The 125,409-nt window shown below is 39.5% G+C and overlaps 2 protein-coding genes across 12 annotated transcripts in view; one reads left to right on the top strand and one right to left on the bottom strand.

The window, feature by feature from the left end:
• Window positions 1-3,869: 3,869 nt before the first annotated feature.
• CDS1 (CDP-diacylglycerol synthase 1) lies at window positions 3,870-71,139 on the top strand. Of its 2 annotated transcripts, XM_032239709.1 has the most exons (13): window positions 4,085-4,435; window positions 18,730-18,857; window positions 23,369-23,465; window positions 35,860-35,957; window positions 37,987-38,126; window positions 50,937-50,995; window positions 52,878-52,960; window positions 54,326-54,413; window positions 57,909-57,977; window positions 60,141-60,293; window positions 62,290-62,409; window positions 64,750-64,853; window positions 68,372-71,139. In XM_032239709.1, the coding sequence occupies exons 1-13, from the start codon at window positions 4,319-4,321 to the stop codon at window positions 68,499-68,501; spliced, it is 1,386 nt and encodes a 461-aa protein (XP_032095600.1). In that variant the 5' UTR covers window positions 4,085-4,318; the 3' UTR covers window positions 68,502-71,139. The 2 variants fall into 2 exon arrangements, with proteins under 2 accessions (XP_032095602.1, XP_032095600.1); XM_032239711.1 differs by lacking the exon at window positions 57,909-57,977 and having other exon boundaries at window positions 3,870-4,435.
• Window positions 71,140-88,878: 17,739 nt separating this feature from the next.
• WDFY3 (WD repeat and FYVE domain containing 3) overlaps window positions 88,879-125,409 on the bottom strand; it is a 296,888-nt gene continuing 260,357 nt past the window's right edge. For all 10 annotated transcript variants that reach the window (XM_032239698.1, XM_032239700.1, XM_032239705.1 and 7 more), the window contains 15 exons: window positions 124,040-124,157; window positions 122,980-123,086; window positions 121,330-121,483; window positions 115,334-115,425; window positions 114,579-114,791; window positions 111,549-111,696; window positions 110,310-110,464; window positions 109,198-109,356; window positions 106,751-106,930; window positions 102,652-102,834; window positions 101,156-101,252; window positions 98,037-98,360; window positions 97,333-97,444; window positions 96,380-96,577; window positions 88,879-92,208 (listed from right to left, as the gene is read on the bottom strand). In XM_032239698.1, the coding sequence (XP_032095589.1) occupies window positions 92,085-92,208; window positions 96,380-96,577; window positions 97,333-97,444; window positions 98,037-98,360; window positions 101,156-101,252; window positions 102,652-102,834; window positions 106,751-106,930; window positions 109,198-109,356; window positions 110,310-110,464; window positions 111,549-111,696; window positions 114,579-114,791; window positions 115,334-115,425; window positions 121,330-121,483; window positions 122,980-123,086; window positions 124,040-124,157 (2,364 nt within the window). In that variant the 3' untranslated portion in view covers window positions 88,879-92,084. The remainder of the gene's footprint in view (window positions 92,209-96,379; window positions 96,578-97,332; window positions 97,445-98,036; window positions 98,361-101,155; window positions 101,253-102,651; window positions 102,835-106,750; window positions 106,931-109,197; window positions 109,357-110,309; window positions 110,465-111,548; window positions 111,697-114,578; window positions 114,792-115,333; window positions 115,426-121,329; window positions 121,484-122,979; window positions 123,087-124,039; window positions 124,158-125,409) is intronic.

Genomic DNA, 125,409 nt, shown 5'->3' with positions numbered 1-125,409 from the left:
AAAAAAAAAAAAAAAAAAAAAAAAAAAAAAAAAAAAGATTTTCCCACAAAGTGTTTCTCTGGTAGGCCTAAATCAGAAATTCCTACTTTCAACTTATAAACAAAGCTGTCAGAGGGCAATAGACAAAGATAGGTCAAGCGACAAAAGCTGTAACTTGGGTATCTAAGCAACTGGAAACGCTTGGCTGAGGAAGATTTTTTCCTCCCGGGGCAAGCTGGGACATTCCAGCCGTGTACCTTTGAGCCTCTGATGTGAAAAGCAGCTCAGATTCAGATTCCCACCCGAAAGGGGCATGTTTATCAGTATGGGAACATTCTGAGGGTACTCAGGGAAGAGTGGTATCAAATCTCTTCATCTCCTACTCTCACTACTTCAGGCAATGTCTCTGCATCTTATACTCATTACTTCCAGCAAAAGAGAAGGTAAACAATAATTCAAAATAAAAACCATATAAATAATAATGTTAGCACCCTCTCTTATCTCTCTAGTAACTTCCTCATTAGGAGTCAGAAGGTGGAATTTTCTTTTTTGAGATAGGGTCTCACACTGTCACCCAGGCTAGAGTGCAGTGGAGCAAACAGGGGTAATAGCAGCCTCAACCTCCCAGGCCCAAGCAATCCTCCCCGCTGAGCCTCCCAAGTAGCTAGGACTACAGGCACACACCACCATGCCCAGTTCATTTTTACATTTTTGTGTAGAGATGGAGTCTCCCTATGTTGCCCAGGCTGGTCTTGAACTTCTGGGCTCAAGAGATGCATGCCTTGGCCTCTCAAAATACTGGGATTACAGATGTGAGCCACCACACCCATCTGGAAAATCTTAAAATCAGCCCAAGAAGTACTGGCTGGGTTGTACTATGGGATTAGGCCCATGCATGTGCTCAGGGTTTCCATGAAGCCCTTCAGCAGGTTAAATTCAAGTAAAATTAACAGGTAAAGCCTTAGAAGCCATGACACACCAGATTTTGTGTCACCAAATACAAATGCAATAAATTTAGAGAACTTATGTTCTATAAGTTCCCTGAATGAAAATGAAAGATAAAAATAAAAAGGAAAGAAAAAGAAAAAGAAAAAATAAGAAAAAAGACATTGGAAAAGTGTGACAACAGAGTTCAGTAAGCCAGTTGCGGTTAAGTGTATTGTACTATACGGCTAGGCTGATACACCCAGGCTATATGAATTTCAAGATCAGGCTATTAGAAGTTCAAGACTAGGCCGGGCATGGTTGCTCATGCCTGTAATCCAAGCACTTTGGAGGCCAAGGCGGGCGGATCACCTGAGGTCAGGAGTTCAAGACCAGCCTGACCAACACGGTGAAACCCCATCTATAAAAAAAATAAAAATAAAAATAAATTAAAAAAAAAAAAAGAAGTTCAAGACCAGCTTGGGCAATATAGGGAGACCCCCATCTCCACACAAAAATTTAAAAATTAGCTGGGCATGGTGGTATGTGCGTGTATTCCTAGCTACCTGGGAGGCTGAGGCAGGAGGGTTGCTTGGGCCTGGGAGGTCCAGGCTGCTGCTACCGCTGTTTGCTCCACTGCACTCTATGCCATCTAGATTTACGAATACCCTGTGATGTTGCACAATGGCACATTTCTAAGAATATATCCCCACTGTTAAACAGCACATGACTGTATATATTTCCCTTGTTATGCCGTATCTTTGCAATCCCATCATTTCTTCATTTACTTCTTCAGCAAACATTGTTATCTATAGAAGGGTGGAGGTTTGGCACCTTGGAAAGAGCTAGAACTGAAAGATGAATAAGCTGGTTCCTGCTGTCTGGGCTCAGTCTATTCACTCAACTAGTGATAATAACTATAATGAAGAAGATTGAAAGAAATTGCTGTCTTAGCTAAAATACAAGAAGGAGCAGAGGTTAAGGAAAGTGAGGTAAGTAGTACCTCACATTCTATTTTGGCCATCTTTGGATTGGTCCCACTTTTCCTGGGTTGGGGAATAGTTTCTTCTGTCATGCACTGTTGACCTCTGTTGTTTCCCCCTGCCACTCCTCTCCCTCTCTTCTCCTACTGCAGCAAAGGGAAAAAGTCAAATGGATCATGAGGGGACTGGGGAGAGGGGAAAGGGGAAGTTGTTCAGGCACCTTGTGTGCTGGGTCTCATTTTCTTGGGCTATGGGGAAAACCAAAGGCTGGATTCTGATCATCTAAGAGCTAAAAGGGACCACAGAGGCCATCCTTCTTACTATCCATTTACAGCTGAAGACACTGAGGTTTAATGACTTACCAAGGCCATGCAATTAGTGGCATTGGCAGCACTAGAACTCAGGTTTCTTGACTTCCAGGAGAGTTAGAATGGAACACTTTGAATCCTTTTTGCAGGGTAGGGTGGCAGCTGGAGATGGAAATCCTACTACTGGCTTCACTAGCTTCTTCAGCTATTATTTTGATTATCTTCTTCCTTATCAAGCAGTCCTTCATTTCTAATCCTCCAAACAATTGGACAATTTATTAATGTAGTCACCCCATAGTCTGGTCCTCTGTTCATTAGGGACTTATTTTCATATCTTCTGTCATTTCTGCTATCCTCCCCATAAGGAACAAATTATTGTTTCTCGACATCCTTTTGAAAATATGGCAACCCAAACTAACCGCACAGCTTCAGAGATCTGTTTGGTGAGGTAAATTGATGTCTTTGTGTTCTGCTTTTCAATGCCTACTACTTGGACTTTTGGTTTTGCTCATTTGTTAGTAAATTTTCAACACCTTACTTACTTTCACCGTGTCAGTAAGGACCTTGGGGAATTTATATAGTTGATCCATTTCTATGAGGGTGCTCTCCTGAACCTTGTCCTATGTGTGTGAAGGCCCGCCTTTTTTCTTTTTTTTCTCTCCTCCCCTCCCCTCCCCTCCTCTCCTTTCCTTTCCTTCCTTTCTTTCATTTGTTGCCTTGTCAGTAATGATCTATTTCTATAAGGGTGCGCTCCTGAACTCTGTCCTGTCTGTGTGAAGGCCTGCCTTTTTTCTTTTCTCCTTCCCTCCCTCCCTTCGTCCCTCTCTCCGTCCTTCTCTCTTTCTCTCTTTCTCTCTTAGCTTGTCAGTAATGACCAGGTGAGTATACATGTCAAGAAAACTAATCACCTTCTAACAGGATTAGGACTAGAATTAATGCGGATCTTGTGCCCTTCCTGTTCAGGCTTTGGCAGCCCAAGGTCCACCACTGCTCAGAGACTAGCTGGATAGCAACTGCACCCCACACCATCCCACATTGTCCTGGGATCCTAGGGGGTGACCTTGTGAGATTCAGTACCGAGTTTCTGGGAGACGGCGCTGCGGTTGTGATTGGAACTGTTGGCCGACCCATCCCTGGACGCCCAGTGAGGCAAACGCATCTCCTGTTTTCAAGTTGATGACACCGGGCTGGAATGTCCCGGGGCCAACCAGTCCGTCCTGCCAGACAAGTTTCTGGTCCTGTGAGCTGCCACCCGCCGCGTGCGTCAAGCTGATCTGGTCGGGGAGGCGTCTGAAGGAGCAGTGCTGAGCGCTGTCAACATTTAGCGGGCGTCTTCGAGCAGCTCCTCCAGCCCTCGCAGCTGCCCTGGGACGTGCGGGCAAGAGTTCCCCGCTCACTTCCAGCCGGCGCCGGCCCCGCCTCCGCCTCCCAGCTCCTCCCGCCTCCTCCCGCCCCGCCGCTCCCACCTTTTCTCAGGCCCCCACTTGCCCGCACGCAGAGGCGGGGGCGGGGCCGCGGGCCGGGACCGTGACGTCACCCGAGGGGGCGGGGCTGTGGGAGCCGCAGTGCAGCGCAGAGGGGCGGGGCCTGCGGCGGGAGAACCGGATCGCGGGGTCCGGGCCGGGAGCCGCCGACTCTGAGTCCGGCTCTGGGAGGCGAGGCGAGGCGAGGCGGGGCGGGGCGGGAGGGGCCGGCCCGGGAGCTGGAGCCCCGCGCGGCGCTAAAGCGGGTCGAGCGTCCTCCTTTTCTCCCCGCCTCTTCTCCTCCTCCCACCTGGGCCTCTGCGTGGAGACGCGCACCTGGCAACCGGAGGCCGCGTCCCCGCCTTCTCCGCTGGCGCCGGGCGCCGGGAGCCTGCCCGGGACCTCGAGACGGCCCCCGGGGCCCGCCCCTCCGCTGGAGCCGCGCTCGCTGCAGGCGGCCTCGAGCGCTCTCTCGTTGATGCCGTTTTGAAGGTGACCGGCGCGGCGGCCGCTCTATGCTGGGGCAGCGTTAGTGGCAGCGGCTCCGTGGGACTCCAGGGCGCGGCTGCGAGGTGGCGGGGCGCCCCGCCTGCAGTACCCCGCGCACAGCTCAGGTTTCGGGGCGCTTGAGGAGGCCGCCACGGCGGCGCGGGAGCGGAAGATGTTGGAGCTGAGGCACCGGGGAGGCTGCCCCGGCCCAGGGGAAGCGGTGGCTCCGCCACCCCGCGAGGGAGAGGCAGCTGGCGGCGACCACGAAACCGAGAGCACCAGCGACAAAGTAAGTGGAGCCGCGAGAGGGGGACGCGGCGCCCTGACTAGGTCCTTGGAAGGTGGACACCTGAGAGCAAGGGTGGGGCCGGTGGAGCGTCAGGTGAGGCTGCAGGCTGCCCGCGCACCTTCCTCGCTGCCTGGCACGACTTCCTGCTTCCCCAGAGGGGGTCTGGATCCCCGATCCCAGTGGCGGTTCGGTTCCCAGGGTGACCGCGGCCGCGGCATGGGATACTTGGGTCGCTCAGCCAGGCTACAGTTTAGCTTCATCCCTTTCCGGTCCCCTCTTGAGGATCTGGGGCCGACGCTGGAATCAGGATGCAGACCTGCCCTCCTAGGGGCTGCAAATTTGTAGCTGCCACCTCACTCCTCTTCTCGGTAGAGGGAACAAAGTAAGGACTGGAGACGTGCACCTTGGGCTCTAGCATTTCATTGGATCCTGACGCAAGAGGCTTGGCTTCTCGCGCTACCCCACCTGCACTTTTATTTCCTCCGTCCTTTTTCAGTATGATAGATTTTGGAGGTTTGAAAATATCATGCACGTGACATAGTAGTAACCTTCCAGCTTCTTTTGAGTACACCTCAGACAGTGCAATTCTTGTGTCTACCAGTAGATTTCATTTAACTCGACACGTTAATTCATGAAGACTTTTCACTCCCTTTTCTATAGATTACTCTTCTTTCACATTTAAGAGTAAGTAGATGTAATATTACTATTTAAAACTAGAAAAGAAATTCGGCTGTGTTTGGTAATACAGTGGTACAAGGAAGAACTTGGGAAGAAATGCAGTTTTATGACCTTATAGACTGGGTGGTTTGGGAAATTGGGCCAGCGAATAGATTGATTTACAAAACCGTTTGTTTAGAAAATTCCATTTTATTTGGGAAACCTGAAACACGTAAACTTCTTCTAGAAGCATACCTTGGAAGCAGACATTGCAGTTTGAATTACAGAAGTGAGGTGGATTGCCCAAGGTCAAGTTCGTGCCTCTTGAAACTAGAACTTAAGTTTCCTGATTCCTTTTCTTCTGGTTTATGTGATTACTGAGAATTTCTGGCAGTTCTGATTTGGGGAGGATTCCACGTGAAAGTTGATGTTAATGAATTTCATGTAACCCAAATTACAAAGCCCTAATTGGAACATATCACATGATATCACGAAATAAACATGATTCTCAGGACTAAAACTTTAGAATCAATGGGGTAACGCTTTTTTCCTCTTACCCTTGATGGTAATTAGTAGAATAAAATGCATCTGTAATAGAACATATGTGTCAAGGAATTACCTAAAATATAACAATTTCCAGCTACTGAAGGTTGAAGTTACAAAACTAGAAACAGTGGGCTGAGAATAGTCTTTGTGAAAACTGCCTTGGAAACTAGACCCAAAATAGAATTAATTAGGTTGAGATTTGTTTTGTTTTGTTTTTAGCACTGGTATAGTTTAGCAACAAGGAAATGCCAGCTTCTCCATGTTGACTTCCTTAACTCCATAAAGCTGACAAGCTTTTAGTAAGAGAAAAAATGTTCAGGAAGCCATGCATAAGGTATCTTTGGAATTAAGTTTTTTTGTTGTTGTTGTTAACACCATAATGTATTTAAAATGGAAACTACTCTGTGGTGTGATTTGACTCATTAAAACTGTTGTCTCTAGCTATCTGTGACTGAGTTACCTCGCTGCATATTTATTTATCAGTGCAGTACTGTTGGCTTTCCTTAATACATGTCCAGCTGGATTTTGTTTTCTGAAAGTAGACATTGTTATCTGTAACCTGTTTTGTCACGATTTCTTAGACAAGGATGAACATATTCAAACCGTATCTAAAATACTACTCTACTTTTAGAGTTTATCACAAGGAACTTTTGACTTAGCAAGCTTATTGATGTTGAACTCTATCCCTGTCCGTCCTTTCTTATCAGGGTGTGTCTTTGAATACACCTACATTTCCAGGTCAAGGGCTATTTTAAAATCAGTTTGCACATTGGAGGCTGGTTAATATTTGGTCAGTTCAAACTCTAAGGGGCTTCTTGTTCTGTTGCAGTAAAAGCAAAACCCTTGGGGAATTAGTGAAAGAAGTGAAGGAGGTATATTGTATTCTGCTATTATAATACACTCCCATGCATTGCCATTTTGTAGTGTTTTGATAATAGTGTTATTATCATATCCGGACTAGTGACTTATGCTGAGAGAAGGCTCAGTTATCCAGAGAATTAACATGTGAAAAAAGTACTTATTAACTGCAGGAGAATGTTCCCAAGTGTTAAATGTTGGAGTGGTACTTGAAAAATGACAAGGGACCCCCTCAAGGAGTCCTGGAGGAGGCATATATGAGTTAGAGTTATTAGAAGTCTGTACAAGGCTCATTGTTACCATAGAGGCATGCTTGGCCTCTACCTGGAGACTACAGGAAAAGCTCTAACCAGTGGGCGGGGGTTGAGCTGGGAAAGAAAAATTCTTGGAACTCGCCAGTTTTGCAAAGGTTTGGGTAGGGTGTTCTAGGCAAAGGACGTGTGGGGTTTTTTCTTGAGTCAGCATTCTAGGCACAGGGTTGGAGATACAGAGGAAGAGATAATGAAGGTCCTGAGAGCAAAAGGAGGAGGCATTGCTTAGAGCAGTGGTCCCCAACCTTTTTGGCACCAGAGATCAGTTTTGTGGAAGACGGTTTTTCCACGGATAGAGTCAGGAGAATGGTTTCAGGACGATTTAAGTACATTATATTTATTGCACTTTATTTCTATTATTATTACATTGTAATGTATAATGAAATAATTATACAACTCCCCATAATGTAGAATCAGTGGGAGCCCTGAGCTTATTATCCTGCAGCTAGAGAGTCCCATGCGGGGGTGATGGGAGACAGTGACAGATCATCAGGCATTAGTTTCTCATAAGGATCCTGCAGCCTAGATCCCTTGAGTGAACACCAGGGTTCATGCTCCTATGATGATCTAATGCTGCTGTTGATCTGACTGGAGGTGAAGTTCAGGCGGTAATGCAAGTAATGAGGAGCCCCTGTAAATGCAGAGGAAGCTTCAGTCGCTGGCCACTCACTTCCTGCTCTGTGGCCGGGTTCCCAACAAGCCCAGTTCTTAACAGGTCGGTACTGGTCTATGGCCTGGGAGTTGGGAACCCCTGGCTTAGAGGATATCATCAGTGGTGCTTAGGAATAAGGGCTGAAAAAGAAAATGGAATTTAGCAAAATATCTAAGTAGAAGCAGGTTTAGGTTGAGGAAGCTGAGAGGTAAAATGTTGGTAGTTATTGTTATAAAGTGGCAGGGAAAGGAATACAGGATGGCAGCTAGAGAGGACAGGAGGATTAACAAAGATTTTTCTTTTTAGGGGAGGGGAAATATATGTTTCTGTAAAAGCCAAGCGAGTAAAGATGTTGAAGACAATAGGTCGGCCCTAGGAAAAAGAAAGCAAACATGGGGTAGAGGATTATTGGGATATCCAAGGAAAAAAAAAAGAGGGATATATGTCCCTTCCTTAAGAAAGAAGGAATGAAAGGAGGATACAGGAACATTTTGAAAAGCAGAAAGGAGAAGACCAAGTGTTCAGTGCCTTCAGTTTTCTTAGTAAAGTAGGAACTCAGAAACAATAAGCTTCAACGGATCTTAGAAACAACTTTGTTTAACCCAATTCATATATATTTATATTCGTATATATTTGTATATAATTTGGTACACAATAAATTTGTGTTCAGTTGAATCTTCCTGTATAGTTCTATAATAGTTACCTTTTGGTCATTTCGTATTACACTCCCCAAAAATGACAGTTCAAATGTGTTCCAGTCATATTTGGTGTTATGTGACTCTGTGTTAGGAATATCCCCATTTAATATTGGATAGGAATATCCCCATTTAATAGGCAAGATAGAGAAGAAGAAAAGCAGTGGGAATGATTTAGGCCTGGGGAATGCCAGAGGTCTAGGACGTAGAGAATTAGAGAATCAGCAAAGCCAGGATTGAAGTGGATGGCCACAGATTCGGGTCAGCAGGGAAGTGGGCTGGTGAGGATCTGATGGGTTGACTGGGAATGAGCATTGTAAGGGAAAGAGCTAAGACCTGACTTATGTAGAGACCAAGGGAAAACTTTCCCTCTGTGCTCTGAAGACTTGCCAGAAAAAAACTTAGAAGAGATTAACAGGAGATTAATGGCAGATTGATAGGAGAAATGGAATACAAATTTATTAACTTGTGGGATGGGAGGTGGGAGACAGAGTGATTACCTGAACCCCAGAAGGGTGTACAGAAGCTTATATACCATCTTGAGGCAAAGATGGTCCTGTCATGTAATTGAAACCTCATGGGGAGCAGCCCTCAGAGAGAATAGATGGTGAATGTTTCTTTCAGAGCTTTAAAGGTGTCAGACTCTCAGTTACTCTTTCTTAGATCCAGATAAGAGAGGATTTCAGAGAAAGCCTGGTTGTATCAATGCATATTTTCTCTACAGATGCAAATCTCTCTCACAAAAGACAGCTTTGCAGGGCTGTTTGTTTGCAGGCCCTCTGAATAGCCATCTTAAAATAAGTCAAAGAAAAAAAAAAGGAAAAAAACCAGAAAAACAAAAAACAAAACAAAGTCAAAGAAGTATAATTTGGGGTGAAATATTCTGATTTCTTTTACTTGCTACACCCTGAAGTGGGAGAAAAGAGGGTAAAGAGGGTGCATATTGAAGCTGCGACCCTTCAACGGGAACACACGTGGAATAGTGTGCTTTCAGGTAAGGTCTGTGTGTGCTTGGGCATGGGGCTGCTACTTAGAGATTTTGGTTTGTGAATTTGAGGGGAAAACAATTCAGAGATCAGTTAACTTCCGTCCTCCATTTGAGATGTATGCAGCTTCTTTTATAAATACATTATTATTTTTAAATAAACTTTTAATTTTGGAATAACTTTGATTTATGTAACCACCCCACAGGTTTTTCTTGCTGCCCAGATAGAATTGAGAATTGCAATAAAGAAAGAGTTTAATGCACACAGATCCAGCTAAACAGGAGGCCGTAATTTTATTAGCACTCAAATCAGCCTCCCCCAAAATTTGGAGATTAGACTTTTTAAAATATAGTTTGATGGGCAGGGGATTAGGGAATGGGTGCTGCTGATTGGTTGGGGAGGCAATCATAGGGGTATGGAAAGTGGTCCTTGTATGCTGAGTCTACTTCTGGGTGGGGGCCGCAGGAGTTGTTGGTCTGGGGGGAGTTATCCAGTCATCAGAAATGTAAGAATCTGAAAGGGGTCTATCTTTTAAAAGGCCAATCTTCGCTTCTTTATTAGGGATACTATGTATAGGAGTAATTGGAGAAGTTATAATTTGTGATCTCCAGAGCAGTGGCTGGTAGTTGTTTACATGTAATCTCAGCAAAATTCAGTTCCCTCTCATAATCCTAAACTTGTGACCTTTTGTTAGTTTTATAAAGGCAGTTTAGTTTAGGGAAGGGCTATTATCATTTAACCTATAAACTAGATTTCTACCAAAGTTAGCTTGGTTCTTACTTGGGAATGACCATGGGCAGCTTAAAGGTTAAAGGCAAGATAGAGCTGGTTAGGTCAGATTTTTTTCACTGCCATGATTTTCTCACCTTTATAATTTTTGTAAAGGTGGTTGGTTTCATTTATAGAAGGGTTACAAAGATTTCTGTGTACTTTTCACTGACTGTCCCCTAAGGTTTATATCTTACGTAACCATCATACATTTGTCAAAACTTAAGAAATTAACATAGCTATAATTTCATCTAGACGGCAGATTTTATTTGGAAATTCACTGGTTATCCCACTGTCCATTTATTGCCCTGGGATACAGTCTGGGCTTCAACACTGCATTTTGTCTACTTTATTTATTTATTCTTTTGAGATGGAGTCTCACTCTATCGCCAGGCTGGAGTGCAGTGGTGGGATCTCAGCTCACTGCAACCTCCACCTCCCAGGTTCAAGCAGTTCTCCTGCCTCAGCCTCCCAAGTAGCTGGGATTACAGGCATACGCCACCATGTGCAGCTAATTTTTGTATTTTTAATAGAGATGGGGTTTCACCATTTTGGTCAGGCAGGTCTGGAACTACTGACCTTGTGATCCACCTGCCTCGGCCTCCCAAAGTGCTGGGGTTACAGACGTGAGCTACCATGCCAGGCCTTTATTTTGTTTTTATAAACAAAAAGCCCTATTTTGTTCTTGTAAATTACTTCTTCATTTTGACAGACTTCACTATAGGTTATGCTGATGTCACCTATAAGTATAATGAACATTTTTTTTAGTTTTTCATCTATATCTAGGCCATTAATAAAAATATTAATGTTCAGATCAAGATTTCTGGGCTACCATTTGGGCTGATACTCCCTAATTGTTGATCAATTATCAGTCAATATTACCACCTAAATAATTTTCCATGATTCAGCTTTTATCATGCACAGCATATTCATTTCATTTAATAACGTTTTTCAAAAATGCTAGCTGGTCTCTAATAGCAACCAAACCAAGTGATAAGACAGAGCTGGGTTTTTAGCTTACTGCAGTGAAGGAGAACACTTACACAGAGCCTTGGTAGTATTTCATGGGGGGAAGGCAAGGTGTAACTTATTTGAGAGTTGGAAGTTTGGTTTAAGGCAGGTCTTTAATGTGGGGAATTGATTAGGATTGGGTAAGGGTCACAATATGACAGTTTGGGTTTGATGGATAAGTCAGATAAGGATTTTGAGGCAAAAGTTTTCAGTCTGAGGACTAAACTGTTCATTGATACTTCCTTTCAAAGAGTTGATGCGTCTTTTAGAAATTTCTGTAAATAACCTGAACTCCCAGCAAGAGTTTCTAGGAATACTAAAGTTATACTAATGAAAGAGTGAATCATAAAGGCATGGTAATGTAATAGTAAGCTATGTATGGGTGAGGAATGGTAGTTAACTTGAGATTTCTAAAGAATATGTGAGGGTTACCACGTGAATTTTTACTTACTGTTTATGATCTTTAAACAATTCATTTTCTTATTATTTTGAGAGGTATTACCATAGAATGTTATCAACTACATCAAGCTTTGGATGTGTGTGTACCACAGTGGGTTTTTTGAGTCTGTCATCCTAAGGAAGAACCTGAGGCACAACATAGAATTTAAAGACACTACTTGAACCAAATTTAAATACTGCTTGAGCCAAAGTGAGAACAGCTGCCTGGGACATACTTCCCAGTTGTCTGGGGGAGTTCCTTGGTTGGCCTTTGTTATAAGCAAGTTTTTAAAGGCAAAAAGTAACAAGGAATGGGCTGATACAAAGTTGTTTGACAGGAATTCTCATTGCCTTACAGAGATAATATTGATGAGTGATTGGCTATTCATTTTTAAAATGTAAGGTATGAGTTACAGTGTCTAGTGTATGGCATTTTATGGCTACTTGGTATCAGCCCAGAGCCAACATAGCAAGTGGCTTGAAGAAGTAATTGTTTAGCTCAACCAATTGAGAGATATGACTGCTGTCACATTTTAAATGCCTCTCTGGGCCTAATAATTTAATGAGACTCATATTCTTCAAAATAAATGTTTCTTTTCTTTTTTAATGCAAACAATATTTTGTTTGTCAAAATACACTGGGGGAAAAGTGAGACAACTTAATATCTTCTGGAAAATTATGAAGAAAAATTAAGATATATACACATGTTATATGAGTATTCTTTATGTGTTTCTGAATTTCATTTTTGTAGAATAGACTCTCATATTTCTTCCCAGATAACACAGATAAATACTAGGGTTTGGTGTGTTTGTTTTCCTTTAACTATTCTATGTTTGGGGATGTCTTTTCCAAAAATACAGATTTTAATTCAGTGTAAAGAACATAGGTAATTTAGGAAATTATAAACATATTTCTTGAGGCTTAGCTTGGCTCTGTGCATTCAGTAAATGCTTGTTGAGTGCCCATTATAAGCAAAACACTGCTTGAATGTTATCTTTTGTGGCTTTTTTATACTCTGAGAAAATGGTGTCGGGATTTGTTGCTCAGCAACTAACTGTAGAATATACTAATCTCTTGATTTATAAAGTTTCACTGCATGGAATAATGATATAAACTAATTTACTAGTGCAAGATAATTTATAATTTGTAAAATACTTGCCTATACTTAATATCAATTTGAGCATGTTAACAATTACATAGACAAGGAAGATAGCTTTAGTTTACATGTGAGAAATTGGAATTTGACAGCCTAAACGCCCTGCTCAGGATCACGGTATTTAGAGCTAGGATTTACCTGAAATTTTCTAATTAAAAAATGTAAAGGAGAAATCAGGTGTATGGTCCTAAATGTATAAAATCAATTAAAACATTTTTAAAAATTTAATACCTTGTGTGATTTTGGACTAATTTTATCTTTTTGAATCTATGAAATGTTCACATTGGATTAGAAATTTTTGGCTGAAAGCCTGTAATTGGGTGATTTCTGGCACCTAGGTTTAAAACAGCACTTCAAGTATTTCCTTACTTACTTATGATCAATTACAAGAAATCATTAGCTTTTATTTCATTTTATAGCTGTTTACACTTTATTTGGTTGAGAAATGTTTCAGAACTTATTTAATGAGAATGACATCACATTTTGCATCGACTCTAGAAATGGAGAGAAACTAATTTCATTAATGACCAATTGCTGTATGTATGTACATGTTTTTATGTATTTAGGTAGAGTTTCTGTCACCCAGGCTGGAGTACAGTGGCATGATCACGTCTCATTACAAAATCCAACCCCCGGGTTCATCAATTCTCCCACCTCAGTCTCCTGAGTAGCTGGGATTACAGGCACTTGCCACAATGCCTGGCTAATTTTTGTATTTTTAGTAGAGACAGGGTTTTACCATGTTGGCCTGGCTGGTCTTGAACCCTTGACCTCCCAAAGTGCTGGGATTATGGGCATGAGCCAGCATGCCCGGCCAACCAATCATTTGATCATCCCTGAGATACTCCAAGTTTATTATTTCTCTAAGTATTTACTTATTTTCTTATCATCCGAAAGAGGTGAAAGATATTTTTCAGGTTATGTCATTAAATGTTTGCTTAAGATTTTCTCAGAACTATCAAAATTTTAAGCTTTTGAAATATGAAATTGAAAGGCACAAGATGGGAGAAAAGAGTCTAGTTCAGAGTGAGGAGCTCATACCTATAGAAATTTATAGCTGCTTTTTGCAAACTTCATGGCTAAGAAAGCAGTGTTGCTTTTCTACTTTCTGGCTGTAGTTGCGTTCCCTTTATTTGCCAGAACCCATGTGCAGCTATTTAAAAGCTTTCTGCAAGGCTGATGTAGCCAATCTGACTTCATCACCTGGCTGGCCCAGGTGGGATCTGACACCTTGACAGTTAAGGTTTGGCTCTCTGCTACCTTCCAGTCTCAAGCAGGTCATTTCACAAACAATGTGGGGCTGTATGTGGGTCAGTGAATATTTATTAGGCCCATCTGGAACGTTACATTTATCTCAGTATCTAAAAATTCCGATTTGGGAAACCAAGTTAGACTCGTCTTTCAAAATTATGCTTTTTATTTGTTCACCCACTTACTATGCTTGTACTTGAACTGTCTCAGACTTGCGGGTTTGAACAATTCTGTGGCACACTATTCATGTAGAGTTCAATGTAGATAGTGCCCTGGAATTCTGCATGTAGTAGTCCTATCTATAATAATGCATACTGCTTTTAATAAATATGAGGTTGATACAAAAAGGTAAACGTAATATAAGGATAAAAGAAGATAAGGATACCAGCTAGGGACCTAGGTGACTTATCCTCTCAGAGGTATTCCTTCCTTGTCTTGGTAGGTTTACAGCATATGTTTGCATCCTCTGTCAACCTTAAATAATGAGTTTCGAATATGTGATTATTTGAGCCCAAAGCTTGAGGATGGCCACTTTGGAGCTTAGGGTCAAGTTGCCCTGAATGTACACTGATGAGCAGCAGTTACAAGGTTGTTTTTTTTTTTTTCCTTAGATGGAGCTTGCTGTGTGCCCCAGGCTAGATGGAGTGCAGTGGCGCAGTTTGGCTAACTGCAACCTCTGTCTCCCGGATTCAAGCGATTTTCCTGCCTCAGCCTCCTAAGTAGCTGGTACTACAGGTGCACTCTGCTACGCCTGGCTGATTTTTTGTATTTTTAGTAGAGATGGGGTATTCACCATGTTGGCTGGGCTGGTCTTGAACTTCTGACCTCAAGTGATCCACCCGCCTCCGCCTCCCAAAGTGTTGAGATTACAGTCTTGAGCTACCAAGCCAGCCTACAAGTGAGTTTTTCAGGAAAAAAGAAAAGGCAGTTCCTAAGTTATTTAACAAGAATTTACATAAAAATAAACTATCGGTTGACTATACGTAATTCTTTGTATCACAGATTCTAGGAAGATAAGGAGTGAGACAGTGAGTCTGGAACAAAATGCCTTTAAGTAATTGCTCCCAGGCTTGCATGGTGTGACCAAAGTCCCATACTCAGGGGCCTGATAAACTTTACATACCTCACATAGCTCAGTCAGCTCTGAGCTATTTTTATTTTCTTGCCTCAATCAATGTATTTTGATGAAGTTATAATTATCATTTTTTGTGTGTGTGTGGACAATGCTTTTGTTATACTAAGAATCTTTGACCAACCAAGGTCCCAGAGAGTTTATGGAAGATTTATAGGTGTATGTAAATGTCTATTATCTGTTTTGATTTAATTTTTATATGTGGTGTGAGGTGTGGATCAAGGTGCTTTTTTAAAATTGTTCCAGTACTGTCTATTGAATTACCTTTGCAACTTTGTTGTTAATTTGTTGACCATATGTGTGTGGGTTTATTTCTGGACTATTCTTTTCCATTGATCATTTTGTCTTTTATGCCAATACCACATTGTCTTGATTACAGTAGCTTCATAAGAACCCTTGAAAACAGGTAATATAAGTCCTTCAACTTTATTCTTTTTTCAAACTTGTTTTTGCTCGTCCTTTGTGTTTTCATAGAAATTTTGGAAAAAATTCTCCAAAAAAGCCTCTGGCATGTTGACAGAAGAAAGTGATGCTCAGCAAGGCTTGTACAGTAAATGAAAATGGAAATGGAGGGAGGCCAGACATGGTGGCTCATGTCTGTAATCCCAGCACTTTGGGAGGCCTAGGCGGGCAGATCGCTTGAGCCCAGGAGTTCAAGACCAACCTGGTAAACATGGTGATACACCATTTCTATGAAAAATGCCAAAACAATTAGCCAGGTGGTGGTGCATACTTGTAGTCCCAGCTATTCAGAAGGCTGGAATGGGAGGATGGCTTGAGCCCAGGAGTCTGAAGTTTGCCGTGAGCCAAGATCACTGCACTGCACTTCAGCCTGGGTGACAGAGTAAGACCCTCTCTCAAAAGAAGAAAAAGAAAAAAGAAAAAGAAATGGAAGGAAAGACAAATGACAGATTTGGTGCCAACTGAATGTGTTGGTTAAAGGAAGCAGATGTGAAGTGTTAAATTGATGCCCAAGTTTCTAATCTGAGTAATTGGTTAACTGGATTGATGGTTCTCCAAAGCAGGAATTATAGGAGGAGGCAGCATTTTGATGTGGAATAGAGAGAAGTCCATTTGCTTATGTTGAATTACAGATGATGCCAGTGGAAAACCACCTAGAGATGGCATGTTGGAAGCTAGAGACAAATTTACTAGGAGTCATCTGTGGTCCACGAGATCACGTGGTGGTGGGAGAACACAGGCCCAAGATAGAAAGTTGAGGATCATTATCTTTAAGTTATGAGCTTGAGAAAAAGAAGCTATGAATTTTTAGGTTCTTGTAAACATCTTAAATACCTTCAGCCAGTGGCTTACCCCTGTTATCCCAGCACTTTGGGAGGTCTAGGCAGGCGGATCACCTGAGGTCAGGAGTTCCAGACTAGCCTGGCCAACATGATGAAACTCCGTCTACTAAAAACACGAAAATTAGCCGGGTGTGGTGGGGCACACCTGTATTCCCAGCTACACGGGAGGCTGAGGCAGGAGAATCTCTGGAACCTGGGAGGCAGAGGCTGCAGTGAGCTCAGATCACACCACTGCCCTCAAGCCTGGGTGATAGAGTGAGACTCCATCTCAAATAAATAAAATAAATGAATGAATACCTTCATTCAGCGTGCACAATGCTGCATGGCTCTATTTGATCATTAAAAGTATTACAGTACTTCTTCCCTTCCCCTGATCTCCATTCACACTCTTGTTTTCCTTTTCAAGTCTAGCATCTTTGTAACAGAGTGTGTACCTTAAATACAGTAAAATAAGGGCCCCTGCTATTCTCGTAGATGAGTAAGATTGCTCCAAAATGCCACTATTTAGAAATTATCTTGCATTCTTTAATTACTAGATAAGTTTTTATTTTGTTTTTCTCTAAAGGGTATAAAATAGAAATCAGGAGCTTAAATGATGTAAATAAAAGCAGGACCGCCTGGTTGAGGGTGAGGAGAGGAGAGTTGCAGCACATCACCATTATTGCCAAGTGGACTTGGAAGTGGCTTGCAGAGAACTTCAGTATTTTTCAGAGCACAATTTGAATGCCAGTCTGATGCTTTTAGTATTTTATAAGTAAGGAAACCAATGCCTGAGCTCCCTTGAGGAAGTGATTTGCCCTTTGTCTCACTGCTAGTTAGGGTTGAGGTGGAATTAGGGCTGGTGATTCCTGATTCCTAGTCGCATGCTCTTTTTGGTGGATGGTGATATTGCCCTAGAGACCCGCTTCATTAGTCACCATACCCACTACCCCTCACACCACCCCCTTAATACTCTGGGTTATTAAAGGTGAAAAGAAAATGGGAGAGAAAAGAAAAAAAAAACCTGATGTGTTCCCTTGTTCCAGATGTCAAAGCTCTGTAGCTTATCAGACTGACAGCAGGTGCCCTGCCATTTTCTGAGGGGATTTTCTGTCTGGTTGTTTGTTAGTTACCATCTCTTGCTATTTAAGCAGCTTCAGGGGCAATGGATTCTCTGTCACAGTGGGAATTTGACATTTCTATTTCATTTGTCATTTCTGGTACATTGACATTTAATTTTGTAATTGTATACTTAAAAAGTTAGTAAACTAAACTACTAAAAACTAAAGTTTATTAGTGCTTTATCAAAACTGAAAATACTCCCAAAGGCTAAAATTATATTTGGTGAGCCTCCTAATGAGGAATTAGAAGACTTGGTTGAATCATAATATTAGCTTACTGCTTATTTGAATTTACTAAGTCCTTGACACTATACTAAATGCCTCATTTTAGGGATGAGGAAACAGTTCAAAGTGGTGGCGATGTTTGCTGACGTTTTGGAGCTAATAAGGGCTGAGTTTGGATTAAGAAACCTCAACATTCTGAATTGTTGGGCGCTCTTATTTTTCGGATTATCTCAGGCTCCATATCCTGCTCAATATCTATTTGTATTTGCTTTGAGGGAATATTCTCTTTTCTCTAGCCCAGTTCAGCATCCGCACTCCAGTTTCCTCCTCTGTAAGCCACTCTCCCAAGGTGTCTGTGTGTTTATCACTCATACCTGAAAGTTGCCAGGGTAGGATGGAGAGGATGGGGCTTGAGAGGGGAGAGGTTGTAGGAGAGGGAAGAACATGGCAGTGGAGATTTATAGCTTAAAACTGAGCATTACATGATATTTCTGTTTTGAAAACCCTATCCCTGGAAATTCTGCAGTGACCACCTTTGTCTAAAGGCCTAGAGCCCCCTGCCATCTCCAGCATACACACTCAGCTCTTGTACATGCACTCAGAAGTCAGTTTTTGTTTTAAATAACTTTTTAAAAAATCTCATCACCAAATGCTATTGATCGTAGTTTGCCTATCAGTAAAATAGAAATGAGGTCTATATGACCTTCAATTGAGATTCTCTCTTGAGGATTTAATAAAAATGATGGAAGCTGAAATGTTTAAAAATATATGTGAAGTGCTACACTCAGGTGAGATACTACTCTTATTGTTGATGCTTTAATTGTAAACAGATTTATAAAGGGACTCTTAACAGCTGATCAGAATCTACATGGAACTAACACCATGAACTCCTGGTTAAGTGGCAAAACAATACTTATCTGATTTTAGGGGTAAATTTCTGATTTAGAAAACATGGAAGCTTCTTTTGTGTCTTTCGTTTAAAATTATCCTTTGTATTATTAACAGTAGATTTTAGCAAAGGCAATCAAACTTTCCTAACAAAGAAGTATAGTAGTGCTAAGATGTTCAAGATAAGTTAATAGTTGTTTCTTTGTTTCAGATTTTGTAACTGAGATTTGACACACTGAGCAATAAATGAATGTATTGGCAAGCATGTGTTTTTTTAAATATGATTTTGCAAAGTAATTTGTTTTTCTAATTTTAGGAAACAGATATTGATGACCGATATGGAGATTTGGATTCCAGAATAGATTCTGACATTCCAGAAATTCCACCATCCTCAGATAGAACCCCTGAGATTCTCAAGAAAGCTCTATCTGGTTTATCTTCAAGGTATGATTGGATGAAGAGTATATCTTAGTGTACAAGATAGGCTTTGAGGTTATCCCTCTCCATGTAATCAGTCTGACTTTTTGTAAGTTTTCCAGCTCAAAAAGACCACCTAATACCTGAGGTATAGTTCTATCTACTTAATGTATGTCCACACTTAAAACCTTGTGAAGTACAAGAAAACCAAGACTGAGAGGTAATTATTGAAGGTTACTGAGCTAGTAGATACAGACCTGAGATTCTTGCCTTGGGCTGTCAGATTCTGAAGTCTGTGATCTACTTACCATGTCAGGTTGCTTTTTCTGGTATCAGAACACCTAATAAAGAAAACTCCATCGTTTCTGTTCCCTATTTTTCAAATGCCAGACAGAAATAGGTATTTTTTTTTCTTTTTTCTTTTCTTTCTTCCTTTTTAAAATAAGATGGGTTTTCACCGTGTTGCTGAGGCTGGCCTTGAACTCCTGGGCTCAAGCAATCTACCCACCTTGGCTCCTTAAAGTTCTGGGATTACAGGTGTGAGCCATGGCACCATGCCAGTATTTTTTTTTCTTTTAACCAAGTTTAAGATTATTGTCTAAAACTCCACAACCCATTACCATTTTATTTTTATTTTTATTTTTATTTTTTTTGAGACGGAGTTTCGCTCTTGTTACCCAGGCTGGAGTGCAATGGCACGATCTCGGCTCACCGCAACCTCCGCCTCCTGGGTTCAGGCAATTCTCCTGCCTCAGCCTCCTGACCATTTTATATTTGTGCAACACATAACAATGTTTAATGACTACAAAATTTCAGCTCATTATGTATTACCCTTCATTGTATGCTTTAGTAATGTGAATTATAAAATTTATAAAAGCAAAATAAACCTAAGCTTTTGTCCAGATTAATGTGTGAAGTGTTACAAATTGGAATGAAACAATAGTTTCCCCAACTTTTTGACACTATGACACAGTAAGAAACACATTGTATACCACATTCCAAGACACACATAAATATATATTTTAACTGCTGCAAAAATGTTATGAATTCTTCCCATTGCTATATGTAATACCTTCTGATTTCTTTTCTATTTGATGCTATCCTATGTTATTGAACAAAAAATTCTGCATGTAGCTTACTCAATTGATTTTTTATCCTTGGTTCATAGCCTGCAGTCTGAAAACCAATAGTTTAGTCCTATCTAGTAAATGTAATATGTTTTTCTTTTTTTTACTTTGTAGGGATAACCATTTTAGGATACGTTGGTTAAAAGCAACATTTTCGTATTTTTAAACTGATAGAACACATCTTTGATCTACTATTAAAAGCATGATTATTTTAATAGTTCTTGTTCCCAGTTGTTTTCATGACCTAGTTTGCAGATGTAACTTTGCGTTAAAATCTCATCAAGTCTACCTCAGACCTGAAATTTTGTGTAGTTGATATTCTGTGAGAATAATGCTGGATTCATGTGTGTCATTCATAGTAAGATCTTCCTTAATCACGAATTTTTTTTTTCTGATGTAAAGTAACAATAGCAAATACCAGCAGCTAATATTTATTTAACATTTACTATGTGCTAGCATTGCCTCAGGCACTTTATATGTATTGACTAATATTCTCATGGCATCCTCATAACACAAGTATTTAAATGTGGAAACATAGGCAGATATTATATATCAAGAATCATGTAGCTAGTAAGTTATGGAACCACATTCTAAACTAGTTGCTGTGGCTTCAATGCATGTATTTTTATCTATGATATTTATAAGTGAATTGGTTTTAGAAAACGAACAATGGATGGTATAATGGTTTCAATCTTCTCAAGAAACTTCTCTACAAAGATTACATGAATGTTACAAAATCTGTTTTATACATTTTTATTCTGTTTTTAATCTAATATTGAAAATAGACTGTCTTGCAAAGACTTAGAATTTGTAGATACATAGAACTGAAAATAGTAATTACATAAGAAATGTACATTACCTGCAGGAAAAAAAAATCCTATAGTCCTCCTACCAAGACATTAATATTTAGAATACTTTGGTGTTTACTCTTTGAAGCTTTTTTCTTGTGTTGTGTGTGTGTGTGTGTGTGTGTGTGTGTGTGTGTGTGTATGTGTGTAAAGCAAAAATAGATTGTGCTGTTTTCTACCTTACTGTTTTCATTTTTATTCGATGGTATTATTAGGAACAACATTTCGTGCTCCTAAATACATTTCAGGAACGTTTTTAATGTCTATATGATATACTTTGTTATGTGGCTATAGTCTAGTTTATCCAACTCATCACCTATTGCTGGGCATTTAGTTTATTACTAAATTTTCACAATTAAAAATACCTCTACATTAGACATTTTCTTTGTAGCAAACTTTGCTTTAATATCCATAAGATAAAGTCCTAAAAGGGAAATTGCTTGGTCAAGTTTATGCCCTCCCCTTACTTTTTTATTAAACAGGGTTTTGCTCTGTTGCCTAGACTGGAGTCCAGTGGCTCAGTCTTGGCTCGCCGCAACCTCTGCCTCTCAGGCTCAAGCAGTCTTCCCACCTTAACCACCCAAGTAACGGGTACTACAGGCATGAGCCACCATGCCTGGCTAATTTTTGTGTATTTTGTAGAGGCACAATTTTGCCTTGGCTTATGGTCCTTTATTTACCTCTGACTAGATTAGGGACCTAGCCCAGTTTCCTAATCCATCCGTTAATCCACAGTTAGTTATATCTGTGCAACTACATGGAGCCTTTCAGCCACAGCATTTTTGACTCTACGCTCACTTTTAGTTCTGCCCCATGCTCATGCTTGCATGAGAAGTTTATGTCTACGTAGTTTGTTAAACGTGGAGGGAAATAAAGTTGAATGAGTGCAATTTGACTACCTTATAAAGAAACTTGGAAGCTAGGAAAAAAAAATGTATGTTGTTGGTATTCTAGATCCTGTGTGCAGAAATGACATGATAAAAGGAGTATTTGAAAATGGTGTTTAGTTGGTAGTATTTAAGCTATATCTGAGAGTTGTTGAAAGCAAGGAATGTTATCTTTTTTCTTTAGAGACAGTATCTCACGGTTTCACCCACACTGGAGTGTAGTGGCACAATCATGGCTCGCTGCAGCCTTGACCTCCTAGGGTCAAGTGTTCCTTCCACCTCAGCTCCCTGACACCCCCTCCTTCCCCAACTAGCTGGGATCACAGGCGAACACCACCACGCCCAGCTAATTTTTGCGTTTTTTGTAGAGTTGGGTTTTTCCCATGTTGCCCAGGCTGGCCTCAAACTCCTGGGCTCAAACAATTCCATATCTTACGAAGGCGGCTAATATTTCTTGGAATGAGGGAATGAGGGCTGGGGTGGTTCACACCTGAAATCCCAGCACTTTGGGAGGCCAAGGCAGGAGGATCACTTAAGCCCAGGAGACGAGTCCGGGCAAGATAGTAAGACTCTGTATTTTTTTAAAAAAAGAGGAGTGAGGACCCGTGCTTAGAATACAGTGCATATATGTTACTAGACTTTAAGTTGAATCAAAATCTCTTGTAACATAATTTAAATGCTACCAGTTCAGTTAATAAAAATCAGAAAAATCCTAAAGAAAAACAACAATTTCAGATGTAGAAGTTGTCATTTGTATATAGGAGAATTCAGAAATCAACATCCATGTATTTAAGTTATTCTGAATTTTTCATACAGGAGTGCCAACATTTTTTATGACACCATATGTGTGGTGTTCACACAAGGAGTGATATTTGTATGGGACACTAGGGATGCAGTGTGAGGCTCATGGCGGTGGTGGGGTATGGTCAGGCATCTCTGGTCCTTACAGTGAGGGTTGGGAGATATCAAATCTCAGCATGGCAGGGACCAGCCACTGTACCAGCAGGAAGGTTCTGCTCTGAGGCACAAAGAAAGACCCAAGAATAAGAAAATACTTTTACTAAAGGCTTTGCCCCTAATCAAATAAAGCAGGCAGTACACTAAGTAGTAGAAGGGTCCATCCATCTGTCTTTATCCTCAGTGGCTGACTTCTTAGGTAACTGGCACCTCATTCCTTCATTTCACTGAAATCACTGTTGTTTTAGTTCGGTATTATCTTTCATTACTTTTTCTCATTGGCAGTCCATGCTGTCTCTACCATCTTCTTAAAATCATTACTGTATTCATCTACCATCCTAACTGAGCATCATCTCTTTTGAGGGCTTTTGTACCTGGCCCGTTCTTCCCCTCCATGTGATACCTGGTGGGATGTGTGACTTTCACATCCACCATGACCACCTAACTCCTAACCTCACGATTTATTCCCCACTCACATTTAACAAAAATTATTTTCTTTCTTGGCTAATATAACTTTAAAAGTTAATTTATCTCCCAGTGTGTGAATGAATGCTGTTTTGTTTTGTTTTGTTTTGTTGTTTGTTGTTATTAAATAAAGTGAAGTAGTGGAATCTTAAAAGTATAGTTAAGGAAAATTTCTAAATCTGGCAAATCAATACTGAAACCACACAGAAAACCTTAAGAACACATTAAATCCTAACTTTACATTTTCTTTGTAGGTGGAAAAACTGGTGGATACGTGGAATCCTCACTCTAACTATGATTTCATTGTTTTTCCTGATCATCTATATGGGATCCTTCATGTTGATGCTTCTTGTAAGTGTTTGGCATTTTCCTAAGCGTCTCTTGCTTTGTTTTTCAACATTTATATATGATTGAAGTAATTTTTGCATATCATAAAAAAGTTAATTCAACACTCAGTCATAGCGTATATAGTTCCTTTAAGTGTCTTTTGGTTCATGATGTGATCTGACCTAATCTTTTCTGTTTGTAAAATGGCTACTCAATGTGTTCATCCAGCAGAGACCAAGATTGTATAACAGGTACATGTCTATGTGTCTGACATTGTGCCAAGCATATTTTATAAAAGGTATGACACGAGCCTGGGGAACATAGGGTGACCTCATCTCTACAAAAAAAATTTTAAAAAAATAAGCTGGGGGTGGTGGTTTACACCTGTAAACTCCAGCTACTTGGGAGGCTGAGGTTGGAAGATCACTTGAGCCTGGGAGGTCAAGGCTGCTGTGAGCTGTGATTGTGCCACTGCACTCCAGCCTGGGCAACGGAGTGAGACCATCTCAAAAAAAAAAAAAAAGCAGAAATATACACATATAACATCAACATATGACTATTAGCTGGATCCCTGATTAACTCAGTGTAATGGCAGAAACATACAAGTAACCATATGAATAAATAGTATGATAAATACACAAGGTAAGTTCTATGACAGAACACGTTAGGAGTGTACAGTAGAAAAGCACCTAATCCAGTCTGAGGGAGAGACGAGGAGGGGCTTCCAGAAGAGACGGCCGAAGCTGAGTCCTGAAGACTAGGCAGGGAAAGGAATTTCAAAGTGAGGACATCACAGGAGGGGCATGGAGGTAATGAGAGGATGTGGTACATTGCAAGATCTGCAGGTTGCACATGTAGAGGGTGTCTATGTAGGGGACTGGAGAGGCAAGGAAAAGCCATTCTGGGAGTTTTGGATTTTGGTGTACATGGGAAGCTCAACTAGTCATGAAGCCAACTAATATTTAAACCCTTCATTCATTCATGTAACCAACGCTTCAGAGATGCCTGCTATGTGCCAGGCATTTTGTTAGTTCTAGGGATGATACAGTGGTACTGAGAAAAATGTACCCATCTCTGCCCTCATGGAGCATACCGTTTGCACTTTGAAGAACTGATTATGTATTTACAGTCAGATGCCACCTGGTGACATTTTGGTCAGTGATGGACAACTATATGATAGAAGTCCCGTAAGATTATAATGGTGCCAAAAAATTCCTATTTCCTAGTGATTTTATTCTAGTTGCCAACAGTATTCAGTAAAGTAACATGCTATACAAATTCATAGCCTAGGACCAATAGGCTGTACCATATAGACTAGGTGTATAGGAGGCCACACCATCTGGGTTTTTCTAAGTATACGCTATGATGTTTGCACAACAACAAAATTGCCTAAGGATGCATCTCAGAACGTATCCCTGTTGTTAAGCAACACATGACTATATATAATCACAAACTACAATCAGCATTTGAAAAAAAAGAATGATACTCAGAGAGCAAAAAGGGAGCTGGGAGACTTTCCAGAGGAACAATGCCAAGCATGTGAGCTGCAATCTGAAGGTTGAGTGGGAGTCAGCAAGGTGAAGGACAGAGCCTGGGGGAGGACGGTCACAGGCAGAGGATATCTGTGTACAAAAGCCGAGGTGCCTAATGCATGAAACATTTGAAGCCCGCAAATGTTGGAACCAAGGAGAAATGCATTTGTTCAATGCATTCGTCAAGCATTTAGGCAGTGCTGAGCTTGGTTTGATGATGCACAACGAGAGCCTGCTCTCAGGGGTGCCCTGTGGCCTTCTTTGTTAATTTTATCATCATTGTCACTTCTTTTGATTCCTTCTCAGTTAATCCAGGCTCTTATGTACTCACTTCCTTCATCTCTGGTTGCTCTTGCCTTCTTAGAAATGTGTTTATCTGGCCAGGTACAGTGACTCACACCTGTAATCCCAGCACTTTGTGAGGCCAAGGCGGGCAGATCATGAGGTCAAGAGATCAAGACCATCCTGGCCAACATAGTGAAAACCTGTCTCTAAAAAAAAAAAAAAAAAAAAAGAAATGTGTTTATGCATTTTGCCAGTCTCCCTCCATGTTCAATTCTATTCATAGCTCATAAGGTTATGAGCTATATGACATGGTTTTCCTTTTATAAATAAGTTTTGATGTGAAATTAGACATGATGAAAAACAAATTCCATCAGCTCTTGAAGCCACTTAAAGTGGCTAAGCACCTCAAAGCCTCTTTCACTTCTCTTTGTGTCCTCTCATTAATTTTGCACTTCCTTGGGGAAATCAAGTAATGAAAATGAATAAGAAGTTAATTTCTTTTTCTGTTAATTTGCTAAGATCTTAAAGTGCTTTTTCTCACAAAGGAAAAAATGGTTAATAAATAGGATAGACCTAATGTGAGGGTGGAGGAAGCCAAGGTTGAAAGCCAGGTGGGCAGGTGTCTGGTTTGAGTCCAGGTAGAGGCCACCAGCTCCCATTCTTCTGTCGCTGAATATGCCAAGGGCTAAAATGATCACCATTGGTCCCGGGACTTGGGCATTTAAGAAGCAAGTGTGTGTAGAGTACTTTTCAGTGCCAGGTGGTGAGTGGGCAGGCTTGAGGAAGAAAGAACCAAGTGAGAGCAAGGAGCTCAGCAACGCTTTGTGGGTGAAGGGACCTTTAGTATGATCTTGAGCAATCTGTCAGGGTGGAGGGAGCACTGTGAGCAAAAATCCTAGTGGCTGGAAGTGTGCCATTTGGACCTTTGCTCATGGTGCTCCCTGGGTGGCAGAAAAAGGTGTTTTTTTTTGTTTGTTTGTTTGTTTTTTAGCACAGGGCTGAAAAATAATTAGAGATCAGATTCTGGAGGGCCTTGCAATACTGTGTGAAGAAGTTTGGGTTTTATTTGGGAAGCAGTAAGGAGCCATTGAAACTAAGGGAGATCATTTGAGGTATTATTCTCTTTTAGAAGAAAATGTTGATCTAAGGTATCAGAAACCACCGGTATCCTAGGTACACGGACTTAGGCAGGTTTGGTGGGTTCCCCTGTGATCACCTTACCTTTTTCTCCAAACTCAACTGTTGAGTATAATAACTAGGACAAAAATTTGTGGATAAAAACTGTTTTCTAACAGCTCTTTGTGACAAAATTCAAGACAGTTTTAAAAACATGAGTGTATACATTTGGATTCGGATTTTTAAGAGAACTGTTAAGTGTGCCTACAGTACTTTAGGTTTTTTGTATATTCTACTACAAAAGGAAAATATGATTTTATTGCAAGTTATTTGCTTCAATTGGTGAGTTTAATTAAAGAAGAAAATAAGAATATTAAAGATCTGGCCAGGCGCAGTGGCTCATGCCTGTAATCCCAACATTTTGGGAGGCTGAGGCAGGTGGATTATTTGAGGTCAGAAGTTCACGACCAGCCTGTCCAACATGGTGAAATCCCATCTATACTAAAAATACAAAAATTAGCTGGGCATGGTGGTGTGCACCTGTAATCCTAGCTACTCGGGAGGCTGAGGCAGGAGAATTGCTTGATCCTGGGAGGCGGAAGTTGTAGTGAGCCAGGATCAGGCCACTGCACTCCAGCCTTGGTGAGAGAGTGAGACTCTGTCTCAAAAAAAAAAAAAAAATTAAAGATCTAAGTAAAGTAGGTTTGAACTGCTATTGGTTATTTAAGTTTATTATATACACATACATGCATATATATATATTATGTTTAATATTTATGTTAAGAGAATATGGATGGTACACACACATATAGTTGGTACTCAGTTGATATTTATGTGTTTTAAAACCATTTCTATTCATATTCTTAACTAGATCATTTATATTTTGAGAAGTACAAATTGTATCTAGCTTGGAGTTGCCATATAATGTCAGCACTCAAAAATGACTAATTCAAGAAAGTTTTATTAAAAATTTCTAGGAGGCCAGGTGCAGTGGCTCACGCCTGTAATCCCAGCACCTTGGGAGGCCGAAGTGGGTGGATTGCTTGAAGTCAGGAGTTCAAGACCAGCCTGGCCAACATGGTGAAACCTGTCTCTACTACAAATACAAAAAATTAGCCAGATGTGCTGGTGCATACCTGTAGTCCTAGCTACTCTGGAGGCTGAGGCAGGAGATTCACTTGAACTCAGGAGGTGGATGTTGCAGGAGCCGAGATCACGCCACTGCACTCCAGCCTGGGCAGCAGAGTGAGACTCAGTGTCAAAAACAAACAAACAAAAACTTCTATGAAATTATAGCTATTTTAATATGGAATGCATATCCATGTTTCTTAAAAGACACTTTTTTTTTCCTTCAGCCTATTTGTAGTTTTTAAATTATTGTATTCACAGCTTGGAATCACCCTTTCTAAGTGATGGATTTACTAAGGCATGTTTTGATTTAAAGGCAGATATGAACATACAGAAATAATGAGAGGTTTTTTTTTCCCCCTTGCCTTCTAGGAAACTTCTGTTATTAAGTTTTAATCCATGCTATGTAATTTACTTTTAAATAGTGTGTTTACTTTTGGCCAGGTGCAGTGGCTCAAGCCTGTAATCCCAGCACTTTGGGAGGCTGAGGCAGGCGGATTGTAAGGTCAGGAGTTCAGGACCATCCTGGCCAACCATCCTGTCTGTACTAAAAATACAAAAATTAGCTGGGTGTGGTGGCATATGCCCATAATCCCAGCTACGAAGGAGGCTGGGGCAGGAGAATCGCTTGAACTCTGGAAGCGGAGGTTGCAGTGAGCCAAGATTGTGCCATTGCACTCCAACCTGGGTGGCAGAGTGAGACTCCATCTCAAAAAAAAGTTTGTTTACTTTTTCCCATTGTGAGAGTTGTGATAAGTGTATTCAAATTATTTTGGAAAATAGATAATTAAAAGTAATCATCCCCAGCACTATTGCCCTATTGTTAACAACGAAAATGCAATTAGTAGTGCTACTTGATATATTTTATTTCATAATTTTTACTTAATTTATATTTGTAAAACCCATGGTTATAATAATAATGTGACTAACACTGTGTATCCTGCTTTTTAAGCTAAATATCATATCAAAAGTTTTGTGGCCAGATGCAGTGGCACACACTCATATTCTCAGCTATTTGAGAGGTTGAGGCAGGAGGATTGCTTGAATCCTGAAGTTCCAGTCTGAGTCCAGCCTGGATAACATGGCACAATGTTGTCTCTAAAAAAACCAAAATTAAAAAAAAAAAGATTTGTGGTGTTTTATGGTCTTTATAATCATTAGCTTTACCAGATTGTCTGCTTGATGGAATGTAATCCATCATGCAGTTATTTACTTAAAGTGAATGAATAACAGAATTCATTCAGTGCATTATTTAAAGTTATTTAAATCATTGTGTTATTTTTAGACATTCAGGTTATGTTCTGGTTTTTTTCTATTGTTGTTGTTTTTTTATTGTGAATAACACTATCCTGAATATATTAGAGCATAAACATGCTCTAACTTTATATGCAGGAGTACTTTCTTAGAAAAGATTTGCAAAGTGAAAACAGACACTTATTTGGGCAATTCATAGGTACCATAGTTCATACTCACAATGTCCAGATCTGAACTTCTAGTCCATACCTCAGCCATCCTGACTAAATCTGTTGTCAAAGTTAAATAGGAATACAGAGACAAATCTCTATGCAAAGCATTTTATTTGGGAATGTATGTATATTTTTAAAAAAACAGAATTGTACTTCAGAGCATACACCCAGACCAGGGTGGTCTTTGGTATATCTAAAGAACAAAGAGAAGGTTGGGAGTTTTGTTAAACAGAGAAATGCTGCATACTGTTTTGAAATAAAGTCCATTGGCACTATGAAGTTATTGGGAGTTGTCAAGCTCTGATTGGTGAGTGATAGTGGCAGGTAAAACTAGCCTTAGAGTTCTGGCAGATTGTTGTTTCAGCAGCCACTAAGTAAAACTGGTTTGAGAGTATGACCAGCTGTTTCAGCAGCTGCACTTTGGATAATTTGTGGAGCAGGTGCTATGCACCCCGAAGGCATTTTCTGCTTGGCCTCTCAACTCTTATTTTAGTTGGATATGACTAGGATGACCCAATTCACATAATTCATATTGTCTACTTTCCCAAGCCTTCCTTAGTGTTGCCTGCCTGACTGCCTTTACTCTTGTCACCTCTCCAGTCCATTCTTTCCACCTTATTCTAAACACTCATGTCCAGTCATGTCCTTTCAACTCCTCGGTGCAGTCCTTCCTGCTGTTTCCTAGGATTACAGGACCAGGCTTATCTCTCTTTCCTCCTTTGTCTTCCAGCAACTCCACCGTCCTAGTAGTTCCCTTAACACACCTCATTCCCTCTACAGATGTGACTCTGCAGATCCTTCTCCTCTGGCTCTGCTGCTGCCCACCCCCTACCCCTGCCACAAATGTGTCTGCCTCTACACATATCCATTTGCCTATTTCACATGGGGTTGTAGCCGTGTTTCCTCCCTGAGAGACTGTGAATAGGAGGAAACTCTCTGTGAACAGATGCCCTATATTATTTCTATAAGCCCTTAGTAACTAATAAAGAGTAGACAATTAAATACTGGCTGTTGTTAAGGTTCTGGAAACATTAATTGGGCCAACAGAGTCCTACAAGTGTACATTGCTACCAGTGATGATGGTGTGGAGTATCAATTTCTGTATAATCATCCAGTCCTAGAAGACACACATATACTTTAAGGATTTTGAACTAGTATTTTGAACCTTTTGTTTTCTGTTTTCATAGCAGTTCCATATTGTCTTTGCAAGCTATAGTTTTACATCATATAAATATAATGTGTGCTATTAAAAATACTTTTGTTATTCCCTCTCAGTAAAATACAAAAACTAGCAGAAGACAAGAAATAACTAAGATCAGAGCAGAATTGAAGGAGATAGAGACACGAAAAATCCTTCGAAAAAATATCCATGAATCCAGGAGCTGGTTTTTTGGAAAGTTCAACAAAATAGATAGACTGCTAGCCAGACTAATAAAGAAGAAAAGAGAGAAGAAATCAAACAGACACAACAAAACATTGTAAAGGGGTTATCACCTCTGATCCCACAGAAATACAAACTACCATCAGAGAATACTATAAACACCTCTACACAAGTAAACTAGAAAATTTAGAAAAAAATGATAAATTTCTAAACACATACACCCTCTCTGTGTCCATGCGCAGAGGTGTTTATAGTATTCTCTGATGGTAGTTTGTATTTCTGTGGGATCAGAGGTGATAACTCCTTTACAATGTTTTGTTGTGTCTGTTTGATTTCTTCTCTCTTTTCTTCTTTATTAGTCTGGCTAGCAGTCTATCTATTTTGTTGAACTTTCCAAAAAACCAGCTCCTGGATTCATGGATATTTTTTCGAAGGATTTTTCGTGTCTCTATCTCCTTCAATTCTGCTCTGATCTTAGTTATTTCTTGTCTTCTGCTAGCTTTTGAATTTGATCTTGCTTCTCTATTTCTTTTAATTGTGATGTTAGGGTGTCAATTTTAGAACTTTCCTACTTTCTCTAGAAAACTAGATTTTCTAGTTTATTTGTGTAGAGGTGTTTATAGTATTCTCTGATGGTCATTTGTATTTCTGTAGGATCAGTGGTGATCTCCTCTTTATCATTTTTTATTGTGTCTATTTGATTCTTCTCTCTTTTCTTCTTTATTTGTCTGGCTAGCGGTCTATCTATTTTGTTGAACTTTTCAAAAAAACAGCTCCTAGATTTATTGATTTTTTTTCAAGGGTTTTTCGTGTCTCAGTCTCCTTCAGTTCTTCTCTGATCTTAGTTATTTCTTGTGTTCTGCTAGCTTTCAAATTTGTTTGCTCTTGCTTCTCTAGTTCGTTTAATTGTGATGTTAGGGTGTTGATTTTAGATCTTTCCCTCCTTCTGATGTGGACATTTAGTGCTATAAATTCCCCTCTAAACACTGCTTTACTATACCAGAGATTCTAGTACATTATGTCTTTGTTCTCATTGGTTTCAAAGAACTTGTTTCTTAATTTTGTTATTTACCCAGTAGTCATTCAGGAGCAGGTTGTTCAGTTTTCATGTTGTTGTGTGGTTTTGAGTGAGTTTCTTAATCCCGAGTTCTAATTTGATTGCACTGCGGTCTGAGAGGCTGTTATGATTTCTGTTCTCTTTCATTTGCTGTGGAGTATTTTACTGCCAATATGTGGTCAATTTTATAAGTACGAAGTGGTGCTGAGAATAATGTATATTCTGTTGATTTGGGGTGGAGACTTCTGTAGATGTCTATTAGGTCTGCTTGGTCCAGAGCTGAGTTCAAGTCCTGACTATCCTTGTTAATTTGCTGTCTTGTTGATCTGTCTAATACTGACAGTCGGGTGTTAAAGTCTCCCACTAGTATTGTGTGAGAGTCTAAGTCTCTTTGTAGGTCTCTAAGGACTTGCTTTATGAATCTGGGTGCTCCTGTTTTGGGTGCATATGTATTTATGATAGTTAGCTCTTGTTGCATTGATGCCTTTTATGTAATGCCCTTCTTTGTCTTTTTTGATCTTTGATGGTTTAAAGTCTGTTTTATCAGAGACTAGCATTGCAACCCCTGCTTTTTTTTGCTTTCCATTTGCTTGGTAAATGTTCCTCCATCCCTTTATTTTGAGTCTGTGTATGTCTTTGCATGTGAATTGGGGCTCCTGAATACAGCACACTGATGGGTCTTGACTTTATCCAATTTGTCAGTCTGTGTCTTTTAATTGGGGCATTTGGTCCATTTACATTTAAGGTTAATATTATTATGTATGAATTTGATTCTGTCATTATGATGGTAGCTGGTTATTTTGCCTGTTAGTCGATGCAGTTTCTTCATAGTGTCAATGGTTTTTATGATTTGGTATGTTTTGCAGTGGCTGGTCCTGATACTTCCTTTCCATATTTAATCCTTTCTTCAGGATCTCTTGTAAGGGAAGCCTGGTAGTGACAGATCTCTCAGGATTTGCTTGTCCATAAAGGATTTTATTTTTCCTTCACTTATAAAGCTTAGTTTGGCTGGATATGAAATTCTGGGTTGAAAATTATTTAAGAACTTTAAGAGAGTTGAACATTGTCCCCCCACTCTTTTCTGACTTGTGGGGCTTCTGCAGAGAGATCCACTGTTAGTCTGATGGGCTTCCCTTTGTGGGTAACCTGACATTTCTCTCTGACTGCCCTTAACATTTTTTCCTTCATTTCAGCCTTGATGAATCTGAGGATTATATATCTTGGCATTGCTCTTCTCAAGGAGTGTCTTTGTGTTGTTCTTTGTATTTCCTGAAGTTGAATGTTGGCCTGTCTTGCTAGGTTGGGTAAGTTCATATGCTTATGAAGTAAGTACTCATGCTGTGTTTTTCAGCTCCATCAGGTCATTTATGTCCTTCTCTAAACTGGTTATTCTAGTTAGCTATTCCTCTAACCTTTTTTCAAGGTTCCTTGCATTGGGACCTTCTTAGCTTCCTTGCATTGGGTTAGAACATGCCCATTTAGCTCAGAGGAGTTTGTTATTACCCACATTCTGAAGCCTACTTCTGCCAATTCATCAAAGTCATTGTCTATTCAGTTTAGTTCCCTTGCTGGTGAGAAGTTGTGATCCTTTGGAGAAGAAGAGGTGTTCTTGTTTTTTGCATTTTCAGCTTTTTTTGTGCTGGTTTTTCCTCATCTTTGTGGATTTACGTACCTTTCGGCTTTGATGTTGGTGACCTTTGGATGGGGTTTCTGTGTGGACTTTTTTTTTGTTGTTGATTTTGATGCTATTTCTTCCTATTTGTTAGTTTTCTTTTTTACAGTCAGGACCCTCTGCTGCAGGTCTGATGGAGTTTGCTGGAGGTCCACTCCAGGCCCTGTTTGCCTGGGTATCAGCAGTGGAGGCTGCCAAACAGCAAAGATTGCTGCCCGTTCCTTTCTCTCAAAGCTTTGTTCCAGAGGGGCACCCGCCAGATGCCCATGGAGCTCTCCTGCTGGAAGCTTTCTCCCAGTCAGGAGGCACAGGGATCAGGGACCCACTTAAGGAGGCAGTCTGTCCCTTAGCAGAGGTCAAGCGCTATGCTGGGAGATCTGCTGCTCTCTTCAGAGCCGGCAGGCGGGAATGTTTAAGTGTGCTGAAGTTGACCCCACGGCCACTCCTTCCCCCAGGTGCTCTGTCCAAGGGAGATGGGAGTTTTATCTATAAGCCCCTGACTAGGGCTGCTACCTTTCTTTCAGAGATGCCCTGCCCAGAGAGGAGGAATCTAGAGAGGCAGTCTGGCTACAATGGCTTTGTGGAGCTGTGGTGGGCTCTGCCCCGTAGGAAATTTCCAGCAGCTTTGTTTACACTGTGATGGGAAAACTGTCTACTCAAGCCTCAGTAATGGCAGATGCCCCTCCTTCCACCAAGCTTGGGTGTCCCAGGTTGACTTCAGACTGCTGTGATGCCAGCAAGAATTTCAAGCCAGTGGATCTTAGCTTGCTGGGCTAAGCTAAGATCCAAATGGGGGTGGCATTTGCTGAGCTAGACAACTTGGCTCCCTCGCTTCAGCCCCTTTCCAGGGGAGTGAACGGTTCTGTCTTACTGGTGTTCCAGACGCCACTGGGGTATGAAAAAAGACTCCTGCAACTAGCTTGATGTCTGCCCTAACTGCTGCCTAGTTTTGTCCTTGAAACCCAGGGCCCTGTTGACGTAGGCACCCAAGGGAATCTCCTAGTCTGAGGGTTTCAAAGACTGTGGGAAAAGTGTAGTAACTGGGCTGGAATGCACTGTTCCTCATGGCACAGTCCCTCACGGCTTCCTTTGGCTAGAGGAAGGAGTTCCTGGACTACTTGCACTTCTCAGGTAAGGCAACACCCCACCCTGCTTCAGCTTGCCCTCCATGGGCTGCACCCACTGTCTAACCAGTCCTAGTGAGATGAGCCAGGTACCTCAGTTGGAAATGCAGAAATTTCCCACCTTCTGCGTTGATCTCGCTGGGAACTGCAGAGCAGAGCTGTCCTATTCAGTCATCTTGCCAGCCTTCTCAGTATGATATTTTAAAAGCCCTTTGGATCTGATGAACTTGAACACTTTATCTTAATATTAAACATTGTCTCTGTTCTCTATTTTTGTTAGAAATGACCTGACATTATATACAAAGGGTATTTGAAAAACGACACTTAGAGTTCCTCCTGTCTTTATAACCCATTTATGACCTTTCCCTAAAAGTGCTATTTATGGTAAATTGACATGTATTTCTTTATTATGTGGCTGGGAAGACACATTAACTTTTTATAGTACGTGATTGGACTTGTAATTGATACAATGGGAAAAAGTAGCTTAAGAATACCCTGGATGGTAGGTTTGGGAAAGATAATTTGTGGAAATCTTAAAAAGAAATCCCAAAGTATATTCTCTGACAGAGTTTGGAAAGCTTTTTCTGTTAAAACACCAGTTGGTAATATTGTAGACTTTAAGAAACTGCTTATGTTTCAGTCACATAATCTTTGATTTTTAAAAAACTCTTTAAAATATATAAAAAATCCATTCTTAGCTCAAGGACAGTATAAAAAGCCACTGAGCTATGCTCTCTAGAGGCTGAAAAAGCTAGTCTGCCATATTCACAAAGATTTATCCTCTTATTTCATGTAATAAGTGTTCGACATGTCATTTGCTCTTTGAGTCTTCCAATTGGCAGGTCTAGCACTAGGTATGATGCTCCATCTTGAGAAATTACCTTCACCCAGGTTACTGAATGCAGCAGTTTGAAGGACTACAAAATAGAACATTAAAAAGGGATTTATAAATCTAAACCCATTTAATAGGTGTGCAATCAGGACACCGTGTAAACAGAAATGCATAAACTCAGTTGACTGGCCAAAGTGTCTGCAAGCATAGAAGCTTGCTTATACTTTGCTAAGGTAGTCCAGCTTAGATTCACCAGTATGTAGCTGGCTATGGGAGAGTTGACACAGCTGAGAGAGAGGATGAAAAGGCCATTCCAGGGTGACTAGGTAGAAAGTGTTTTAACTATTTACCCTGACAGTATCTTTATCATTTGTAGGTATAACAATATATGGTTACAAATGAATATATACAAGCAAACTTTTATATATGATCATTTTCTTAGGGTATCTCAAGAAACATAATGGGCAAGTTGGACAAAGAGATTCTCCAATTTGAGAAGGAAAATCTCAAGAATGAAATAGTAATAAGGGATAAATCCTAGTCAACTGTGATCAACTGGACTATATCCCTCAAACTTTAAACTCCAGTGCCATTACCCACCCCGGGAAGGATCTTCCAAATCTTTTTGAATAAAACATTATTTTGCCTATCTCTTTGAGGCATCACTTGATTTTAGAGACATAGAATATTGCACTTTTTACTGACATTTAGAATAATTAAAAATTGATAGATTTTTAAAATACATATGACAAACTGCTTTATTGAATGCTTAAGCAAAAATGTAAACATTGAGAAATGTATGTTAATGTTTTCTCTTGGTTTCAGGTTCTGGGCATCCAAGTGAAATGCTTCCATGAAATTATCACTATAGGTTATAGAGTCTATCATTCTTATGATCTGCCATGGTTTAGAACACTAAGTTGGTAAGTAAGCTTGAAACTATTTCAGATATGAAAAGTTGATTTCTAAAGTTTGTAAAGGAAGCATCTTGATCTGTCAGTATCCATTCAATTTACTCAACAGATTGATTCTGGAGAAAGATAAATAAAAATAATGTAATTGAAATTTGAAAAGAAGATCACCTTTTTCTTTCCCATTCCAATAGGACTTTTTTCAGATCTTGTATTTTAGTCTTTTTAGAGATATCTAATATATGTTTAATATATACACCATTCTTGTCCTGTTTTTAAAATAAAAAACTAAACATTGTATTGGACACATTTTTATATTCTTTACAATAATAACTAGCAAAATATTTACATATCTTTTCCTTCATTTCCCCTCAGTTGACGTGAGAACATACAAAATATTGTATATATACAAATTCATGTGAAGTTAATAACAAAATCACCAAATGATTTTAACATTTAAAATTTTACATCTTTTAAAACTTTTCATTATAAATTACTGCTATCAAAACCTTGACTAGGAAACGTGATAATGTTATAGTTCATATTTAACCCAAGTGGCCATGCTTTTTAATATAGTTGATTAATATCAACCAGGGAGTCAGTGTCTTATTAAATAGATGGGGTTTAGAATAGTCAAAGGAAGTGTCTTGATTTTGGTGTTAGCTGACTTTTCCTTCTAGCAGGTTTCTTCATCAGTGGCAAAGTATACAGGAAATGTCAGATAGGTAAAGTAGTTGGAGAATAATTAAATGCAAAACCATGCTGTATTAATTCTAATTATTTAAAAAAGGAGAAGATAAATCAGGATGGGCTCCAGTGATTATAGAAGGTGTCAGAAGAGGTAAAAGATAAACTGGTATTTGAAATGAAGACAAATTTTAGATGAAGAGATTTCTGGTTGGGGAGATAGTACCCATCAGTTTCTACATGTGAGACAGACGCACTGTATACTCCAGTTGATGAGACATTCCTGGCCCTCCTGAGCCGAGGGTATTGATCAGAGGACAGTGGGTACATAGTTGGATTGGTGGACCAGGTTAGGCCTCGATTGCTTTACAGAGGAAGAATCCCTGCTCATCTGGAGTCCATGGGGAGCATTAGAAAAGGCAAAAAGATGCCATTGTGTGTAGGGCAGTAGGGAGAGAGGTTGAATTACCTCTTCTTTCTTTCCCTCTTAATCTTCCTGAGGGCAGGTGGATATTTGTCTTAGGACTTCTACTATTAAAAAAGCATTAGAACTGTGAGTAGTTAGGAGTTAATTTTCCTTTTTTTTTTTTTTGAGACAGAGTTTTGCTCTTGTTGCCCAGGCTGGAGTGCAATGGCACAATCTCGGCTCACTGCAACCTCCGCTTCCCAGGTTCAGGAGATTCTCCTGCCTCAGCCTCCCAAGTAGCTGGGATTACAGGCTCGCGCCACCACGCCTAGCTAATTTTGTATATTTAGTGGAAATGGGGTTTCTCCATGTTGATCAGGCTGGTCTTGAGCTCCCGACCTCAGGTGATCTGCCTGCCTTGGCCTCCCAAAGTGCTGGGGTTACAGGCATGAGCTACCGCGACTGGTGGAGTTAATTTTCATTATGAGCTTAATACCTCAGTATATACACACACAGATTATACATACATACAAAGTATTAAAATCATACATCACACACATACACACATTATACATACACACAAAGTATTAAATTTATACACACATACACACACACACACACACACACACACACACACACACACCCCACCCCCACCTCCCAAGGGTGAGGGATTGTGTGTGTGTAGTATTTTCTACATCGTCTCCTAATTATCTCTGGCATTAGATTTTCAGCTAAAGGTATGAACTATATTTGGTAAATTTTTGCTAATCAATACATTTGAAATTAAGTTTGAAACAGGAGAATAGCATTTTGGTAAAATATATCTTGAATTGGTCTTCTGAACTTGGTTTTGATCATTATGTCATCAGAATGTAGAAAATAATTCTGTTGAGTTTGAGGGGAAGGAAAGCTTCAAATATAGCAAAGCTAATTGTTTTTAAATTATAGGTACTTTCTATTGTGTGTAAACTACTTTTTCTATGGAGAGACTGTAGCTGATTATTTTGCTACATTTGTTCAAAGAGAAGAACAACTTCAGTTCCTCATTCGCTACCATAGATTTATATCATTTGCCCTCTATCTGGCAGGTAAGTTAAGGAATATTCTGTATTGATATGTAGCTAACACATTTTCCATGTTTATTTTTATTTATATTATTTAAATTCATAACTTTTTTGCTAAATTTTATTCTAGCCTCTCTTTTTCATTGTTTCTCATGTATAAACGTATTTCTTTCCTCATGTTCTTAAATAGCAATTATCCCTTGTGGTGGGTTTAAAAAGTGTTTATTAAGAATCACTCCATGTGTTTGAACATTTTCTTTGCAAATTGCAGTAAAAAAAACTTTTAAGCAAATAAAAACTATTACCCAAATACAATTTACGAAGAAGCTTTCACATATATATTGTGTTATTTGTCCCGAGGAAATAGAGCTTTTTCATGTAGAATTAATCAGACTAATTAGTTTTTTAGACATAGTTTATTATATATGCAACTTTGTTTATAGTAGGCTATGCCACGTGTTTTTATAATTTTTAAATTAAAATTTACATTCTTAAGTTATAATTTACAGATATCTTTTCCATAAAATTTTACAGATCATAAAAAAAAATTCCCTAAGAAATTGATTTTTTTAATGTGCTTTTTAAAAACCACATTGCTCATGTGAATTCTGGACCTACCAATTACTGAATGAGTAAACAATGAGATATTTAATTAATTTGTCTGTGCTTCAGTTTCTTTGTAAAGCACTTAGAATAGTACCTGGCACTATTTAAATTTTGTTTTTTTATTATTTCCACTTTGAAAGAAGAAAATGAAATTTATTTGTGAGTTTTCACATTAGCTGTTAATAGTTATTGTTTTAACTTCTAGGAGTCTCCCAGTAAATAAATTTTTCTCAAGGTACAATTTTGGAAACTGAGTAATTCTTTTCCATTTCTCTTTAAAAATACTCGGGGTATGTGGGAAAGCATGTCCAGTCTGTTAGAAGTATGCTATTTCATTAAATAGTTATGATGCCTTCATGGTGCTCCTAAGCACCTTCAGTTCCTGGGCCTTCTAAGTCTAAAAAGCCAGAAAGTGAAATACAATCTGAAATGATAATGGGAATTTCAGATAATTTTTTTTATATCATTAGGAGGAATACATTTTTGAAGAATTTTCCACCTTTTACATTCAGGATTTTTGTTAATTTTTTTAATTTTTAATTTAATTTTATTTTTGTAGATATTCGGTCTCCCCATGTGGTCCAGGCTGGTCTTGAATTCCTGGGCTCAAGGAATCCTTCTGCCTTGGCTTCTCAAAGTGCTGGGGTTACAGGCACAAGCCACTGCACCCAGCCTTACGTTCAGGTTTATTTTTCAGTTCAGCTTTCCAAATCTGTTCCTTCATTTAAAAAAACTTTTTACTGCTGTGTCTATAAAAAGTACATTCATAGAAATAGGTATTGAAAAATTTCTACTCTTTTAAGGGTATTCATTTGATGGTAGTTGGTCTATTTTAAATTCTGACCAATTTGAGGGATTATGATCTTGGAAAGATTATGATTGTTATCAGTTAAGAAGATCATACTAAAATTTTGGAGGGTAAAACATTCGCCTCTGATTCTGTGTTTATCAAAGGACATTTGTGCAATTTTTTTCTTGGTAGAAAATGTGAGAATTTTCTCTCGTTTACCAAATCAATAAGCTTGATTTATTTTGTTAAAGGTAAGGCAGATTCTGGAATGGATGCTTTTGTATTACAGGAGAGAAGAATGTAGTATCTTCTTTCTCAGTTTATGTTTAAAATAATAAGACTTCTGGCATTTTGAGTTTTGATAATAATAGTCAAAGTGTCTATGGTATCTTCTGTTATTGAACCCAACATTTTATTTCATGTGATTATTCTTATAATTATTTAAAAACAATTGTGGGCTGATCATGGGGCTCACACCTATAATCCCAGCACTTTGGGAGGCTGAGGCAGGTGGATTGCTTGAGGTCAAGAGTTCAAGACCAGCCTGGCTAACATGGCGAAACCCCATCTCTACTGAAAATGCAAAAAAAAAAAAAAAAAAAAATTAACCTGGCATGGTGGCAGGTGCTGGTAATCCCAGCTAGTTGGGAGGCTGAGGCAGGAGAATCACTTTAACCCGGGAGGCAGAGGTTTCAGTGAGCTGAGATCATGCCATTGCACTCCAGCCTGGGCGACAGAGTCAGACTCTATCTCAAAATAATAATAATAATAATAATAATAAGTGGTTAATTAAAACATAAATTATTTCTATCATTAATATATGCACGTTAGTTTTCAAACTTAATTTCAAAAGAATTATTATGTAAACAGCAACCCTGTATCCCACTGCTTTCAGATTTTTTCCTTTCCTCTAAGTAATATATCTATTTCTTAATTTACTTCAGGCATTATCTGTTGACTTCCTGTTACAACCCACCTCACTTCTTCATACTCAGTTTTTATAGTCATAGTTTGCATTATTAAGTAGGTACCTAAAATATCACTTCCTGTAGAACCAAATAGTATCTATGATTACATTTCCTCCTTTTACAACTTTTTGTTTTTCCCAAACTGAGTAACTGCTTCACCTTCTCTTTCTCATATTTGCTAATTTCAGTGTAGAGATCCTTAATTTTTCCTTCAGGTTGTCCCATGTCTACTGATAGTATTTTCAAATATTTACGTAAGTCAGATAGTGTATCAGTTGCCCTTTTTCCTGGAAACTTCTGTGCCAGAGACCTCTGCATTCCTGTTCCTGTGCGAGCTGGCTGCATATGGCTCCACTGCTGAGCTGTCCTGATTTGAGCCCCTGTTTCTTCCATCCCAGGTCTTCCATCTCTTGGTTAACACCCTCACTTTGCTGAAGCATGGCCTGCTGTAGTTTCTTATGAAATGATGTATAGAAGGTAGATGTCTTATGATTGTGCATTTATAAAGATATCTTTAGTCTGTTCTCAGAACTGATTGCTTTGGCTAGGGCTCGCACTTATTGTCAGAGTTTCACCAACTACTCCAGGTCAGAAGCCTAGGCCTGAGTCTTACCTCCCACTGGGCCTTTTCTCCTTCGTTTCTCTGGAAAATACATTTAGACACCTGTAATTTCTCAGGTCTACTAACAGTTACCTATCTGCTTTCTAGCTTCCGAATTTTATAGACATGTTTCTTCTTTTCTCCTTGACATTTCTTCAGTTTTCTCTGTTCTTGTGGGGCTTCCCCTTAATTTCTTTTAATATTATTTTGCAGGGATACCAGCATGGAATACAAACTGTCATTTTAAAACAAAAAGCCTTAACTAGTTTTATTTTCCCCTTGGCATAGAACAATTTGTTATTTTCGCTCACAGTCCTGCGGATTGGCAGCCTTAACTGAGCAGTTCTAACCCCAGGCCTCTCCTGGTTGCCGTGAGACAGAGGCCAGTGCTGATGTCTTGAGTGGGCTGGACATCAAAGATGGCTCCTTTTCATGACTGCAGTTTGTGCCGCTTGCTGACTTGGGCACTGACATTTGGCCCCTCCATGTAGCTTGGATGGGACAGATACCCAGGATCTCAATGGGGAGCATGCCAGGAGCCAAGGGTTTCAAGAGGCCTAGTTGTTTTTTTTTTGTTTGCTTAACTAGTTTTTTTTTTTTTTTAATGAAAATATTTGGCCATGATAAAAGTTTAGACTAGAAAGGAGTATTCGATGAAATCTTCCTGCACCTGAGAGCCTTGAGAGCCTTACTTACGATATCTGGAGGCTTACTACTGTTATTTCAGAAATTGAGTATTCAAGCTTGTATGTTTATATCCCCCCTCCCTTTTTCTTACACAAGTAAGAGTATCTCTTCTCTACCATTTTTTCCACTTCATATATTAATAGCTTATGGATGGATTTATATTGGTACATCTACATCTATCATTATTTCTACATCTATCATTATTAATAGCTTATATATTGGTACATCTACATCTATCATTATTTCCATGTCTGCAGTTACATCTGTGTTGATGTACAGCAATAGCTGAGAGGTAGAATGTCAATATATGAGGTGATTACTGTTTTCTCCTTTGGGTTTGCTATACTTTATGCTTGAGAATAACATCTCAATTGAATGTGGACAGATAGTGTAATTCATTTTCTTTGTTGTTTTCTTTTTATACATTTTGTATATGATAGCCTCCCATCCAGCCCCTTTTTAGTAATTCTTTTTTCTTTTTTTTTTTTTTTGAGACGGAGTTTCGCTCTTGTTACCCAGGCTGGAGTGCAATGGCGCGATCTCGGCTCACCGCAACCTCCGCCTCCCGGGTTCAGGCAATTCTCCTGCCCCAGCCTCCTGAGTCGCTGGGATTACAGGCACACGCCACCATGCCCAGCTAATTTTATGTATTTTTAGTAGAGACGGGGTTTCACCATGTTGACCAGGATGGTCTTGATCTCTTGACCTCGTGATCCACCCGCCTCGGCCTCCCAAAGTGCTGGGATTACAGGCTTGAGCCACCGTGCCCGGCCAGTAATTCTTTTTTCATATATTACTTTTGAACTCTACTTCTATGAAGTATAAGCAGTATTTCTGTGGATAACACCCCCCCATGGGCACCGAGGAAGGAGAACTATCCAAACCCCAGGCAAAATTAGTGCCTGAAGAATATCTTAGTTTATAGTGTTATTACTCAGCTATTTCCTTTATGTAATCCTTTATATATAATCATATATTAGTTTATAGAATTAGTGCCTGACGTATAACTTACTGCTTACATATATCTGGCTTATATAATCATACTTAATACTTATATCTAGCATACTTAGTTCTATATAATCTTTCTATATAATCATATAGGTATTGTAGTCGGAGCTGTACTGACACAGTGCTGATTTATAGAATCCTTCTATATAACCATATAGTAGTTTGTAGTAGGAGGAATGCCTAGAGCAGTCACAGAACAGAAGCAGTACATGGAAAATAGCCAGACCAGGACAAGAACCGAAGACCCAGGCGGTGGCATCCCTGCCTGAAAGGGCATACACTGTATGGCAGGCTTGGAGCAAGAGCCTTTCCTCCTGATAAAGGAGTTATAGTACCTTGCATCCAGTTTCTGTGGAAAGTAGGCCTCAGGCCTAAGATCCTGGAAATAACCAAGGGAGAAGAACCCTTCTGGTATGACCAGTCACGACGGCTGTACACCCTGTCAGTCTTTTCTCGCTTCTGTGCTAGCTCAAATCATCCTCCCATAAATATCTTAAGAGAAATGCACAAGTCTGTCAGCTCCCACTGCATTGGCTTACAGTATCCTTCTATTAGAAATCCTTTGAAGTCTCTAGCCCCCAGATAAGAAGTGTTGCACACAACACCTGTTGCACACAGCCCACCCCTTGCCTGTAATCCCAGGACTGGGAGTTGTGACCTAATAGGGGTAGACCCCTCCTTGTAACCTAATGGGGGTGGACCCCTTTTCTGTACACGACCCTCTACTACTGCGCACGGCACGGCCTCCTACTGTGCACGGCCCACCTCTCTGCCCAGGTAACATAATGGGGTGGCCCCCTCGCTTGTGACTCACATGATTATGTATGTCCTATTACTAATCCTATAGATGGTAACCTCACTCCTCACAACCCTGCCCCCTGCTTGTACCTAATAAATGCAGATGCTTCTGGGGTTTGGGGCTCTCACTACTCTCCGCTCACAGGTGAGTCCAGATGCTCTTCACCAGTTCTTCAGTGTCCTATCTCTTTACTTCTCAGATCTTGCACCTCAAGCATAAGGGACACCCCACGACCCTGTGGGGCATAACAGCCCTACATATTTCTTCTTCTTCTTTTTTTTTTTTTAAACAGAGTCTCACTTCATCACCCATGCTGGAGTGCAGTGGCATGATCTCCACTTACTGCAACCTCTGCCTCCTGGGTTCAGGTGGTTCTTATGCCTCAGCCTCCCAGGTAGCTAGGACTATAGGCACTAATTTTTGTATTTTTGACCCTGACTAATTTTTGTATTTTTAGTAGAGACAGGGCTTCACTGTATTTCCCAGGCTGGTCTCAAACTCCTGAGCTCAAGTGATCCTCCTGCCTTGGTCTCCCAAAGTTCTGGGATTACAGGCATGAGCCACCATGTCTGGCCTGGTATTTCTTCATTTTTCCGATAATATACTGATTTCTGCCATAGACGTATTTTAGCATTTCTTATTTTAGACTTATAGAGTCACAGAAATTTAATGAAAGTCATCAAAGTCATTTTTTTTTTTTTTAAGATGGATTCTCGCTCTGTCACCCAGGATGGAGTGCAATGACCTGATCTCGGGTCACTGCAACCTCCACCTCCCAGGCTCATGCGATTCTCCTGCCTCAGCCTCCCAAGTAGCTGGGACTACAGGCACACACCAGCACACCCAGCTAACTTTTGTATTTTTAATAGAGATGGGGTTTTACCATGTTGGCCAGGATGGTCTTGATCTTTTGACCTTGTGATCCACCCACCTTGGCCTCCCAGTCCTGGGATTACAGGCATGAGCCACCGTGCCCAGCCCAGAGTCATTCTTTGAGCAAACATTTGAGTGCTTTCCAAATGCTAGGTACTGTGAATGATGTTGAGGATATAAACAGAAATGAAGCTGATTATGTGCCTTCCAGGGTCTTGAAGATGGTGAGATATGAGTCTTCTAGTTCATTGCTGAAAAGTGAACAAGTCCTGGCAGGAGCATGAAGAAGAGGAAGGAAGACCATGGAGGGCCTTTGAGAAGAGATGATATGTTTTAGGAGAAATAAAGTGCAAGCAGACAGTTGCCAAGTATCCAATAGTAGAAAAGTGCATTCCAGGTGGAGAAACAGCTGTGCAGGCATGAGAGTGAAAAAGGATTGCATGTTCTGGGTTCATGGCAGGCATTAAAGATAGGGAAGGTAGGCATGAGCCACATCTTGAGAAAATTTGTATGTCATGGGAAAGGTCTGGACTTTGTATCTGGGAAACCAGTGGAGGATTTTAAGCTAAAAAATAAGATTCATAATTAAATAAAGTAGATTGGGAGACATTATCAGGAAGACTAGATAGGAAGCTATTGCTGAAATCCACACTGAATGTAGTGAGGGCCTAAACTCTTACAGTTTGTAGTTAATACTAAATGAGTAATAAATTATAAAATAAAAATACCACAGGCTGATCGTAGAACCCAACTGCTATTTTATGACAGTCAATGAAAAGTTGTTTATATATCACAGGTTATTTGTTTAAAATATACTTCTTTATTGAGATAATAGCATATTCAAATGCAGCTGTAAGAAATAATACACTTTGCTCAGTTTTCACCAATGGTAGTATTTTGCAAAACTATAGTACATCACACCAGGATATTGACATCATTACAGTCACACAAATGTACTTTTTGTGATTTTATGGTAGGATCTCACTATTTTGCCCAGGCTGGTCTTGATTTCCTGGACTCAAGTTACCGTTCTACCACAGCCTCCTTGGTAGCTGGGATTACAGGTGTGTATTACCATGCCCAGCTCTATAGATAGCTCCTGGAATTATATATATATACATATATATATAGAACTATATAGATATACTTTAAAAATGTGACCTCGGCCAGGCACAGCGGCTCACCCCTGTTATCCCAGCACTTTGGGAGACTGAGGCGCCAGATCACCTGATGTCGGGAGTTCGAGACCAGCCTAACCAACATGCAGAAACCCTGTCTCTGCTAAAAGTACAAAAATTAGCTGGGCGTGGTGGTGCACACCTATAATCCCAGCTACTCAGGAGGCTGAGGCAGGAGAATCCCTTGAACCTGGGAAGCGGAGGTTGCAGTGAGCCAAGATCGCACCATTGCACTCCAGCCTGGACAACAAGAGCAAAACTCCATTCTCAAAAAAAAAAAAAAAAAAAAAAAAAAAATGCAACCTCATAGTCCACTAGGAGCTGCTTAGTTAAATGACGTGACTTCCAGTATAAAACATGTATAGAATTCTATGTCTATTATCATTTTAAGGGTGGCCTAAAAATGGCTTGGTTAGACCAAAAGCACCCATGGTGTACCTCTCATGTTTGTTTAATTTCCAGAGCACAGTGCAGGTCCAGCATTTAGGGTCCCCATGTGTATTTGCTGGATAAATGATTAAAAGGCTGAGAACATGCACATCCACACACAGTGCTTCTTAGTGATACTTCCTTAGCATCAGTGTTTTGTTTGCTGAGTCTTGAGGCCTTAGTGGCTACTCTTGAAGTGATTAGCAACATTTGTGAGCTTAGTCCAGGTAATGGAGCTAGACTTTGAAACAGGACTATGGAAATAGAAAGTGTGCTAACGTTGAGATATTTGTACCTTTCTTTCAAATTGTGCTGTGGAAATCTTTGCAAGTCTTTTTAGCTAAACAATATTTCAAGGGCCCTGTCAAAATGTTAGTTCTATTATAGTGGTTAAATGACTTCAGACAATACATGTCTTACCAGATTTAAAAAGCAGAGACAGTTCAAGCTTCTTCATTGACATTGAATTTTATTTAAATAAAATGTAGGTATCTCCAGTTCTGACCCCCTCATCGAGTTCCATGAAATTAAATGACTTGTTTAATATTATACAAAGTGTCTCACTGACTCTGACCTGGAAGTTATCTTGGCATTTAGATAATTTTGTTGCAAAATGAGTGACTGATAGCAGAGAAAATCAGGGAGACTAAAAATAATAAGACAAACATTTTCTCTAGAGTCTAGATTTATGTTAGAAAGAACTCATCAACTTGGTGATTTGGAATTGGGGCTCTTTAGAAACCAGAGCAGTCATGAGATTACATGGTTAGCAGTGATGGGTAAACAAACTTAAGGTCTTTGACCCTTAATATCATTACCTTACATTTCTTTATCCAACTAGAGTGATGTGCATATTATGTTTAATAAATTATTTTTTGCTTGTGTATGTGCATGCATAGCTATTTTGGTTTCTTTAAAGTTCTTATGGAGATAATATGATTTGAATGTTATGCTTTCAGTTCAAGAAAATTGATGGACATATAAAACTAAGGTATAGCTAAAATTAATGCATAATTAAGATGTTTTCCCCAAACATCCTATCTTTTATATCAGAGGATACTAATGAAATCTTTAAAAAAGTGTCACAAATAATTTCACAAAAGACTGTATCTCCAAACTACTTAAAGTTTCTGAATTAAAGACTACTAAATTCTATATGCATTCTAGTATTGGTTCTATACCTTAGACTAACCATTCAGATTAATAGAAAACTTTTAAAAATCTTAACTAATATGATGATTGGTTTGTATGACAATCTCTACAGTGCATATTCATTTAAAACTTTTTCAGAACCACTCAGTTGTAGTCGTGTCTGAATAAAGGCAAGCAATGCAGTGTGCTTTTGAATTTATTTAATTTGATGCTAGAAAGTTTTGATGGTTTTGGCAAGTGTAATGAAGAATATAACCAAGTGAAAGAATGATAGATGAGTCAGAAGCTAATCCTGGGCCCATCCTACTGTCTGTTTTTTGAATTAAGGAGTACATATGTTTACTAAATTTTGACTAATGATCAATGGTAAATTTAAAAAACAACTTTATTTTTTTCTTAGTTTTTGGTGTCTTCCACAAGAGTATGAGCTCCTGAATGACAGTGCCTATCTTTTTTTTTTTTGAAACGGAGTTTCACTCACGTTACCCAGGCTGGAGTGCAATGTCGCGATCTTGGCTCACCGTAAGCTCCGCCTCCTGGGTTCAGGCAATTCTCCTGCCTCAGCCTCCTGAGTCGCTGGGATTACAGGCACGCACCACCATGCCCAGCTAATTTTTTGTATTTTTGGTAGAGACGGGGTTTCACCATGTTGACCAGGATGGTCTCGATCTCTTGACCTCGTGATCCACCCACCTCGGCCTCCCAAAGTGCTGGGATTACAGGCTTGAGCCACCGCGCCCGGCTGACAGTGCCTATCTTAATTTGTTTTTGCTTCTTGTTTCTGGCATATGATAGGTGCTGGAAAAATATTTTTTATCTATTTTTCTGAAATTCCCTCTCTCTCATCTGTTAGGCTTTTCAGTATCTTGTGTTTTTTCCTTTACTTTTCCTGACCCCCTTAAAAATCTTCATCCTCTTCTTTTTTTAAAAAAAAAAAAAAAAGGAGAGAGAGAGATGGTGACTTGCTCTGTGGCCCAAGCTGGAGTATAATAGCTTGATCATAGCTCACAGCAGCCTCAAACTCCTGGGCTCAAATGATCCTCCAGCCTCAGCCTCCCAAGTAGCTGGGACTGCAGATGTGTGCCACCCGGCTCAGCTAATTTTTACTTTTATTTCTTAGAGACAGGATCCTGCTGTGTTGCTTAGGCTGGTCTTGAATTCATGGCCTCCTCAGCTATCCTCCTGCCTTGGCCACCCAGGTTGTTGGGATTATAGGCATAGGACACTGCACTTGCATTCTCTTGTACTTTTTAAATATATCTTTCTTTAGTTTATTGGGTATCTGCCTAATCACCGGAGAGCTCTGATGCTGGGCAACACAATATATGTACCTTTGTATTGAGAACACCAGACACAATATTATACAGATAAATGATGATAAGTATAACTTTTATGTAAAGCACTATATATTAGGATGCTTTTCAGTGCTTTTATTTATAGTTCTACAACACATTCTGTCATTTTAATTTAGAAGTAGTCATACAGCCATTCTTTGTTAATCAGGAAAAAATAAAAACTATGGATCCAAGTGTACAAAAAGCTACCCTTTCCATAGATTTATTAAAACATAATATAAATATATTTTTAAGTTAGACAGTTAATTATCTGACTCCTAGATACATTCTCTGACTTGGAGGAAGTCAGAGATTATTAATGTGTCTAGGAGTCAAGACAATTATTATCCCATAGGTGAAATTGGATCAGGTAAATGTGAGTTGCCAAGGCTGCCCTGGATAAAATGTTCATTAGGAAAATGTTAAATGATTCTACTGGTAATTTTGTTTGAAGAAATGTGAGGGTGAATGGTGTTATAATTTCATGAAAAAGAAAACCATATATTTTGGAGTAGTACTTGTGAGTAGGTAATTCATATTTAATGACATTGAGAAGTTCCCAAGGCTGTGCTGGGAGAGTCAAGGGGTCTGTTTGGACAGAAAACATGGTTTCTGTCTTGTGTCTCTGCTTTGCTCTTACCCATTGGCCTTTGAACCAAGTCCAGTCTGCGTTCATCCTTAATCATGGATCAGTGGAACCAAATAGCATAGAAATTACATTATTACTTGACCTTCAAGATAAGTCTACCTGCTATAGAAGAAAAACTCAAAAGCAGGACTTTTAAAAGGAATCTTTTATACAACTGGCCATTTTAATGCTATTAATTTCATTTTTTAGTATCTCTCATTTTTTCTCTTTTTCTGTCTTTCTCTCAATAAAGCAACATAATGGCTTTCAGCTGTGCCTCCACTCAGAAAATGTGTCCAAATTGCTTGTGCAGGCCAGTTAGTTGGATTACCTCATAGATGACAAATAGGAGGTGAGATAGGATTGGGGTCAATATACGTTGTCTTCATTTTGTCATGGTCCTTTATGCTTTGACATTTCAAATTGATCATCAAAAGTAGCGAAAGGCAGCTGCTGTTTGTTTCTTTGTTTAGTTTGTTGCTTTGTTTAGTGTTTGTTAGTTTGTTTCTTTGTTTACTCTATTGGTAGAATTGCCTTGGTAAGTATAACTTGGATATACAAAGTCTAGTATTTATTTTATATAGAATTGGTCAACTGAAAATTCAATTTCTATCTTGGAGGACTCACTCTTCAAAGATACTGCAAAGGCTGGGTACAGTGATTCATACCTGTAATCTCAGTACTTTGGAAGGCCAAGGTGGGAGGATTGCTTGAGGCCAGGAGTTCAAGGCTGCGGTGAGCTGTGATTGTGTCACTGCACTCCAGCCTGGGCCACAGAGTGAGAAACAGAGAGAGGAAAAAAAAGATGCTGCAGAATAGAATGCATACATAGCAGTTTATCTGAAATTAAACTTGGTTTATGTATTTTCAATATCCACATCTGTAAAGTAAACCTATCTTTAGAAGTGTACTGGTATTTTGGGCAAGAAGTGCTTCATATTGCCTCCCATTATTTTAGTATATGATTATTGGATTTCACTTAATTGGTTAGAATTTAATAACTTATCATTGTTATTTGTAAAATGTATACTTAGACACAAATACTGTTGTAAGTGTTTACATTATTAAGAGTATTACATTTTACTGTAATTATTGTCTTGTTTTGAGAAATTGCAAATTGCTCTTAACCTGAATTTTGCTGATCTCAGTTTATGGAACCACATGACTCTTAAGGGTCAATAGGATTTGAATGTTTGTTTACTAGCCCTGTGATCCACAGTAAATTAATAAAGCCCTTTGTGCATTTCTCCTCTGTAAAGTGGAGCTAATAATGAGTATCTATATTATGGGGATTTTGAAAGGATAAATGAGTTGATAACAAAGGCTTATGATTATTAATGTTAAAATGCTTAGATAAGAACCTAGAAATAGTAAGCATTCAATAGACTTTAGCTGCTATGTTATTAATTTTTCTATTATGTAGAGATTGAAAACATTCTGTACATACTTTTGATGTATTTTTATAACAAATAAATTCTGTGTAAATTTAAGATCTATTTTCCATGCTCACATATTAGCAAGGGACTAATTAATTGAATTAATGCAGAGGCTGTTTATTGAATTTGTGCCATGGAATATATTAGGCACTTTGGAGAGTACAAGATTGTTTCCCTCAAGAAGCTTACTTAATATCCATAATATAAGATAGTAGGAGAGTTGGCATTTGACTAAATGGCTAAAATATGCCTAGCTGTGATATAGGAAATTGGTTTATTTGGGCTCAGGGAATCTTAACTCTGTACCAAATTTACAATGAGCACATGTTTTTTGTTGTTGAACAGGTTTCTGCATGTTTGTACTGAGTTTGGTGAAGAAACATTGTCGTCTGCAGTTTTATATGGTGTGTATTAACCATTATTCCTTAGTCATTATCTGTGATAAAAACCCTTAACTTTTTTTTTCTTTTTGTAGTGAGAAGATACAGTCGAATCTGCTAGCTGTTGTTTTGTGTGAATGTGAGGGATATTTGGATTTCAGATAACTATTAAATATAAATTAGTAAAGTTGAGAAGTTTGTGAGCATTTTAAAATTTAAACTGTTTTCAAAGTTTACTAAAAACTTTTTCTTTGAATATTTTCAAAGGCTGTAAATTTAAAGTATTTGGGTTTCTTAAATTTGTAGAAATTTGAAGAATTTTCTTAGTGTCCTGATCAGTAACTAAGTCTGGGAAACAACTACCATATTGTTCTGTGAAGGTAGCTGTTTACTTGCACTTGGCAGGAGCATAAAGGAACAGAGCATGTACTGTCTTGGTAGTTATGTTTGGTCATAGAATTCTGTAATTCTTTTTGGCATAAGGTATTTTGTGCAATGTACCAAAGCCTATCTTAAGAAGTGTAACACTTTACATAGGAACTTTTATTATTTTATAAAACTGTAGCTAGTAACGCTGTGCAATGCAAAGTAGTATTCAGATCTGTAAATTTAAGTAATTGGCTTATTTTGGACTTGGAATATATTTTCTGTTTTTTATGCTTAGCTTTTCTCCATTAAGACATTCTGTAGAACATCATTGCTGGGTAATTGTTGTGTTTCTTATGTTTCTAATTTCAGGGGATCTGAGCATGAAGAGTAAAATTCTTAGTGAGTTTCATGTACCAGCAATCAAGACAATTAAAAATAGTAGAATATCCAGTGAAAATATAAATGGTATCTATTGGAAAAAAATTTATGAATTTTTAAGCAATCAGGGTAAAAGAGAATTGTATCTTCTAAGGAGATAAAAATAGAACAAAATAAGGCAACCAATATAATATGGTTGCTTAACCAGAAACAGATTTATTAAGAATAAATCAAAAGGCCAGGTGTCGATGGCTCATGCCCATAATCCCAACATTTCGGGAGGCGAAGGCAGGCAGATACCTTGAGCCCAGATGTTTGAGACCAGTCTGGGCAACATGACAAAACCCCATTTCTACAAAAAATACAAAAATTAGCTGGGCATGGTGGTGTGCACCTGCAGTCTCAGCTACTGGGGAGGCTGAGACAGGAGGATCACTTGAGCCTGGGAGGTCAAAGCTGCAGTGAGCTGTGATCACACCACTGCACTCTAGCCTGGGTGAGAGAGTGAGACCCTGTCTTAAGAGTGGGAGTCCAGGGAGAATAAATCAAAATCTTAAGAATTTTTAAAAGTAATTTTATGAATTTCAATAAAAATTATAAGACTAGTACATGGAAACCCTAGCTTCTTTTTGTTTACATTCTACCCATATTACTTATGTTAAAAGTGGCCATCTCTAAGGCTAGGTAGAATTGGTGAAACACAAAGGTTTTTAAAAATTTGAAATTGAATACTGTCATTGAAGTAATTTTTAGCATTTTTTGATAACTGCAGAATGCAGCCAGAGTAAAGTGTTCCTCTTTAAATGCTAAAACATCAACGGAGATTTCTCATTATCACTTTCTTATTCACAAATCTAATGATTCAAGATAATGGTTTATTTTTTATATGTTTTAAAATTTAGTACTATATCTATTATGGGAATTCTATTTGTATATAAATTGAGGTTACTTTGTTAAATAAATGTTTTCATTATTTGAAGGTTCCAGTAGGCAACAAAAGAAACATAATTTACTAACAGTGTTTATTTTATATGACTCTTAACTTACACATTTTGACCCAAAGTCATGGTAGATATTTGTGTTTCAGTATTGCTGTTGCTTCTTCAGCTGCACTGATCAGTTGTGTTCACTAATTTTTGTATTGTTGGGCTATTAACAGTTCGCATGGACTCATGTCACTTTACTGATAATTGTTACTCAGTCACACCTTGTCATCCAAAGTCTGTTTGAAGGCATGATATGGTAAGGCAACAGTATTATGCTGCTTTATAGTTATGTCGTAGCACTTTTATAGCTCTTTAACATTGGACAGCATCTTACAGGTTTCTACTAAAATGTACTGTTTGTTGTTCCTGTATTCCATTGAACTGTCTTACTGAGTTTTGCTTACTATTTGACAACTAAAGACAAAATGCTTCATTAACAACTGGATACCATTCTTATTCAAGTTCCAAATAAAATGTAGGAAGTTCCCACAAAAGCCCCAAACAATTACATTTTCAGGTGTTAATAAACCCTAATGTGACTTTTCACAAAAATAGACTTTAAAGATAATGTTTGCTAAGATATTATTTACATAGAATGCAAAAAAAAAAAAAAAACCCACGCAAAGAAAACTTTGCTTGTTAATAACTGCTATGAGGATATGTATGTTTTTTCAGGTGAAAGTTGGGTAGGTTTTCTACTTTGCTCTTATGTAGACCTGGGTTTCCAGATTGTAGAAATTCATCACTCTATGGCAGTGGCTTGCATATTCAGAAAGCATTTTTGTTAGGTAAAAATTATAACTTAAAAATTAGTTGAAATGGAGAAAAAGCTTAAGATTTAAAAAACTAACCATACTTTCCCCATGTTCATTTTAAACTCATTAATTAAAATCTTTAACAGTTGGTGGGTTTTATCAAGATATATCGTATTCCCTTGACAGCTTCATGTCTTTTTACCAAGAGTGTGGGTGTGTGTCTGTGTGTGTGTGTGTCTGTCTATGTGTATATGTATGTGTATGTGTATGTGTATGTAACCAGAATCATTTTAAGATTGTTTTTCATGTATTGTACAGACTTTTCATTGATAGAGGCAGTTACTGAAGTAAGTAGGTTCTGTACATTAGTAGAGTTTACTGAAATCACAAGCTAAGATAGAATTAAAATTAATAATTGAGAATATGTAATAAGAGCTTGATATAAATTTATCAGATTTTGCTATGTCTAAAAAATGACTCATTTTCATAGTAAAAGGCTGGTTTTCTTAAGATCAGCTTTCAATCTGCCTTTCTTTTCTTTTTTATTATAACATGTTCCTCATAAAACTAAAATGTACACATTCATAACTGTAGAAATCAGTAAGTTAATATTTTCCTTAGCAGTATTTTCCTAGCGTGTTTATTTCCTTCCCAGTTTATTTTTAGATTTTGCTCTGTTTAAATTGCGAGTGGGCAAATTTTGTTGATATTTATCATTTCTACTGTTTTGGCAAGTGTTATGTTCTGGGCTAGGCTGCAGTGCAATCCAGAGGGTTATTCTGTTGGTTTATTATGAATCATAACCTGTGTGAGTATTTGCCACTTACATGAACTTTTTCTGCTTTTTGTTTGTTTGTTTTTAACAGGTTCCTTCTTCCAATATCAAGTGTTATCTGCAATGACATAACTGCTTACCTTTTCGGATTTTTTTTTGGGAGAACTCCATTAATTAAGGTAATGGAAAAATATTATAAGCAAGCCACTATATAACCTTAAAGATTAGACACTGGAGAACATTTCCAACAACCTGTGCTGTTGTGAATTTTTTATTTCTGAGATGCTTTGATTTTCCTTAGTTGTACGGTGCAGGAGCAGCAAGCCATTATTTCCCAGTACATCCATCTGGGTTCTTCATCAGCTCTTCTGTTGGCTGCTCAGTAAGGGCATGACTTCATCAGTTGTCCTTTCTTTGGTGAAGGCTCATTTCATCGTCATTTTATCTTTTTTTTCTTTTCTTTTTTCTTTCTTTCTTTCTCTTTCTTTGTCTTCTTTCTTTCTCTCTCTCTCTTTCTTTCTTTCTTTCCTTTTCTTTCTTCTTTTTTCTTTCTTTCTCTTTTTTCTTTTTTCCTTTCCTTTTCTTTCTTTTTCGTGGGTCTCACTCTGTCACCTGGCTGGAGTGTAGTGGTGTGATCATGGCTCACTGCAGCTTCCACCTCCCAGGCTCAAGCAGTCCTCCCACCTCAGCCTCCCAAGTAGCTGGGACTTCAGGTGCGTACTGCACACCTGGCTAATTTTTGTATTTTTTGTAGAGATGGAATCTTGCCATGTTGTTCAGGCTTGTCTCAAATTCCTGGGCTCAAGCAGTCTTCCTGTTTCAGCCTCCCGAAGTACTGGGATTAAAGGTGTGAACCACTGCCCCTGGGCTCTATGGTTTCTTTCCCTCAGCCATTGGTACAGATTTTCTTTATCCTTCTTCCCAGCAAGCCTATAGACAAGGCTTTTCTTTGACTCGCCTCTCCCTTCAATCTGTCACCTCACCTGTCCTCTTCTTTACTAAATTTTCTAGAAGATTATATAATATCACCTTCACATCTTCATATCCATTTGTGTGACTTTTACATCCAAACTCAGATCAAGAAAAGATTTTGGGTCCTACAATAAAATGCTAATAAAATATAAGTAACAGTGAAAGGGAAATGAAAATACATATGAGTAGACCATGGTTTTTTTGGCCATAGAATTGGTTCTATTTATGGACAATAGAGGTAAAGAAGGACATGAACTAAAAGTTATATAGTTCTCATTTGGGAGAAGAAGTAAACCAATTTTTCATGGAAAGCAAATCATTTTCTAGAATTGCTTTCTTCTAAAAGAGCTTTTCTTTATTTTTATTTTTATTTTTATTTTTTGGAGACAGAGTCTTGCCCTGTCACCCAGGTTGGAGGGCAGTGGAGCAATCTGATTCACTGCAACCTCCGCTTCCTGGGTTCAGGTGATTCTCTTGCCTCAGCCTCCTGAGTAGCTGGGAGTACAGGCATCTGCCACCATGCCAGGCTTATTTTTTATTTAGTAGAGACAGGATTTCACCATGTTGGCCATGCTGGTCTAGACCTCCTGACCTCAAGTGATCTGCCTACCTCGGCCTCCCAAAATGCTGGGATTACAGACATGAGCCACTGCACTTGGCCTAAAAGAGCTTTACATGTTGGAGTTGCAGATAAAATTCACACATTTCACATCATTGGGCAAAGTTTTTAATATTCTCACAGACATATTATTACTTGGCTGTTTTGATGTTGTTATATGAAGGCAGTTTGGAGGGACTGAAATAATTGTTCAGATATAAAGCCTTCTGTTTGTTCAGAGTGGTATGAGGGTAGTTTTGCATTACTACAGGAATTTGTGGACTGCCTGTTCTTCCAGAAACCTTTGTAAACTCTAGGAGCTCACAAAGAGCATCTGCTGAGAGTATCAGCACTCAAAGAGCATTGGGCTGAGCTGGATAAGGATACTGGCAATCAAGCTATATATTTTTTAAATATTTCTAAAGCCGCTCCAGAGCACATGATTTATGTATTCAAGAGTTCTACCCTGACTGACAAGTTTTCTGCTTGGGAAGCTGTATTAGTTCATTCTCACACGGCTATAAAGAAATGCCTGAGTTTTAATTGGCTCATGATTCTGCAGACTGTACAGGAAGCATAGCTGGGGAGGCCTCAGGAAACTTACTATCTTGGCAAAAGGGGAAGCAGGCACATCTTACATGGTCAGAGCCAAAGGAATAGGGAGAGTGGGGAGGTGCCACCCACTTTTAAACAACCAGGTACCATGAGAACTCATGGGACAGCAGTAGAGGGTATGGTGCTTCACCATTAGAAACTGCCTCCATGACCCAGTCACCTCCCACCAGGCCCCCACCTCCAACACTGAGGATTACAAGTTGACGTGACATTTGGGTGGAGATACAGATCCAAACCATATCAGAAGCCTTCAAAAAGGCTGTTACAGCTGTGGAAAAGACTGATTTTGAACACAGCCTTCTAGTGAATTTATCAGGCTGGATTAGTTGTATAATATACTTAAATAATTGAACAGTTAACCCCTAAATAGATGTGATGTGCATCAATTTAATTTGGTAAGCTATCCTTAAAATAATCAACAGGCACCTTTGAATTTGAGTCTGCTCCTACTCTACGGCATTGATACTGACTTACCCTAGGAGAAGGTGTGTCCATCTCTTCTCTATGGCATAATTATTATCAGATTGGTCAGGAAACCATTTCTGCCATATGTTTTGGTTTGAGGCTTTATGAATATCAGGACAAGAGGTCTATGAAGAGCTCCTATAGGTTAGCCCATAACCTATTTTAGTTTTCAGAGACTTCATTCTGCTATTTGGTTTCTGTCCCTCATTAATGACTAGATGACCAAATCCCCACACACCACAGTCATTCCCTCCTCTGGCAACAACTTGCACCTTCTACTTCTAAATCTTTTCCTCCTGCCCCGACACCACTAACATCTAGATTTTTTCCAGATTTCTCTCCATCGTTGTCCCATTGACTGGGCAGAAATAGCCTGATTCCACCACAAACAATATCTCTTCTTAGAAGCACAACATGTTCCTTTCTTCTTGGAGATGGACATGGATTGTGAAAAAAGAAGGATATGTGAATACCTGAGCAAATACAGTATCTGGGGCTCTGGAGTGTTTTGCTATATCAGAAGGAAGTCTGTGTGTATATAGCGTATTAGGAATATATGAAAATTATGTGTGCTAAAATGTCCATGTTTTGTTGTACTCATTCTATTTTTGGCCGATAGACCTGTGTGTAGTTGGAATTAATGTATCTCATTCTTATTCCAAGAATTTATACCAACTATTATAAGGATTTATATTAGCATGAAAGTCATGGGACAGTTACTTCATTAGAGTTTATAGTCTTTTGAGAGACAAATAAATTTAGGCCATTTAACACGAACAAACACATTCATGGCATGTCAAGTATTTGAGGGCCTACTATGTGTTTAAATATTATTAGAGAGATTTTCACTAGTAAATCAAAATCAGAGAACAAAGGAAAAAGATTTTTAAACTATTCCAATAAGAGAAAAAGTAAGGAGAGATGTAGAAGGTATTGAGGAAACTCATTGCATAGAGTTTGTATATATATTGTGAGTTTTGTTGAGTGCAGTAATGCTTTTTAATTTTATTTGCCTTTTTTTTAGTTATCTCCTAAAAAGACTTGGGAAGGATTCATTGGTGGTTTCTTTTCCACAGTTGTGTTTGGATTCGTTGTGAGTATTACTAAGATTTTTATTTTATATACATTTTGAAAAATGATATGAATTATGCTAGGAGAAAGTGTGTCTGTCCCTTCCCTATGGCATAATTGTTATCAGATTTGTCAAGAAACCAAGCTTGTTAGTCTATTTTAAACGTAGAAAAATTAAACCACAAAATGCTAATAATGTATTTATCAAAATCTACTAAAAAGAAGCAGTAGCCCTTATCCTGGCTGCAAATAGAATCCCCTGAGAAGCTTAAACAAAATCTATGTCTCAGCCTTATCCCAGGCCAATTAACTGCCCCAGGTAATTCTAATGGACATCAAGCTGTCTTGCTGACTTGCTGTTTTGCTGTTGTGTTTGGTAGTTTCTAACAGCTATTCTTCCTTAAGTGGGACGTTTAACCTGTTAGTTAAATACTAATAGCTATTCTGCCTTAGGTGGGGCACAAGTACTAGGACAGGTGGTGGCTTTGAGTAATAGCAGAGGCGGCAAATACTATTGAAAAGCTCTGCTTTCTTAAACACATGGTGGCCACTTGGCTCAGTGGGTGGTTACTGTTGTGGACCCAACTTGCAGAAACAGCCTGTTAACTGTAAATTATTAATGTTCGCTTTTAGCATTTTAAATAGCTATTGTTCATGTTTTACAAGTTAGTTTACAGTTATACAATTTAGATTTTTATTAAAAGGTGTCTGGGGAGAATGAGAGTATAGTACCATTGCTGGATATAAGATAAATACACAAAAAGTACTGTCAGGAAGCTTCATTTTTCCTAGTTTCCCACAGTTGTAGTTACATTTCGTATCCAAATCTAGAGTACCTAGTAACAACATGAAGCTTTGAGAGAGTGAATATACAAATAAATGGAAATATGCTATGACCCTGGATGGGAAAAACACCAGAATTCCTCCTTTTAATTTATAAATATAGTTCATTCGCAATGAACATTTTAATAAAATGTGATAAAATTATTCTAACATTTTTGTTGTAGAATATTGATGGGATAATAATTGACAAAAGAATGCAAAAGAATCCAATCTCATCCAATGTTTTTACATTACAAAGCGAGAACGGTTAAACATTATGAAGTTAAATATTATAAGAATTTGTTATTAAAGACTAACTTGAAAACAGCACAGGAATAGCCATATCATTGGAAGAAAATTAGGAGCTACCCCATAAGTTATGTAATGCATGACAAAATAATGAGAAAAGAAATTTCACATCTATATGAAATTACATATGTAAAATAAACTGGCTGTTTGGAAGCAAAATTAGTTTATATTCATTCCTAGTGTCTTGAATTTCTATTAATAATTCTTGAGCAGAATAATAGGGTGAATGGCTGCAAGAAAAAGAGAATAAATTGTCGTGTAGCAATTTACATTTATAACAGCATATTTTATGTACCTTACTTCCAAGGCTGAGGAGAGCTACTTTTAAAAATTGCAGTGATATGGCCAGGGAAAGAATAATTCAATCAAAGTTTTCTGGGTTGGTTAAGAGCAATGGTGTTTTTCCCGCATGTTCTCACTCATAGACGGGTGTTGACCAAAGAGAACACATGGACACAGGGAGGGAGCATCACACACTGGGGTCTGTTGGCGGGGGCTAGGGGAAGGACAGCAGGGAGTGGGGAGGTAGGGGAGGGATAACATGGGGAAAAATGCCAGATAGAGGTGACAGGGGTATGGAGGCAGTAAACCACATTGCCATGTATGTACCTATGCAACAATCCTGCATGATCTGCACATGTACCCCAGAACCTAAAGTACAATTAAAAAAAAAAAAGAACAATGTGTTTTTCACCTTACTATTTTGTACTATTTTCATTGTAATTTTGAATTACTGGTTAATTATTAACTGATGAAATTAATAAAAGCTTGTGTGCGGTATACTGCAGTTCTTTGTTCTCCTGTACCATTATAATTGTGATCATGTAGAGATTACAATCTCAGTAATTCAAAAAACTTTCCTTTTCTAAAGATCTTTTAAGTCTTTTACTAGGATAATTATGACCATCTAACTTTGAAAATATGTAGCATTTTCAAAGTTAGCAGAATATTAAGGAAATTCTGGCATTCTACCTCTGGGCCTTTCTGATATATAGCTTTTATATTTAGTCAATGTGCCATGAACTTTTGCTTTGTTTTTTTCTTTTGACACCAGGCTGCCTATGTGTTATCCAAATACCAGTACTTTGTCTGCCCAGTGGAATACCGAAGTGATGTAAACTCCTTTGTGACGGAATGTGAGCCCTCAGAACTTTTCCAGCTTCGGAATTATTCACTTCCACCCTTTCTAAAGGCAGTGTTGAGACAGGTAGGGTAAAAGTTCAAGATAAACATGGTTAGAGTTCTTCCACTCTGAAGATTAAGCTTCCTTTATTTTTTATTTACTTACTTACTTAATTACTGAGACAGAGTTTCCCTCTGTTGCCCAGGCTGGAGTGCAGTGCCAAGATCTCAGCTTACTGCAACTTTTGCCTACCAGGCTCATGAAATTCTTATGCCCCAGCCTCCCGAGTAGCTGAGATTAGAGGCACACGCCACCACATCTGGCTAATTTTTGTATTTTTAGCAGAGACAGGTGTCGCCATGTTGGCCAGTCTGTATGCAGTGATCGGCCTGCCTTGGCCTCCCAAAGTGCTGGGATTACAGGCGTGAGCTATTGTGCCTGGCCTGAAGATTAAGCTTTCTTTAAAAGTGGGATTCACATTTGTACAAGAAACTGATTTCTGTAGAATTTTAACTCTTTGATATAGGAGCGGTGTTAGTGTTAGGTTAAATCAAATGGATGAGAACAGGTTGCAAATCAAATGAAACAAATGGTTTAGAATGGGTTTCTCATATTATGACATCAATTGACTCAATTTAAAACTTAAGTAAAAATTCACGAGTTTACCGAGTCCTTGATTTTTAGAGGACATTTATTAGTGCAGAAAGTTGCTGCTTCTAAAAATCAGTTTTCCTTCCAAATGCACAGTGCCTTCATTTAAAGGTATATTGGAGGCCTTACACTGGAGGACGTTGACATGCTCTCCAGTAGAACCCTCCTGATCTGTGTCGTCAGGTCTGGTGAGTGGCTGGTTAAAGTGAGTGTGTGTCTGTGTCTTTGCACACACATATTTGTATCGGAAACATTTTATTTTTAAGTAAAATTCTTAATTTTTGAGAAGCAGATTAATTATTTCTCTTTGAGTTCTTAGTACATGGTTTTCAAGAACTTTTTCAATGTCCAAGACATCTGTTACCTGCTATAAAACTTTTTATACTGCCAGTCTTTGATTAGGAGCAAGGCTATTGCTTTGAGAACTGGTCAAAAAATTGGTGTCTTGGCTGGGCACAGAGGCTCGTGCCTATAATCCCAGCACTTTGGGAGGTTGAGGTGGGTGGATCATCTGAGGTCAGGAGTTCCAGACCAGCCTGACCAAAAGGTGAAGCCCTGTGTCTACTAAATACAAAAAATTATCTGGGCCTGGTGGCGTACACCTGCAATCTCAGCTACTTGAGAGGCTAAGGCAGGAGAATCACTTGAACCTGGGAGCCGGAGGTTGCAGTGAGCTGAGATTGTGCCATTGCACTCCAGCCTGGGCAAGAAGAGTGAAAGTCCATCTCAAAAAAAAAAAAAAAAGAAATAATTGGTGTCACAAACATCTTTCTTCAACCACACCCATTTTGTACTGTCTATAAGTTGCAGTTTTAGATTATTTAAAAAGGAGCAAGAACTACAAATTTGCAAAATACTTTGACTACAGAATTCTTCTCAGTTTTTACGATTGTCTCCCCAAATCTTTAGTTATTGTCTCACTGATGCTGATTTTGATAATCTTCTTTAAGCAACTTATTTTTGTGTTTTTCCACAGCATTCATCTTAGTTTTAGAGAAAAGTCCAGCTTTTCTCTTATTTCATCATACAAAATTAAAGTGAAATAAAATACAATATTAAATTATATGATTACAAAAACAAAGTATTACTAGTTAATTTAAAAAAAAAACAAATTTGGAAAATAACTCAGCTGACTCTTGGTAAGAAGTCAGGTTCCTAGACAACCTGGGAGGTAGTCTACCAAGGTGCAGGATTTCAGTGTGCCACTTTCCTGTCATTATGCTTACAGAGAGAAGGAAGATGCTGTCTAAGTAGAGGATGGTTCAGAAGGCTTACAATAGGCTTTTCTTCCATGATCCTTAAAGTTTGAAAGATTAATGTGGTGTGTGCTTTGACTTACTATGTATATCATGGTTCATGGATCAGGTGCATGCTCAAATACAATTTCAATGAAGTTAGCCCCTCTTGTCCCCTTCTTTTTCCTCTTTAGGAAAGAGTGAGCTTGTACCCTTTCCAGATCCACAGCATTGCTCTGTCAACCTTTGCATCTTTAATTGGCCCATTCGGAGGCTTCTTTGCCAGTGGATTCAAAAGGGCCTTCAAAATCAAGGTGTGTGTTTAGATTCTTTGATATATTATTAGAGAATATAATTAGAGAATGTAACCTAGCTGGAATTTGGTTCACTCATGATCTACATTAAGCCCTTAGGCAACAACTTTTATATCCTATCTGTTTCGGCCTCACAGAAATGCTGCCATGCTGATCTTAATGTATTCTTTCTTGTTAGGTTTGTCATACCATGTTAATACATTTTAAGTGTCATGTCAGTTTCCTTTATAGAAATGGCATGTGTCCTTTTAGTGTTGGATTAGACCCAGAATCTTGGTTGTTTTTTTTTTTTGAGACAGAGTTTCACTCTTGTTACCCAGGCTGGAGTGCAATGGCTCGATCTCGGCTCACTGCAACCTCCACCTCCTGGGTTCAAGCAATTCTCCTGCCTCAGCCTCCTGAGTAGCTGGGACTACAGGCGTGCGCCACCATGCCCAGCTAATTTTTGTATTTTTAGTAGAGACGGGGTTTCACCATGTTGACCAGGATGGTCTTGATCTCATGACCTTGTGATCCACCTGCCTCGGCCTCCCAAAGTGCTGGGATTATAGGCATGAGCCACGGCGCCTGGCCGAATCTTGGTCTTTCAAGTGCTCACCGAAGAATCCAGCCATGAATCATCTGAAGTTTAGTGTTTTGCCACAGTCTCACTTGAAGGGACACACAGAAGAACCTCTGGCTATGTAACTGCCCGTTCCGCTAAGTCAGGTCTCATCACACTCTTTCTGTAAAGGGCAAACAGGAAGTTTATCAGGATGTGCAGACCATATATTCTATTACAGCTTCCCAACCCTGAGCCCTGCTGTGGCAGTGTGAAGCCCTCCCCACCATGGACAATATGTCAGTGAATGGGCATGGCTAGATTTAATAAAACTTTACTCATAAAAATAGGTCATGGACTGGATTTGATTTGTGGGACATACTTTTCTCACCCCTGTTCCAGAGACTTAAAATTATCCCTGTGTATTAGGTTAGATCATCATAAAGTGACATGTTATCTCAGCAATTTTATCTCGGTCTCCCTCATATGGCTGAGGCACCATCCAGGGTTAGAGAGTGGCTATTGAAGGTTGGGTGGTCAGGGAAGGCCTCTCTGAGGAGGTGGCACTTAAGCAGAGATTTGAGAAAAGAAGTCTTGCAGAGAAGACTGAGAGTTCCAGAGCATACAGAGGAGTGGGGGAGCCTAGCCTGTTGGAAGGTGAGCAAGAACAGTGTGGCTGTGGTCCAGAGTAGGAGATGAGACTGCAGAGTTTGGTGGGGCCAGATCACACGCGGCCGATAGGGCAGGGAATAATGAACTTGGCAAGCATTTGCCAGCGGGCAGTTACTACGTAAGGTGCAATGCAGTATACGCAAATATACAAGATGATGCTCACCACTTACTAGGGAAGGTAATACACGTCCCCAGAGAACTACAGCAACAGTGGTGCAGGAAGAGTGTCTTGTAGAGGCTGTAACAGCAGAGTGGCCTTGCGTTAGTGTGGCTTTCTTATGCTTTGATTAGTAAGGAAGAGAAGGAAGGAAATGGGTTTACAATAATTAACGAAAGATATTTTCAGTAATTGTTTATTGTTTTAAAAAGAAAAAAGTTATATTTTAACAGTATTTTCTTTAATGGTCTCCAAGGTTTTTTGTTAAATGATGAGAATTTTTTGCATGTTGGAAATGAAGCAGCTATTGCTGTTGTATTTCAGACATTTTGGGGTGCCTGAGTAAACTAGAAGAGCAATCAGTTCATTTCCTGGGCACCCAGACGTGTGAATCTACCTGTACAGGACCAGTTTGCAGAGGCTTACTACCCATTCCCTCAGTGTGGCCATTTAATGGACTAATGTGTCCCAGATGAGCTAACCGTAATTTTATTTTTTACTCTTAACACTTAAGAAGAAATATTTATCATAGTAGTAAAATGTTTGAGTAAGAACTATTAGTATAAACAAGTTAGAACCAGTTGTACATCTTTTAACAGCACTAAAATAGCTTCCCAAACAGCTTGTGATTAAGAAAGCTATAACAAAATTAGATTAGTAATTGCTAATATAGTTTTTATTTAGAAAAAGCTTCATTAATGAGAAAGATAAGTGCTGGATTTAATGTTTAATGAATGTTTGAATGCTGTGGGTCAATTCAGAAATAATTCTAAAAGAAGCAGGTATTTGGAAGATGGTGGTTTTAATCTGCTGGATGTGTTCTAGTAACTTCTTATTTAGAAAAAAAAACAAAATCCAATGGTAATATATTTTCCTTAGAGTGAGTCCATGATCCCAAAGATACACAGGCAGGAATTTTGTAGCAGGTGATTTTTTGAAAGTTTGCTAATATATTTGTTTGTTTCTAAAGGATTTTGCAAATACCATTCCTGGACATGGTGGGATAATGGACAGATTTGATTGTCAGTATTTGATGGCAACTTTTGTACATGTGTACATCGCAAGTTTTATAAGGTACTTTTACATTTAAGACATTTTTTAGATGATTTCTTTGAGTTCTCATTTCTATCACCATTAGTTTGAGTAAGCTATCTTTTTTCATCAGTGGTAATCTACAATATGAAAGCGAATGGTGGCAACTGGAATTAGAACCTTAAGCAGGGTGCTTAAATTGTGATTGTTTTACCTACAGTTGAACAACTTAAAAAAGCTGTAGTATCTGTCATGGTCCTGGACCAAGTTGAAGACCCAGTTAATGTGGATGGTATTGGATTTGAGACTTGAGGAGATTTAATTTCTCAGCGGTGGGCATGGCAGTGATCATGAATACTTCACAAATACTAAGAGTTAAAAAGGAAGGGGCCGGGCGCGGTGGCTCACGCCTGTAATCCCAGCACTTTGGGAGGCCGAGGCGGGTGGATCACGAGGTCAAGAGATCGAGACCATCCTGGTCAACATGGTGAAACCCTGTCTCTACTAAAGCTACAAAAAATTAGCTGGGCAAGGTGGCGCGTGCCTGTAATCCCAGCTACTCAGGAGGCTGAGGCAGGAGAATTGCCTGAACCCGGGAGGCGGAGGTTGCGGTGAGCCGAGATCGCGCCATTGCACTCCAGCCTGGGTAACGAGAGCAAAACTCCGTCTCAAAAAAAAAAAAAAAAAAAGGAAGTTAACGAAATGCATCCAGTCAACCAATTATCACTTGAGTGCCTGCCATGTTATAGAATGTTCTAGGGACAAAACAAACCAAATCTCTGGCTTCATATTTTCCCATTTGGAAGTTGAAGGAAGAATGAGAAAGGGACAACAAACAAGTAAATATAGTTTGTTAGGTGGTTGTAAGTGTCACAGAGCAAAATAAAGCAGGCCAAAGGGATCACGCTTGTGTGTATAGGGGCTGGCTGGAGGCTGAATATTGCCATTTTATAAAGGGTGGTTTATTCTTGTTATTTAACCTTAATGTTTTGGATCTGCCTTGAAATACCAGTTTGGGTGTGAAGGCTAACCACATCAACCACATGTTAACTTTATTTTCTGTGTTCTCTACTGGGGGCCCAGAAGCAGAACAGTTATTAATAGTGCCTGAGCCATAGGAAACATGAATTTTCTTCATAGTGCTTGGAAGGAAATTCCTATTTAGAGATTCCTAAATACACATTTTAAATATGTACCACAGCAGTGTGAGAATTTTTATATTAACTATTTTTGAGACAGCCTTGATAGGAGTTTATGAATTTCATTGATCTTTTCAAAAGTATCAACTTCTGTCTTTGTTAATTTTCTCTACTATATATTTTTACCTAATTGATTTCTCCTCTCATCTTTCATTCCCTTGTCCTTTTTAATGATCAATTTGCTGTTCTTTTTTTAGTTCTGGAGATACAACTTAGTTTATTGATTTTTAGCCTTCTTATCTAATCTGTCCGTTGAAGACTATTAAATTAAATATTGCTATATTCCCTTCAAGTGGTGATACTTGTATTTTCCTTATTCAGTTACATATATTTTCTGACTTCCAGTATTACATCTTCGTTAACACGTGGGTTATTTAGACGTGTATTGATTAGTTTTCAAACAAATGGAGATTTTCTCACTTTTCTTCCTTAATTCCACTGTGGTCAAAAAACATACTCTATGATTTCAGTATTTTATAATTTTGAGATCTGCTTTCTGGCACAGCATGTTATCTGTTCTGGTACTGTAGTTTTTGGTTGTAGTTTTGTGTGTGTGAGGTGAGGTTTAGTTAAATCTTCTGTACTGATTTTTGTTTTTGTGATTGGTCCGCTTGTCCTATCAGTTACTAAGAGAGCTTTGTTACAGTCTCTCATTGTGATTGTAAATATATCTATTTTTATTTGTCGTTTTATCAATTTTTGCTTTATATATTTTGAGGTTGTATTAGGTGTGTACAAATTTTGGATTGTCATATCTGTTGAATTGTTCCTTTTGTCATTATATAATACCTGTCTTTAATGCTTGCCTTAAAGCCTACTTTGTTGAAAATTAGAATAGCAATGTCAGTTTTCTTTTGGTCAATGTTTGTGTGGTATTTCTTTGTCTCTCCTTTTAACATTTCTTTTTCCTTATATTTAATGTGTACTTATTTTTTCTAGCAAGCATATAGCTGATTTTTTCCCGTTTTATTTATAACACAGTTGACAGTCTTTATTCTTTTAGTGGGAGTATTTAACTTATTTGCATATTATTTATTGATCTATTTGGGCATTAGTAATTAGTGGTTAAATCCTTAGAACTTTGTTTTCAGAATATGGTAGCTTTTTAGGGCATTAACTCATACACTTCCTTTTTTTAAAAAAATGCTCTTCTCTTAGTAGGAAGATGTCATGCTGAGCCATGTTGTCCACCATTTGAAAGCAGATACTTAGACTGTTAGAAGACAGTGAAAGTGTTAGGAGGAAACTAGCTGGGAGCACCTGCTGACACAATTTTGCATTTCGCTGAACTTGCTACAGCAGCCTTCCTTTTCTCTGTGGGCCCCTGCTCTGGGTTTATGCTGCGAAGTTGCTGACTCTTTTAAAGAAATGAAGTAAGATGAACAGTATCCTGACCTGAGTGTGAAAGGCACATGGCCACAGTTTTTTGGCAGATGAGTTGAGCCACATGCATGAAGAGGACCCATGGAATGGCTCATCTGGGCTCTTTTCGATTTGTTAAGTCAGAGATTTTCAGAGTAAATAGTTACTCTACTCATCCTCATTGTGATATCACTAAGTAGCAGACATTTTTTTGTTGCTGGGATTTTTACTTCCTATAATTCTATGTGAACAGTCTTTATTGTAAGTCATACGTTTATTTACCGACATAGATGTCTTTCTTAGAATTCTGTGCTGTCCCTATACATTACTTGTATGTTGTTTTTTCCCATTGGATTTTAAAGCAGATGTGCTTTGATTTTGTTTTTTATATTGGAGTTTACCTAAGTTTTTTTTTTAACGAAAGCCATGGCACCTACCTGTATCACTGGTAGGGGCTTCAGTGCTAGGCTCAGGACTTTTGTGTTCTGACTCTGAACATCCATAGCTCCCTGGAGATACTTTTCAACAAAGTACCTTTCATCATCTGAAGTTTCTTTCAAGTTAAAATTTTAAGTTATATTTTCATGTCCTCTTTTTGGTTTGTCCTATGTTTACCAGGCTCCTTTTCTTACAGAATAGTTCCTGTGTCTCATTCAGTCTCAGGATTTGCCATTTATCCCGACCTTTAACTTAGGTTGCCCTTTCGAGAACTTTTGTAGAGCTTAGATTTGCACCCCTTCATTTGCCTTTGATTGCTCCTGTGTTTTGTGTTTGTGCATTCTTTCTACCTCTTTGCTGTATGCTTCTCAAAGCAGAATTGTTCTGTTTATCCCCTTGACAATAACTGCACATTAAGTGAGCTGTTATCAAGAACTGTTTTAATTCTGTAAAGATTGCTACTCTACACTTAAAGGAATGGTTTGTTGTAAATTGAGGGGTATATGCTTCCCTTGTCTTTATTAAAATAGCATGAACTCGTCTTCTTTGCCTTATCATCAGGGGCCCAAATCCCAGCAAAGTGCTACAGCAGTTGTTGGTGCTTCAACCAGAACATCAGTTAAATATATATAAAACCCTGAAGATTCATCTCATTGAGAAAGGAATCCTACAACCTGCCTTGAAGGTGTAACTGGATCCAGAGAGGGAAAGACTGACAAGAAGGAATTCTGCAGAAAAACACTGACAGATGTTTTGTAATTATACAGAAAAATAGTTAGAAATGCAATAGATTGAAGTTTTGGAGACATGTTTCTCTCTGAAATTGCTGTGAATATTTAACGAACACTTACTTGATCTATGTTATGAAATAAGTAGCAAATTGCCAGCAAAATATCTTGTACCTTTTCTAAAGTGTATTTTCTGATGTGAACTTCCTTCCCCTTACTTGCTAGTTTTTGTAATTTAAAAGACTGGTATTTTAAAGAGTCAAACACTATAAAATGAGTAAGTTGAGGATGTTTTAAGACTGCACCTGGCAGTGTGCCTTTTTGCACAAATATTTACTTTTGCACTTGGAGCTGCTCTTAATTTTAGCAAAATGTTTTATGTAAGGCACAATAGGAAGTCAGTTCTTTCCTGCACTTCCTCTTCGTGTAGTCTGGAGTACTTCCTAAAGGGCTTAGTTGGATTTAAAAAAAAAAAAAAAGATCGTCTACTTTTCAAAGAAGTAATCATTTGCCAGGGGAAAATACTCTGCCTTTAGGTAGTTTTAAAATTCAGGGGAGGGAGCCTGAAATTTTTGCCATGATTGGTTCGTTGGAAAGAAATAGTTTAATTTTATCAAACTACTTCTGATAAAATTGTTTGGAAAAGCACAGCCTCGCAGAAACTTTTCAAGAGCAACGAAGAATTCTGCTATGAAGAACACAGTGTACAGATCCTCTGCAGATTATCTCAACAGAGGACAGTAGCTCAGGAGGCCGCTTAAAACAATGACCTGTGGCCTGGGCCTTCTCTAGTCATGTGCTTCACTATTCCTTGTTTCCCTGTGAACTGGCTTCCATGGTTCTGTAGGGTAGAGAGTCGGGATTGTGGCTGTAGTGGAGCAGGAGATACTCACTCGAGTGGGAGTGACCCGCCCCCACGTCCCTGACGCCTCACTGCTGGCTTCTAGTGCAGCTTTTTGTAGACTTGCCTCGCAAGAATGAAGATCTGCCTGGAGACCCGATCCCAGTCCAGCTTTTTGGTCGTAGGTCACCTTTGTCCCATTGCTCTTTTGCATCATGTCGTAAAATCTGAGGATATCAGCTGATTATTTTTTCTTCCAAGAATGAAAATCAAGCAGGATTGATTCCTACCAAGAACAAAAAGCACACGAATGCCAAACCTTTCCTTTGGTGGACTGGACACTAACCAGATGAGAGTAAATTTCTTATCGGTGAACGTATGTAAGCTACTGCTGCCGTGTGCTCTCCCAGCTATATTTATTGTATTAAACAGTCAGTACTAAACCTTCAAAAATTGCCCAATGCTCCTAGTTAAATGTTCAGAGGGGAGAAATAGATATATTTTAAATAATGTTTTGCTAATGAAAAGAGTAAATATTTTTGTTTAAATCAGCAAAAACTTTCCATTATTTTATATTTCCGCCTGACTACTATACCTAAAACAAAAGATTGCAGCTATACCTGGGTTCCACTGACGCAGTCAGCCAGCAGCCTTGTCAAATGTACATGTGATTAGACATAGATTCACTCAGTACCAAGAGTCCATTTTATGGGCATACATTCATCATCAAGGCATGTGTTCAGCCAGTGTATTTCACACTATCCATACAAATCTAAATTTGGTATTGGAAATGTTATAGAAGGGAATGATCACTTTTAAAATTAGGCCACCTACAAGTTTAATTTTCAACATCTTGTGTTTTCCTTTTTCCCATTACAGCTTCAAATATTGGTCATAAAAAATTTAGGCTATCAAAGTTTAAATAAAATGAAAATTTTGTGATAAGAACTTACATTAAAAACTTAGTAGTTTGCATGAGAAAGAACTCTTGAGATTCGCAGATCCTCCCCCCCCATTTTTATTTAAAATAATTGGTAAGGCATTGAGATACAGAATTATAAGAAAGCATTACTGAATATGTGTGTTATAAAATCAGTGTTATTAAAACCAAATATGAAGCTAGAAATATTTGGGATCACATTAATAGCTTTTCTCAAATGTACTTTTAGAGTTGAATGTACATTATTCTATATGTTTAAAAAAGCAAATTCTTGATTTTAACAGAGCTCTCAAGATCGACCTTTTAGGCATACTTTGATAGCATGTATATTAAAATAGAATATATTTTAGCAGAAGATTGCCATAGAACCCTGACTTGGATCATTTTGATGTTTGCACTGTGAAAATGGCTTAAATTCCAGTGTAGCCATGCGGTGGTAGAAAAATGAAAAGCTAGGAATCACAGGAATGCCTAATTGGTCCAGATTTGTTATTTTGGAGGTACTCTACTGGTACCTCCTGTTGGACTCTGACCTGTGGGGTGCCCATTCTTCCTCGGTGCTTTCCCCTTGTGGTGGTGATGCACATTCACTCTCTGAGAGTAAAAGACCACACACCCCTCTTTTAAAAATTATAGTATCTCTTCATTTTCACTTTGGTTTGAACGAAGGTAGTGTCACCTATTCCATAAAAAAGAAAAAGCATAAACAGTGTATATTTAGGGTATAAATATATGGGTGATAGCCTATGATACGTGTCAATCAGTTCTCTGAATCTTTTACTGAAACAGATAGGAAAATAAAACCGAAATCATATTTCGACTTTGTTGTGCCATTTTCTCATTGGAGAAGAAGTATTAAACCAGTGTTTACAACATAATGACGGATATACGTAAGTATTGTGCCATGTCCATCCCATCACCAGCACCTACAGTGACATCTTCAGGGCTGGGAATAAAATAAGTTCTGGTGATTACCAAACATCTGTATTTGTTGAGAGGCAGTGTCCTCTTAATACAAAGAGTACTGAACTTTTATGGCATCAGCACAGTTTGTAATTACACGTGTATTTTTGTGAGTCTCTTGAATAATGTGTGCCCCTTCTTAGAGCTTTAAGCTCTACACAGGCCAGATGATGTCTGGTTGGGTTGGCCACTGTGTACCCACTGTCTGGCATGATGCCTGCTCTCTGTAGGCTCTCCATCTTCTGAACAAATACACAAAGCTTGGAGCTTGGTCTCAAGACCCAGCTGTACACATTCCCTCTTGCCTCTTGGACATCTCCTGTCCCCTTCCCCAGAGCTTTTATTTTGCAGAGTTCTAAGCTGCGCCTCATGATTCCTAGCTAATAGGGTTGTTTTAAGGATTCATTGAAAACTCATATTGTCCAGCATTGAGTAGCTGATTAGTAATTCTTAGTTTACTTCCATCCTTCCTATCTGCTCCTCTTCCATTGCCTGTCTGCAATCAGAAATGACAGGTTATGGGACGGAGCAGAAAAGTAACCACCGCTTTGGCCATGTCTGCTTCAGGTGGTGGGTAACGGAAGTGTTCCTTGAATGATGGACAAAGCATTGATCCACTGCAGCAAACCTGAAATGTCTACCTGACCCAGCACTGTGCTTTGTTGTCGCATGAAGCAAAATCTTAGAACTAGTAGTTTTCTGCCTAGTCACAGAGACAGATAGGTACAGAAGTGAATGTCATGTGAAGTGGATGTTGATCAAGGTGATGACAGATATATAAACCAGGTGTGTGGGAACACAGGTGACCACCATCTGACCTCCATAAGACAATAGTCCATAGCCAGATCTTTCTGCCCCCTTCTTGAAACTTACAAAGTTTAAAATTCAATCATTGAGGAGGGTAAAGATTTGAGAATCTTTATGTAGTAGCTGTAAATAAAAATCAGGTCTAGGTAATTTAACCAAAATCAGAAGCCATTCCTACCTTAATCTCATTGTTTTCCTGTACAGAAATGGAGAACCTTCTTAAATCATCAGATAAGCATCAATAATCATTTAGTAAAACTTGATGAATGGAACACTTCCTGATGATGGCAAAGTGAGTTTCCAGAAGGAATGGAGAGAATCCAGTCTGGTTCTCTACTGTGTACAAAAGGAATAGGCTGGTGAAGCAAGAGCCTTGTCACTCAAGAGAGTGAAAGAATTATTGAGGGAGAGCGCATCTAAAGGATCGCATTGTCACCTAGTGAAAGTGAAATGACAAAGTTTTTTTTTTTTTTGAGATGGAGTCTTGCTCTGTCGCCAACAGTGGAGTGCAGTGGCATGATCTCAGCTTACTGCAACCTCTGCATCCTGGCTTTAAGTGATTCTGCTGCCTCAGCCTCCTGAGTATCTGGTATTACAGGTGCTTGCCACCATGCCTGGCTAATTTTTGTATTTTTAGTAGAGACGAGGTTTCACCATGTTGGTCAGGCTGGTCTTGAACTCCTGACCTCGTGATCCGCCTGCCTCGGCCTCCCAAAGTGCCGGGATTGTAGGTGTGAGCCATAGTACCTGGGCAAAAGTGAAATTTCAAACTGCGCTCTCTCAACTTGTAACATGAACAGGGTATGTAGGGCTTGGGGTTTAACTCTCAGACTTTCTGCTGTGCATCCAACTTGAGTTTAATGTGTCCAGATGATTTTCTTTTTTTCTTTTGTTTTCATTTTTTTGTTGTTTTCTTTTTCTTTCTGGATATAGGGTCTTGCTCTGTTGCCCCAGCTGGCATGCAGTGGCATGATCATGGCTCATTGCAGCCTCGGCCTTCCAGGATCAAGTGATCCTCCCACATTTTAGCCTCCTGAGTAGCTGTAACTACAGGCACATGCCACCATGTTTGGCTAATTTTTGTACAATTTATTTGTATTTTTTTTATTTCGGTAGAGATGGGGTTTCACCATATTGCCCAAGCTAGTCTCCAATTTTTGACCTCAAGTAAGCTGCCTGCCTCTGCCTCCCAAAGTGCTGGGATTACAAGCATAAGCCACCACACGTGGCTTGAATGATTTTCTGTTCATTTAAGCTTCAGATGAGGCCTGGGCAAGTAAGGAGTTTGGTGAACATTCTTGAATAACCTATTAAATATATTTTTAGTTGGTTTTAGTAAATCTCAAAAAGTCGTGAAGAAAAGGAAACAGAGGTTTCAGCTAGCCCAGGTAAGACAAACACATTTGAATTGTCAGATATTCTATTTGGTTTTTTTCCCCCAGCAGCTTTATTGAGATACAATTTACATAATGTAACATTGTGCCACCACCACCAAATCCAGTTTGAGAGCACTTCCATGATCTTCCGAAAAGTTTCCTCGTGCCCATTTGCAGTTAATCCCAACTCCAACTCTCCGCTTTTGGCAACCACTGATCTGCTTCCTGTCTGTGTGAGTTTGCCTTTTGTGAATATTTCACATAAGTTGAATTATACAGAATGCTTTGCACAGGGCATGTTTTTGCATATCTTAATACTCTCCTTTTTATTAATACATTTGCTAACTCATCAGTTGAACATTTGGGTTCTTTTCAGTTTGGGGCTCTTATGAAGAATGTTACTGTGATTGTGTATAGATATACATGTCTTTGTATGGACATTTCTTCATTTTTTTTGTGTGGATGGCTAGGGGAGGAATTGCTGGATTGTATGGTAAGTTTCTTTTAAAGAAATAGCTGGCCAGGCATGGTGGCTCATGCCTGTAATCCCAGCAGTTTGGGAGGCCAAAGCAGGCAGATCACCTGAGGTCAGGGGTTCGAGATCAGCCTGGCCAACATGGCAAAACCCCGTCTCTACTAAAAATGCAAAAGTTATCTGGGTGTGGTAGCACACGCCTGTAATCCCAGCTACTCAGGAGGCTGAGGCAGGAGAATCACTGGAACCTGGGAGGCAGAAGTTACAGTAAGCCAAGATTGCCCCACTGCTCTCCAGCCTCCGTGACAGAGCAAGTGCTGGCTAAAAAACAAAAAACCACCGATAAACTGTTTTCTAAGATGGCTGTACAATCTTGCATTCTTGCTGTGATATGCAAGGGTTGTAGTTTCTCTGCATCTTCACCCAAACCTGCCATCATCTGTCTTTTAAATTATAGACATTCTAGCTGATGCATAGAGGTATTTTATTGTGATTTTCATTAGCATTTCTCTAATTGCTAGTGGTGGTGTGTCTTTTCATGTGCTTTATTTCCCTTCTGTGTATCTTCTTTGATAAAACCTCTATTCATATCTTTTTGCCCATTTTTAATTAATTTGAGACCGGGTCTTGCTCTGTCATCCAAGCTGGAGGCAGTGGCGTGATCTGGGCTTGCTGCAACTTCTGTCTCCCAGGTTCAAGAGATTCTCTTACTTCAGCCTCCTGAGTAGCTGGGATTACAGGCACCTGCCACCATGCCCAGCTAATTTTTGTATTTTTAGTAGAGATGGGGTTTTGCCATGTTGGCCAGGCTGGTCTCAAACTCCTGGGCTCAGGTGGTCTGCCTGCTTTGACTTCCCAGAGTGCTGGGATTACAGGAATGAGCCACTACATCCAGCCTCTTTTGCCCATTTTTAAATGGCATTATTTTCCTTTTTAGTGAGTTGTAAGAAATCTTTATGTATTCTGGATAGAAGCGCCTTATCAGATATATGATTTGCAAATATTTTCTCTCAGGCTTTGGCTTTTCTTTTTATTTGCTTAGCCGTGTCTTTTGAAGTTTAACATCTTTTAATTTTGATGATGTCCAATTAATCAACTGTGTCTCTTCAGGCTCCTGTGTCCAGCCTCAGGGGCAGCCAGTGGTGAATGTGTTGTCGAGACCCTCTCCAGGTCTCCTCCACGTCTGCATGCAGCCTCATCTAGGAATGCGCTTGGTCCAGCCACACAATTCCCAGCTTGTGGTACCATTAGCTCTCCCCGCTTCTCCTCTGAGATTGCCACCTCCACTGACTTCTCTGGGTATGGGCATTGTCCACTGTTGCGAATTAAACGAATCCCATTGGACCGTCAGCGTCCTCAGAGTCTGTCCTGCCCTGGCCAAAGCTCTAACCCAGTTGAGTCGGTGGGGGCATGCGTGCACCCCTAGGAAAGGACTCCACAAACACCCACTGTGCCCCAGTTTTTCAAACGTAAACCCTTTCCATAGTGGATACCTTTGTTCAATTTCTAGAGTACGGAAATATCAATTTCGTCCAGCTTTTAATAGATACTTTTTGGGGAAAGGATTTGACACCCCGTACTCAGACAAAGCTGGAAGTCCCACCTTGACAGTTCTACTTTATAGCAGGAAGAGAAGGAACAGATCTTAATCCAAATCCAAATCCAAATGTGATGGTATCACTACTCCTGTGCTGGGGAGTAGTGACCGAGTGTATACACTAACATTAAAAATAAAAGTGAGGCCAAAAGAACTTCATGGAGGTTCTGAGTGAGAGTCCTCACTGAAGGAGGGGGCAACTTGCTCCTTGCCCCATTGAGCTCTGGCTCCCAGGAAGGCAAAGGCAGGAAGAGGACTTCCTACTGATCGTGGCCCCTGTCTTTTTCACAATACGTTCACTTGTTGGCACCCCAAAAGGGTGACTCAGCTCTAAGACACAGCTTTCAAGAATTTCAAGAGGGTACTTTTTTTTTTAATGTTAGATATAGTGCTAAGAGTATATTACCACCCCCCCGCCACCAAGAACCTCAGTCATTCACTTAATGATGGATATCATATGTCCACTAAACATGGATATAGAACCATATTTAAATAAAACACCATTTTCATATTTGAAATAACTAAATATATCCTGTTCCCTCAATAGAATGTGCAGATTAACTGGAGAGACATTATAGAAGGTGCTGTGATTGTGGTCACCTCAGGGACCTGAGGTGGAACCTAGGCTGGAACTAGCAGAGAGTGAGGCAAGGTGATAGGAAACGTCCAGGTGGGATCAGAGACCCCGGTGCATTCTGAGGCTGCTAGAAGAGGCTGTAACTGTCATTCCTTTCTTACCAGATACCCTCTTGAAAGTATATTGGAAAGTGACATGCCCCCAAATCAGAGTGGCGTACATTTTAATGAGCACTTGAAGGCGGCACAGAGGGAGTACAGGTTGGTCTGTGCTGTTCCTTGAGAATAAAAGCTGATTGGATACATTGCTGGTGTGAATGTAAAATGGTGCAGTGGCTTTGGAAAAGTCTGAGAGCTGCCTGAAATGTGAAACATGGAGTTACCATATGATCTAGCAATTCCAGTTCTCAGCATATACCCAAGAGAAATGTAAACATTCATCCATACAAAAACCTGTACATGAATGTTTACAGCAGCATGATTCACAATAGTAAAAGACTGGAAACAACCTAAACACTATGTGCTGACTGGATAAATAAGATGTAGTTTATCAGTACAATGGGCTACTACTTGGAAATCAAGAGGCATGAAACGTTGATATATGCTATGATATAGATGAAGTTCAAAAATGTTAAGTGAAATAAACCATTCACAAAAGACCACATATTGCATGATTCCATTAGATGAAATGTTCATAATAGGCAAATCTGTAGACAAAGTAGATTGGTGGTTGCCAGGGGCTGAGGGCAGGAGGAAGAGAATAAGGAGTAACTGTGAATGGTAAGGGATTTCCTTTTGGGTGATGAAAATGTTCTGAAATTGGATTGTCACAATGGTGGTGTATTAGTCTGTTTTCATGCTGCTGATAAAGCCGTACCTGAAACCGGGAAGAAAAAGAGGTTTAATTGGACTTAGAGTTCCACATGGCTAGGGAGCCTCAGAATCATGGTGAGAGGTGAAAGGCACTTCTTACATGGTGGTGGCAAGAGAAAATGAGAGAAAAGCAATAGTGGAAACTGCTGATAAACCCATCAGATCTCATGAAACTTATTTGCTATCATGAGAATACCATGGTAAAGACCAGCCCCCATGATTCAGTTATCTCCCCCTGGGTCCCTCCCACAACACATGAGAATTCTGGGAGATAAAAATCAAGTTGAGACTTGGGTGAGGACCCAGCCAAACCATACCGTTCCACCCCGGCCCCTACAAATCACATGTCCTCACATTTCAAAACCAATCATGCCTTCCCAATGGTCCCCTAAAGTCTTAGCTCATTTCAGCATTAACCCAAAAGTTGACAGTCCAAAGTCTCATGTGAGACAAGGCAAGTTTCTTCTGCATATGAGCCTGTAAAATCAAAAGCAAGCTAGTTACTTCCTAGATACAGTGGGGGTACAGGCCTTGGGTAAACACAGCTGATCCAAATGAAATAAATTGGCCAGAACAAAGGGGTTACAGGGCCCATGTAAGTCTGAAATCTAGCAGGTCAGTCAAGTTTTTTTGTTTTGTTTTTAAGACAGAGTTTTGCTTTTGTTGCCCAGGCTGGAGTACAATGGTGTGATCTTGGCTCACTGCAACCTCTGCCTCCCAGACCAAAGTGAGTCTCCTGCCTCAACCTCCCAAGTAGCTGGGATTACAGGTGCCTGCCACCATGTCTGGCTAATTTTTTTGTTTGTTTGTTTGTTTGTTTTTTTATTGAGACATAGTGTCACTCTGTTGCCCAGGCTGTAGTGCAGTGGCACAATCTCAGCTCACTGCAACCTCTGCCTCCCGGGTTCAAATGATTCTCCTGTCTCAGCCTCCTGAGTAGTGGAATTATGCCACTATGCCTGGCTAATTTTTTGTATTTTTAGTAGAGATGAGGTTTCACCATGTTGACCAGGCTTGTCTCAAACTGCTGACCTCAGGTGACCCACCTGCCTCCACCTCCCACAGTGTTGGAATTACAGGCGTAAGCCACTGTGCCCCATAGGCGGTCAAGTTTTAAATGATCTCCAAAATCATCTCCTTTGACTCCACGTCTCACATCGAGGTCACGCTGATTCAAGAGGTGGGTTCCCATAGTCTTGGGCAGCCCCACCTTTGTGGCTTTGAAGCGTACAGCCTCCCTCCCAGTTGTTTTCATGAGCTGGTGTCGAGTGTCTGTCGCCTTTCCAGGTGCTTGGTGCAAGCTGTTGGTGGATCTACCATTTTGGGGTCTGGAAGACTGTGGCCCTCTTCTCACAGCTCCACTAGGCAGTGCTCAAACGCTATGTGGGGGTTCTGATCCCACATTTTCCTTCTGCACTGCCCTAGCAGAGGTTCTCCATGAGGACCCCACCTCTGCAACAAACTTTTGCCTGGTCATCCAGGTGTTTGCATAAATCTGAAATCTGGACACAGGTTCCCAAACTCAGTTCTTGACTTCTGTGCACCTGCAGGCTCAATACCACATGGAAGCTGCCAAGGCTTGGGGCTTCCACCCTCTGAAGTCACAACCTGAGCTGGACATTGACCCCTTTCAGCCACAGCTGGAGCAGCTGGGACACACGGCTCCAAGTCCCTGGGCTGCACACAGCACGGGGACCTTGGGCCTGGCCCACGAAACCACTTTTTTCTTCTAGGCCTCCAGGCCTGTGACGGGAAGGGCTGCTGTGAAGGTCTCTGACATGCCCTGCAGACATTTTTCCCATGGTTTTGGGGATTAACATTAGGCTTCTTGATACTTATGCAGATTTCTACAGCCAGCTTGAATTTCTCCCCAGAAAGTGACTTTTTCTTTTCTATCACATAAGCTGTAAATTTTCCAAACTTTAATGCTCTACTTCCCTTAGAAAACTGAATGCCTTTAATAGTACCCAAGTCATGACTTGAATACTTTGCTGCTTAGAAATATCTGCCAGATACCCTAAATCATCTTTCTCAAGTTCAAAGTTCCACAAATCTCTAGGACGGGGCAGAATGCTGCCAGTCTCTTTGTTAAAACGTTTACAAAAGCAATCTTTACTCCAGTTCCCAACAAGTTCCTCATCTCTTTCTGAGACCACCTCAGCCTGGACTTTTTGTCCATATTGCAATCAGCATTTTGGGCAAAGCCATTCAACAAGTTTCTAGGAAGTTTGAAACTTTCCCACATTTTCCTGTCTTCTTTTGAGCCCTCCAAACTGTTCCAACCTCTGTTTGTTACTCAGTTCCAAAGTGGCTTCCACATTTTGGGGTATCTTTTCAGTAACGTCCCCCTCTGCTGGTAACAATTTACTGTACTCATCTGTTTTCGTGCTGCTGATAAAGACATACCAGAGACTGAAAAGAAAAAGAGGTTTAATTGGACTTACTGTTCCATATGGCTGGGGAGGCCTCAGAATCATGGTGGGAGATGGAAGGCACTTCTTATATGGCGGTGGCAAGAGAAAATGAGAGAGAGGCAAAAGTGAAAATCCCTGATAAACATCTCAGTGAGACGTATGCACTCATGAGAATAGCATGGGAAAGACCAGCCCCCATGAATCAATTACCACCCCCCGGGTCCCTCCCACAACATGTGGGAATTTTGGGAGATACAATTCAAGTTGAGATTTGGGTGGGAGCACAGCCAAACCATATCAGGTAGCAAAACTCTGAATATACCAAAACATACTGAATTGTAGACTTGATGATTTTTATGGAATGTTAATTATGTATTAAAGTTGTTATTTGATTGGAGAATCTGTAACGTTGGGATATGGTGAGCAGGCAGGGGTGGGACGGGGGAGTATTCTAGGACTGGGTATGAGACTGGGAAGGTCTGCCAGCTAACCCCAAATGGGAACCTCACAATGGGTCCAGTAGCCCCTCCTGGATCTGTCTGCTAGGCAGGGATGAGAAGTGGGGGCTGGCCTGGAATATTTCATCCTCCCCAGTTAGGCTGGACTAGGAAAAGGAGGGGAAGAGGTTTTCTTCTCTGGCATTGTTCAAAGACCCTGTGGCTTCTATCCTGGGGTGGTGGGTGGGTGATTCTCATAGGCAGAGGGTGCTTTGCTCATAGTGCTTTCAAGGAATGAGGAACTTTCAATGGTTAAGACCAAACCCTAGGCTGGGTGTGGTGGCGCACACCAGTAATTCCAGCACTTTGGTAGGCCAGGTGAAAGGATTGCTTAAGCCCAGGAGTTTGAGACCAGCCTCAATAGGATGAGACCTTGTTTCTTTAAAAAATATATATCTATATATTAGCTGGGCATGGTGACCTGAACCTGTGGTTCCAGGTATTCAGGAGGATGGCTTAAGCCTGGGAGGTCAAGGCAGTGAGCTGTGATAGAGCCACTGCACTCCAGCCTGGCCTGGGTGACAGACACTCTGTCTCAAAAAATAAAAAAATAAAGAATAATGAAAACCAAACCCCAGTGAGCATTTCAAACATATGTGTTCAGGCATACAGTATCTGAAAGCTCAAATTCAACACAAGAAAGATGATGTAAGATGTTTACAGAAACAGACTGCATTACATTTGAGGACAAGTCAAGGGGTGCCTCTAATTCCTTCATTCAACACATTTATTGAGCAGCCACTCTGTCAAGTTACGATTTGGGTTGGAACACAGTTTTAGAACTCCATGCAGCAGTGAGTGAAACAGACAAAAGTCTCCGTGATCATGTAGCTTACACTTTGGCTGGGAGACAGAAAGAAATAGTAGTATAGCACATTGTGAAAGGTTTCAGAGAAGGGGACTATGAAGAAGTTAGAGCAGGCAAATTGTAATAATACTGTAGGTTGGTTAGGGGAGGCCTCACTTAGAAGATGACATTTGAGGAAAGACATGGAGAAGGTGAGGGAGGAAGAGGAGCACACCCGGAGTAGAATCCTTGCAGGCAGAGGGCATAGCCAGGGCATGGCCCTGTGGTGGAGGAGGCCCTAGCCCAGAATGCAGCAGAGGGTGTGAGGAGTAAGAAGATGAGGGGTAAGAAGGTGAGGAGCCCTGCAGGGCGTGGCACGGGGTGGGTAGGGTCTGTAGTTGCAGCATGTGCATGGTGACTGCTGTATTAAGCATGGACTGTGGGAGGCAAAGGCAGGTGGACAAAAATCCCAACATCCAATCCTCAGACTAAATGGGGAACGATGTTAACAAGAATTCACTGACAGTATATCACAGCAAACTGGGCAGCGGTCCACATTTAAAAGAGGAAGCGGAAAATCAGTGGCAGGACATCTATGCAAAAGGCAGGCAGGCAAGAAGGAAGGACAAAAGTTTGCAAAAGACCAAGCACGCAGTGGTGGGTCGGGGTGGGGGCAGTGGAGTAAACAAGGGGGAATGGGAGAGAACTTCCTGGGAAGGCCTGGTATCACGTAACAATAATAATTCAATAAAGGACAAAGATGAGATGATAACAATGATATGAGAATGTGGAGTGCAGAGTGAAGAAAACATTGTGGAAGAGAGTATGACTATTACTGAATTAGAAACAGTAAGGAATGGAATACACCTGCTGAAAATTTAATCACAGATACCTGCATGAAGGCAAGCCTCTCGTTTATAGGCTGGAAAGTTCTTGGCGAGGGCACTTACATCATTTTTTAAAATCATCTTCAAGGCCCAGCTAAGTATTTATTAGCACAAACACAGATTGCTACCTTAGAAGGAAAAAGAAATGTACATTTGCAGATTTGAACTTGAACCACAGCACGCTTGATAACATTGCTTTAGGAGAACTTTGTTTCTTTTTTCCACTTGGCAGATTCAGCCAGTAGCAGACTCAAAGGATCCTCAAGTTTATAACCAAAGATTGCTAACTTGAACTTTGCTCCATGGTGAATTTCTTGACAATCAGTTTGCAAAGGAGTGGCTTCCTTTTATGAAGGGAGATTTTATGAAGGGAAATCACTTTTTTAAGATAATAGCTTTTTTTTGAAGTTTATAGTAGAACCTGAGGGCAAGATCCTAAACAAGTTGTTTTTCTTTCACTCTGTCCTCTGCACTGGAATGCAGCTTGCAACACTTCTTTGCCTTTGTTGAGCAGGAAGCATCATAGCTGAAGGCCAAGGTTGAAGTTCTGATGCTTTATCTTCCTGATAAAGAAGGGCATAATTAGGCACAGATAATATTGAAGTAACATCCTAAACACACTTGCATGGTAGTCACCTGAAAGAAAATTGGGAACTACTAATTGGGAGCTGTTTGTGAAGAGCTTTGGCCTGGGTGTCAGAGGCTTAGGAGCAGAGCTGGGAATTCTACTTAGCAAGCAGCCTGGCTTTGGGAACACTAACACCTGTGGGAACCTCTTCCCTCTTGTGTTAAATGAGGGTTTGAACTTGATGACTTTGAAGAGCCCTTCCCAGTCTAGCATTCTGCCTCCTGTGTAACGGACTGAAGGTGAACTCCCTGCCATTGGCGTTCATTTGGCATTCAGAAGGTGTTTCCTTACATCATCCCTTTTATGTTCATATTGCCAAGTTAACACAAGAATGTACTGACAACACATTTGTCACGCACTACCCTTCCTATATTACGACATCTAATCCTTATAACAATTATCTGGGGGCAGGTATCTTAATACAAATTTTCCATATAAGGAATCAGACCTAGAGTGGTTAAGTCACTCACCCAAGATCACACAGGAAGTGGTAAATGGGAGCTTAGACCTCAGCCTGACTCTCCTGGGTGAAAACTGTATGTAATATTAAGAGATTAGTATTAGCAGTTTCTTTTACATTATCAACATTTTAGAGTCTTGAATAGAATAACGTGATTTTAAAAGTCCTTATTTGAACTCCCAACATGCTTTTGAGGTGTAGAGGTGGTTATCTCGGTAGCTGGGTGTAGCTGCCAAAACTCACTTCAATGTGATAGGGCCTGGTCTTGCTCTTGACAGGTTTCAGTGGGAGCCCAGTGGAAAGCACTGGGCTTGTCATTAGGAATATCATAGCGGAATGAGATTGCATGCATGCTACTTTTCAATTTAGTTAGCATCATCTCATGTCTTCTTCTTGGACCAGTGGATCTCAAGGGGTTTCCAGGCCCCAGGAGCCCTGAGACCCTTTCAGAAGGTCTGCAAGGCTTCCATAGTACTATTAAAACAGTATTTACCCTTTTCACTGCATTGATATTTATACTGAGACAAGCAGCGGTGGGTAGAACTGCTGGAACCTTAATACGTTGGCACCAAACTACAAGTAGTAGTGATCATATTCTTCATCACTAAACACTCACAGTAAAAACACGGGTCCCTCTTTGACTTGAGGATGACCTTGGAGAAGCAATAAAAATGATTAAATAAAAATTATTAAACCTTGGCCATTGAGTGACACAAAATGAAAAGTACCCATAAAGCACCTGCATACTGAAGTACAACATGTATCTCAAAGAGAAGCACTTGTGTGACTAAATTGTGAGCTGAACTCTGTGCCTTTCTCATGGAATACTATTTTTGTTGAAAGAACAACTGAGAAGCTGTGGTTCTATGGCCGATAGGTTCTCAAATATTAAAGCAAGCCTGTCACTTCAAAGAAAACAGCAGACAGTATTTATTGCCAGTGATAGAATTTTAGGTTTTAAGAAAAAATAAGAATTTTTTGGATAATTTGTGTGTCACTATGACTTATAATTTCCTGATGCTGCTGGTATTTTAATATAGATAATATGATTTTCTGATATATAATGAAATATGTCAACATTTAGAAGTTCTACATACACTGTGATACTAGTAATACTGCTACATAAATGCATCTTTTTTTTGTCTCTGGTTCTTGAATCAGAATTTAAAAATAATTTTCTAAATGATCAATGCATGATGTATAAAATTATGGATGGGTAAAAAAAGAAATTCAAAGTGCAAAACAAACCCATGGATTTTAATGTCATTAGAATATGGAAAGTTGACTGGCATCATTATGGAGTCCACACAGCAATCAATATTTAAGAAACGTAAACTATTAAAAAACTTAAAACTATTATCTTAAGAAGCAATAATCTGAAAAAGCAATTATAATATTCTAGCTTGAAAAACTGAAAGCCTTTCCTTTAAGATCTAGAACAAGACAAGGATGCCCACTTTTACTGTTACTCAACATAGTACTGGAGGTCCTAGCTCAAGAAATCAGAAAAGAGAAAGAAATAAAAGGCATCTAAATTGGAACAGAAGTAGTCAAGTTATTCTTGTTTGCAGATGGTATGATCTTACACTTGGAAAAACCTAGACTCCATTAAAAAAATTAGAACTGAGAAATTCAGTAAAATTGCAGGATACAAAAATTAACATACAAAAATCAGTAATATTTTCTTTTTTTTTTTTGAGATGGAGTTTTGCTCGTTACCCAGGCTAGAGTGGGAGTGCAATGGCGCGATTTCGGCTCACCGCAACCTCCGCCTCCTGGGTTCAAGCAATTCTCATACCTCAGCCTCCCGAGTAGCTGGGACTACAGGCATGCACCACCATGCCCAGCTAATTTTTGTATTTTTAGTAGAGACGGGGTTTCACCATGTTGACCAGGATGGTCTCGATCTCTTGACCTCGTGATCCACCCGCCTCGGCCTCCCAAAGTGCTGGGATTATAGGCGTGAGCCACCGCGCCCGGCCATCAGTAATATTTTCATATGCCAACAGTGAACACGCTGAAAAAGAAATCAAGAAAGTAATCCCATTTACAATAGCTATAAATAAAGTAATATACATTGGAATAAACTTAGCCAAAGAAATGAAAGATCTATACAATGAAAACTGTAAAACACTGATGAAAGAAACTGAAAAATACACACAAAAAATGGAAATATATTCCATGTTCGTGGATTGGAAGAATCAGTGTTATTAAAATGTCCATACTACTCAAAGCAATCTACAGATTCAATGCAATTCCTATAAAAATACCAACGACATTCTTCACAGAGATAGAAAAATAATCCTAAAATTTTTGTGGAATCACAAAATACCCAGAATAGCCAAAGCCATTGTGAACAAAAAGAACAAAACTGGAGGAATCACATTACCTGACTTTAAATTATACTACAGAGTTATAGTAACCAAAACAGCCTGGGACTGGCATAAAAACAGACACATAGACCAATGGGACAGAATAAAAAATCCAGAAATAAAACCATAAATCTACAGTAAACTCATTTTTGACAAACGTGCCAAGAGCATACACTGGGGAAAGGACAGTCCATTCAATAACTGTTGCAAAAACTAGATATCCATGTGTGGAAGAATGAAACTAGACTCCCTATCCCTCACCATATACAAACATCAAATCAAAATGGATTAAAGATTTAACTCTAAGACCTAAAACTATGAAGCTGCGAGAAGAAAACATTGGGGAAACTCTTCAAGACTTTGGTGTGGGCAAATATTTTTTGGCTAAGACCTCAGCAGCACAGGCAACCAAAGCAAAAATGGACAAATAGGATCACGTCAAATTAAAAAGCTTCTGTACAGCAAAGGAAATGATCAACAAGTGAAGGGGTGACCCCCAGAATAGAAGAAAATATTTGCAAACCACCCACCTGACAAGGGTGGTTAATAACCAGAATACATAAGGAGCTCAAACAACTCAATAGGAAAAAAATCTAATAATCCTACTAAAAATGGGCAAATGATCTGAACGGACATTTCTCAAAAGAAGACATACAAATGTCAAACAGGTATATGGAAAAAATGCTCAACATCACTAAACATCACAGAAATGCAAACCAAAACCACAAGGAGATATCCTCTTACCCTAGTTAGAATGGCTGTTATCCAAGAGACGGGCAGGAACAAATGGTGGTGAGGACAGAGAAAGGGGAGCCCTCCTACACTGTTGGTGGGAATGTAAATTAGTACAACCACTATGGAGAACAGTATGGAGGTTCCTAAAAAAACTAAAACTGCCATGTGATCCAGCAATCCTACTGCTAGGAATATTCACAAAAGAGGAAGTCAGTACATCAAAGAGATGTCTGCCCTCCCATGTTTACTGCAGTACTATTCGCAATAGCCAAGATTTGAACTCAACCTGAGTCTATAGATACAGAAAATGTGGCACATATACACAATAGAATACTATTCAGCCATAAAAAATGAAATACTGTCATCTGCAACAACATGGATGGAATTAGAGGACATTATGTTAAGTGAAATAAGCCAGACCCTCCCCCCGCCAAAAAAAAAGACATTTTGCATATGCTCACTTATTTGTGGGAGCTAAAGATTAAACCAAGCGAACTCATGGAGACAGAGACGAGAATGATGGGTTATGAGAGACTAGGAAGAGCAGCAGGGAGGAGGGTGGAAAGTGATGTTTCATGGGTACAAAAATATAGTCACATAGAAGAGTAAGATCTAGTATTTGACAGCACAACAGAGTGACTCTAGTCAATAATTTCCGGCATATTTGAAAATATCCAAGAGTGGAATTGGAATGTTCCTAATACAAAGAGATGATAAATGCTTGAGGTGATAATCTATTTAGTTTGATGTGACTATACATTGTATGACTGTATCAAAACATAACATGTACCTCATAATATATACACTTACTATGAGCCCATAAAAATAAAAAATTTTCACCCCCTTTTCAACCAATCTATGTGTGAGGTTGGATTTTCTTCATGCTTCAACCAAAACAAAGTGTATTCCTGATGTGACTATAGTAGGGTGTGATAGACATACTTTCCACAGTATGACAGCTAGAGGATAAAGCTCAGGAAACGAGCCAAAACCATGCAGACATGTCTTTTTCCATAAATCCAGTCAAAAAAGTATCACAACAGATGGAATGCAGAAGCAGACTTGAGAATCCACCTGTCTTCTATTAAGCTAGACATTAAAGAAATTTGCAAAAAATGAATTTGCAAAAAAAAAAAAAAAACTTTTTATGGTTTGGAAAAGTTTTTTTTGGAGACACTGTCTCACTCTGTCTCCCAAGCTGGAGTGCAGTGGTGCAATCTTGGCTCACTGCAACCTCCACCTCCTGGATTCAAGTGATTCTCCTGCCTCAGCCTCCCAGGTAGCTGGGATTACAGGTGTGCACCACCATGCCTGGCTTCATGATTTTAGTAGAGATGGAGTTTCGCCACGTTGGCCAGGCTGTTCTTAAACTCCTGACCTCAGGTGATCCGCCCGCGGCTGTTCTTAAACTCCTGACCTCAGGTGATCCGCCCGCCTCAGCCTCCCAAAGTGCTGGGATTACTGGTGTGAGCCACCACACCCGGCTGGAAAATATTTTTTATAGAAATATGTAATTGATGTTAATACATCATGGTTTTATCATTGCTATTTTTAAATGAGTTGACATATATATTTTAAATCTCAGTTTTAATTTCTAATATGACTACTGATAGATATAAACCAAATAAGCAAGAGCTATTGTGGGGGGGTCCTTGAAGATTTTTAAGAATCAAAGCATTCTCAGACCAAAAAGTTTAAAGCAGCACTATCTTAGACCCTTCCCATCCTCACAGGTAGCTACTGATGTAGGAAAACTCTATGGAGAGAGCAAGCGCTAAACAAGAGGCTTTCTAAATTCCCAAGCTGGTTAGAACTGAAGCCTCAGTGGTAATGCCTATTCAGGGATCTCAAAACACCATGCTATCATGGTAGCTTGGCTTGGCGCTATCTCTAGCAAAAGTAAAAGAAAAAAAAACAAAGCTTTGTAATAGGTGGGAGCAAATGAGAATATTCATAAAGCAAAGAGACTAACCCAGTGCTGGGCCAATTCCATCATATGGTCAAAAGTGAGGCATGGAGGGAAATTTTTGTTGAAGATGAAAAGCAAATGGCAGACAAGGGACTCACTGAATCACTGAAGATCATTTGCATGTTTGTTCTTTCAAACTCTGAATTTCTGTATCTGAGAAGTCTGCAACCCATCATTAGAACTGTAATACAGCATTAATAATATGGGAACTGCTCTAAGCTTTCCCCTTTACCATTTTTTATTTTTAAAGAAATTGCTATTGTTTTGGTAGTTCTTGGCATTCCTTCATCTTCTGCCTCTAAACTGGAGCTGCACTGAGGTAAAATTTGTATAAGCAAAATATACTCAAATTTTGGGCTCTGCTGTTCAAGCTTAAAAATAATTTAGTATCTTTAGAAAGAGGAAAAGTAATATCATCGAACAGCCAAAATAAACTTAAAAAGTGTTTTCTATACTCTTCTTTACAGAAAGGCTATTTTAAGACCAAACAAGCTGTTAACAAGAACAATGGACTGTGAGAGTTCTAACACTCTCAGATTGAAGGCGGAACTGGAAAGGCCAGCCAGTAACAGTGACTGCTGTACTTCTAGGCGAGGGGCAGGACACTGGAATATTCCTGATGTGACTACAGTAGGGGTGCAAGAGAAACACATTATATGTGTGTATATATACACACACACACACATGCTGTTGCCTACTTTTCACAATATTTTGGCTAGAGGATAAAGCTCAGGAAAAAAGAGCCAAAGACATGCAGACATGTCTTTTTCTACAGGTCCAGTCAAATTTGAGGAGACATCTCCAGAAGGGGCTTGCTTTTCCCTGCTGCCATCCACATACACTCATCAGCCCTGGGAATCCAGTACAATTAAGAATCTCAGACTGTAGCAAGCCTGATTTTTAAGAAGGGATCCAACTAGAACTGGAACTGGAACCCTAACAGTCAACACTTCTGCAATCTTATGCAGGTGCTTCTGAAAGTGTTTACAACTAGAAAAGAACTACACAAAGTTTAGGGAGTTATTAGACCTGTTTTTTCCTTCCCTGAATAACTGACTTAACAACTTTTCTTTTTCCTTCTTTTGGTGATAAATAATAGGTATTTATTTGAAATAAAAAAAATTACGTAAGTACCTGGACTACTGCATTTAATCGTGTATTGTAATTGTGTTACTCTACCTTTTTGCATCAGAGACAAATACACAATGAACATTCAGATATCACAGATTGCACACTGGATAGTAATTCTTCAGGTCTTTTACATAACCACCAAGAAACAGATATTGGAGTCTGCAATATAGTACAAAAGTCCACAATCAATCCAGTCTTAGCCAGTATCTTCAATTTACTTCTTTTGCTGTACAAATAATTGGCCATTACTAGGGCTTACAAGTTAATAACAGGACAAAAAATATACATTGCACTGACACAAAAAGTCAGCTGTGTTAATAGTCATGCAACAAGTAACCAAACTTGCTGAAATTAAAAATACTTTCTAAAAACAGTTTTAACGGCATAAATATTTTATACACAGTTCATTTACCAAAACAAAATGTATTTAAATGATACAAAGCAAAAATAAGTTTCTACCAACTTTATACATAAGAAAGTGCAAAATAACTTATCTAGAGTGTTTTGCTATTATTCAGACAGATGGCTGCTATGGGCAGCTATTTTCTTCTTCAAAAGCATGACATTACAGTTGCACACTACACACAAATGTTAGAATACATGGATGAACAAATGAACAGGTGGATGGATGAATGAACAAACTACAAAGACCAGGCAGGAGCTCTGTGAGGTACTCTCAGAATGCAGACCACACATAGGGAGATGTACATGTTGACAACAGATGTTGGTACATGAATTTACATGGAACACAGAAAGATATCCAGAGAAATAATTAGTTCATGTATGTGAGTGTACTTGTATGTGTGAGTGATTCTGCTGATTTCTGCATTAGAAGCAAAAAGAAAAGAAACCTGATTGAACAAAACAGTTGCCCACAGCACCAGCGGCCAGAGGAAATACTACCTTGAGGGTTTTGGTTTCCACCTTCTAGTTATGGAAGTTGTGTCGGAAAGTTTAAAAGTGTTCATCCCATATAGCTTCCTATTACAAAGAGGAATAACCTTTAAGTAACTACGTACACACATTCATACAGTCAAGTCTTTAAAGAACACCTCTGTCACTGGGTATGGGGTAAACATGGTTCATGGACAAAAAGAGGACGCTTCTTTTTAAAAAGTGTAGAATAACACTGCTACAACTCATCTAGAGGGCCAGACGGGGGCAAGGCCCACAGTTACGTAATAGCACAATTTCTGCAAACGTTGAACATCAGCATTATTTATTAGAATTGAAGATGGTGATGGGGGAGGGGCAGAGTGGGGGGAGTAAGACACAGAAAGGAAAACAGAACACAACTTTTCTTTAAGTTGAAGTATTAATGCCGATAATCCTTTTATTAACAAGTATATTTGAACTTTTAGAAATGGAAGTGTTTTAATCAATTTTGATATGTAATCATAAATAGACTGTAGGCTCAAACCCAGGTAAATAAAGATTTAAATTTAGTAAGCGTAAGGCACTAAAGCAGCCTTTGTATTTTCTCTTGGAGACCTAGTTATTGTTATCAGGAAGAACAAATTTGTTCTTAAGCTGGTTTCAGCCCATGAGGTACAAGATCACCATTGTACCAAATGCCTATTTTTGAATGCATGTGCATATATGTGCATTTTAGTGCATAAGTGTGGCTCTCCCCAGGGCCTAAAGACGGAAAGTTGGAAAAGCCAAAGCCGCTGTCCTTTGTATGATGCCTCTGTGAGGGTGTGAAGGCCTTTCCTTTCACACCTGTGAGGGTGTAAAGGCCTATCTTGGGCCATTAATGGTTCTACATTTTTCAAATCACAGGGCTTTTAGAATTGTTCATAATATTATCACTAAGTTTCTGGAAATGTTAAAATCTAGATTGTTTCATTTTTAATATATATTATATATATATATGTACATAACACACATTTAAAAAAATCCCACCACCAAGCCTTTTCTCTGTAAACTAATCTCTTAGCCCCTTCCAGCTTTAATCCCCCTGGATTTGTGTGTTCTGTATCCAACTAGTAGAACAAATTAAATAACTAAATATTAAAATACTGTAATTATATTCATAGCAAAAACAAAAAAATAGACATTGATACAGTATAAATCTCACTGTTTTCAGGTAGATGACATTAAATGGTAAAGGTTAATTTTAAGCAGTTCTGACATGATTCAGTTTTACAACAAAGTTTATATGTTAATTCTGTACACTTTTTTCTTTTCGTTTTTTACCCTTTTTTTGAAAATAAGCTATAGTAGAACAGTGTCACCAAAGACACATACTTACTATGTTCTATGCAAGATAAGCTAATTTTGGGTTACATGCAAATATATTTCCATTAATTGAGACAGGGCTGTTTCCTGCACTACATCGGTCATGTGGCCACCTTTCTGCAATGCTAAGAAGGTATTCTTTGACCAAACAGCAGTCCACATACAAGTTTAAAAGGGGCCCTGTTTATGTAGGAACAACACTGAGGTGGTACGTGGCCAGGTACAAGACGCCCAAATATTCCTGGTTTATCTTACAGCTGGACTCCTATTCTCCCATACTGTTTCCTAAAGAAGGTCCACATTATTTTGGTTACTAGCCTAGTTTAAGTGGAGATACTGTGGGCAACTTGAAAGAAATGACATCAGGCACACAGGCTGAGTTGGAAAGGAAAAAAAGACCACTGATAATGTCTTTGGGGATTTAAAAAAACATTTATAATTAATTGGTAAGTGAGGGATCTCAGACAAACCATAAGTAGTTCATTGAGTTAGTGGTTTAGTTTGAAGTTTCATGTTACAGGCAGTTAAGTCCTTATTTAGAAAAAAGGCCTTTTATATCTATTTACAATATACATAGTTACTTGCAAAGAAGTAAGATTTACAACCATTTTCTAAAAGCCTTTTTTGTTGTTGGTTTTTCCAAATAAGGATGAGTAGCTCTATAAAAATGAGATGCAAGAAAAGACAGTTAATAAGTAGCTTGGAGATAGCTACTGTCATCATGGAGAACTGGATATCGAAAATGTTGCTCCTAGGAAACACCTCATATTCTTCTTGTGCTGTTCACCTGAATCGCGTCTGCCCCATTCCTGTACTCTACACCCGTTTTATTCAATGATCCCTTTGAATTTTAACACTTCAAACACGTGGTATGAAGAGATGTGTAAACGGAGACTGTTTTCAATGCCTTCCAAGCTGGGACAGGAGAATCGGGAAGGGGTCTACAGACCGTGGTCTCCACTCAGCTTGTTGAATCTTCAACAATTTCGAGGTCCATCTTCTGAACCTCTCTCATGCTGTAAGTTATAATAACAGTTCTGACAAACACGCACCGGGGATGAGATTTTCAAGCGTTTGATTTCAGATTGAAATCGACTGCACCTAAAGGAAAGGAAAAGTCAATGAATTATAGGTCTTCTCCATGCTTGATCACTGGCACCAGAAACATTAGTAATTCAATGGAAAGCTTGCAGTAAAATACCAAAGGCCATACTGGTTTGTGTCGTGTGGCTGAATAAGGACTAAAAGGAATGCTGTATTATTTGTTTGTCTATGAAGAAAAGTAGTATTAAATAAGGGAAGCTATTTCTTTGAAGAAAATTGAAAAAATGAAAACCAAAAACCAAAGTTAAGATTTTCCTACACAGTAAGGCCAAGGTGTCTGAACAGCGGTGTGAGGCCATTCTACCTGTGCAGACTAACTCTCATGGCCTATAAGCTTGGGAGGCACGTCAGTGTCTTTTCTTGGAGCTTGACATATTTCTCTTGGAAATTAGAAAAACTCATTAGTGGAAATTTGAAGACTCACTAGTGAGCTAATGAGTATCTAATTTCAAGAGAATTACTAATGACTCATTAGTGAGTCTTCTAATCCAAGAGAAATACGACAGTTTGATCACTATCAAGTTCCACTGTGGTTTTAAACACTTTGATTGATCCATTCCTCAATCATTTCTTAAACAGGTAGACTGGCTTTCCTTTTCCATCCCAATACCCTCATTTCCTATTTATCTTGCTAGAACTATTTGAAAGAACCTATTCTTAAGAGATGTTCAAATTATTTAAGACATATTCAGAGTTCCTATTCCTCGAATAAAGTTGGGTGTGATTCAGGATGTGGTATTAAATCACTTGAGAAATTAAAAAAACATTTTTGTAGAGATGGGGTCTTACTACATTGTCCAGGCTGTCCTCAAACTCCTGGCCTCAAGTGATCTTCCTGCCTTGACCTCCCATAGTACTAAGACTACAGACGGGGGCCACTGTGCCTGGCCCCGAAACGGAGATTTATGTTTAGTCCATTAATCCACCAGTAAAAGTGTCCAGGGAGTAAATTAAGTAATATAAGCTTATGGGTTTAAAGAATTGTCACTGGACGTTACAGAACCCTCAAAAGTGTTAACAGCTCTCAGCCATAGAGACCACAGGCTGTGTGTTCTGGACAGTACTTCCTTCTGCGCCTGCCTCATTAGAACTTCTTACTGTTTGGTCAGTTTCCAATAACGCTTCTATCCAACATTTAACAGCAATGGATAATTTCAAAGAATTACCTATATTTAAACAATATTTTGAAAAGTAAACACTACAAAGAACAGATGTATGCCAGCTTACATACAAGAATGCTATTAGAAATTACTAGATTAATAGGGTGGGTGTGGAGGCTGACACCTGTAATCCCAGCACTTTGGGAGGCTGAGGCGGGTATCGCTTGAACTCACGGATTTGAGACTACCCTGGGCAACATAGTGAGACTTTGTCTCTACAAAAAATATACAAATTAGTCAGGTGTGGTGGCTCTCACCTATAGTCTCAGCTACTTGGAAGGCTGAGGTGGGAGGACTGCTTGAGCCTAGGAGACCAAAGCTGCAATGAGCAGTGTTTGTGCCACACTGCACTCTAGCCTGGGTGACAGAGGAACACCCTGTCTCAAGAAATATATATATATGCCTAGTGGCTCTGTGCTTTGAAAGGCCTGCTCTATAAAACCCATTATAGGTTTTTTAAATTTAGTTTTTTGAGATGGAGTCTCGCTCTGTCGCCCAGGCTGGAGTACAGTGGCGTGATCTCGGCTCGCTGTAACCTCCGCCTCCTGGATTCAAGTGATTCTCCTGCGTCAGCCTCCTGAGTAGCTGGGACTACAGGCACACACCAGCATGCCTGGCTAATTTTTGTATTTTTAGTAGAGATAAGGTTTTGGCATGTTGGCCAGGCTGGTCTTGAACTCCTGACCTCAGGTGATCAGCCCACCTCAGCCTCCCAAAGTGCTGGCATTACAGGCGTGAGCCACCATGCCTGGCCCCATTATAGGTTTTATAGAGCAGGCCTTTCAAAGCACAGAGCCACTAGACAGAATCCTCTGCCAGCCTCACAGAAATTCCCATAGGAAATGGCTGGCAGCAACATTCTGGCTGCCTCATCTTGAACCAGACTGTCCAGCAGAAAAGATGTAAGAAATCAAATTATGGAACACCTGTTTTGCCAGACTCCGAACTTGGCACTTTACAATACTCATGTATGTGATCTCATTTAATTCTCTTAATAGCTCTAAGAGGACTGGTCTTCTTACCCGCATTTACAGATGAAGAAACCGAAGCTCAGAGAGGCTCGGTAACTTGCTGGCATTATGGTGACAGAAAGTAGCACAATGAGCATTTGGTCAGTGTAAACCCAAAGACCATGCCCATACCAATATGCCAACGCTGCCTAAAACCCTCAGGAACTGCCTCACAATTACACAATTTGAGAATAATATGATTTCTGTGAAAGCATCTCTGGAGCAAGGCAATATAAGCTTTAAAGTGTACTGTCCAAGGAATCCTTTCTGTTGTCTGGTAGGGAAAGTAAAGACCGTGGATGTGCATCTGGATCCTGGTGTAGGACAGGGGTAACAGTCAAATCTATAGCCCTGGGACCACTAACTTTTCATATGTGGGAGAAATAGATCTTTGGCTCATGTCATATCCCAAAATAAATTACAAATGAATGAAGGACCTAAATGTGAATAAAACTTTGAAACTTTTAAAAGAAAATAAGTAAGATTATCTTTGTGGTCTCAGGAGAGGGAAAGAATTCTTAAGGCATAAAAACACAAAAATCATGAAGAGTAATAAATGTGACTGCAACCAATTAAAAAACTTGCCTGACAAAATTATATATATACATATATATATGTAGATATATATGTATATATATACACAAAGTTAAAATGCAAGCCACAGACTGGCAGAACATATCTGCAAGATATATAATAAAAAACAAAAAAACTTCTCAAAAAAAAAAAAAAAAAAAAAAAAAAAGGCAAAGTACCCAAGAGGAAACCCAAATAGCCAACAAACATAAAAAGATGTCTCGGCCAGGCGTGGTGGCTCACACCTGTTATTCCAGCTCTTTGGGAGGCTGAGGTGGGCGGATCATGAGGTCAGGCGTTCAAGACCAGCCTGGCCAACATAGTGAAACCCTGTTTCTAATAAAAACACAAAAAATTAGCTGTGGATGGTGGCGGACGCCTGTAATCCCAGCTACTTGGGAGGCTGAGGCAGGAGGCGGAGGTTGCAGTAAGCCAAGATTGTGCCATTGCACTCTAGCCTGGGCGACAGTGCAAGACTGTCTCAAAAAAAAAAAAAAAAAAAAGAAAGAAAAAAAGATGTTATCTACTAGCAGTGGAAGTTAAAACAACAAAGCACTATTTTTTAGCTATCAGATTGGCAAAAGCGGAAAAAGTTTGGCAGTAGCACTAAGAATTTGGAGAACTTCCATGTCCTGTTGGAAGTAGTATTAACTAGCACTACTGTTTTGGAGAGTAATTTGGCAATATCTAATTAAGATCAAGAATAAAGCTGTGTTCTATCAATTTTACTCCATCTCTAGAGGAATTCCAGCTTGTGTATTAGAAGGGCATTTACATGGATGTACACTGTAGCATTATTTATAGTATTGATAAAAATTCCAACTTGTGTGTAAAAAACCCTGAGAGGGCATCAAAAGGGAAATAAAGGCTGATAATTCACATAATAAAATAACTGACAGTAGTTAAAGTGAGTATATTAGAATAAGTTATCTATATAAGTGGATTTCAAAAACAATGTTGAGTAAGAAAGTTATAGAACGGTAAAAACAGTATACTACGTAAAGCTGAAAAGTGAAGCTGAAAACAAAACAGTATTATGTAATGTTTACAGAAGCAACACATGCTCCTGGAAAGCATAAAATCATGGAGAAGGGGTGTGATTGGTGAAGGGTACAAAGAGGATACTTAACATGCATCTATAGTATTTATAGAGACATTTCACGTACAGGCCTCTAAATTATATATGATGAATTATTAGCATATGTGCATTCTGCGTCATGGATGACAAGGTATTTGTGACTTGTATCATAGAAAAATTTCCTAATTGTAGTAATAAAGAAGAACAGAGAAAGTGAAGACTGGTTCATCCTAACACAGCATACTGTAGTGGGGACTCCAGGGCAAATTAGAACCTGTGTGCAGGGAATAATTAACATCCTTAGAGCTTAATCAAAACAAATTCAAAAAGCACGTATCTTGTCTTACTTCTGGCAGAAGAGCTGACCACAGTTCCTGCAATGGTGTCGTCTTTCTGTGAGTGAAAATCTCACCGCGCAGCCCGAGCAGCTGTCGCCGCCTTCATCCTTCACCCAGTGATCAGCAGCAGAACGGCCTGGCTGGTCACTTACAGACCAGCTGAAAACTCGGCCTCGACTGTCACCAACGAGGATCCTACTGTGATCCCTGCAGGACACACGACAAAGAAGATCACTGCATGGAAGGCCTCTGTTGTCTGTGATCTCCTTGATGCTCTCTGGTTTTTGGTGGATGTGTGTTTTGGGGTCGGGGCTGATAAGGGTGCCAGAGAGACAGCTTGATTCACCCAGGGAAGTAGACAAAAACCAAACTGAACCCAAATTTATACTTCCATTTCAACTTTCTTTGGATCACCCTTGCTGTATCTCTGAAGAATAAAAAAGGCAGTTTTTTTCACTTAAAAAAAAAATTCAGAATTAAAATCCAGTGTATAGGCACAGTGGCTCACACCTGTAATCCCATCACTCTGGGAGGCCAAGGTGGATGGATCAATTGAGCCCAGGAGTTTGAGACCAGCCTGGTCAATATGGTGAAACCTTGACTCCATGAAAAATACAAAAATTAGCTGGGTATGATGGTACATCCCTATAGTCTCAGTTATTTGAGGGGCTGAGGTGGGAGGAATGCTTGAGCCTGGGAGGTTGATGCTGCAGTGAGCTGTGATCGTGGCCCTGCACTCTAGCCTAAGTGACGGAGCAAGACCCTGTCTCAAAAAAAAAAAAAAAAAGAAAGAAAAGAAAAATATCCACACACTGACAGGTTTTTCTTCAAATTTATCTCTGAACTATGTATGATAATACAGATGAAATCTGTTTTCCCCAAAGACTGGGCTGGAGTATATGGCCCTTGGCTAAGCAAATGACTCAGATGGGATGAGGAGCTGTAAAAAGCCTGACACTTACTTGGAGACGCCCAAGGCAGTGACCTCAGCTGGGTGTGCGTTGTCCTTTCGATCAAAGGCTGTGTGCATAGTCAGCTTACTCCTGAACACCAGCTGCCGTTCCCACCGGTACCCTGAAGTGGAGAAGTGGAGGACATGACCTACTCAACTGAAGGAAGCCAGCCCTGGGGAGATGTGCTCCAAGACTGTGGCCTTAAACCTAGGGTACCTCAACATGAAGTTAGAGCCGCTTTTCCAGCTCTCGGCAGCTGCTGCCTTGGTTGAAAGTAAAGCTATCTAGCTTAACATTAACATGGGCCAGGCTGGGGAAACCTCTCGTTGAAGGAGACTAATGAGAAGGGGAAATTTTCAATGCAAGAAGATGCATCCAATTTCTCCAACTGAGGACCTTGCCTCTAACTCTATTCTGGGCAAAGTTACCTAGGAATGCAGTTTTATTTATTCATTTTAAATTAGCTTTCATGATTTCGTGAGTTGTGAATAAATGCAGTTTTTGGTTTGAGGTATTTTTCTTTGAAAGATGCCCAGCATATTGCAAATATCATTGTAAGACAGAAACTTTAAGTCCACTTTACACTAGAAGAAACTGAATTCACAGAGCACATCCAGGGTGGGGACCAGGGAGAGCAAGACCCCACTGCCTCCATTCACCAACCCTCACACCACATACAAGGAGTGAGAAATAGATACCAGACTTCAAGTTACCAGGTTTCAATCTGCTGTAATTCCGCACCTCAATGGGATTGGGGTGGGGGTGGCTAAGGGGGCCCTGCAGATGGGCTCTGGTCTGGCCCTCTGAATAATTCACAAATATGAAGCCGTCTTTCTCATCTAGGCTGAGCTGGTCAGACCAGCGTCTGGAGTCGTCGGAGCCACTGTCAGTACACCAGGCGGCTGTTGCGCGGCAGGAGGCTGCCCGGGGCCTGTGGCTGGTGCTGCTGGGCTGGCTTGGAGTGTCCTTTGGGTCCTGGCTGACGCTCTGCTCATCTGCTTCTGAATCGCTGCTGTCCTCGTCTTGGGCTTCCTGCCCTGGGTGAAGCATTGAGAGAGTTGGAACATACAGAACCATCAAAGTTACACCCAGCTTTGTTCTACTAGCATTTTTGCTTCCAGTTATAAGCCTCTATAGACATAACATTTTAAGCTAAGTGTAACAAAAAAGAAAGTGTGTGCCAGGATTTTTGGCTAGAGTACAGAGAGCAAAGAAAAAACAAGGTAGAATTTCTGAAAGAGTTTATAAAAAACTTTGGCCAAAATCCTTGGCTTGGCATTCAGCCTCTCACAATCTGGCCAGAACCTGCCTTTGCCTCACACTGCCTGCTGTGGTGCAGCTAGATGGTGTCACTCTAGCTGTCTCCCTGCAGACCTGCTCCTCCAAGGGCGAGCTTCCTCACATGCTGCTGATGCCACCTAGATCCATTTTCCCAATCTCTGAGTGTTCCGACGTCACCTAGCTTGAATTCAAGGCACAGCTTAAACGTTCCTATTTCTAAGTCATCCAATTCCTTCAGGTCAAAGTATTCTCCCCCTTTTTGGGACTCCTTTAACAGTTCTGTGCCTCCTGAGTTCTTCAAACTGTCATCCTAAACTATTACTTTTGGATATTCTTTCTACAAGATGGTAGAGAGAAGGGCCACTGTATACAGCAGTCAATGACTCACAGATTGAGTCAATTTTTATTTTTGGATTTATTTTTACAGACATGGATCTTGCTCTGTCCCCCAGGCTGCAGTGCAGTGGAGTGATCATAGCTCACCGCAGCCTCAACCTCCTGAGTTCAGGGAATCTGCCCACCTCAGCCTTCTGAATAGCTGGGACCACAGACACATGCCACAGCATTTAGCCAGATTTACTAATCTGGCTAAAGATTAGTGAATTATTGATGACAACTTTAATTTAGAATTTTGTTCTTCTTCCTCTTTTCACTGTTATTTTGTATTTCCTCATATCAACTCTCTATTCCCTTGCAATAAAGTCTACTGGAGGGAAAATGTATGAGAAACAAGTATACCTGGCCCTCCCTTTCTCTGGGTTCCACATCTATGGATACAACTAACCTCAGATGGAATATATTTGGGGAAAGAAAACTGTATCTGTTATTGAACATGTGCACATTTTTTTTCACTGTCATTAGTCCCTAAACAATACAACATCACAACTATTTATACAGCATTTATACTGTATTACTAGTAATCTGGAGATGATTTAAGGTATACAGGAGGGTGTTAGTAGGTTTTATGAAAACAGTCCATAAACCATTTTTTATCAGGGACTTGAGCATTCTCGGATTTTGGTATCTAAGGGAGGTCTTAGAACCAACTCCCCAGGACACAGAGGGATACTGAGTCCACCACACAGTTATTTTTTTTTTAACAAGATAAGTACTTTGTCTGTTTCCTACTAAGTAGGAGTCTATAGGACTAACATGAATAAAGTTTTCACCCCAACGGCTTATGATGAGTTCTGAGGTCCACAAACAAACAGCTTTGGAAGCGGCTTTAATTTCCAGTGAACCCCTAGCTTGTTTACCTTTCACCCCAGCAAGTGCCCACAAGTCTCACCACTTCTACATTGTCCAGAGTCAGTCCTTCTTGTGGGCTCTCTCCCTCTCTGCCACTTCCGCCAGACTGCCCACAATCAAGACATATATATATATATATATATATTTCCACCCTGAATTTGACCCCTTCTCTCTCACTCATTCATCTCATCTTCCACTGTTGTTTACTTAAAAGGTTTTTAAGGGAAGGGAAAATGACCCACTTCTCATTGGACCCCTTAATTCAATATCTGACATATAATAGGTAACCCCCAAATACTTACTGAATTAAACTGAATTTTTATGTCCCCAAACACCCAGATGACCTTTTTGGTGGGGCTGTAATTAGAAATTTACATGTACTAATATATTACCAGCATTAAAAATGTCCTGCTCAAGGGATCTTTTCTCTTCTCTGGCACGGAAAGTAAAAGCTACTTTCAGCTTATATCGAGAAGTGACTTGTGTCCTTCTGCTAAATTTTCTTTATTAACTTCCTCATATCATCAAAGTCACACTGAATTCTCAGTGTACACAGCCAATCATGGAGAAACAATCTGAAGGTCAAACTTATAACTCTGTTCCTTTCCAGAACTCTGTCCCTTGTACCCACTGCTCTACACCACAGGGGCAGCTTCTCCAGTGACTGCCACACAAAGCAGATCTCACCCTGGCATTATGGCATTGCTTTCAGTTATTCTGGGTGGAAATCAATTATCTCTATATTTCACTGGAAAATTTTAAATTGCTTCACAAACAATAGATAATGGACTAGATAGGAAACCAGTGTTAGGCTTCAGTGTGACTTACAGGTTTCAGTAAGAATTAATGCCCTAATGTGAGCAAGTCTGACTGTGGACTCTGGTCTGCCTCTGTTAATTGTTTACATACATGAATGTACCTGTCATCCACACTGAGCCAGCCCCATGGTGGGCAGAACAAATGTGGGACTAGGGCGTAGCAGAGCTTGTCTGACTTATACAACAGCCCGTCCTCTAGGTTTGTTCTGTGTTTTCAGAAGTGAAAGCCCAAGCCTTTGGTACTCCAGGAACTGAGTGCTACATTTAGTATGGAATGTGGAAGTTAAGTACAAGACACCACGACACCAAATGTTACCCAGTGAAGTAGAGAAAAGCTTGCATGTCTGCTCAAGGGAATTACATAACAGGCAGCAACCATGCTTCTCCAAGCAGTGCCCAACCTCGGGCTCCTCTTTATGTTGTTCAGTGTTAAGTTTATCCACAGTGACTTAAAAGAAATGTGAAAATGACTGAGTCATTTTTACCTATTTGTGCTTCTGGACAGTCTTCCTGCATTTCTAGGACTTCAGCAGGCTCAGGAGCTGGTGTTTCAGGAACTTGCAAAAATTCCATTCTCCAAAACTAAATTTAAATAAGTACAAAAATAAAAAAGTTAAGAAACAGATTAAGGAGCCAATTTACATTTTACTCAATGAAGATAAACTCTCAGGGTTAACAGATAACTTCCATTATGTTATACAGTTAGATTTCTCTGTATCTTGGAAGATGTGGCAGGGGGCTGCCTACGAACAATGGCTCTTTCAAAGCAGAGGGAAAAGATTACAGTCAAATAAGTTTAAAAACATGGTTCAGGCCAGGCACAGTGGCTCATGCCTATAATCTCGCAGCACTTTGGGAGGCCAAGGCAGGTGAATCACTTGAGGTCAGGAGTTTGAGACCATCCAGCCTAACATTATGAAACTTTGTCTCTACTATAAGTACAAAAATTAGCCAAGCATAGCAGGGCATGCTTGTAATTCCAGCTACTTGGGAGCCGAGGCAGGAGAATCGCTTGAACACAGAAGGTGAGGTTGGAGGCTTCAGTGAGCCTAGATTTTGCCCCTACACTCCAGCCTGGGTGACAGAGAGAGACTCACTCTGTCTCAAAAACAAAACAAAAACACGACTTAACTAAGTAAACTTTTTTGTTTCCTACAAAAAACTCTCAGAATCTTATACATGGTAATATACATTATAGACCTCCTAGAAGGCACACAGTAAGCAGAATCCCCAGGTGCCTGGCTAGGGAGCCGTTTTATGCTCCTTCACAGATTGAGCAGGGTGAAAACGCCACTCTCGAGGAAGCGGACTCCAGGGTGTGTGTGTGTGGGGGTTTGTGTGTGTGCATAGATGTGTATCCTATGAGGCACAGGGTATGATATGGGAGTGGCCTAATGGCCTCATTGTCTCTCTGCATGTGACTCTGACAAAAGAGAGTGGTAATCATCTGCTCTCTGCTTTTACAAACAGCACAATTAAAGAAAAACAAGCACAGACTACAAAGGTGAATACTCCATTACCTCTATTTTCTGTAGAGGCCCAGCATAAAGCAACTAAGAATAGGATAAACTCCATCTAGGCTTCAGGTGCAATCATCTGGGATCCCAATTTTCCAGCACTGTGAGTCTCTGTAGGGAAGAGACTTATCCCTGCTCACTAATTTCCCTATAAAGCCATTTGACAGGCTGAAAACCCAGTACTTCTGCAGTTAGCATTTTTAGCAATCCCAGTGTGACATGGCAATCATGTTCAAGTGACCTCATTGTGTCAAGCTGTCAAATGGCCAGTAGCATTACTAGAAAGAGGCGAAGACACCGGTGTTCCTCATGTCTGATAATGCAGAGGCCAAGGCTTGTCTGAACTGGGGCGAGAGTTCGCTAAACATTACAGCCTGTTCACGTGTTCTTAACCCATAAATAACAAGTTTCAGGTAAACTAGGACAACAAATATCCTAATGAGTTTTTCTCTCAGCTCACTTACCCGAACCACTCCATCTGAGTGTCCTGTCACTATGACGTTCTGTGTGTCCCATTCGTTCATCTCCGACACGCAGCAGCAGATGATCTGCTGGCTCCTACCTGTGAACGTGTTGACACTCACGATAGGGTTCCCATTGATGCTCCACACATGGATGTATGTGCCAGCACAGGACACAATGTCCCCCTGGGAAGAGAGAGAAAAACACATCATTGTCTTCGCTCCCTTCCTATTACATTCTGGTTTCTGAAGCAAATTGAATCCCTGGCCTAGCTCTCAAAAAGCCTTTCAGTCCTAAGATTAGCAGCTAATTTCTTAGGTAACCTGAAATTCAGTGCTTGCTGACTTAAAAAAATACCTTGAACAGAGGCTTCTTTAAGAATTCACAGTTGAGTGGATGCAGTGGCCAAAGGGACCACAGATGGGAGACAAAGGGCAGGTTCATGTCCCTGGCACACTGCTGAGCAAGGTCTGGCGACACAACAAAGCTCCCTGTCATCTGAGGAGATGATGAACTGCTCTTCTTCCTCCCATTGTTAACAAAATCTATTATACCTTTCATCTAGAGGCAGGAATCCACCTCTACTTTTACAAAATGAGTCCAACCACCAAAACCACGAGGTAAAAGAGGCATTTTTCAGTCCAGATATAGTTGTGTTTCTCTCTTCAATAAGTCAAAAGGTACAATCTTAGTAATGCTGTAATATCCTATTTTAAAATCTGTATTCAAAATAGGGGTGGGGAAATGTGGGCGGAGAAAGGGACACTGGTTCACGGGTCACTTCTTGGCAAACTTAATAAACCCCAAGACTCCCTGAGCTGATAACTTACGTTTTTATGAGTCCCAAAGATAGAAAAGAACAACATATTTTCTCAAATTCCACCAAGCTGGGCTCTACCCAACCTGGTGAGAACATAACCCACTAAAGCTAAAGAAAGAAGGATGCTTTCTGAAGCATCTCATGTGTGCCAGTCACCAGGGTGGAGACTTTAGATGTTCTAGTTAACCCTTAGAGCAACATTATGAGATTATCACTAGCCCTGCTTTAAAGGATGAAACTGAGGGGCAAAGAGCTTAAGTAACATTTTTATCACCAGAGATTTGAAGTCAGCTTTCTATAGCCCCAAAGCTTATATATCATACTGTGCTGCCTCTCTCATTCCTAAGATAGCCTGGTTGTCATGATGCTGAATATTAGCTTTAGATAAGAACTGGTAAAGTTCAGTACCCTCAGGAGATACATAAGAACCTACCTAAGTCTGAAGATGGTCAGCAAAAACAGTGGAGAACTAGAAGATGCAAAGCAGCACCAAGGTAAGAAAGAAGGTAAGGTGGAGGAGGCTGGGGTAGGGTGAGAAGGACTGGGCCTGTTCCGTCCACAGTCTGTGCTGGTCTTGCTACTGCTCCTCCTTACTCCTCCCATCCCCCAGCTCTTCTGCCAAAATGGCAAGAAATAAACCAAAACCCAAACCAAAATAATACTTAGCAAAGCACTGCTGTGTCTACTTCTGCATCAGTCACTGAACCATTTCTGACTATGAGTGTCAGCAGTTAAGTTTTAATTAGTGACAACTGCTCCATTCTGCACTGGGCAAGACATTCTTCAGTTACTCTGGGGCCTTAATTAGAGTTGATTAGAGTAAATCCTGTCATTATGAGGGCTGAGACATAAGAAGAATAATGAAAGACAAAGTGGCTTTGGCCTAAAATGTAAACTGAAGTAAAGCAGACTTGATATTGGTTGGAGAAACATAACAGAAATAGAAATCTTTTCATGAGTTTTTTTTTTTTTGAAACAGGGTTTTGCTGTTGTTGCCCAAGCTGGAGTGCAGTGGTTCAATCTTGGCCCTGACCTCAGGTGATCCTCCCACCTCAGCCTCCCAAAGTGCTTGGATTACAGGCGTGAGCCACTGCACCTGGCCCTATGAGTTATTAAGAGATTACAAAAGCATCTTAAAAAGAAAAGACTGCTTTTGTAGTATTTGAAGCAAGTATTTCAATCCAGTAGGTGTACACTGGCTCAAATAACAATTGGCTATAATAAAATTATCAGTCATTAAGAACAACCCCAAAATGAAGTGCCCCAAATAATGGATTAAGCATCTGACTCAGCAACACTGCTGCATTAGGGCAGTTCTGCAGCAGCCACATTTTCATAAAAGGTTCAAATGTTTGCAGGACCAACCCAACGTGTTGTTCTGAAAACCTCTTAAACCTTTCAGACACAAAAAACAAATCTGACTCTTCTACCCTTGCACGTCCCCCACTTATTCTCAACCTGATTACACCTGCCATTACTAATCAGACACTCTAAGTGATTGACAATTACAACTGAATTCCTTTCTTTTTCCTGTTTTAATAAGTGACTACAAGATAGCTGACTAAAAGCATAATACTGAGTAACTTTTGGTGGAAATTAAAGATGCAGCATCCTGTAAGAGTAAAGCTGTCTGTGTAGGTGACGGTGTAAACATCACGCAATGACATGGCTAGAACTGTTCTGTGTCATGAAGGATGGCCCTGTGGTAGGGGTGAGGGTAAGGTGGCAATGAATATGTATAGCTAAGAAGTAATGAGGGTTGGGTGGGTTCCTGTTGACTCCCAGGATGGATTTCCGTATGGGGCATTGCCTACACACTGACATACATCATTTACCTACTAATGTGATAAGCTCGTGGGGCCTCAGTCTCTGTAAACCTGCCCTCAAACTTCCCCTGTTTACAGACCATCTTAGCAATGAATCCCCTCTTGTCTACTTCCTTGGTTTGTGTAGAAAGCTCCTAGATGAGGTTATTTATTGTATTTGAATTATTTCATTTATTTGTATATGAGATACTTATTTCTGAAAAGAGAAAGTATCTTTTTGTTAATTTTCGGATCTGTTTTGAAAATAGCTCTGTAAGAATTTTTCACTTGCTTGGGTACCAAAATGTTGCCATTTTTACTTTCCTTACTCTGAATATATTTTATTGAAAATTTCAACAAATTTCTAACATTCATTCCTTTTTGAAACTCATTAGTACTGTATTGCCTAGGCTGGAGTACAGTGGAACGATCTCAACTCACTGCAATCTCCTCCTCCTGGGTTCAAGTAATTCTCCTGTCTCAGTCTCCCAGGTAGCTGGGATTACTGGCATCCACCAGCATGCTTAGCTAATTTTTGTACTTTTAGTAGAGACATGGTTTCACCATGTTGGCCAGGCTGGTCTTGAACTCCTGACCTCAAATGATCCACCAGCCCTGGCCTCCCAAAGTGCTGGGATTACAGGCATGAGCCACCACGTCCGGCCAATTTCTAACTTTCTTTTTTTTTTTTTTTGAGACACAGTCTTGCTCTGTTGCCCAGGCTGCAGTGCAGTGGCATGATCTCAAACTCCTGACCTTGTGATCCGTCTGCCTTGGCCTCCCAGAGTGCTGGGATTACAGGTGTGAGCCACAGTGCCCGGCCAATTTCTAACATTCTTAACAAGTCCTACAAATTTCTTATATTTTAAAAAACATACGCTAGAAAGCTTTGTTTTAACTGAATCTTGTTCTCTCTAATGTATGCAGCAGTGAATGGATTTTAAGACAAAACTGCTCTCTGGATTACAAACTTTTTTTGGTTTCCAAACCACACTAAATCAAAGAAAATGTAGTAACTTTTATAAAATGAATGTCTATCAACTTCAAAAACAATTAACCATCTCTCAGAAAAAAAAATGTTTTTTTTTAAGAGATGGTGTTTTGCTATGTTTCCCAGGCTGGAGTGCAATGGCTATCACACGTACAGCCCATTACTGATCAGCACAGGAATTTTCACCTGTTCCATTTCCAACCTGAGCTGGTTCACTCCTCCTTAGGCAACCTGGTGGTCTCTGGCTTTCAGGTCACCGTATTGATGCTGACCTTAGTGCAGACACCTGATGAGTATAGTGCCCTATAGCACAGAAGTGCTGGGCTGAAGCAATCCTCCTGCCTTAGCCTCCCAAGTAGCTGCAACTACAGACATGTTCCCCTGAGCCCCACCATTTTTAATTTGGTTTGGCCAAGACTACTTGTTTACCTAAACATAAATGAAGTGGGCAATTTATTACTTACTGTGGGCAATTTACTACTTACTGTTAATTCATTGATACAAAGAGCAGAAACTGGAGCTCGATGCCCTCGAAGCTGGGTTAAAAATGACAGTTTGTTCAAATCCCAAATGATACAGGTTCGATCACGGGACCCACTGACAATTATGTGATAGGCTAATGATGCTGTGGCACAGGTGACAGTATCAGTGTGGCCCAGTAAGGCCTACAAATGAGAACAAACAAACAAAATCAGACTGATCTCAGTGGCAGGGTTCCACAGTGACTCCAGAAGCTCCTAGATCCCTCAGGAAACAGTGGCATGCAGGCTGGGCAGTGAGTGAGTCGAGCAGTGGTGTCTGGAGAGTGTGGAAGGCAGACCTCTTCTCTCCTCCTGCTGACTGCCCTTGTCTCAGCCCACGGGGGAAGACAGAAGCCTGGAGCATTCTGGAGGCTCTTTGTTTTCACATTACTTCTTTCCTGGAGTTGGGCTAGGATCTTAGAAGGAAGGGGGAATGACAACTGCAAGCCAGCTTGAATTTCTTGATACCATTTTTATATAGAGATGTATTGATTATGGGCATAAAAAATACAGAATTTAAAATCTATATCTATTCTTTTATGCCACAAACTCCCGTTCGGTCCATTCTAAGAAATTACAATAGAATGAATTTTTTACAAAAATGCATAAACTGTGAGAACCACATGGTTGTAGCACTTGGTCTACAACAGACAAAGGGAGAATGTGGTCCTGAGGCGACAACATGCTGAAGTCCTGCTGCCAGTGGGAGATATCTGAATATCTATGCCTGCGAGAAATTCCTTCTTCAAGCTAGAATAAGAACTTCCCTCTTTTGCTGGAATATGAAGAGAAACAGGACCCTCAGAAATGGCAATGTGTGAAAATAAGCAAATATTCGTAATAAAAAGATTCGGATTACTGTTAGTAGTTCCTGAGTATTTACAATGGGCCACCTGCCCTGACAGAAAAATATGTCTGCTTAATAATGACTTGGCTTCATCCGCTGCCTTCCACACACTGGGTTGTAAGAGGTTGCCTCCTAGTGTACATTTGGGGAAAGCCTTGGGTGTAAATCAGTGTAAACTTGGAGGAGAGACTTTTCTATCACGTAGAGTAGGTATTTTTTTATAGATTGAAGGTTGATCAATTTTTTAATACTTTCAAGAGAGAACTATCTGTGTATACGCATAATATATATATATACATATATATATATATACACACACATCTATATATACGTATGTATAATACAAAAAAATGAGTTGGCTTAAATTTTGGTCATATAGACAATTTTACTGCATGCTTGGCAAACCCCAGGAGACTATTTTAAGTAGGAAGTCCTTTTTTACCGGCACATTACTCTCAAAGTGCATTTTCTAAATGGAAAATATTTGTAAGCAGAATTTGGATCAGCAAAATGTACTATTAACCCTGTATTCTGTTCAAGACTTTCTCTCTCTTTATATGCTTGCCTCAGGACCCAGCAACTCTGTGAAGTTTCTGGCCTATATACATGATTCAGTTTTACACTGAACAGGGGTTCAATTTTTTCCAGAGATATTTATGACATCACTGTTTGAGTCTGGCTTTCAAATAGCTTTGAAGTCAGACAGAACTTAATTTAAATTATACCTTTACTGCTAGGTGTGACTTTAGACTTATGTCTTGACCTCTCTAACCTGTGTCTTTTTCAGGGGTAAAATGGGGCTAATAACTGTCTTGCAGAATTGTGTGGGCTGGACTTTTGTATTTGTAGAATACTCAACACAATCCCCTGAAATAGCAGGTGCTCAATAAATGATTAGTGGTATTGTTACATTATTTTTCAAATTTGTATCATTAAAAATACCTAGATATGTGCTCCTTATTTAAAAACTACCTTATGGTAAGTTGTCTCACAAATCCAATGTTAAGAAATGGCTTAATTATAAAAGGACTCTTGCTTTACGTAAAAATTAATAATAGAATCATGTATGTAACAGGCAATCAAAAATACTTGTTAATTAAAACATCAAGGGCTCTACTGAATACATTCATGGGTTTGGCATGTCCTTAAGGATATGACAAGTGAGAAAAGAGAAAAACAAAGAATTAGGAATTTAGTGGCAGATAAATGGAAATCACTCTGGAAGGAAACTGATATGAGTCAACAGCAAACATAATTCAGTTTGCAAAAATTCAATTTAGATTTTTGCATTTATATTACTTAAATACACTGAAGTATATGTACCTAAAGATAACTTTCTTCAGATTTTAACAAAGTAACTGGCTTAGATCATTGTTAGAAACAGCCTATACTGATTTCCTTTTTTTTTTTTTTAAAAAAAGTATTTCTAGCAACAGAACCTAACTTTGGTTTTGTCAATTATACCTGAAGTACCTCATAATTAAGGAAGCTTTTTAGTTCCTACAGGGTGTAGGCACGGGAGATGGAATATGTCCCTCTTGGCATGTTCTACGTTCTCTGTTACCTGTTTGAGGGTGAGGGTCTTGGCCTTTTCTTTGGAGGTGCCCATCTCCCACACACACACAACTGTGCTTGTTCCACCTGTGATGACCAGCTTGGGGTTGGGGCAGATTGCACAGAGAATCTGGCCCCACTCAGACAAGCATTCATAAACAGTCACAGCCTGTAAAGTAAAACGGATGTGAGACACACATGCCATTAAGTGCTATGAATTTTTGAAATTCAAGGAGCAGAAGCTGAGTGAAGGTGCCGGCACCCCACCGGCAAATAGTAGCTCACGTTCTGTGCTAGCTTTAGTTCAGCAGCATATCCACTGAATCTCTACCCTAAACTACCCCACCACCTCCCAACTATTGTTGCTGCTGAAAGCCATAATCAAAAAGGGCTTTTTCATAATAGGTGTCTCTGGTTTCTCCAGATTGGGAAAATGATGCTCAAGTTGTATGACCTATGGAAAGTGTGGAAAAAGGATGCATTTGCTGTAACAGAATGTAAAAAGAGAGTGTGACTACTGCTGTTTAAGGAGAAAATCAACAAAATGAAATTGTGTTACAAAGCAACATAACAGACTGTGCAGATTCTTTTTGTCTTGCATTTGGGAGGGGACTGTTAGAAGGCAAACACAGGGTACTAGAGGATCACTACAGATTGTCTCTCCAAGAGGAACTTATGGGACTTAAAAAAGTTGCTGTTGCTTCTTGTGGGATGGGGCAACGGGTTTTCTGCCAGCTTGTTTGGAGCACTAAAATGAAAAGTGGGGCAGATGGTGACTCATCAAAAGGAGGCTATTCTGGTTGACAGAAATGCTGAGCACCTTGCTGGCTAGGATCTCTCGGAGGAATTCTTTGAGCAAGAAGGAAACTGTTAGCCCCGATTACACAACTTTCCAAAAGAGGCTTGTTCTGCAGAAAACATGACGTCTCTGTGAGCTCTTTTATCCTGCTCTCATTCAGTGAAGCTCTCCTTTCCCCAACAGGGAAAGCTCACCTTTCTTTGGGGTTTGGAGGAACAACTGACAAGCTCTTGGAATGGGTTCTTCCCAACCCTATTAGTCAGATAGGATATCCAAACTACGAAAGAGCAAGGTTAAATGGGTAGGCAGGGAATAATGCAAACCTTGTCTGACTCATAGGTTCCCAGTCTGCAACTGAGGTCTGCATAGCCCCAAGCGAAAGTTTTATTCCAGGCTGGTGGGATAAGAACCTTATTTTGTTCCACAGCAAGAATACCTTTATCTGTACATACAATTTGTCCCACAGGTTCTTTGAGTTCTAGATAAAAGAAATCATGACATTAGGACAGGAACAGGAAAAAGTGATATCATTATCTCATAGGGATGATAAAGTAATTTCAAATATTCATACAAATCAAGCATCATGACACCTACATTGAAACAAAATGAACTCAGAAATAGAGCTGAGGTTTTGAATCTCCTATAAGACCTGCTGGGTGGAATGTTGATCTTAACAGGTCCTCTGCAGGATTTCCCTCCAGCTGTCCTATTTCCAGGCACGCTCTGCTTTGGTTACTAACAATTAGGTCTGCCTCCATAGGGTTGTACAGAGTAATCTGGGATGCTCCCCAGAATGTCATAGGGACACAGATCATCAACGAATCTATGTCTTTAATCTCTCCCAAGTTATAGCCAGCCCTTAGACTTCCCTTACGGAAGGTCATGGCATTCCCCAAGAGGCATGGACTCTGTTCCACACCAGCACTCTGCTGAACACATTACTACTCCAGAAGAATCGCCAGCAGTGACTGACGCTGGCACAGAACAGAGTCTGTGTAATGAGGCCAAATGGCATAGAATGGCATACCAGTTAGGGAGACTTTATTTTAAGCCACAATTTCAAGATTTGGCAAAACTCTATTTTTTTCATTCTAAGGGGAAAAACCTATTTGAAAAAATATTTTTAGATATTCAATTATATCATTAAATAAAGATAGATGTCATTTCACTGGCAGATTAAAAATACGTTCTTTTACTAGTATTTCGGATAGGCAAAATATACTTCAATGAGAATGAAGTTATGAAGACAAACTTTTTTCTACCTATAAAGTTGAAGTCACAAGACTTTGGTATTTTAGAGTTTTGACTATCTTAAAGAGGAGAGAGAAGCCTGTTTCGTTCTTTCTGATACAAAGTCCAACAAGCCAAAAAAAGAAAGAGAAAAAAGAAGGAAAAAGAAAAAATATAAATACTAGTAGGTATTTAGTAATTTAACACAAAATGTATGGCATTTATTAAACAAATTATGCTGCCGTCAAAAAGCAAATTTGTTATTGTTAAACTGGGATTATGAAACAGTCCCATTAAATCATAAATCAAAACTTTATTTCTCATTATCTTACCTTTTACAGGTGTTAGAGAAGGCCTCAAGTTGTCTAGATGATGAAAAAAGATCTTGTCACTTGTAGATCCTGGTAGGACAGAGATTCCTGCATTGTCTCCATTGAGTCGACTTCTCACTCGCTTTGGTGGATGAGGTTTTTTAAATAACTGGTATGAAAGAAGATGACACACTTTATAATGAAAGACAACACATATAAGCCCTTTTATATGCCAGGCATTGTGTTCTTATTTCACGTAAGGTTCAGAAGAACCATTAGGTGCTATATTATGCCCATTTTACACCTGAGAAAAGAAATTCAAAAAGGCTGTGAAGGTGGCCAGGAACTCACACCTGAATAAGCAGGGACAGAACAATGATACTAAGGTGTGGGTATTCTGTTTTATGCTAAGCTGAATTCACAATAACTTTACAAAAGAAAGTTAATCTACAGTTGATTGACAATTATTTTCCAATGACATTCAAAGTTGACTCGTTGCAGCCCAATATACCATTCTGTGCCATTGAAGGCAGGCAGACATTCTATCTAATTGGATTATTTTTGGTTTCAATGTGGCCTTTATGTGATTTAGAAATGTCATTTTGGTGTCCTAAAAAGATGCTACTGATTTGCTGAAAGTGTGAACATTACCAACTTCTTTGTACTTTGCTATGTTGCAAAGGGAAAAAAGAAAAAAAAAAGTGTTACAACATCATTCAGTATTTCTATAGGATTAAAAATATTAATGGCTGGGCATGGTGGCTCATGCCTGTAATCCCAGCACTTTGGGAGGCCAAGGTGGATGGATCACGAGGTCAGGAGTTCAAGACCAGCCTGGCCAATGTGGTGAAACTCTGTCTCTATTAAAAATAAAAAAATAGCTGGGTGTGGTGGTGCGTGCTTGTAGTCCCAGCTACTTGGGAGGCTAAGGCAGGAGAATCGCTTGAACCCAGGAGGTAGAGGTTGCGGTGAGCCGAGATTGTGCCACTGCACTCCAACCTGGAGTGACAGAGAAACACTCCGTCTTAAAAAAAAAAAAAATTAATGTCGATTTAAGATGACTATTTTTCAATTATTATAAATCTTTGAGACAGGTAGAGAGTAGTTTCTGTCGGAAAACTTGTATTTGAGGAGATGTGAAAAGCTTTAAATGAAATGAGATTTAAGATGAATATAATACCATCACACTTTGTGAATTAGACATTTTGGGTTTCCAGGAGAAAAAAAACAGAAAAAATTCTTTGTTCAGAGGAATATACACATTCCAGGCTCCCAAACCTTTAAGCGTCTTGTTCCTATTTTATCTACATACAGGACCATGAGATCAGGCTTCTGTAAAGATACATACTTTGAAGGCACATTCATGAATGTGCATTTACTGAAGCACTTTTATGTGAGGACCTAAGGATAGAGTGCTATACCAGGCTGAGGGTATATTAATGACATATGGAGATGACTACCATAAAGCCTACATTTTTGAGGATGGTTTTACTTGAAAGTACTCTCTATTACTGAGTGTATGTCCCAGAAATATGTTGGCATCCAAATGATACTTCCCAGACTTCAGGCCTCTTCTACTTCAAAGTAGCACAAAAATCCTGCAACAGTGCAAGTGTCTTTGATTTTTATGTTCACAGTATATATTTCCCCTAGGGTATGAAAGATGGCTCCAGTCCTTCTAACTCTCAGGAAAAAGATATTAACTAAATATAGGTACAGCTAATATCCTTCAACTGTAAATAGAATTTATCAGCAAACATTTTGCTTTAAAAGTAAACATGGTCAGGTGCCGTATCATGCCTGTAGCCTCAGCACTTTGGTAGCTAAGGTGGGAGGACTGCTTGGGTTTAGGAGTTCATGGCCATCTCTGGCAACATAATGAGACCTTTCTCTATAAAATAAAAGTAAACATGCTTCTTTTATTAGGGGATCAGACTGCACTGTGAATGATACAGTTAAAGCATGTCCTGCTATCAATCATGGCTTTTCTACATACAGAGATGTGCCACTGTTTCGTGTGTTCTCAAGTGTCAGTCCTGGAAACCTCAAAAAGGTTAACCTACGAAAAGGGGGTCCGTAGAGACATCTAAAGCAGGAGCAGAGAAGGTAGCCAGGATCAAAGTATGAGCCACTGGTCCTTAGTAAAGGTGGGTGGTCTGACCAGCTCATCAAAGTGTGCCTTCTCCACACTGTGCTGCAGTTGCTCCTGGTGCATGTGGCCCTCCTGCCATACCTCGGACAATGGGGATGAGAGTAGGGATGAGGTCTCTTCATGGAGGTTTGCTCATCGCTGAACATGAAACAGACCTACAGTATCTGGGTGCTGAGAGGTTTAAATCTTGGTCTTCCTCTCCAAATTCCAGAAGGTGGTGAGGGCAGCTATTGCATGTCCTAGGTATTCCTATGGCATGTGCTCTCACAGAGACGCACTTATTATGCCTATGTCAATAATTTAACCCAATCCATTGTCATTTGTTCCCTGAACTAGTACAATAGCTTTCCAAGTGGTTTTCTACTCCCCATTTGCCTCCCCAGAAGAGAGAGAGAGAGAGAACGAGTGAGCGAGCAAGAGAGAGAGTATGTGTGTGGTATGTCTGTGTGATAGAAACAGATAGAAAGAAAGAGAGAGAGGCATACAGTAGTTTATTCTGACAGAGGCCAGAATGAACTTCTGAAGTTTAAATGTGACCATGTCATTTCTCTGCCTAAAATCAGCACTGGTTTCCCACTGGCCTCCAGACAACACCCCCTCTGTATGTGGCCTATAAGGCCCCTCCTGTTACATCTTATGCAGGCTTAAGAAAGCACATTCTGCATTAGTCTATAAGGGAAAATTCATTCTCTTCAAACAAAATTTTTATTTAATTAGACTATGAAAGTGAGAAAAAAGCAACAATCTAGGAATCTATTGAAACACTATGTAATATTTATGGCTCTTTATTAAGTTAATCTAAACTTGATTATTTTGTGGTCATCTATAATCTACAGAAATGTCACAAAATTTGCAAAGTGAAACAGAGTACATCAATGCTAAGAAAAGAACATCCATACCTGTTTAGGGATCTGACCAAAGTTATTAATGAACCCAATTGTGGCTGTCTCCTTTAGTGGGTCATTGATGTTGTAGATATCCACTTGACCCTCATAAAAAAGATGATGGAAGACATTTACAGCTTCTACTGCAGCAGGGCCTTGCTGTTTATAGCCGAAGATTAAGTCAATCCACTCATGGAGATGGGCACTCACGTAATCACACTCCAAAGCCTGTAATTTCAAACACAGGTTCAGTCACTGGCTGACTTTTATTACTTGCTCAGAGACTAGAAAAACCTTGGTAAGTTGTCAACAGGAACTAAAATAACCAAAAATCATAAAAACAACATAGTAGTCCCCTCTCATTTGAGGTTTCCCTTTCTGAGATTTCAGTTACCTGCAGTAAATCATGGTGTGAAAATATTATTGTGTTTATGACAGAGAGATCGACCATATTGACATAGCTCTTAGTAAATCATTATGATTGATCTATTGTTAGTTATTATTCTTAATTTCTTACTGTGCCTAATATATAAATTAAATTTTATCAGAGCTATATATGTATAGGAAAATAAATAGTTGACATATATATGGTTTGGTACTATTCCTGGTTTTGGGCACCTAATAGGGTTCTTGGGATGTGTCCTCTGTAGATAATGGGGCCTGGTTGTATTAGTAACAAATGAGTGATACTCTGTTAGAGGTCCTTTCTTTGTATTATGTTCAGTGACCAAATGAAATTCAACTTCAACTGCAAAGTGTACTTCCGTTACCTCTCGGTGGACTCTGATGAATTCTCGTGGATCCCCTTTTGCCCAGGGTGGAAGGATAACATCTCCAAGCTTGGTGCCATTTTGTTTACAGCCTGTGCAATTGGATAAATTAAAAAAAAAAAATGGGATAAATGGTAACTTTACATTAATCTGACAGAGAAATGGTGAGTTAGATTCATTACCAGAACTCTAAAAGGACCTCAGAGATCACTGACTTCTAGCATCCCCCAAAACTGCTCCTCAGAGCACTCCAGCAGAAAGAGTTACTAAGTCAGCAAAACTGAGGCCCTCACTGCCAATGTCTTCAGGAAATGCTGAGTTATACAAAGTGAGACATGCTTCTTTCTGCAGTCTTCAGAGCAGGACTCCTCAGAGGTTTAATATGCTAACATGCACTGCCCTTCTCTAAGAGGGATATCAAACACAAAATGTCTAAAATTTAATTGACCACAGGACTCCTTTTCAGCAAAACATTTTGTGGGGGTACTGTTTTGAATTTCCTGGAAACAGTCTCCTGGAGATATCTGTAACACAAGAGGTTTCTCGTATTGCTGACTCTTAGGTTCTCAAAAGAGCTCTGCAGAACTGGCATGTATTTTGCAGTAAGCATTCTTATTTAAAAAGTGAAATCTGAAATAACATAACTTTTTGCTGTTATTGCATCATTCAGCAGAAAAAAAATATTTGGAAAAACTATAGGGCTACCTGTCAACAACAAAAAATATGGTGTGATAGGCACATAAATAATATTTATTCAACATAAACTTATTTTAAGTAATAGCTAATTTCTAAAATATAAAAGAAAATATTCACTATGAAATCTATCCACAACAAAATATATTAAATTTGGCTGCATCTAAGGAAAAAAGTTGTTTTTCATTTTTTGAAATATACCAAAAATATCCCTTTAGCTTACAGAGTTTTCGTAGGTTCAAATCAGATTATCACTGTAAAAAAATGAGTCTATAAACAACAATATTGACTCACTAGTTTAACAGCAGTTGGTTAGATAAATACCTGTATTGGAAATTTTCATAAAGAAGTGCAATTGTTCAAATTTTAGAACACGAAGCCAATTTCAAGTGAAAGCAAGTAAAATATTTCCCTTTGAAACAATCTTGCCTTTATCATTGCTAGTTGATGGTTTATTTACAATGTGATATTAAGCGGTATAAATCAGTTTATTGTTTAAAGGAATGTCTTGACTTGGCTGGAAAAGTTACCATATGATTTAAGACAAAAATAAATTATTACAACCCTTCCTCCTAAACCATACACACTTCACACTCTGTGTTGAATCCTCCTGAAATGCCCCCGGCCTAACTTTTTGGTAATAATAAGCAGGTAAAAGCTACTTGAGATAGAAATTACTTTTCAAAATTTTGCCGTAATTCTTGAATATTTATGTGATAGAATTTTATTTTATGAGCACTATATGCAATTTTACAATGACACATAAAGGTAACATAGTATATAGAAAAGCCTTTGTCTAATTCTGCTTTTTTTTGTTTTTTGAGATAGGGTCTTGCTCTGCTGCCCAGGCTGGAGTGCAGTGGTATAATCATGGCTCACTTCAGCCTTGAGCTCCTGGCCTCAAGCAATCCTCCCAGGCAGTCTCCCAAGTAGCTAGGACTACAGGCACATGCCACCATGTCTGGCTAATTATTTTATTTTGAAGAGATGAGGTGTTGCTCTGTTGCTCAAGCTAATCTTGAACTCCTGGCCTCAAGTGATCCTCCCACCTTGGCCTCCCAAAGGGCTTGAATTATAGGCAAGAGCCATAATGTCTGGCCCTTATTTTTGCTCTTCTGAAGCTCTCTTCCATGTGTATTCAAGAATGTAAGAACAACACGATCCCAAGGTGAATATTATTTATCTCACAGCAAAGGAAAAAAAGTCCAAGTGCTTTTTCTTTCTTTTTATCTTTTGAGACAGAATCTTGCTATGTTGCCTAGGGTGGAGTGCAGTGGCGTGATCTTGGCTCACTGCAACCTCTGTCTCCTGGGTGATTCTTGTGCCTCAGCCTTCTGAGTAGCTGGAATTACAGGCACACATGACAATGCCTGGCTAATTTTTGTATTTTTAGTAGAGATGACTTTTTACCATATTAGCCAGGCTGGTCTCGAACACTCGGTCTCAGGTGATCTGCCCACCACAGCTTCCCAAAGTGCTGGGATTATAGGAGTGAGCCACTGTGACCAGCCCCAAGTGCGTTTTCTTTTTCAACATTTACTATCTTTTCTGTGTGAAGAGGCAAACATTTTTTTTTTTTTTCCTATTTGGGTGAAATTCACATAAGGTCAACCATTTAAAGTGAACAATTCAGTGGCATTTAGTTCAGGTACAATGTTATGCAATCATGATTTCTATCTTGTCCCAAAGCATTTTTATCACCCCAAAAGTAATCTTGTACTTGTTAATCAGTAGCTGCCCATATTACTATCACCACAGGCCCCAGAACACCAATCTGTGTCCTGTCTCTGTGGACTTAGCTGAGTATTTCCTATAAATGGAAATGTACAATATGTGACTTTTATTGTCTGGCTTCTTTCACTTTGCATAATGTTTTTGAGGTTTAGCCACACTGTAGTATTTAATGTCTTATTGACTTTCATGGATGAACAATATTTCATTGTATGTATATACTACAACTGGTTTAACCACCCATCACTTGATAGACATCTGGGCTGTTTCTACCATTTGGTTATTCTGAATAATGCTACTATGAACATGCTCATACACATACTTGAGTTGCATTTTCAATTCTATATACCAAGGAGTGGAACTGCTGGGTCATATGGTAATTCTGTTTAACTCTTTGAAGAACTGCCAAACTGCTTCCCATAGTGGCTAAACCATTTTATGCTCCCACTAGCAATGCATAAGTGTTATAATTTTTTTTATTTTTTATTTCTTGAGACAGAGTCTTGCTGTGTTGCCCAGGCTGGAGTGCAGTGGTGGGATCTTGGCTCACTGCAACATTCCGCTGCCCAGGTTCAAGCAATTCTCCTGTCTCAGCCTCCCGAGTAGGTGGGACTATAGGCGCACCCTACCACATCCAGCTAATTTTTATATTTTAGTAGGGACAGGGTTTCACCATTTTGGTCAGGCTGGTCTCGAATTCCTGACCTCAGGTGATCCACCCGCCTCAGCCTCCCAAAGTGCTGAGGTTACAGGTGTGAGCCACTGTGCACAGCCTGAAGGTTCTAATTTTTCTACATCTTTGCCAGCCCTTGTTATTTTTCAGTTCACCCCACCTATGGCCATCCTAGTAAATATGAAGTGGTATCTCATTGTGGTTTTGATTTGCATTCCCCCAATAACTAACGACGTTGGGCATCTTTTCATGAGTTTACTGGCCATTTGTATAACTTATTTGGAAAATTGTCTATTCAAGTCCTTTGCCCATTTTCCAACTGGGTTGTTGGTCTTTTTGTTGTTGAAATATAAGGGTTGTTTATATTCTGGATACTAGATCCTTATTAGATACATTATTTGCAAATGTTATCTTCCATTCTATAGGCATTTATCATATTTAAGAATCCATGGCCAAATTCAAGATCATGAAGATTTACCCCTATGTTTTCTTATAAGAATCTTATGATTTTAGGTTTTATATGCAAACAGTGTTTTGTCTTGTTTTGTTTTTGAGACAGGGTGTCACTTTATCACTCCGGCTGGCGTGTAGTGGCATGAACACGGCTCACTGCAGCCTCAGCCTCCTGGGCTAAAGTGATTCTCCTACCTGAGCCTCCTGAGTAGCTGGGACTACAGGTGCACATCACCATGCCGGCTAATTTTTGTATTTTTTGTAGAAATGAGGTTTTGTCATATTGCATAGGTTGGTCTTGAACTCCTGAGCTCAAGTGATCCACCCACATTGGTCTCCCAAAGTGCTAGGATCACAGGCATGAGCTACCATGCCCAGCCCAACCACTGTTTTTTAAAGTATGTTATTTCAAAGAGGGAAGATAATTTGTTATGAGGGTGAACGTGACAAAGGTACATCCTCCTTTTTTATTTAGTTATTTTAAAAGTGGATTGGTTGGTTGGGTTTGTAAGTGGTCTGTCCGGAACACCTTTGTAACATGGATTATTGTAACTGATAGACATTTCTGGAAGATTATGAGCTATCTCTTTCTTCCTGCACCTCTCCCATATTTGTCTCTTTGACAGTGGTCTGCCTAGGGAAGGCAGCAACATTCTCCAAAGGTGAATTATAATGGACATAAGAAAACACTAATGTGGCCATGCATGGTGGCTCACGCCTGTGAACCCAGCACTTTGGGAAGCCAAGGCAGGTGGATCACTTGAGGTCAGGAGTTTGAAACCAGCCTGGCCAATATGGAGAAACCCCATCTCCACTAAAAATACAAAAAGAATTAGCCAGGCATGGTGGTACATGTAATCCCAACTACTTGGGAGGCTGAGGTATGAGAATCGCTTGAACCTGTAAGGTGGGTGTTGCAGTGAGCAGAGATTATACTACTGCATTCCAGCCTGGGCAACAGAGCAAGACTCTGTCTTTAAAAAAAAAAAAAAAAGAAAAAGAAAATGCTAACACGCATTCATAGTCAAAGGCTATAGCACATATTTGTTGACTGTTCTTGTTGACTATCTACTCTATTCTTTTGGGAAAACCCATCACTTTCTCTAACTCTTAAGTTCTAAAGTTGTGTCTTTAGCTGCTCAAGGGTGAGCTCTAGGCATAATTGGAGGTAATGAAACTCGATTTCAGGAATTTTGCTAGGGCTGTGGAGAGAGTCATGTTATCTCTCCTATTAGATCCCATTTCATAAAGGTGGAGTTGCTGATGGACAATTAAATACATAAAAATCATCTTTAGAAAACTTCAAATAGAAATATCTTTCATATGTATGGGATACAAATAATTCTCTGTATTTTCTGTTCATGAAAAATTAGAGGTAGTACAGTTATAATTTATGTGCTGAACTCTTATAAGACAGTGGAAAATACAGGAAGCGAAAAAAATACAAAATGACAAATATCTGGCAAGAGTATTCTAACATGGAAACAATGGAATTTTGATATGCTTTAAAAGAAATACTCAGAAGCATAGATCAGCAAGCTGTGTTCCAAGAAACTGTAACCAAAGTCAACTCCACTTCCTCTAACTGCCGGATAATATAAAAACAGCACTGATAAAGTTTTTCTCCTTTTTATAATTGCTGATTTGGTCCTGTTTTTCTAGAAAATAGAGCCCTTACAGGATAAAGAAAAGGGACTTACTTAAAGTTATTCTGAAATTCTAATTTTAAAACACATTAGCATATAAACCGAGAATGTCTTAGGTAATACACGGGATTAAAACAATATGTGAAAAATTTGGGTATACCGCTCTTAGCTATCAATGGGTTTCAATAGTAATACTTTTCAAATAAATTTTCACTTCATCTTTGTTTTCATCAAAACAATAAAATTCTAAATGTTGGAAGTAATCTGTGTCAATATTTATTTATTTAAACATGGAGTCTCACTCTGTTGCCCAGGCTGGAGTGCAGTTCACAATCTCAGCTCACTGCAACCTCCACCACCCAGTTTCAAGCAATTTTCCTGCCTCAGCCTCCCAACTAGCTGGAATTACAGGTGCCCACCACCACGCCCGGCTAATTTTTGTATTTTTAATAGAGATGGGGTTTTGCCATGCTGGCCAGGCTGGTCTAGAACTCCTGAATTCAAGTAATCTGCCTACCTTGGCCTCCCAAAGAGCTGGGATTATAGGTGTGAGCCACTGAACCCAGCCTATGTCAATTTTTAAATGTCTTCCAGACTCTACGTTTGAAACAGCGCTTTTGGGACATAAGTATGCTTTTCTTTCACATGTAACTACACCCAATTATAGCAAGTGACTGCAAGAAACTATAACAAAATTATACTTGTTAATGTGTGTTGCAGACAATCTTCAGAGAAGTGACTTATTTCTGTTGGGCTTTTCCTGGCTAACATTCCTAAGACAGTACCATAGCTATACGTACCTAGATCAAAGTTGTTGGAATTGAACAGGAATTCTGGTAAGTAAAAGAACTCTGGGATAAGTTCTTTTACATCTGCCATGTTGTGTTTTGATGCTGAATACCAGGCCTCACGCACACTGTGAAACATCCGGTCAGCCAGGTCAAAGTGGCCACCCTGTGGACAGAATGAGAAAGCACCTCTCTATTAGAGAACCATTCTCACCTGACAGCTTCTGTCAAGTTCAAGAGCTTGAAAACTCAAACTATATTTGGTGACATTTCAATTTCCCATTATCCTACATTAAATACACAAAATTTTTTTAATAATCATAAAAAATCTAATTCTTTTTGGGGTAATCCTTACAGAGGGTTCTGTATGCATTTGTTTTATAATCAAACTGATATCCAAATGTAAAGATTATAAAAAGTCATTCAAAGAATAGATTTTAAAGAGAGGACAAGGCTGTAAGAAATAAGAGTTCTTCCACAGTCTGATGATGCCATCCCAATAAAAGATTCTAATGTAAATCATCCACAGTTGGAAACATTCAAATTATGTTTGGCTAATTTTATAAATTAACATGATATGCAAGTTCTCACACCAATGAGGATTAAATGGGAAATTAGAAAAGGTGATCAGTTACAGACTGATAAAGCAAATTCAAATAGAAAAGGGTATTTTTGACTATGCAGTCTGATAGGTACACTACCCATCTTCTTCAGTGAAACCCCTCATGCTGTGTTTTAAGTGAACATGGTGTACCTGTCTTACGATGCTCACTGTGGAAAATGCCAAAGGCCATCCCATGGCTGCCAAGGCCTGCCATACAAACTGGCCCCCGTTTCCTTTTTGACCTCTTCCCCTACAACTTTCCTTCTTACTTACTCTATTCTGGACACACTGGCCCCAGGCTGCTCCTCAAACACATCAGGTACAGGCCTGCCTTAGAGCCCTTGAAGATCTTCCCTCTGCCTGCAGCACGTATCTCCAGATGTCTGCAGAAGCAATACCCTTACCTCCTTTCCACTTTTGTTTACAAGAGACCTACTCTGACCACTCTACTTAAAACTGCATCCCACCCTGCCCAACCTCCTGTTCTCTCCACCTTCCATCCCCCTTTCTGGACCTATATTTTTCTGATAGCTTTTATCACATTCTAAAATACTTTACGATTTTCTTATTTGTGATATTTGGCTGTCTCCTTCAACTGAAATACATAAACTGCACAGGTCAGGCTTTTGTCTTTATTAATTGATGTCCTCCCAAGTGCCTGGAACAGTGCCTGGCACACAATAGGTATTTATTAAATATTTGCTGAATAAATGAATGTACGGAAAAGCAATTGTAATAGAGAAAACAGAGAAAGAGCTGGAATATATCACGTTTTTGTAAAAATCAAAAATTGTTTAATTCAATCAGTTAGGGCTGCTTGGAAAGTGTATGCTACTTACGTATTTGATTAAAGGAGGCTGGCACTTGTTTGTTCTAAGTGAATTCTAGTTCACCAATCAATTTTGGTCCAACAAAATTCTACTTTAGTTATGTGACTACTTTGTCATTAAAACTTCACAGAGCTCCTTGTAATGCAAGATAATGATATTTTAAAAAGGTGACATTTTACATAGAAGTAAGCTTGTATAAAATAGAAAACCTTAAATTTAAAGTTTTACCTGTAGCCTTAAGAATATCTGTGTGAAAGGCTCCATCCTTACAAGATATGAGGCCACGATCATTGCAGATGAATAGTGGGTCCCATAATGGTATGCAGGAGTTTCTCCTGTTTAGAAAAATTAAAGCATAATTAAAACAAAAAGAAATACGAAAAATAAAATTAGTATTAATTTATATTTGAAAATGCTAGCATATGTGTGGTAACTGTGATACTAAATGCAGTCAGTACTGGCACTTGTAGTAGGAAAGCTTCATGATGACATCACAATCGCTCTCTTCTATATTTGACAGTAATCCAAATTAAGTATAGCTCAATGACCTATTCCCACAAATTTAGTATGTCTGCCAATTTCATGTTTTGAGGCTTACTATAATAGTTAATCCTAAATGGTAGACCACCTTCCACTAAAGCAGGAAATTAACTTATAGTTACTTTTTATTAGGTTCTGGCTTTGCATTTATGCATTTCTCTAAATTGTTGTTTATAAATATTAAGCAATTTTATGTATTTTTACTACAGGTTCTCCTTGGCAGAGGGAGGAGAATAAAAGAGTTCACACAGCACTACAAGCTGAGGCTTTCTTTCTCCTTTGTTTTGCCTTTTTGAGGGAGAAACACAATAAACATTAAACATCATAAATAACAAGTAAATAATATAGTTTTAGAATATAGCCATTTTTTTAATGCAAAAAGGTTCCAAAAATTGCCTCAATAAAATTAAAAGAGAGCCAATAAATGAAAGTGTGGTTCCTGGACTAAATATGATTAGAGACAGAAGCAGATTATGATGGAAAATTTCTGCCCTATGCAAAGCAGGCATACTGAGTTTTCCACTAGTACTCTGATAAGCTATTTAAAATGCCTTCTAAGCATGGCCATAAGTTGGCATCCAAACCTGATTCTTCTACTATAATAATCTGCATATATGTGTGGACATATAATACATATAGATATGATATATAAGCAATTTGAAGGAAAATGTTAAGAATGTCAACTGCTACATAATGGCTTACTTTTGAAACCTGGGTACAAAGTCCAATGACAGAAAAAGTTGCTTACCATTAGGATCCTCCCAGTCTTTAAACCGCTTCTTATACTGAGCTAATCGTTCATCTGTTTGTGCTCCCATTGGCTTAGCCAGGTTTCTAAACGTCTTGGGATTAGTAAGATCCACCTCCTAAAATACAAAATGTAACTCAATTCCATGTCACTATACACTCTCTAGCCTCACTAATGTAGATATAGTGGCTGTAGTGGACAATGATGATTTATAAATGCACTAGTATCTGTGAGGTCAAACTGTCATAACTGGACTCCAAAATAATGCTATGTACTGTACGTACTATTTATCCACTCTTTACAGACAGGCTTGTGGCAGTTTGTTAACTGATTCAGTTGGAAGACAACTGCTTTGGAAATTATGTGTTTCACAGAGGAAGCCACTTAGGATCTAGGTTTAGGGGATGAGGAATAAGAGGGAAAATGCCTCCAAGTCTTGGCAAGGAACCCAGCAGGAGATTGTGGACACAATAGCTCCAATTCATCGTTAACCTCATCACTCACATAATTGAAGGATCAGATCTCCCTCCACCCTGACCCTGTCTCCCTCTAACTTTACTTCTGAGCATTTTCTTCTCAGAGGTGATCTGGAAGTGATATAAATTAGAACACTGTAACTCAATCACCTCTAAAATATAACATCACACCAGATCAAGTAACTTCTCAATGAGATGGATTCTTCCGGTTTACCAGAGATTATTTTAAAAGCTGATGAGCTGACCTAATTCATATATTTAAAAGGAAACAAAAATTTACTCCCTGAGGGTTTTAAAAGTAGAAATTTGAAACATGTGCCTGTGGCATGTTTTCGTCCTTTTTACAGGGCATTACGAATAGCCAATTTTGCCAAACTTGTATTTTGAAAAAGATAACTGATCTACATTTATGAAAGTAAGTCAAGTTAGTACATCTATTCTCTTGAAGTTTATATGCAAAGTACCTCACTTGTATTTGCTGGTTAATTCAACAATGTTAAACTATGTACAAACTACCAGGCATCGTTCTAAGGGCTGGGAGTTGAGAGAGACATAAAATGGTCCGTGTGCTCAAGGACCTTGACCCTACAATTGAGTAGGGTTAAACAAATAGCAGGACTATGCTGTAAAAAAAAGCTCCAAGACTACAATGGTGAAAAAAAAAAAAAGTACCATGTTATACAGCTACAGGGTAGTGTGGGAACAGAAGACAGAGAACAGAAAGACAGAAGGCTCCCCATCACAGGGCTGGTACTTGAGGGTTTCCTGAAGGATGAAGTGGAGCTGATCAGTTGAGTTAGTTGATGGAAAGAAGAAATGCATGATGGGCACCGGGCAGGTCAGGCTGTGTGTGAAAAGCCACTAAGTTACAACAGAGGGAACCAGGGTGCCCAC

This window comes from Sapajus apella, unplaced genomic scaffold (genome assembly GCF_009761245.1).
Source record: "Sapajus apella isolate SASKATOON/1434 unplaced genomic scaffold, GSC_monkey_1.0 scaffold45, whole genome shotgun sequence".
Lineage (NCBI taxonomy): Eukaryota > Metazoa > Chordata > Mammalia > Primates > Cebidae > Sapajus > Sapajus apella.
This window is presented reverse-complemented; position numbering and strand designations above follow the sequence as displayed.

What these genes read in the sequence shown, in the direction of transcription:
- CDS1 (XM_032239709.1), top strand. Translation starts at nt 4,319, where the DNA reads ATGTTGGAGCTGAGGCACCGGGGAGGCTGCCCCGGCCCAGGGGAAGCG. An exon ending in CCTTCATGTTGATGCTTCTT is followed by an intron (nt 23,466 to 35,859) that starts GTAAGTGTTTGG and finishes TCTTGGTTTCAG; the next exon opens with GTTCTGGGCATCCAAGTGAA. An exon ending in TAAAGGCAGTGTTGAGACAG is followed by an intron (nt 60,294 to 62,289) that starts GTAGGGTAAAAG and finishes TTTCCTCTTTAG; the next exon opens with GAAAGAGTGAGCTTGTACCC.